At 41.6% G+C, this 144,179-nt stretch overlaps 3 protein-coding genes and 3 long non-coding RNA genes across 8 annotated transcripts in view; 4 read left to right on the top strand and 2 right to left on the bottom strand.

Moving 5' to 3' along the window:
- Nucleotides 1–21,354: 21,354 nt before the first annotated feature.
- On the bottom strand, nucleotides 21,355–22,789 carry LOC125398075 (uncharacterized). Its single transcript, XR_015004963.2, has 2 exons — nucleotides 22,594–22,789; nucleotides 21,355–21,974 (listed from the first exon to the last, which is right to left on the bottom strand). It is a non-coding gene; the product is annotated as an uncharacterized LOC125398075 (long non-coding RNA).
- An 18,091-nt stretch (nucleotides 22,790–40,880) lies between these two features.
- On the top strand, nucleotides 40,881–44,881 carry LOC146892032 (uncharacterized). The gene is made up of 2 exons (XR_015005139.2): nucleotides 40,881–40,998; nucleotides 41,114–44,881. It is a non-coding gene; the product is annotated as an uncharacterized LOC146892032 (long non-coding RNA).
- A 1,357-nt stretch (nucleotides 44,882–46,238) lies between these two features.
- LOC125396380 (enoyl-CoA delta isomerase 2) lies at nucleotides 46,239–83,364 on the top strand. 3 transcript variants are annotated; one of them, XM_087896527.1, is made up of 10 exons: nucleotides 46,239–46,261; nucleotides 62,020–62,182; nucleotides 67,589–67,687; nucleotides 68,804–68,992; nucleotides 70,766–70,835; nucleotides 72,819–72,918; nucleotides 74,220–74,340; nucleotides 80,786–80,875; nucleotides 82,253–82,396; nucleotides 83,044–83,364. In XM_087896527.1, exons 2-10 carry the CDS (start codon nucleotides 62,075–62,077, stop codon nucleotides 83,197–83,199), a joined length of 1,077 nt encoding a protein of 358 aa, XP_087752653.1. In that variant the 5' UTR covers nucleotides 46,239–46,261; nucleotides 62,020–62,074; the 3' UTR covers nucleotides 83,200–83,364. The 3 variants fall into 3 exon arrangements, with proteins under 3 accessions (XP_087752653.1, XP_087752651.1, XP_087752652.1); XM_087896525.1 differs by lacking the exon at nucleotides 46,239–46,261 and adding an exon at nucleotides 61,129–61,343; XM_087896526.1 differs by lacking the exon at nucleotides 46,239–46,261 and adding an exon at nucleotides 61,357–61,527.
- Nucleotides 53,873–58,180, bottom strand: LOC146892031 (uncharacterized). Its single transcript, XR_015004962.2, has 2 exons — nucleotides 57,849–58,180; nucleotides 53,873–57,205 (listed from the first exon to the last, which is right to left on the bottom strand). It is a non-coding gene; the product is annotated as an uncharacterized LOC146892031 (long non-coding RNA).
- Nucleotides 83,365–90,621: 7,257 nt separating the features above from the next.
- Nucleotides 90,622–110,902, top strand: LOC146892030 (enoyl-CoA delta isomerase 2-like). Its single transcript, XM_087896528.1, has 10 exons — nucleotides 90,622–90,780; nucleotides 91,489–91,651; nucleotides 93,880–93,978; nucleotides 95,146–95,334; nucleotides 97,127–97,196; nucleotides 99,198–99,297; nucleotides 100,473–100,593; nucleotides 107,171–107,260; nucleotides 109,235–109,378; nucleotides 109,989–110,902. The coding sequence occupies exons 2-10, from the start codon at nucleotides 91,544–91,546 to the stop codon at nucleotides 110,142–110,144; spliced, it is 1,077 nt and encodes a 358-aa protein (XP_087752654.1). The 5' UTR covers nucleotides 90,622–90,780; nucleotides 91,489–91,543; the 3' UTR covers nucleotides 110,145–110,902.
- An 18,438-nt stretch (nucleotides 110,903–129,340) lies between these two features.
- The window catches only part of LOC146892029 (enoyl-CoA delta isomerase 2-like), an 18,103-nt gene continuing 3,264 nt past the window's right edge, over nucleotides 129,341–144,179 (top strand). The window contains exons 1-7 of the mRNA XM_087896529.1: nucleotides 129,341–129,482; nucleotides 130,149–130,311; nucleotides 132,530–132,628; nucleotides 133,806–133,994; nucleotides 135,766–135,835; nucleotides 137,843–137,942; nucleotides 139,106–139,226. Coding sequence (XP_087752655.1) covers nucleotides 130,204–130,311; nucleotides 132,530–132,628; nucleotides 133,806–133,994; nucleotides 135,766–135,835; nucleotides 137,843–137,942; nucleotides 139,106–139,226 — 687 coding nt within the window. The 5' untranslated portion in view covers nucleotides 129,341–129,482; nucleotides 130,149–130,203. The remainder of the gene's footprint in view (nucleotides 129,483–130,148; nucleotides 130,312–132,529; nucleotides 132,629–133,805; nucleotides 133,995–135,765; nucleotides 135,836–137,842; nucleotides 137,943–139,105; nucleotides 139,227–144,179) is intronic.

Here is a 144,179-nt window from a genome sequence, read left to right as displayed (position 1 = left end):
GTTAAGGGGAAGGAAAAAAACTGACAGTAAATTGAAAATAGAAAGTTTAAGCTATTTGGGGGGGGGAGGAAGCAGGCAATAATCCCAACTGGAGTAATAGTTAATACTTTATCACACTGAGCTCAGAAGTATAGGCTAAAAAGGTAAGAGCTTCCTTAAGAAAATCATATAGGGGGCTGGAGAGATGGCTCAGCTCTTCAGAGCACTGGCTGCTCTTCCAAAAGTTCTGGGTTCCATTCTCAGAACCTGCATGGTTCACATTGTCTATAACTACAGTTCCAGGGGATCTGATGCCCTCTTCTGGCCTCCATGGACACCAGGCACGTACCTGGCACACTTATATGCAAGTAGACAAAACATTCATATACATAAAATAAAAATAAATAGATCTTAGGGGAAAAAAGAAAATCAAATACAGTAGGCTTTTCCTCTGCAGTATGATGGGTTGAATATCCTAACTCTTTTGCTGATAGAAATGATCCTAATTTGGATAAGAAATGTTTTAACATGATTCTGTAAATTAATTGTGTAAAGGTGAAGTATATGCCAATCCTCACAACAAAATGAGATTTTGTGAAACTTTGGGAGTGTCAAAGCTTACCCTGGCCTGGAGAAATCTACCTCATCTGGAGACCGGAGCTTCAGTGTCTGCCTCTGTGGGAGGGGCAGAAAGAAGAATGTAGAACCAAGGTCATACTCAAGGTGTGTGTGATGGCTAAACTTCACCAGCTTGATGGGATCTGGGATCAAATAAAAGACACACCTCTGGGCAGGAGTATCCAGAAGGACTGAAAGCCCCTCTCCACAGTGGAAGGCCCCTATCAGAAGGTGGAGTAGATATAGAGAAGGAAAGAAAACCCAGCCCCGCCTCCCCCTTCCTCCTCTTACCTCATCTGTTCTTGCCACTGCAGCTGCCGCCACCAGCCCCCACTAGTGTAGGGTTGCAGCTTCTTTCCCCTGCCAGGGTGAGTTGAAGGCTCTCCAGGAACCGTCTGGACTTTCAGCACCATTTTGGGAGTGCCAAGGCAGCCACGAGCAGCTATTTGGTTTGCAGACTCTTTGGCATGCAGATTGTTGTTTTTGAACTATCCAGTCCCTATTGTGTGACTCGGTCTCATAAACTTCCTCCTATTTATATACGTTCTACCACTTCAGTTCCGCTAGGGAACACTGCCTAACGCACCGAAGAACAGCAATGAGATTTCTGTAAACCAAGAAATGCCCTTATCTACAGTGAAGCTCCCCACTGAGCCTAGTGAAAACAACAAAGAAGCTGCTTGTCTCAGCCTTAGGGTTTCTATAAGAGAAGCTAAGACAATTACTTGAAAATTCATACACAAGTTGGACTTCGTGTCTTTGTAACAGGAAAACTCTCAAAAGGAAATTTAACCATGGGTCTGCTTCAATGCGTAGTACTTGAGAGTGACCAGCAGGGGGATTCTCAAGCTCAGCAGGGCCCTCACAGGATACCTCCAGATGAATTTCTAATAAAAATGAGAGGTTCAGAAAGAGCAAAACACAAGGAAATTGGGCACATTCTGACTACTTAAATTTATTCTCATTGTATGGGGGTTTGTTTGTTTGTTTTAAACAAGTTCTTGCTCTACAATCTTCTCAAGGGCAGTACTGGACTTGCAGGCATGCCATCCCTAAGTCCACCATTGCCATCCATTTTGCTGCCTTTCACAATAGGCTTATTGTCTGGACAAACCTTCCTAACTGGTGGGGTCAGCATACAAAGCAGGTATTCTAGAGTTTTGTTTGTTTGTTGTGTGTGCGTGTGTGTGTATGTGTTGTGTTGTGCTGTTGTGCTTTATTTTTTTACAATAGACAAACACTGGTAGACCTTTCCCACTAGGCTGCTGGGATAAGAACAGCTTTCCCTGCCATGTACTATTGACCCACGATGCTCTGCTCAAGTACAGAGAATCAAGCAACTGCGATCTGAACCCTCTGAAACAGTGAGCTGAAATGAATAGTCCCTTCCTTATGCCGTTCCTGTCAGGAGCTTAGTTACGGCTATACAGACCTAGCTAACATAGAAAACAGCGTCAGAGAAACTCCGCTTTGTTGTGAATGAGTCCGACCACATGGTTCCTGTAAGCCTTTGGAATTCGTCTGTGGGTGAGGGAGACTGATGTGCTAGTGAAATATATTCTATCAGCTGGGACCAATGTTACTAAAACTAATGAAATTCTAAGAAATTCTAATAATGAATCCTATTTTGTTAGAAAGAGACACATATAATCATCCAAGAATTTCTAAGTTTAATGAAATACAATAAAGAAGATAAATACTACTCAGAAAATCTAGGCCATAACAGGTAAAGCCACAGCCAGCGTTCTACTCATAGAGACCATTGAAGCATTTTCTCTAAGATCAGGACCAAGACAAGAACGTCCGCTTTCCCTACTTCTGTTCAACTTAGTACTGAAGGAGTCTGCCAAGGAAAGGAAATAAATGGCATTTAAATCAGTAAAAAAGAATATGCTAAATTGTTGCTACTTTTGGGTGACATGATACAGCTTGCAGAAAACCCTGAAAACTTCATAAACAAGTATTAGAGTATGTAACAAATTCAGCAAAAAATTTAGATACAGAATAAACACACAAAATCAGTTGTACTTCTTCACCTCCCAAAAAACCTATACAAAATGAAAACCAATTTCATATTCAATAAATCAGGGAAATGAATAAAAAATTCAAGTCTTAAATTTATATAGAATCAGCAAATGCTCTGAATAGGCATACACACACACACACACACACACACACACACACACACACACCCTTGAGAAAAAAACAAAAACAGGCTTCTGGGTAGCCAAGTCTGTCCTGGCCGGTAGGTGTGGTCACAAACTAACCCACTTGCTGTTCCTGGCCTTCAGTTCTAGCCCACAGACGGCAGCCACCCTGGTCCTGTCCTCTGGGCCTGCTCTCACAGGCTCACTGGAGATGGCTTTGATATATGGTGTGTTTCCTTCTTACGGACTGTAATCTTCTGGTGGGCTGCGTAACTCGGCACTCCCACTTACTCAAGGGGTTATCCCTTGTTCTGCCATCTACCAGGGAAGCATTTCAGATATTTCTGAGCCAGGAGACAACCTGGCAGCCATTGTCTCATTTCTAGCATGAGCTGCATGGACCCCACCTTATCCTAAGGAACAGACTTCCCTGGATGATGTTATGGTTCCCTGGATGATGTTATTGGTTGTGCTCAGAACCCATCTGACTGCTGAGCAGCTACGGACACTTCCTCCCTTAGGCGGCCCAGATGTTCCTGAGTAGCTCTGTTGCAGTTTAACCCTGGGTCTAACTTTGGCAGCAGAAGGGAGGGGAAGTGGATCCTGACATGGGCAACTGTTACTTTTCTGTCTTGCTCTGTGAAATACTAAGCTATGAAAGGAAGGGATGAGTCACTCATATTAGGTCAGTGCCATCAAATCCTGGGCTCCATGTTCAGGCTTTTCTGCACACTATGGCAAAGCCTGGAGGCTGGTTTATAAACCTTATCTCCTAACTTTTTAAAATTATTTTCATTTTTGCCTTATTAGCTTGCAATGCATGGATATAAACACAAAGTCTCTTCTCTCTCTCTCTCTCTCTCTCTCTCTCTCTCTGTGTGTGTGTGTGTGTGTGTGTGTGTGTGTGCGTGTGTGTGTGTGTGTATGCACACATGTGTTTCTAAAGATCAGATTCCAAGACTCACCACAGGGCAAAGGCCACGCTTTAGAAAAGTCCTGCATTTGGAAGAAATGGCCTTCACCCCAGCATCTCCTTCAGACTGGGAGCTCCCCTGGAAGGAGCTTGTGACTGTTACCACCGCTTTACTCAGACATTGGCCAGGAGCCTTCTTCAAGAACATGAATCCAAGGTGGGTCCTGACGAAGACAGCAGCCGGAGGTGGTCAGAGACCCTTGACAAAGCAGCACACACTGTCTGTCACAGAAAACTAGGAAGCGTAGCCAAATCTAGAACCCAGGGGAAAGAAACAGCAAGCTAGAAACAAATTAAATCCAAGGGAGGAAGCACGGCAGCTTAGCATGGAAGCAGTGAGACAGAAAGCTGGTGAACAGAGGAAAAGCCACCAAGTCAAAGCAGGCTCCTCATAAAGAAAGGAGAAAACTGGTAACTCCCTAGAAAATTCACCGAGAGCAGCTGGGAAAGGGGAACCCCAGCTGCCGATGCCATCAGTCAATACACTTTGAAAGATAATAAAAGGCTGTTAAGAACGTTTTATACCAGTCTATTTGTCAACTTAGACAAATTCCTTGAAAACACAGTATCAAGAATGTCCCACAAAAGCGTTCCAATAATGCTATGTCTGTCAGAGTAATTGAATGCACAAAGAAAATTCTAGTCTCAGATGTAGCACTGAAAACTCTTACAAATGTTTATAGAAGAATTATAACCATCTTATACAGACTCTTAGAACATAGAGAGTAAGGGAGCCCTCTCCAGGTGTTTTGTGACGTCTTGATACATTAGCTTATCAAAGCTGGTATAAGAAGGTACAATTATAAGTCAATTTTTACCAGGCTAAGATACAAAATACCAAAATTAAAGATTAACGACCCCAGTTCATCAATGTGGTGCTGTGGCTTGAACATGGAGTACTCTCCACAGGTTCGGGTTTTGAGCACTTGACCCCCAGTATGTGGTGATGTTTTTTGGGTATTTTTTTTTTATTTTATTTTTGAGACAGGGTTTCTCTGTAGTTTTTAGTGCCTGTCCTGGAACTAGCTCTTGTAGACCAGGCTGGCCTCGATCCACCTGCCTCTGCCTCCCGAGTGCTGGGATTAAAGGCGTGTGCCACCACCACCCGGCACATGGTGATGCTTTAAAGGCTGCGAAGTCTTTAGCAGGTGAGACCTGGATAATAGAAATGTCACCAGGAGCCTGCCTTTGAAGGTTATACCCACCCCTGATTCCAGGCTGAAGTCTTTGCTTCCTGGTCTGCTCTGATTGGACAATACTGCACCACACACTCCAGTCACAACATAAAAGTGACTAATACATCTGGCTTATCAAAGGAATCCAAGATTTGTTTAGCACTCAAAAATCAATCTGCGGACATAACTCACCTTGTTAAAAGAATGAAGGATGAATAAGAACTATTAGGTTTTAAATGGCATATGATAATGCTATACCCACTAATAATAATAATAATAATAATAATAATAATAATAATAATGAAACCTTAGCAGGAGCTGGGGAAATGGCTCAGCTGGTAAAGTACCTGTCAACAGAAGCATGTGGATGAGTGTGAGTCCCAGCATCCATGAAAAAAAGCTGGGCCCAGTGACACACGTTTGTAATCCTTGTGCTGAGGGAGCAAAAAAAGGCTGATCCTTGGCCTTCACTGACCAACAAAACAACACTAATTGGCAAGTCCCAGGTCCCAGGGAGCAACACAGCCTCAAAAAACCAAGGTAGACAGCTCCTAAAACAAGACATACATGCTAGTCTCTGCACACACAAATACCCACACAAACATATACTCCCATATTTACACACACACACACACACACACACACACACACACACACACACACACATCACAGAAAGCGCTCAGCAAGCTAGAACTAAATATGTACTTCCTCAGTGTGATTTTTTTTAAAAAAAAAAATTGGAGCTAGCCAAGTATTTCACACTCAATCTCTCAAGTTCTCCATGGGGTTCAGGACCAGGCTTGCCTGTTATTGTCCCTTCCTGCAGCTGAGTTGTCTCAGTCACCGAGACAAAGTGGGAACAATAAAGAAAGGGTATAGAGTTTGCATAGAAAAATATGTAAAACCTTCATTTGAAAACAACATGTTATGTCATAAATTATTTTAATAACCTGCAAACTATTGAATTTAATAACTAAATTCAGTAAGGTGATTAGATGCATGGTTAATATACAAATCCGGTTAAGAGGTGTCCAACACAGTATAGAAGCTGGCTTTTGAGCAGGAGGTGTAGCTTCATTGGTCGAGTGTTTGCTTGAGTTCCATCCCCAGCATGACACAAATCAGGTGTGAGATTGAAAGTTGGGATCTATCGTGACCCCACTCATATAAGTTTTTCCAGTTCCCATCCACTTACCTGCAAATTTCACGATTTCATTTTTCTTTGTAGCTGAGTAATATCCCATTGTGTATTCGTACTATGTTTTCATTATCCATTCACCAGTTGATAAATGTGCTGGTGGATTCCATTTCCCAACTATTGTGAATTGAGCTGCAGTGAACACAGATCTCTGTAGGGTGACATAAAGTCCTTTGGCTATCTGCCCAAGCTGGGTCGTATGGTAGTTCTATTTCTAGTCCACAGTTCCTGTATTAGTCTATGCTCCTACAAAATGTAAGAGCTGCCCTTCCCTGACATCCACACCCGAATTTGTTGTCATTTGGATTCCTAATTTGACCATTCTTGAGGTGAGATGAAATCTGAAAGTAGCTTTGATCTGCATTTCCCTACTAGCTAAGGATAGTGACCTGCTTATTTTTAAAATGTATTTACAGTCATTTATATTTCTTGTTTTAAGAACTTTTTGCTTGGTTCCATAGTTCATTTTCAGTTGAGTTGTTTGTTTTCTTGAAGCTTAGCTGTTTGAGTTCACTGTATATTCTAGACCTAATCCCCTGCACCATATGTAGCTAACTGAGATTTTCTCCTATTCCATGTGCCGACTCTTTACTCACCATTTCCTTTGCAATACAGAGTTTCCAAAACTTCATGAGATACCATTTATCAATTGCTGGCCTCATTTTCTGCATGGAAAGTCCATAGCTGTAACCTATGAGCAACCAAACACTGTCTGATTGGGAATGAGCCTGCTCCACAGGACAGACATCACACCCAGTACTATAAACCTGATCAAAAGTCCATGACTGTGGAGATCACAGACCCTAGTGGGGGAAAGCCTACTGCCTCTTCTCATGTATTTGACCAATACCATGTCTTATGTCCTTTCCAGTGTCCTTCATTGGTTTCAGCAAACCTTGATTTACTAAATTAGTGCCTAGTTTATTTAGCGTTCTGCTAGAAGGCTATGATCTTATTGGTGGGTTAACTGGACCACAGAAAAACAACAATAAAGGTGTGCGGCTAAAATACCAAAGAGAAAAACCAGCAAACAGCCAGAAGTGGCCTTGAGCAACTCAGCTGTGGGAGCGTGCAGGTGACAAATGTTTTCTGAAATTTCTCAGAAATCTAAAGGGGAAACTATATTTCCCAAAGTCACATGGGGGATGAGGACTCCGTTTTTTGCTTGATTATAGAGGAACGGTGTCAGCACCACTGTCTAGAGACTTGGGAATATCTAGGCTGCAATTCCTCTATCAATAAATAACATCTTTCAGAAGCTATAACACCACCTAGCTTGCAAAGCATTTTCATTTTTTATTATACCATTTCAAATATAATTTGTTACTGTTTTTCTCTCTGAATCCACCTTAAAAAGGCAATATATTTTCCCTAAATGATATGTTTGAAGGTTTCTAAACAGAACGAACCCACATTCAGAATAGCACTATGTAATCATTTTTTTCCACGGGTATTAAATAAGCCATTCTCTGTAAAATAAAGGAAGCATTTAACTTGTTTGAAATGTTATATTTCAAAACTTAGGCCTAATTTTCAGGAAATCTTTACTGGGGGAGTTTGTTCATACCTTGCAGTAGTGTAGCCCAGGGACTTACAAACCTATTCTCTTGGATGCTGGGATGCAGGGACAACACATAGAGGAGTAAATAAAATCACAGCAACCGTCTGTCCACCCTGCAAATGTGGACCTGGAGCTCCCATGGAAGGGATGGAGGTCATCTGTGGTGTAGAGCGACATCTCAATCAATGGCTTTTGTTTTACTCAGGAATAATTTCCTGTGTTCTTTCCTTTCCTAATCTGGAGCTCTTTGACCAGTTCTCTCTTTCTCAACAAAGAATTGTCCTCCTTCTGCATTACAGAAAGAAGGTGCAAAGTTTGGCCACATGCAGCCCACAGTAACCAACGCAAAAGGCTCTAAGTGTGACCAAGGCCTGGAGGCCATCTGAAATTCCTTTGAGGATATAGCTCGTGCCAGGTAAAATGCTGGAGAAGTAAAAGACACAAATGCTTACAAATCTAGAATGAATACATTTTTAATGGTTCATTTTATTCATTAATGAAACAGTAGCAGAATTGTGAAGCTGATGCAAGAGAGATTGGAGGCACTGAGCGTGTCTAGGCTTCAAAAGAAAGAGTGCTGGAAAGAGATCTTTCAGGTAGAAAATTGGTTTCAGACCAGCAGGGCAATAAAATAATAACCTTTGTTAGATTTTAAATTTTTATTTATTGCAACTCTGTGTTTGTGTGCATGGATGTGTGTGTATGTATGTGTGTTACATGTATGAATGCAAGCCTGCATGTATGCACAAGTAAAGGTCAGAGGACAACCTTCAGGAACCAGTTCTCTTCCTCCAATATGAATTCTAGGGATTGAATTCAGATTATCAAAACTGTAGGGCAGGAGTTTTACAGGAATGAGGCATCTGGCTATGTCTGGTTATTTTTTTGAGTGAATAGAAATTATAGAAACATTATTGGGCAGAAGTCAATCCTCTTGAAAATGTAACATGGTAGTCAGTCTCATGCATGCTGTTTATGTAATTGTGCCGCTATTAGCAATAAACTTTGCTGTGGGATAATGCTCTTGACCATGTAAAGATTTGTCACTTGTGTTGATTTAATAAAATGCTGATTGGCCAGTAGCCATGCAGGAAGTATAGGCAGGACAATCAGACTAGGAGAATTCTGGGAAGAGAAAAGGCTCAGTCTGCAGTTACCAGCCAGACACAGAGGAAGCAAAATGAGAATGCCACATGTCTAAACATAGATAATAATTATGGGTTAATTTAAATTGTGAGAATTAGTTGATAATAAGCCTAAGCTAATAGGTCAAAGAATTTATAATTAATATAAGCCTCTGTGTGTTTCATTGGGACTAAACATCTGCAGAACCAGATGGGGCAGAAACTTCCAGCTACAAAATGGCACTCAAACATTTGGCAAGAATTTCCACATAAAGCCTGAGAAAACGTTTTTAAAAAAATGATCTAGACAGACAAAAGAACAGAGTCAAGCACAGCTTCTTGGTAACAACATTGTCTGTGGTGGGCTCTGTTTGCTAGAGGCAAGTAGAGGTATAGCTTTTTTAAGAGAGGCTCTGCAACCAAACACTTAAATGATGTTTATGAGCAGCCAGTGGCATGCTTCTTAGTGATGGCATGAACCTAGAAATTACAGAGTTGTGGCAAAAAATGTGGCTCCTGCCAGTGCTTCTACCATGAAGCTAGATTCTCAGGAAACCAAGGAGTGGGGTAAATCCAGCCACTGAAGCCACAGCTTTAATCCTAGCCATATCACTTAGTAGACTAAAGACTCATGTGCTTAGAAAAAAATAGAGATATACAATAAAGGCAGATTCAGACAGAAGAAAAAACACCTTATAAATGGTTTACAATATGTTTAAAAATATACATAGGCTTGGGAAAAAAAGAAAAAGGATAGAGAAAGTTTAAAAAAAGGAAATATAGTCAGGTATGGTAGCATACGCCTTTAATTACAGCTCTTGGAAGGCAGAGGCAGGTGGATCTCTGTGAGTTTCGGGCCAGCCTGGTCTACAGAGTAAGATGTAGGACAGCCAAGGAAAACAGAGAAATCCTCTCTCAAAAAAATTAAAAATAAAAAAATAAATGTAAAAGTAATCGAGTTTTTAAAAAGCCATATAAAGATGGAAACTAGACAGAGAGTCTAAACACTGTATGTTATTGTGTTGTCTCTGAATTATTTGTCTGCTAAGAAAGGCGCTACAGCTGCTAAAAGACATTTGGTTATAAATGCTGCTGTATTAATTCAACATATATATTTCAAAAATGCCTTGAATTCAAAATTTAAGTCAAAAGATATATTACTTTGGAGAAAAGGTTTTTCTTTTGTTTCCACAGAAAATGAGAGGTTGTGGATTCATCATTGGTTGAGAAAAATAAGGTTTGATCGAGGAAGACCCACTGGAAAATCTCTGATAGCAGATGGCCCAGATGATCCAATGTTTTAGAGGACCTATGTTTCAGTTTCCTCTGAATTCTACATCCAGAACAGCTTCAAGACTGCTGGCTAAGGTGATCCAGGCTCACAGAATACTGTAGTCAGGACTTGATCATAATACTAAATTTTCTTTGAGTCCCCATAAGATTATCAGTGTCCCCAATCAGCAGAAAGTAGCCTAGAACACTACACCCACATTCCCCCCAAGATGGATTGTGAATGTTTATCTTTGTTTAAAGTGTTGGTTACAAATTGTTATGGACAATGGTTAGGAAAAAAAGTTAAACAAAAGAGATTTGATTTAGAGTTCTTGTTTGAAAAGAAGAAAAGAAGAAATGCTGTGGGGTAATGCTTTTAACCCTACAAAGATTTGCCACTTACATTGGTTTGACAAAACACCGATTGGACAGTAGCCAGGCAGGAAGTTTAGGTGGGAAAAGCAGAATAGAAGAATTATGAGAAAAGAAAAGGCTCAGTATGTAGTCAGTCACCAGCCAGATGCAGAGGAAGCAAGATGAGAATGCCTCACTGAGTAAGGTACCAAGTCACAAGGCTAAATAGATAACGATTACAGGTTAATTTAAATTATAAGAGCTAGCTAGAAGTATACTTGAGCCATTGGCCAAACAGTGTTGTAATTAATACAGTTTCTGTGTGATTATTTGGGTGTGGGCAGCTGGGAAACACATGGGCAGTCTCCAACTATGAAACTTAAATTTTAAAATTCATTTCCACTGATAAGTCTATAAATTAGTGTCTCATTTCACAGAATCTGCACCCTATCAAGCAGTCAATCACTCTAGATCATGCTCAAATGTGACCCGGTCTTCCTTAAACATAGCAGGTTTGGATGATTTTGTTCATATCAGGAATATACAAAGAAATAAATCATACATATTTTAAGCATCTTAATTTAAAGATTTAGTCTTTTCAGTCTATAAATGGCAATTACTTTCCCTGTGATCTATATATGTATTTGATATATTTGCTTATTTATTTTCACAACAAGAGACTCTAGTCCTGTCTTGCCCACCTAGGAAGAAGTGCAGAAGTTACCTAATCTCATTTCCTTCACTTTTACTGCTGTCTTCAGAGAAGTTAGTGCTCGTGAGAAGGGATGGAAGGGCCAGAACATTCCAGCCATTCCATGAGCTGTCAGCCAAAGGTAAGGAAGATGCTTATGATGCTGTTGCAGCCTATATTAAAATAGTCCCACATTGGCTCAGAATGGAATATAATAAAGGTTTATTTATTATTTAGGGGTAGATCCACAGAAAAGGCAGTGATCAGCAGTCTTCTGTGTGAGCAGGGAACTGGGATCAAATCCAGCAGCCAAAAAGAAAAAAAAAGGGTCACACATGATTTTACATCTGTATATATAGTACATGTGATCTTCCCCAAAGTGGGCCAGTATCTTAAAGGCTATTGGATGAGGAAGTTCCTACAGGATGATGCTACCGTAGAAAGTTTAAGGAATAAATTTCCAGGGAAAGCCAACTCAGAACAACAAAACAAAATGTTCTGCATGTACTCTGAAATGTGATTAATAAAAACAAATATTAATGTAGCCCACTTGGGTCGAGCATGCTGTGATTAAGTAAACATCAGTGTATACTACAGAGCTAGGGAAAACTGGGCACCCTGTAGGAAGTTCCACGGAGCATTCCCTGATCAGACTGAACACCAAAATGCAGGCTGCATAGAGAGACGACATGCAAGAGTGAACAGGGCAGATGGTACCTCTGAGGGACAAGTGCACACACACTTCAGTTCTCTAACAAAAGGGCTGCCTCTACCATCTTGAAGAAAATTTTGGAGAGAGCAGAAATCGATTAATGAAATTTTGATATTCAGTGACAACTTACTGGTCAGGCTGGTTTGCCATCTTAAAACTCCAGCCACAGATGGCAGCACACATTGATACTGCAGCCACTAAGTAAGAGCATGTAGCCCTGTGGGGACTGAAGAGAACTGAGGACTCCCAGTCCCATTGGAAGTTGTCAGGCTTTATCCAAGACCTGCTTGTTGTCCTGTGGAAACAAGGATTGACTTGGGTCAAATCTTCAGATTGGTTTTTGAAGCTGAAAGAAAAATCTTGATTTCTGGGTGTTCTCATTTAGTTTTGCTGTGTTTTCCAAATTTTGATAGAAGTGTTTTAGAAGGTTGGTACAAAGAGGAAAAAACTCTATCCACAATTGCAGAGGTTAATGACCTCTGTGTGCTTGGTTCCCTGGGGACCCAGTTTCGCTAAAGCACTATAAAATTCCTTCACCATCTGGTCCCCATCCCCAGACAATACCCCCAAATTGTCTCTTGCTCTCCTCTTTCTCTGTATGGAAAACTCTCTGCCAAATGTTTAATTCAGCCTTTCCTAAGATTTGCCTTTCAAATCATATCTTGCTTGGTTCACTGCAGCTTTGCATGAGTGAAGCTCCACCTGTGTTTGACCTTGGCATCTACAAAATACACTCCAGTTTGAAACTGGAATCCCTTCTACAGCTTGCATGAAAAGAAGTGTGTGTGTGTGTGTGTGTGTGTGTGTGTGTGTGTGTGTGCCCATGGTTAGTAGTAAGAATACTGAATTGAACTGAGAAAAGGGGATCTATCCCAACACACAAGGTGAGATATGAATAGCATGTGAGATATGAATAGTATGGAACACAGAGTAGTTACTAAATCAAGACTGTTTTCTTAGTCACATTGCTTCATAATTGCTAGTTTTGGTCCTCAACCTCAGCAACATAGAACAATTCTTTAGGAAGCCTTTATAACAACAGTTGTTTAGGTACCACCCCAGAGATTCAAAGAAATTCATCAGTGGAGGACAGGGTCTCCACTGAGGCAGGGATGGTTCCCTCAGAGCTTTCTCTCCCATTTTTATTACTCAATAACATGTGACTTTTGTCAGAAAGCCTATGATGTCTTAGGTATCCCATTTCTATGATAAAACACCATGACCAAGGCAACTTTTAGAAATTTATTAATACTCTGATTTCAGAGGATTAATTAGCAAGCTGAGACTCACATCTTGAACTTCAAGCATAAAACAGAGAATGTGACTTGAAAATGGAAACCTCAAAAGCCTGGCCCTGGTGACATACTTCCTACAACAAAGCAGTATGTCTTAGACCCTCTGAAAGAGTGTCACCAACTGGGAACCAAGTGTTCAAACACCAGAGCCTATGGGGGACATTCTCATTCAAACCACTATACCATGTCCTCGAAAAGTTCAGAAAAACTAATTATTTTCTTAAATGTAAAATAAAGACAGAAAGAAATAAGAGAGAAAGTATGAAATATTTGAAATAATACATGTAGATCAGTGCATCCCTCAGGCCTCAAAGGAATTTCTTCTTACAGCACATGCTAATTAACAGGGACCAACAACCAGACAAGGTGCAGAGTTTGACATTGGAGCACCCGGTCCTAAATAGGATGTTTGTTGTTGTTTTTTTTTTTTTATCAAACCCTTCCTTTCAAGGTCAGGGATATATGTGGAAGAGGAGTTGGAAAGGCCATAAGAATCAGAGGTGGTGGATAACATCAAACCAAACAGCATCTTCCAGAAACAATATGGTTGCTACCTATATGAACTCACAGACTGTGTTAGCATGTGTAAGAACTGCACAGACTCAAGCCAGAAAAGATCCAAGCATGAAGGTAGGAAAGTGGGCACAAAAATTCCAACCATAACCAAGAAGTTATTCACAAATAATAGTTTATTCTAGAGGGAAAATTAATTTCCTTCAATGGAGTAACACTGGTGTTGCTAGAACACACTCCAGAGCAGGCTCCATTCTCTAGAGTAGTTAGCCAACATAAAACAGACTCCATCTTGTATGCTTTTTGCTTGGTTTGGGTTTTGGGTTTTTCTTGAAGAGAGAAAGAACATGAAGTTAGGTAGATAGAGATGTGGAAGAAGATATGGGAACACTAAAAGGAGGGAAAATATAATAAAATAAAATGTGGAAACAGCTTGTTCCAATACTGAGGGGACTTAAGAGGTGAGCAAATAGTTGTAGGGCCCCCGGGTCTCCCCTTACTCCCTGGGGTGCGTCTCAAGGACAGTTTGGTCTGCCAGCTAAAGCTTCCTGCTGTTCCTGTGTTCTCTCTGCCATGGCCTGGTGATTTAGCTGTAGGGCTTTGCTTCATCTTTGGTATAGTAATTTCCCACCTGCCTGGGAGAATTCCTACGTTGCACCAAGTTCCCTCTCTGCTGCTGTCGCTGCTCTCCGCCCCCAACCCCCTGCCTGGGAAGGTATCCCTAGGCGCCAGGTCCCATAAGGCGCCAGTTTCCCCTCTGGCTGGGAGGGAATTCCTTTACTGGGGCCAAGGTATATTAGCTTTGCATTAAGCTGAATAAAGTGGCATTCAGTGATATCTTGTCGAATGACCCAGGTCTCTTGTGTGTGTGTTTCTTTCAATCTCCAGGTCTTTACCCAAACTCACGTGAGGTACCGTTGCGCGTGAACCGTACCAAGAGGGTAACACAGAATCGGGTGTTACAAATAGCCACACAGTGAGACATCCTACTCTCTAGGACCTTCACAGTGGAACATAACCCTGGGCCCCTTCCCCAACTCCCTCAACTTTTCTAGTCAGCCAGCAGGAGACCTTCTTGCAGGTAGGCTCCCCCAAACCCAACCCCATCTACCTGACCTTCAAACTACTCGTCCTACCCCACCCCCAAACTCACCTAGCCAATAAGAGGCTACAGATAATGGGCCAGGCAGTGTTTAAAAGAATACAGTTTCCGTGTAATTATTTCGGATAAAGCTAGCTAGGATCCGGGCGGTGGGAAGCGGCCCACTGCTCCTTCAACACTCACCCATCCTCCTGTAACCTTGGTGGAACTCTGAAACAAGCCTTGCTCCAATACTGGGGGGGATTTAAGAGCAACCTTGGTGGAACTCTGAAACACAGCTTACTATAATACTGAGGGAAACAAGAGTTTGCTACAAAACTGAGGGACCAAGAGAGAGGACCAAGGAAGCGAACCAGGATAGAAGACCAAGCAAGCAGACTTAGAGAGACCTCAGAGGCTTCCTGAGACAAAGATATTGACCAAGAAAAAGTTCCAAATACTCAGACAGCCACTGCAAGGATTGGACAAAGGTGCAAAGACACTGCTGGCCTCATTTGAAGGAAGAGATGGATAGGCACCAATGCAAGAATTCATCCAACAACCCAAAAATCAACATGGGAACACCAGAATCCAGTGGCCATACAACAGGAAGACTTGATTATGCTAACCCAGAAAAGGCAGAAAAAAGCAACTTTAAACATAACTTTATAAAAAATGAAAGAAACCTTTAAAGAGTAAATTTTAAAAACTCCCTTAAAGAAATGGAGGAAAAGACAAACAGAAAATTGGAAGAAATTAATAAATCCCTCAAAGAAACCAAAGAAAACCAAGAAAAAAAAACGATCAAACAGGTGAAACAAACAGTTCAAGACTTGAAGATTGAAAAAGAAGTATTAAAGAAAACACAAACTGAAGGAATTCTGAATATGGAAAATATGGTAAAAGAACAGGAACTACAGAGACAAATATAGCCAACAGAATACAAGAGATAGAAAAGAGAATCTCAGGGGGTGAAGATACTGTAGAGGAAATAGACACATTGGTCAAAGAAAACATTAAAATCAACAAATTCTTAACACAAAGCATTCAGGAAACCTGGGACACCATGAAAAGACAAAACCTAAGAATAATAGGAGAAGAAGAAGAAGAAGAAGAAGAAGAAGAAGAACTCCAGCTTAAATATATTTAACAAAATTATAGAAGAAAACTTTTCCAACCTAAAGAAGGATATCCCTATGAAGCTTCAAGAAGCTTACAGAACAACAAACAGACTGGATCAAAAAAAAAAAGTGCCCTTGTCATATAATAATCAAAATGTAAAACATATAGAATAAAGAAAGAATATTAAGAGCTGCAAAGGAAAAAGGTCAAGTAACATATAAAGGTAGACCTATGAGAATTACACCCAACTTCCCAATAGAAACTATGAAATCCAAAAAGTCCTGGGTGGATGTACTGCAGACACTAACAGATCACAGATGCAAGCCCAGAATACTATACCCAGCAAAGCTTTCAATCACCATCGATGGAGAAAACAAGATATTCCACGACAAAAACAGATTTAAACAATACGTATCCACAAACCCAGCACTACAGAAAGTACTAGAAGGAAAACCTCAACCCAAGGAAGCTAACTACACCCACAAAAGCACAGGCAACAGATAATCCCCACCAACAAAACCCAAAGAAGGGAAACACACAAACACTACTACCAAAAAATAGCAGGAATTAACAACCACTGGTCATTAATATCTCTTAATATCAATGGAATCAATTCACTTATAAAAAGACATAGGCTAAGAGAATGGATACGAGAACAAGATCCAGCCTTCTGTTGTATGTATACAAGAAACACACCTCAACTTCAAAAACAGACACTCCCTCAGAGTAAAGGGTTGGTAAATGGTTTTCCAATCAAATGGACCTAAGAAACAAGCAGGTGTGGCTATCCAAATAACAAACAAAATAGATTTCAAACTAAAATCAATTAAAAGAGATGGAGAAGGACACTTTATACTCATAGCAGGAAAAAAATCCATCAAGATGTAGTCTCAATCCTGAACATCTATGCCCCTAATACAAGAGCACCCACACATGTAAAAGAAACATTACTAAAACTTAAATGGCACATCAAACCCCATACACTAATAGTAGGAGACTTCAATATTTCACTCCAATGGACAGATCAGCCAGACAGAAACTTAACAAAGAAATAAGAGAACTAATCGATGTCATAAATCAAACGGACTTAACAGACAACTATAGAGTATTCCACCCAAACACAAAAGAATATACCTTCTTCTCAGCCCCCCATGAAACCATCTCTAAAATTGATCACATACTCAGTAACAAAGCAAACCTCCACAGATTCAAAAAAATTGGAGTAAACCCCTGTTTCTTATCAGATCACCATGGATTAAAGTCAGAATTTAACAACAATACTCCTCTAAGAACGCCTACAGACTCAATGGAAATTGAACAATGAACTACTGAATCACCCCTGGGTCAGGGAAGAAATAAAGAAATTAAAGACTTCCTAAAATTCAACAAAAATGAAGATACAACATATCCAAACCTACGGAACACCATGAAAGCAGTGCTAAGCAGGAAGTTCATAGTACTAAGTGCCCACATAAAGAAAACGGAAAAGCTCACATTAGTGACTTAACAGCACACCTGAAAGCTCTAGAACAAAAAGAAGCAGACTCACCCAGGAGGAGTAGAAGACAAGAAATAATCAAATTGAGAGCTGAAATCAACAAAATAGAAACAAAGAAAACAATACAAAAATCAATGAGGCTAAGATCTGGTTCTTTGAGAAAATCATCAAAGATAGATAAACTCTCATCCAAACTAATCAAAGGGATGGAAAGAACATCCAAATTAATAAATTCAGAAATGAAAACGGGAACATAACAGCAGACACTGATTAAATTCAGAGAATCATTAGGTCATACTACAAAAACCTGTACTCTACAAAATTAGAAAACATAAAAGAAATGGACAATTTTTTAGATAGACACCATATACCAAAATTAAATCAAGACCAAGTGAACAATTTAAATAGACCTATAAACTGCAAAGAAATAGAAGCTGTCATCAAAAACCTCCCAACCAAAATTGGCTTAGGGCTGGATGGTTTTAGTGCAAAATTCTACCAGAACTTTCAAGAAGAACTAATACCTATACACCTCAAAGTGTTCCACATAATAGAAACAGAAGGAACATTGCCAAACTTTTTTTATGAGGCTACAGTTACTCTGATACAAAAACCACATAAAGACCCAACTAAGAAAGAGAATTACAGACCAATCTCACTCATGAACACAGATGCAAAAATACACAATATAATACTGGCAAATCATATCCAAGAACACATAAAAAAATCATCTACCATGATCAAGTCAAATTCATCCCAGAGATGCAGGGCTGGTTCAATGTATAAAAATCTATCAATGTAATCCATCATATAAATAAACTGAAAAAAACCATATGATCATTTCATTAGATGCTGAAAAAGCATTTGACAAAATCCAACACCCCTTCATGATAAAGGTCTTGGAGAGATCACGGATACAAGGAACATATCTAAATAAAAGAAACGTAATATACAGCAAGTAGACAGCCAACATCAAATTAAATGGAGAGAAACTCAAAGAGATTCCACTAAAATTAGGAACAAGACAAGACTGTCCACTCTCTACATATCTTTTCAGCGTAGTTCTTGAAGCTTTGGCTATAGCAATAAGACAACAAAAGGAGATTAAGGGGATTCAAATTGAAAAGGAAGAAGTCAAACATTCGTTATTCTCAGATGATAAAATAGTATGTATAAGTGACTCCAAAAACTCTACCAGAGAACTCCTACAGCTGATAAATACCTTCAGTGATGTGGCAGGATCAACTCAAAAAAATCAGTAGCCCTTCTATATACAAATGACAAAGAAGCTGAGAGAAAAATTAGGGAAACATCATCTTTCACAATAGCCACAAATAACATAAAATATCTTGGGGTAACACTAACCAAAGAAGTAAAAAACCTATTCAACAAAAGCTTTAAGTCTTTAAAGAAAGAAATTGATGAAGATACCAGAAAATAAAAAGATGTCCCATATTCTTGAATAGATAGGATCAACATAGTAAAAATGGCAATCCTAGCCAGTCAGTGATGGTGCACGCTTTTAATCCCAGCACTCAGGAGGCAGAGGCAGGCGGATCTTTGTGAGTTCAAGGTCAGCCTGGTCTACAAGAGTTAGTTCCAGGACAGACTCTAAAACTATAGAGAAACCCTGTCTCAAAAACACAAAAAAAGGCAATCCTACCAAAAACAATTGATAGATTCAATGCAATCCCCATTAACATCCCAACACAATTATTCACAGATCTTGAAAGAACAATAATCAACTTTACATGGAAAAACCAAATAAATACGGATAGCCAAAACAATCCTGTACAATAAAGGAACTTCCGGAGGCATCACCATCCCTGACATCAAGCTTTATTACAGAGTTACAGTAATGAAAACTGGCATAGAAACAGAGAGGTTGACCAAAGGAATTGAATCGAAGACCTGGATATTAATCCACACACCTATGAACACCTGATTTTTGACAAAGAGGCTAAAATTAATCAATGGGAAAAGTATCTTCAACAAATGGTGTTGGCATAACTGGATGAAAATAGGTTCATATCTATCCCCATGCACAAAACTCAAGTCCAAACGGATTAAAGACTTCAATATAAATCTGACCACTCTGAACCTGAGAGAAGATAAAGTGGGAAGTGGTCTTCAATCCATAGGCACAGGAGACCACTTCCTAAATATAACCTCATAGCACAGACACTGATAATATCAATAAATAAATGGGACCTCCTGAAACTGAGAAGCTTCTGTAAAGCAAAGGATACAGTCAAGAAGACAAAAAGGTAGCCTACTGAATGAGAAAAGATTTTCACCAACTCCACATCAGACAAAGGACTAATCTCTGAAATGTATAAAGAACTCCATATTTCTTAGACAACAGAATTAGACAACAAAATTCTAAATAACCCAATTGAAAAATGGGGTACAGAACTAAATATAAAATTCTCAATAGAATAATCTCAAATGGCTAAAAGATACTTAAGGAAATGTTCAGCATCCTTAACCATCAGGGAAATGCAAATCAAAACATCTGTGAGATACCATCTTACACCTGTCAGAATGGCTAAGATGAAAAACACCAATGATAGCCTATGTTGGAGAGGATGTGGAGTAAGGAGAACACTCATCCATTGCTGGTGGGAATGCAAACTTGTACAACCACTTTGGAAATGAGTATGGTGGTTTATCAGAAAATTGGGAATCAACTTACATCAGGATCCAGCAATACCACTCTTGGGCATATACCCAAAAGATGCTCAATTGTACTACAAAGACATTTGTTCAACTATGTTCATAGCATTATTTGTAATAGCCAGAACCTGGAAATAACCTAGATGCCCCTCAACCGAAGAATGGATTTAAAAAAAAATGTGGCACATTTACACATTAGAGTACTACTCAGCAGTAAAAAACTATGACATCTTAAATTTTGCATGTAAATAGATGGAATTAGAAAACACTATCCTGAGTGAGGTAAACCAGATCCAAAAGGATACTAGCTATAGACAAAGGATATTGAGCCTATAGTTCATGGTTCTAGTGAAGCTAAGTAATAAGGTGAGCCCTAAGAAAAGCATATATAGATCCACCTGGAAAGTGGAAACAAACAAGATTGCCTGACAAAATTGGGAGCATGGGGATGGGGGTGAAAGAAGGGTGGAAGGGGAAAAAAGAGAAGAAAAGGGAGAGGTGAGGAGAACTTGAGAGAATGGGATAGTCAGATGGAGGAAGGATAGAGATGAGACCAAGGAAAGAGATATCTTGATTACGGGAGCCATTATAGGGTTAGCAAGTATCCTGGCTCTAGAGAAATTCCCAGGAATCCACAAGGATGACCCCAGCTAAGACCCTAAGCAATAGAGGAGAAGGGGCCCTATCTTGACTTGCTCTCTAGTCAGACTGATGAATATCTTAAATATCCCCATAGAACCTTCATCCAGCAACTGATGGAAACAGAGGCAGAGACCCACATTGGAGCACTGGACTTAGCTCTCAAAGTCCATTTGAAGAATGAGAGGAATGAGAATATGAGCAAAGAGGTCAAGACCATAATGGATACACCCACTGAAACAGTTTACCTGAGCTAATGGGAACTCACCAACTCCAGCCAGACTAGGAAGGAACAAGCATAGGACCAGACTAGTTCCTCTGAATGTGGTTGACAGTTGCACGACTGGGGCAGACTGAGGGACCACTGGCAGTGGCACCAGGATTTATCCCTACTGCATGTACGGGCTTTTGGGGAACCTATTCTCTTTGGATGATACCTTGCTCAGCCTATATATAGTAGGGAGGTCCTTGGACCATCTCTAAAGCAATGTGCCTTATCCTTTCTGAGGATTAGATGGGGCTGGGGTGAGAGGGTATGGGGAGGGAATGGGAGGAGAGGAAGGAGTGGGAACTTGGATTGGTATGTATAATGAAAAAATATAGTTTTTTTTTAAAAAAATACAATGTATAAAATTAAATAAAACATTTTTAAAATACTTGGAAGGAGAAAATGAAATGTAAATAAAGTAGATGTAAGTTGGGGAATTCAAGAGGGACACTGAGACAGACAGAGTAAAGAATTTATTAGAAAAGTAAATAACGTGACAGACAGACAACAGCATGGCAGGTACTCTCAGGAGAGTTCACAGACCCCATCACCAGAGACAGACAACACGGTGGGGTCTCTGAAGAACCCATGTGACAGAAATGGGGTCTCTTCACTCTGCTGAGGATGGGGGTAGTTTCACAAAACAAGTGTATCCAGGCCCTTTGAGTTCCATGCAGGGAGCAGAGAAACATATGGGGAGCAAGATGTGTGACCCCTGATCCCCCTTTGATGTAAACTCATTTCCTCAGAAGAGAGATCCAAGACCGAAGACAGCTCCATTCAAGTCTAGCCTGGGAACCAGTGAATCTCTTAGGTACAGTTAGACACACATGGGTGGGAGATAACCCTTAGGAGAGCAGGAGACTCAAATAGCCGCATGACTGAAAAGTTCCATTCCCTCAGAACCATATGCAGGTAGGGCAGGATTACATTTGACTGAAGGCAGGAGGGAGTGGAACTTCAAGTGAGGGTCCAGTGGTCTTTCTGTCCTTCTGTCAGAGACTGCTGACAGGCCTGATCTTTGGCGGGCCTTGTGCAGGTAATCACAGACGTTCTGACTTCAAACCAGTGGCCATGCCTGGAAGATAGGATTCCACAGTGCAGGATGGAGTAAGCCAAGTTGTACTTAAGCCATGTAAGTTCACGCATACTCCGATCATGCTTCTTCATAGGCTCTCCTTTCCATGTTCAGAAAACGGCAACATTGCAACAATTCACACGTGAAGTTTTTAACCCTCTGACATCGAAATGTCACCCATCAACTTGCTCTGACCCAACCAAAGAATTTAGTGACTTCAATTGGGTTATATTGGAACCTGAAAGTTCCAGGGGGGAGGAGCATACTTCAATGCTTAATACAGCAGTGGCTTTGAATCAGACATCTTCCCCACAGCTGAGCTAGGTGGAGTCTAAAACTTCTAAGAAAGTCATGGAAGCAACTTGTAAAATAAGCCATAGAAGCAAGGAATGAGAAGCCAGTGAATCAGGAGGTTTCATCCAATGTAGCATGAGGGCCAGCTTGTTGGGGTTTCCGTCCCGCCCGGTACCCCAACAGCCGGCAAATCCCAAAGAGAAATTACACACAGGACTCCATAAGGTTATAAACTGAATGGCGCATTAGGTCAGGCTTCTTGTTAACTCTTATAACTTATGTTACCCCATTATCCTTATCTATGTTAGCCACATGGGCTCAGTACCTTTCTCAGTGTGACAGCTTACATGTTGCCTCTTCGGTGGTCTGCCCAGGAATGGCTGAGAGAGAGCTTCTGCTTCCAGAATACTCCCAGTCTCTTTGCTCCACCCCTACTTCCTGTCTGGCTTTCCCGCCTATACTGCCTGCCTGGCCAATCAGCGTTTTATTAAAATATGATTGACAGAATACAGATAATTCTCCCGCACCATTAAATGAAGCTTAGTTCTCCTAAAGTCACACCCTGTAAGCAATTTCTTGACACTTGCTGCAAACTGCCATTTGTTCCCAGGAAAACCAATGGAGTGCTATGTGTCATAGTAATATTTCCTTGATCCACACATTCTACAGAGTATACATCTTACTCCCCTGTGGGCACAAGGTCACTGCTGCCAGGAAATGGAGCAAGTTATCTTTCCCCGCTCTCGTGTGCTTGACTTTGAACATAGGGTCTGAAAGAAAATCGTAAGCGAAAGGAGAACACTCAATGGAGACAGCCTCCACCTCAGGGGCACTGGGACTGGGGAGAAGGCATGTGATATGTCAGAGTGGACACTGAAACCCAAGTTCTAGTTTCATGACCTTTGGCACAGACATCGCTCCACTAAAATGGGCTCTGAGTCAGAGGTATATTTGCTGAGTAAATTGTGTCAAGGGTCAGGGTCATACAACTACTGAATCCAAATCTCTCCCCAAATCCACTGTGGCCTACAGCCCACATCATCCCTTCATTAGCATACTAAACAAATACTCGGTCGCCTGCTAAATCGAGTATTCTGAAACCTCTCTCCCAGGCATTTACATGTATTCTATTCTGCTGCAAAGCTGAAATCCTCACCAACTTATGTGCATGCGTGTCTGTCTCTGTGTGTGTCCACATGTCCGTACACCTGTATGTCTGTGTGCATGTGTTCGTGCTAGCTAGAGGAGGAAGATTTGATAGGTGCTGTCCTTCAGTGGTTCTAAAACTTGGTAGCTCAATGGAATCATCAGAGGAACAATTTAACATCACAGGGCTCGGACTGTCTGGACCCATTTCAAGTTCATCAGTCCCTCAGAATGGAGCAGAGGTCAAGACTCTCCTGGGACTGGGCTGCTTTAGCCCAGGCTGTAAAACTTTGTCTTCTTCTCCCAACCCGTTCTCTTAGCTCATCACTGCTGTAATATGCTTTTCTGACCCCCATATTTTAAACTTCTCCTTTGATCAAGGTTGAGAACCAGAACTATAGACCAAGTTTCATTCATCATCCATAAAAAGAGCCCGCTCTCCTTGCTGTTTATTTTAGAACAATAAAGCAGTCAAGTTAAAAACAGATTGGCCCCTTCTGGCCTGCCTTCTGCTGGGGTTTATAGCTTCCTTCATTCTGCCCCTTGTGTTACTGTCTGCAAGCTCCTTTCCCAAGAGGATGCACCTCCCAGACAAGGTCACAATCTGCCTCCTGAATGCTTCCCTCACTTCATGCTCGTGGGGTACTCTGTGGACCTATGGTTTCTAGAGCTGTTTTCCTGTGCTGAGTAGCAACATTCTAGTGTTTTGCTGTTCTGTTTGTTTTTGTTTGAACTCAATGTGCTTCCCTGCACATTTCCTCTGCGCATGTGTGTTCACCTTTCATCAAACCATAAGGAACTCCTTCTCACTTCCCTCTTTCAGTATTTTGCACACCTTGTTTGACAAACTACCTCTTCAGAATGGTCCCTCCGGGTTTAGTTTCCATGGAAACCTGTCTCCAGTGGGTACCTGCTGGGAAAAGAGTATCATAATGTCCCCATTTGCCTCCTGGTGTGAAAAAGCTGCCAAAGAGGCTAGAAAAAGAGTAAGGGAGACTCACACCAGCTCCAGCGGGAAGCGAGTGTGTCTTCAGTCTGGTTCTGCAGCTACAGGCGGCAATGCTTTGCTCTGTTCGCTCTAGTCATTGTTGTTCCCCAACTCCAGACAGAAATAAACGTTCAGAATCACCTGGTCACACTGAGTGAAACACACATGAACTTACCGTATTCCTGCTCTAGTCCACTTCCTCTCCCAGGGTTAAGGTGAGGAAGGGTGTCAACATTAGATGAAGGTTTGTATTAATTGCCCAGACTGAAAAAAAGAAGGGCTGGAAAAAAAAAATCATTTAACTGAGGCTGAGATGCACTTCCCAGGCACTCCACAAGGGGTCACAGTGATTCAAGGTAAGGCTATTTATTCTTCATTAGCTTTATGAGAAACGGAGCCTGTCTTCAAACACAAAGAAATCCTCAGACTCCCAGGAATGATCCAAGGAAGCCTGGTGAGGTGGAAAGAAGGACGACCGTCCAACGAGAGGGGCCGAGTTCACCAAAGGTACTTACTGCTCACCAGGACTTGCCATTTAAGATGTGATGGGCAAGATTCTGAGAAGCAGTGATCTATAATCCTTGCAACCTTCGCTGTAGAAACTCAAGTTGAAAGGATTTGCCTTTTTCTTCCTTTGTTTTTGCAAAAGGGCCTCCCCGTGTAGCTCTAGCTGGCCCAGAACTCGATATGAAGACCAGTCTGTCCTAGAACTCAGAGATCTGTCTGCCTCTCCCTCTCAAGTGCTAAGATTAAAGTGTACGTCAACTGTGCCTGACAAAATTTGTTTCATGGTCAAATGTGGTTATATTTGTGGGGCCACTCAGCTGCTGCAGTGATCTATCTATTTACCTAAGTCTTGGTGGGAGGCAAAAACTTTATAAACACTCTGTTTACAATACAAGGATTAGGGTAGGGCACCTTCAAGGTCTCCTTACCAAAAACATGCCTACCTGGTGCATTTATAAGGACTCCCAGTTTAGGATCTTAGAGTCGGTACGAGAAGGTAGCTTGATTACAGTAAACGATTTTAAGCAACTAAAAGTGACACAGAAATACTTGCTTTTTCTCCTCTGATTAATCATGATGACCTTGCACGGCTCTCTTTCGGCTGCTGCCAATGTGACTGCTACACAGTGCCTGCTACAAGATAACCCTCAAGGCTGATGAAACTATCACTCTGGATAGAAGAAGAGAAAATGAGGTGAAAGTCAACATCTGACCACTAAGAACACTTCTTGGTTGCAGAAGAAAAGCTTAAGAACCCAAGGTAATAGGAAGGATAAGATACAGCTAAAAGGAGGCCTAGCTGAGAGAGGTCTTGCTGGGACCCTTGAGTGTGATCATGTGACCCAGAGAAATGGGGAAACAACTGAGCAATTAATTACAAAATGGCGAGGTGAGTGTTCTTTGTGTAGGCAGGAACAGAGTGGTATGGGCGCAGAGACCTTTATCCTTCATCCTTAGGGGAAAGAGACGAAAGGAGAAACAAAGGAAGAAAAGGAGCTTTGCACTCGGTAGTGCTTGCCCATGGTGAGCATGTGGAACTTCGGGAAATGGGGAGACACCGCCAGTCAGTTCTGCAGGAGCCTCTGCCTTGTGCTGTGGGGTCAACCAATGGCCATGGGTGCTGCATTGTATCACAGGACTGATAAAGGGCCTGCGGAGATCCTAGCATGACTGCAGGGCTGTCCCTTCAAACTCCTGCTCAAACTGCTCAACTATCCAGGAAAGGACTTGCAGGCAAGCAGCATGGGTTTTAGGAGGGAAACAAGTTCATGAATATGAGCATGCCCTCCAGGGGCTCTGAAATGGCCCTTCAACCACCTGCAAATGAATCCCCTGCTCCTTAGCCACAGTGCTTTGGTATCCAAGCACTTTTCCTGAGGAATGATTTCACACTGTTTGGACAAAGGTCCTTTTTGGAGACAAAGGTATAATTAAGCAGGAAAAAGAGACACAAGTTAGAATCGTCAGCAAGGACAGAGCCCCAGCTGAAAAAATGCCTCTATGAGATCCAATTGGAAGGTATTTTCTAAATTCTCTCTCTCTCTACTCTTCTCTCCTTTCCCCTCCATAAACCACTCATGGCGTGTCAAATTTGCACACAAAACCAGCCAGTACAACACATAATTTAAAAATAATGAAAATAAATATTTTTTTAAAAGAAACTGACAGGAAAGTATACAATTAACAAAATAACTTGTAAAATCAATGCATGATTCTACTTTTTTTTCTACACCATAATTGCAACTTATTCAAGATACAGTAAAAGAATCCAAGAGACAATAATAGGCACACTGTGTGAATAAATTACTAATTGTGCGCATCCTTTTCCAATTGTCTGTTCTCTTCCCCCACCCCCCTGTGTGCGTGTGTGTGTGTGTGTGTGATAAGAAAAAAAAATCTTAGTGTGAATAAAAACTCAAGCTGTCTTTGGTGAAGTCAGTCCCAAGTCCCACAGAGCCGCGACTGTGTGCTGAATCAGCCGTGTCCGAAAGCTAGGGAGGGAATCATGCTGGGAGCCCCAGGAGAATGAGTGTGAAAGCTGAATGCTAACCCTGACAAATGCTTAATGGAGGACAAATGAGAAAGTAACAAGAGGATGGAGCAGGCCTGTTTCTATGTGAGCCTGCTGAAGAATACAATGGTGAGAGGCTAGATGCTTCAAAGACAGACAAATAGAACGTTTGGGCCAAACAGAAAGCCTTGAAGAGCCATAGATTTGAATCTCCCTCCAGTCCCTTTGAGTGTAAACAACATATTTAGGGAGGTGTTAGGAAGTGATCTGGTAGAAAAGACACTTATAAAGGGTAAAACCACTTAAGCAATCCCACCAGGGGATGGTGAAACCATGCCCTGTGAGGTGATAAGATGTATTTCAGAACCCTCCCTTCAGAACCAGCATGGGGGGCGGGGGGGAAGCTAGTGGGATGGGGTATTCGGAGCCCAGTTCCTTTGACTTAGGCCATGAATGGCTCCCACAGGATGTTGACTCCCCATGGCTTAGCCTCTGTGGTTCTAAAAAAAAGTCTTCAGAGCAGTGATTCAACGGTGGCAACGGTGGCAACGGGGAGCCCTGGTGTTGTATTGCTGTGTATGTTGTCTGTCTTATGTGAAAGTGATAACTCTACAAACAAGGAAAAAATGGAGTGTTCCATAAGTGATGTTGGGACGAATGATGACCCTTATGATGGAAATAGTTTCCTATCCCACAGATGGATAAAACACGTGGATACAAAAGAAGAAAAACATATAGAAATAGCATGGACAGATATATACTACACAACAGGATTTCTAAAGCTATAGAAGCCATAGATTATAAAAGAAACTGGATATTGACTTTCTCAGATAATTAAAACATTTGGAAAACAAAGTCTAAATGTATGTACCACAATATCATGAATGAATTTAGAGGTGGTAAACTTAATGTTTGTGTTTCTACCATTATAAAAAGTGGAATACAAGTGAAAATGGAATGTTACTGTTATCCTGAAGAACCGGCTTACAGGTTTAAGAAAGCTAGGAGCCAGGAAATAGGACCAAAGGTAGTATCTGGAATCCACAAAGGCTCCCTTTCAGTGAGTGAAAATGCAGGGAGCTAGTAGACAACTGAACAAAAGATACAAATAGGATTGTCCAAGAAAGGAAATCAACACCCAAAGTCAATATTAATAAAACCCAGGGGAATTAGAAAACAGTCAGATCTCATGTCTCACCCACCAACTAGAGGGAAATCTTACCTCTTCATATGCCAAAGTTTCTTTCCTCCATAGCCCCCCAAGAGAAACGTGCTCAGCCATACAGGAAATGGCATGAACGTTAATGACCACCACAGCATCATTTGTACAGCCAGCGAGAAAGAAAGGTCTGAGAGCCAGAAAGCCAGAACACAGCAGGGAATTCAAAGAACCCCAGCAAAGAAAAGTCCAGGATTACAGCTGCACCCGAGGGGCAAGCAGGGGTTGAATACGGGAAGTGTGGAACTGAAGACTCTCTCTGCCTGGGTCTCATGGACAAAAACTGCACTGAGTGGCTATTGGATGTGTGCAAAGAGTCAGCAAGAAACAGACAAGTAAATAAAGACCTGAGCCCATGTTGCTCTCAGGGAGATAGCCAGAAGGAGGAAGTCATACCCTCTGCCTTCTGCTGTGAAGGTTAGCAGTATCGGTATATGATGTTGTGAATATCTTCTCCACCAAATGCAGCGTACTTAGAAGATAAGGGAAGGGATTCAGAGGTAGAGACAACGTGAGGGACCCAAATGTTTATTTATTTAGCACGAGATGAAGCAGATAGAGAATGTCTACAGTTTGGAAATGATACCACACATGGCACTCAGAGATAGAGTCAGAAGTGCATGTCCATAGCGTGAACACCTGGACAGTGGGCAAGGGTCCACGCTGTTAGATTTTACCTAAGTACTTTAGAACTATTTCTTTTTTTTTTTCAAGACAGGGTTTCTCTGTGTGATAGCCCTGGCTGTCCTAGAACTCACTCTATAGACCAGGCGGCCCTCAAACTCACAGAGATACTCCTGCCTCTGTCTCCCAAGTGCTGGCATTAAAGGTGTGCAGCACCGTCCCCAGTTTGAATTTTTTAGCATGTCCACTCACATTACTTTGTTGGTGGCTTGAATGAAAAATAGTTCCAGTCTTTTGAACATTTGGTCCCCAACTGGTGGCACTGTTTGGTGAAGCATAGAACAGATGGCTTTGTTGGAGGAAGTATGTCACCATAGGCCAGCTCTGAGAATTTAAAGACTTTCAGTGTGTTCTCTCTGCTGTGTACTTTCAGGTCGGTGTCTGAGCTCTGCTGCCATGCCTGCCACCCACTGCCACGCTGTCCCCGCCGTTGTGGACGCTAAGCCTCTGGAACTGTAAGCTGAAATAAACCCTTCTATAAATACCCTTGGCCTTGGTGTGTTGTCACAGTGACTGAGACTAATACACTTTGATAAGGTAAGGAAGCAGAAAAGGCGACATGTGAAAAGAAAAAACATAAATCAAAATACTTACAGCATATGATGCTAAATCTGTGGTTCTCAACCTGTGGGTCATTAACCTTTCAGATATTTGCATTATGGCTCATAACAGTAGCAAAATTACAGTTTTGGAGTAGTAATGAAATAATTTTATGGCTAGGGGTCGCCATACCATGAGGAACACAAAGTGTTCCAGCATTAGGAAGCTGAGAACCACTGCTCTAAATGACATGAGGGTAGGTTGTTATTTTTCTCTTTGCTCTTCTGATTTTTCAATAATGAAATTTTTATTGGAAAATAGCTGCAATGGATTATAAGGCTAAATATCTGGTTGGCCAGAATTGCCTTACCTCTGGGAACTACTAAGTTTCTGCCACAAGTATTTCTGCCACAGAACTAGTGACAGGAATCTCTGAACAAGGGCAGATTCAGCACTGCTAGACCAACCAGCAAACAAACTGCAATCTAAGCAGTGGCCACCAGGGCACACCAGGGCTCACCAGGGCATGACAGGGCATACCAGTGCATGCTAGGGCACACCAAGGCACACCAGGGCTTGCCAGAGCATGGCAGGGCACATCAGTGCATGCTAGGGTACACCAGGGCATGCCAGGGCACACCGGGGCACACCAGAGCTTGCCAGAACATCCAGGACACACCAAGGCATGTCAGGACACACTGGGGCACACCAAGGCATGCCAGGGCACAGTAGTGCATGCTAGGGTACACCAGGGCATGCCAGGGCACACCGGGGCACATCATGGCATGTCAGAGCACACAGGGACACACCAGGGCATGTCAGGGCACACTAGAGCACACCAGGGCTCACCAAGGCATGCCAAGGCACACCAGGACACATCGTGGCTCACCAAGGCATGCCAGGGCACACCAGGACACATCATGGCTCACCAAGGCATGCCAGGGCACACCAAGGCATGTCAGGGCACATCAGTGCATGCTAGAGTACACCAAGGCACACCAGGGAATGCCAGGGCACACCAAGGTAACCAAGGAATGCCAGGGCACACCAGGGCTCGCCAGAGCATGCCAGGGCACACCAAGGCACACTAGGCTTAGCTTCAGCTCCAAAAGTAGTCGCCATGTGTATTTGATGACCAGATATGAGACTAGGAGTGAAAAGAGAGCAGAGATAGAGCACCCAGGAGTCTCTGGCATTCTGCACTATTTTAGAAGAGCCAGCTGTCAAAATCGCCCTCCCCTTCAGGTTGAAAATGCCCTGTCAAGTCTTGTTCCAAGGAGAATGCCCTGATCTGAGAGCAAGAGAGGCTTCAACCTTAGAGGGAAAACTAGAGGGTCAGACAAACAGCATTCTTTACTGGAGAAGATCAGAAAAGACCCCTGAGAACTGTCGAGGGTTCTTCACACAGCTCTAAACTGTGGGCTTCCTGGCAAGTGAGATGTACCAAGATCACTAACAGTGACTCCGCATTATCACTGAATCCCCAGAAACCAGGACCGGAAGAGTAAATTAATTTATAATCATAACAGTGTACAGTGGCCCACCCTTATCCTTTATCCATTCCAAGTGTGTGTCTGAAACTTGGATCAGTACCAAACCCCATGTGTCTTAGTTAAGATTTTTATTACTATGAAGAGACACCATGACCATGGAAACTCTTATAAGATAACATTTAATTGGGGTGGCTCACTTACAGTTTCAATAGTTCAGTCCATTATCATCATGGCAGAGAGCATGGCATCTTGCAGGCAGACGTGGTGCCGGCTTTCAGGAAACAGGGGAAAAAAAAAACAAAAAATAAAAACAAAAACAAAACAAAACAAAAAAAACCCTGACCCATTCAAAATGATAATGACAATCCAGGATTTCAAGATGGAATTCAATAGAAAGATAGAAGAGGACTCAAGTTAAAATGAAAATGGAGTTGAAAAACCCAGTAACCCAATTAGAGAAGTCAAAGGAAAACTTTACAAATAGAATAAATTACACAGAAGATAGAAGACCAGGACTCAAAGACAAAGTAGAAGATCTAGACAAAATAATCAGGAAATATGAAAACCTTATTTAAATGCAGGAAAGGAACATAGAGGATTATGGGACAGAATGAAAAAAACCAAATCTTCGAACTACAAACATAGACAAGGGAAAGGATACAAATCAATGGCATAGCCCAGATCTCCAACAAAATCATAAAACTCTCCCAAACTAAGGAACAACACACCTATACAGACACAAGAAGAACACAGAACACCAAACAGACAAAAACAAAAATGAAAATAACCATGGTATATTGTTCAAATGCTAAGTTTACAGAGCAAAGAAAGAGTATTGAAAACTTAAAAAAAAAAAGACACAAGTTGCATACAAAGGGAAATACATCAGAATAAGTGCTGATTTCTCAGTTTGACACTCTGAAAGCCACAACAGCCTGGGGCAACATATTTCAAGTCCTAAAAGACTATGAAAGCCAAGCTAGACTAATATACCCAGCAAAACTATATACCATAGAAAGAAAAACCTTCCATGATATGAATAGCTTTAAAAATTTATATTCAATAGACCAAATTTAAAGAAAATACAGGAAGCAATATTTCTTGCTGAAGAGAGTAATGGTACTGTAGAAAGAAAAGCAAATTCATAATTACTGAAACACAAAGTACCACTGAGAACATAAAAAGTACCAAAAATTAACAATACAAAAACTGCAATCAACACACACTTTTCAATAGTAATACTAAGTATTAATGGCCTCAATTCTGCAATCAAAAAATACACACCAGCTGAATAGATCAAGAAACAAAATCCATCTATCTGTCAAGAAGAAACACAGCTTTAAACATAGGCACCACTTTAGAATGAAAAGACAGACAAAAGATGAACTCAAATAACATAGGACCAAGAAGTAAGCATATATCACTAGCCTAATAACTGACAAAATAGTCTCCAAACTGAAACTAACTAGAAAAGATACAGAAGGACATTTCATTCTAATCAAGTTAACCAAAAGGACATTACCATCCTAAACATATATGCACCAAACCCAATTTCACTAAAAGTGTACACTGAAGTTAAAGACGTTGATTAGCATCAATCCATTAACAGTATTTGACTTCAATACCCCACTTTCTTCAGTAGACAGGTCATCTGGCCAAAAACTTAAGCCAAAAAATAGAATTACACAACAACATGCATCAAATGGACTTAACAGATGTCTCCAGAAAATTTTATCCAAACACCAAAGAATATACATTCTACTTAGCAACACATAGAAGCTTCTCTAAAAATAGACTATATCTGGAGACACACAAGGAGATGAAAGGCCTCTATAATGAAAACATTAAACCTCCAGAGAAAGAAATAGAGAAAGACTAGAAAATGGAAAGACATCCCTTGCTCATAGATTAGTAGGATTAATATTGTAAAAATGACTATTCTCCCAAAGCCCAACTACAGACCCAATGCTATCCCAATCAAGATCCCCATCTCATTCCTCACAGAAATAGAAGGGGAAAAAAATTATCTTCAAATTCCCCTGGAATTACAAAAGACCCTAGCTTATTAAAACAATCCTGAATCAAAAGAACATTGCTGAGGGACTCACAATTCCAGACCTCAAGATACATTACAGAAACAAAGTAGTAACACGATATGGTACTGGCCCAAAAAGAGACAGGTAGACCACAGAATAAAACTGAATCCTCAAACATGAGTTAGGTAACTACAGGCATCTAATATTTGGCAGAGATGCCAAAGCATACACTGTAGAAAGGACAACATCTTTAATAAATGGTGCTGGGGAAACTGGTTGTTCATATGTAGAACAAAATTAGATCTGTGTCTATCACCTTGCACAAAAACTAACTCCAGATGGATCAAAGACCTAAATGTAAAACCTGACACCCTGAAACCTCTAGAACACAAGGGTAAGATCCTACATTATATAGGTATAAGAAAAATTTTTCTGAATAGGAACTCATTTACCAGAAATTGAAGTCAAGAATTGGCAAGTGGGACTTGTCAAAACTAAAAATCTCCTAGACCGCTGAAGAAACAGTTGAGCAATGAGGATGCTCACAGGATGCACCTAAAGAAACAGCTGAGTAATGGGGAAACACACAGGATAGATGATAATCTTTTCCAGATACACATCTGACAGAAGATTAATATCTACAATATATAAAGAACTCAAAAGACAAAGAATTAAAAAATGACCCATTCAAAAAATTGACTTGGAATCTAAACAGAAAGTTTTCAAAAGATGAGATCAAACTTTTTAAGAAATATCTAAGAAAATGTTCATTCTTCCTAACAATTAGGGAAATGAAAATCAAAACAACTCTGAGATTGCATCTTACCACAATTAGAATGGCAAATATTAACAAAATGATAGACAGCAAATGTTGGAGAGGGCCATCCATCCCCAGTAAAGCACACACACACACACACACACACACACACACACACACACACACGAATAACGGGGGGAGGGGAAAGGGAAGGGAAGGGAAGAGAAGGAAAGAAGGAGGAAGGAAGGAAGGAAGGAAGGAAGGAAGGAAGGAAGGAAGGAAGGAAGGAAGGAAAAAAAAACATGGCACCTGTGTTGAACTTGTATAGACTTCTTTTCTGTCTTTATTCCCCCACAGTGCAGTTTGCCAATTTGCATTGCATTCACATTGTTGTTAGTGGACTATGTCTTCAGATGATTTAAAGATCACAGAGTCAATCATAGAGTCTATGGAAATACCACCTCTTTTTATATGTGGGGCTTATGCAACCATAGATTTTTCACATCCAGGGAGGGTGCTTAGAACCAATCTCTAGTAACTACTTGTGGATGGCTATACTATAGAACTCAGCCATTGGATGTGTAGGTGCAGGTACCCAAGGAAAAAAACATGGAATCTGCACACACAATGAAATTCAGGTACCCAGGTACACGAGGCTCACAGCAGCTCTGTTGTGGAAAGAGCCCACACTGTAAACTCCTCAAGTGTTTTCAACAGACGGATTGATAGACAGTGATGTGGTAGCCACATGGTGGTGCTAGTCAACCAGGAAGGCCACTGGCATATGCAAGATCATGGGCAGCTCTCAAGTCACAGTAGTGAGTGGAAGTCAGACAAATGAGGATGTGTGCTGTGTCACTCATTTATGGGATGCTATACAATGCAAACTCACCTACAGTGACAGCACATTTATGGCTCTGTGGTCAGGAAAGATCACTAAGGGGCAGGGCGAAACCTTCCATGGTGATAAGCATGTACAGTATCTCCACTGTGGTCAGAATTTCACAGGTATCTGCCCATATCAATGTCATCAAACTGTATACTGGAAATACATGCAGTTTATCAAATGTTAGCAGAGTGCAATCTTTCAAGTGCTGTCACCGTGCAGTTTTGAGGCCCTTGCAAGTAGCTTGGCCTTTCCCGAGTAGCTAAAGAGGCCATACTTCTAACCACCTCCCCTTATCTGGTTATCATACCATAGAGCACCACAATTCTGCCCTAATCAACTCAAAGCCAAGTACCAGACAGCCAGGGACAGACCCTAAGCCATTTACTCCTAAAGCTATTTGAACTGGCCTGCCTGGAGTCTGCCAGCCCTGCTTTGCCTGTTCCTTCCTGCAGAATCTGGAACCAGTGTGTGTTCAGAGTCTAGCATTCTGATCTGTGGACCCACCTGTGCTTCCCTGAGGGGCTCTATCACTGTAGCCTACTGCTCCTCCTTGGGGTGCCTTCCTCACATCTCCCCAGAATCATGGAGTCAAAATACCTAATCGTGGACTGGAGCGCAGGCTTGCCTAGCATGTGTGAGTCCCTGAGCTTAACCCCCAGCACTGAAAACAAAAAAGTTAAAACATCGACAATTGTGCCTGCATAAAGTTGCTCTCTGTTTTTGTAAGTAAAAAGAAATATAAAGATGGCTTGAATTTAGCCCGTTGCTGCTTTTGCAGAGCTGGGAATGGAACCCGGGGCCTCACCCAGGTCAGGTAAGGGCTCTGTTGCTGAGCTACACCTTCAACATTTTACAAAAGAGAAGGACAACAAAGAAGAGAACTATTTTCTGTCCCTGGCAGGGGGCAGGTGACGATGTGCAAAGCATCTGCTGAGCCTTGTCCCTAGAAAGCCAGCCACACAGAGGAATGTTTACACTCAATGTCTCCCAGCCTCATTGAGTGGATGGGGAAGAACAGTATTCTGGAGCAGAAAGCACACAAACAAAACAATCACAACAAAAACTCGGGCAGACAGAACACAACTGATATTCAAAAGGAGAAAAGAGCTGTGGCCACGTGTGTAGAAATTCTATAAATGACAGACTCCAAACCATTAATGCCAAGGCCCTCTAAAGGGTGGGCCACCAGAGAGTGTCCATTGAACCCAAGATTTTCCTCTTGGATGAGATTCAGGCACCAGACTGGTTTACATAATGATAGTCACCCCAAGTAAAGGCCAGAATTATTTGGCTATGAACAAAGGCACAGGTGACTCACCCACCTCCACCACAAACATAAACACAGCTCTCAGTCAGATGCCTCCCACTCCAAGAGGCAGTTCAAAGCTCTTCACTCTCTTCTTGCCTTTGACACCCTCGCTGCATGCAGCATCCCAAGACTGCCTCTTCCCAACATATGCTGATTGTGATACTGGCTTCTGTTCCCAGCCAGCCTCGCCTGCCAGCTGCGGAGGACTAAAGCACACAGCAGCCATGGGGAGGTTCTGCCTAGCTGCGGCATGGAATCCCGAACTCAAGTCACCTAGAGGTTGAGCGGGCCTTATCTGCCTTTTCAAACTCCTTTGCCTCTCTGCGGTGACCACGTTATGAAACAGGTTCTTTGATCCTTTAAGAACTAATGATCAAATGACCGAATTTGATAAAAGGCCTATGGACAAAGCCAATTTGCTAAAATATTTGTCGATATATTTTTATTAATATATTTATTGACTTTGAAATGGTTGACTGAGGTCAACAAGTAAAGACCAGGCACTCCTCATAGGATTGAAGTGGAGGTAATTATTGGGACAATAAACAGAGACTTTGCCCTGGAGATCACAGTAGATCAAGTGAATTGTGTTAGCAATAGTGTAAATATTTGAGGATCCCAGGTCTTCATCACTGCCCTCTTGACCTATTACCCAGAAGCTGTGGTGATCTCACTACTCTGGTGTTGTTCAGAGAGGTCCACGCGCCTCTGGACTGGAGGTCAAGACTGCTGGTCTCCAAGGTGGCTAGGAATGGGGCACAAAGTTCATTTCTTGGTGTCTGGGGGATCCATACAACAACCTGATGTTTTTGACAAATAAACTTGGGGAGGTATCGGATTATAGGGGCTGGAAATAGGGCAGCTTCCCAGAACCGTTGGGTCTCTTAAAGCTCCCAAAGATGAAATAGCTCAACTCTGGTTGCTCTACCCTCTGCCTCCCCTCAATTACAATCTTACTATGGCAAGAGATCATCAGGTTCTTCATTATTTATTTTGAAAATGCCCTTTGCCTTTCTTCTCAAGGATCAGACCTTCTCAAGGCTTGCTTGGAGCACTGCCATGTTCTCAAGAAGCCAGGGGAGACTTTGTCACTCAGCCATGGATTCTAATTTGACTACTACAAAATGAGCTGGCTTTCTGTGGCCTGACCTGCATAGAGACAATCCATCTTCTGATCCAGACTGCAGAACCTCAGCAAGGATGTGATACATGGCCCATATCAAAGATGAGCTGTACCACCCTCTTCAAGCTTCTGCAAAGACCTGAGGCGTATGGTTTTTTTTTTTTTTAATCTCTTTTCTGGAACGTGAAACAGAATTTTCATGTCCCAGCAGCAAGCTTTGATTTACTTCATCTCCTTCCCATTCCCTTTAGCTGCTCCCTTCCCTCCATATTCCAGTTCCATGTCTTCCCAGGGTTCCTTTCTCTCAAAGGAGAATTGGCTCTGTTTAAAGGCTGTCATCAAAAATGTTTGTCTCTGATCTCTCCTTCAAAAGTTTTGTAGGACAAATGCGGACTAATGAAAGAGCTAGGAGTCAGAAAGAAATGAATATGTCCTTTCAATCAGGAAATGAGAAAGGATGCCGCTGGCCCAACCAATCTGCCAAACCTCATCTTGTCAGTTTAAGGCGCTTTCCATGAGGACCCTGCGAAGCAGTAAGAAATCGGTTTGCGTTTCTCCTAAGTGCTAAACAAGAATCAAAAGCATCCATGGTAACAATTCATCTGGGCAAATGTAACCCCTGAGAGCCTGCTGAAATCAGCACTTTGAAATGCAGGTGTCAAGAGCCAGCTGTTTTCCCAGCCCTTTTAGTGGCCCTGAGTGATTTGGAGAGGGGGAGCAAAGTTCAAGATCAAACAGAGTCAACATGGGTGTTGACCTCCATTCCTGCCACAGAGGAGTGAGGCCAAAGTCTTTGCTGGGACCCAGTTGAGCTCAAGGGCTGGGTTGAATGCTCACAGAAATGCCTGGGGGATATCAGAACAGAAACTGATGTTAGACTAAATTTTCCAAGACAGTGGGATCTTATGACTTTTACATCAGGACTTGTCCCCAGCAGCCCGAAATCCCGTCATCCTGCACAGTCACATGCTCCACACTGAGTTGGCAGGCTTGAATGTTTCTCCTTTGAGCTAATTTTGCTTTTTGCATTTTGCGGATTCCATTAACATCCCATTGCCAGATCGCACTGGGTCTCTGCTATCCTAAAGATGAGGAAGACGTCGCTTTAAAATCAGTGAGAATATGGCTGTCTCATACACAGCCGCTTAGCATGCAGCTCCTCGTGGCTCAGAGCCACGTTCAGGTTTCCAGCCTGGACTAACAAGACAGAACAGACTCCAGGGAGTGGCTATGTACCAGGAAAGCACCAGCAAGGCTGGCCTGAGGAGAAGCAGCTGAAGTAAACAGTTCTCATCAGGGCGAGGGAGATGTGAGGATCCCAGGCAAGTGTAGTCTTATATTAGAGGTAACAAAGTCTAAGAAGAAATAAGAGGTCAGAGGGCAACCTAGAGGTAGCCAGCACAGGGTATAAGAGGCACAGGTGTCTATGCACAATGACTGCCAGCCTCCCTCTATGGCTGAAGGGTATCTGGACTGCCAGCCTCCCTCTATGGCTGAAGGGTATCTGGACTGCCTGCCTCCCTCTATGGCTGAAGGGTATCTGACCTCTTTATTTACTGCTGCCACTACTAATCCTGTTATTTTCAATATGGTCTGATATTTCAAATTTGTAAATCTATATGAACAGCAAGCATGTTAGAGTGACAATACCAATTAGTCCTGACCGTAATCCTCCCCCATGAGGAAGAACGATGAGCAAGAGTGAGTATCTTCCAGTGTTTGTGAACTCATGGGAAATGCACAGGCAGAGATTGGGTGCTGTGGTTGTCACATATATTTTGATATTTATGATGGAAAACCCACCGAGAATAGCTTGGGCTCCTTCTTGGCAAGTTAGTATTCATTATAAATTACTCATTGACTCATTCAGGATGTATGAGAAGATACTGTCATTAATCATGCAATCTGTTACAGTTGGGGTGTGGCTTGTTCCCCTAAAGGCTCATTTGTGGAATCTCAATACTCAGTATAGAGATCTGAGAGCTGGGTCTTAGTGGGAAGATACTGGTTCACTGAACATTTTGTTCTTAGGGTTATTATAATTTTTGTGGGACCCATCTCTGGTCCCCTGTCCTACTACATGATCTCTTCTTCCCATGTGCTCCCATGATGTCATCCACCATGCTGTGACACAGCCAGAAAAGCCCTCTCCAGAATAATTGCCACTACTTCCATAATGGTAAAGTAAATGAATCTCTCCTTTTATAAGTCATACAGCCTCTGGTACTTCGTTATAAAGCAGGAAACAGACTAATCCATGTGTAACAAGTCATGCAAAGAACAAGGATGAGCTTGAATCTCAGTGACAGCAAGGATAAGAATGTCCTTGCCCCCAGGTCCCTTCATCTCTCCCTGAACCTCCCTGAAGGAGACTCCAGCCCTCTTTCTCCCTGGGGTGGAGTTTTCGCCACAGGGCAAGAGACGTGGAGTCTCACATCCTACTGTTCCAACCTCCACAAAGGGACATCATTGGCAATTTAGAGCCCTCTAGAGACTGTCTCTAGGGACTCACTGTGCTAGTGTGCCCACTTGAGCAGTATCACCCTCACTTGCTATGCTCCGGGAGCCCAGCAATAGCTAACCTGTAGAACTGGAGCAGAGGAACAACCATGAACACAGGTCCCATATACAAATGCCAAAGGCGGGTTCAGAAAATTCTTCATTGGGTAAGGGCTCTTGCTATGTAAGCTTGAGGGAATGAGTTTGCATTCCCAGCACTGTGAGGAGTTTGGGGTTTTGTTTTGGTTTTGGTTTGGTTTGGTTAGGTTTGGTTTTGGTTTTGGTTTTTAAAAGGCTGGGTTTAGTCACACACATAAGCCTATAACCACAGCTGTGTGGAAGGCATAGACGAGAGGATCACTTGGGCTTGCTTCCTTGCTAGCTAACTAGTCAAAATACTGTTCTAAGGTTAAAAAACCCAATTTCAAGGGGCTGTGGCCAAGAATAATGGAGTAGGACACCCAATAGATGTATGCACATACACTACACACACATTACACATTTATAAACCCACACACACACATACACACACCACATATATCCCACACATACACACTACGCACGTACTACATATACTTTCACACACACTCATATACACTACACGCACATACACACTCACACACACTGCACACACAACTCACACACATACTAAACACATATACATACTACACACACAACTCGCACACACACTACCCATACATATATACCACACATCCTATTTACACATACATACATCACACAAACACATATATATCCTACACACACAACACACTACTCATACATACACCCGTCCTCTTCACCTGGAAAATGTCCATTTTTCTGTAAGGGTGAACCGAAAAAAAAAAAAAAAAACCTCTGATCCCCTGTAGATCAGGACCCCTACCGATGAGCTCCTGAGCATCACCCTTGAATCATTTCTCATTGATCCACCCCCAGTCCCCAGAAGTGTGTCCTTCAGAATGTAACTGTGGCATGCACACTAATCTCTGTCCCATGACTGCCAAGTGGCAAGTGATCAATAGGTGTTTCTTTAATAATGCACCAAAGAAACATGCATAATAAATGCTGGGACAGCAGCGAACGGAAAAGGCCACACTCCAGCAACCACAAGGCAGCTCCAGGGGCCTCTTGAGGAGTCCCAAGGGCAGCATTGCTTGTCAGCTCAGAGCAACCAGTTATATTCTGAGCCATCAAAAGGGGAAAATTCACTCTGTTTAATGTTTAATGTAGAGAATTTTTATAGATTGCAAGATTTTCATTGAAAATGTTTTATTTGATTCTGAAAAACATCTATTTCTCTGATTTCTACACTAAGTGCTTCCTGGGCCTTCCAGTTATTTTTAGTGAAGGGATGTAGCAATGTCTATTATGTGACAGTCATGGGACAGAGACACTGCCAGACATTCAGGCTCAGGCTGTTGACATACTTGGGCTGCAGAGAAGCCTATGGCTCAAGTAAAGAAAGGAAGTACATGCTCAACTATGCCATCCCTGCCCTTGGAAACAAAGGAGAGCAGTTCTCGCTCAAGGTAAGGGGTTGATAATCTTCGAGGAGCTTCGTTATAAAGGGCAAGAGATGAGTTAATTGGGGTTTTTATATTTTAAATTCAAGATTTGATTCCAATTTCTGTTGCTGTCTTGCAGAACCTGTTACTAAATGGATCATGGGTCTAGACATTCAAAATCATGGTGCCAGCAGATGCTCAGTTTCTGGTGAGGCCCTGGTGACAGAAAATATGAAGAATATAGTGGAAGGCTTCATATGTCAGAATAACGGGTGAATAGTGAGTAGAGGTTGGAAGAGGGAGTAAAACTCCCAGGATAGCCAGTGCCTTAAGGAAAATGACATTAATTCATGCATAAAGCCGGAACTCCTTCATGATGAACACCCCCCAAGGTTCTACAATCTCTTCACAGCCTTGCACAGAGGATCAGACATCAACATGCGTTTGGAGGGGGAGACAAATGTATTCAAATGGTAGTGACTGTTTCTAACCAACTCAAACAAAATGGAACAGATGAAAAAGAATACAATGAAGATTGACTCAGGCGAGCAGAAAGTATGGCAGATCATGGAACCCAGCCAGCAAGGACTCACTGACCAGGCAACTGGAACCCAGAGTTCCTGGCATAGGTTGTACTTCCTGTGACACTTCAGTCATGCTGGCAAATCTAAAATAGGGACCCAGTAGTCCAGACAGAGTCACGCTCTTTCTCCTTGGCCAGCCAAGGAGAACTGGCATAAACACAGCCTCAGCACACAGTGCTACGGTTTCAGCCGCAATAAGGGTGACACTTCCCGGTTCTAGGGCCATGCAGGTACAGACAAGCCCTCAGGCAGAAGGGCTTAATGGCCCTGGGGATATTAAAGGGCCCCTCGTTTTTTTTTTTTTGCCTTGTATTTATTTGCTCAAATTTAAAATCCTATGAATACAGAAAATATGAGCTTATTGGGAGTTTTTCCAAAGGGTACTGGACCGTAGAATTATGTGAAAATATAAACTGGTCTTCACACAATATACAAAATTGATCTTCCATTTGTTTCAATGCCTTATACATTCTTTTATCTTCAGGTGAGAATATGTTCAACAATTTTTGTATAACCCAATAGTACACGTCATAGATACTACTTGATGGCCCAACAAGTCCATGGAATCATGTTGTTTGGTAGGGAATCAAACAACAAAAATTTATCTTGAGTCAATTCTAGGGCACTTTCCTAAATTGAATGAAAATGTGAAGAGAACCAAATATGTGGAAATCAGTGTTTTGAGATGAAAGACTTAATGTATAAAATATGTGTTGTTCCTTTCGTATCTGTAGTAATGACTCTTTAGGCCCTAGAAGCCAAACAATGAAAGTTAGAAGTGGTCAGTTATATCAATATACAAAAAAATATTGTGATAAGGAGGAAAGCACATAGAAAAAATACTAACAATTGGTCATATTATAGTTAATATGTTTCAGAATTACTTGAAGGGCCCCCCTTGACCCACGCACTTGCGTGTTTGCATCATCGATGTATGACTCAGCTAAGCCCTTGCACACATGCGTGAGCCCTATCTTCTGCGTTCGACCTAGTCATGTCAATTCCCTGTGTGCATGCACTAGGCAGCTTTTAAAAGCTGCCAGCGCCTTCTCCTTCTCTCTCTCTGCACACTGATTCCCCCAGGTCTGTACACTCCCCCTCTGATAAACGCCTATATGGGTTTGTGCTGTGTTCCATGTTTCCTTCTCACTCGCGCCAGGTAATTTCACACAGTGGTGGGGAGAACACATGTTCTGAAAAATAAGGAGGAAGAGCTATGAATTGTAGACTAAACAACAACAACAACAACAAAAACAATGTCTGGTAACCCTGCAAGCAAGAGGGAGAGCTCTTTGTATTTATGGAGAACGGGTAAATGGTAGGACTGCAGTAAAGGACCAGTGGGAATGGGTATAAGGTTGTGTTAGAGGAGGAGACGAGGACCAGGCACAAGGCATCTTCTGGGCCACAGCACCATGTGTTCTTTATCCAAACGGCCTGAGGGATCACTGAGTGGTTGATGTTCATCTCTCAAAGATCACCCAGCAGAAGCAGAGTTTCCTGGGAGGTAGACAGACCTATTTAAGAGCTACGGTGAAACTCCAGACATGAGAGATGAGGGGCTGGGCAAGTAGCAAGAACTACAGAAGGCGGAACCCTAGGATTTGATGGCTAAGCATAGTATCAATGAAAACCATAGCTCTTCCTCCAAAGGAAATAAGCTATGGTTGATTCTGAGCCAAGATGAAGCTGTAGCATGGGAACACTGATTCGGGTCCCCTGAATGGTTTGCTCCACTACAAAAGAAGTCACTTACACATGTATGGTCATAGAAGGAAAGAAAGTCACAAGTCAATACATGTACCAAATTACTCGGTAGGGACATCAGGTAGGTGGGTTATGACAGAGTAGCTGGGATTTCTTCTGTAGGTTTCAGGTGCCTCCTTGTGGCATTTTTAACATGGCTTTGGTGGCAGCTAGTGGTCTGCTAAATTTACAGTGCATTTCCAAAGTTTGACTTGACATCACGGAGATGTTAGGTCAGATACATTGGTTAGAAGTTAACGACCATTAAGAGGACTAAAGATAGATGAAGATGTTTGGCCACATGTTCAAGTTTCTATCTTCCTTAATTATAAATACCTGGCCAGCTAGTTTGGAGACAGGAGGAAAGAGGATGCCTAAAGTCATCAAAAGATTTATACCTTGAAAAAAAAGATGGAATCAGGGTAAAAGGTGAGTTCAATGTGGGAGCTGTCAAGTCTGAGGTTCTAGTGGGGTCTTAGTACTCTGAATCCTACACAGTCAAATATAAACAACAGCAAAGATGACAGCACCCTCTCTTATTCGTTATAAAAGTTTAATGACAAACCCCTTCGTCAAACTGTCAGTCACTGGTCAGTTAAGATAAATGAACGAGGTGTACAGGACAGGGAGATAATGGGCTGTTTCGTAAATGCAAGTGTAGTGTGGTTGCTTAAACAAACTTCCTCTTTTGCTATCTGATCCAAAGCCAGCATCAGGCAGAAAACAGAGATGGGGTCATTTTATTGGGATCCCCAAGCTGAACATTTTCAACTCTACAAATACCTTTAAACTGTGAGGATATGGAATTATTTTTTTCATTTTCCTCTATAATTCCATTCAATTTATTTCTATAAAACAAGTTTATTTCTTTTTAAACGTGTCCATATCTGTAGAAATGCGTGTATAGGCCACATTGCTAAGCATAAACTAATGGAGAAGAGTTTGCAAGTAGTGATAATCAACCAAAGATGTGGGCTGGGAAATCAAGGGTCCTTGCAGTTGCCTGGCCGCAGGAGCAGAGCACAATCTTGGAGTGTGGATGACTTGCCCCTGTCTGATGGAAGAACACATTCTGATGACAGCTGTGAGAACAGAGATGCGAGGTGCTTCCCTGGTACCTTGCCAGGGTGGTTAGCTTCATATGTCAACTTGACTGAACTACAGTATCCAGGCGTTGGATTGTAACAGCCTGAGTCTCATGGCTCCAAGAACTGCATCTTCCAGGCACAGTAAGACATATGAACATATGAAGGAACAGAGACTGTGAGACCAAGCCGAAACCTGCACAGGAACAAACCAGACACAATACCAGCACCGAGAAGGGGGAAGTGGACACATAAAGTCCCACCCCTAACCAAGAAGCTCTTTTCAATTGATGACTGCTGGGTAAGAGAAAAATTTGTTTTGGCCAATGGCCTGTCACTGAATACATCAGTCATATTCCAGGGCAGACTCCATGCCCAGGAGCAATTGGCCAGCACAAAATGGACTCCCTGACTTTTATGTGCACTTTTTGTTTGGTTTTGGTATTTTTTTGTTTTATTAAACTATTTTAGTTTGTCTGTTTTGATTTTCAATTTTTCATTGTTTTTTCTGTTTTTATTTTAAAGAGAGGGAAAGAGAAAGAACATGAAATTGTGAATAGCAAGGTGGGGAGGATCTGGGAGGAATTAGGGAAGGGGAAAGAATATAATCAAAATATATTCTACGAAAATTTTAAATAATCTCTCTCTCTCTCTCTCTCTTTCTCTCTCTCTCTCTCTCTCTCTCTCTCTCTCTCTCTCTCACACACACACACACACACACACACACACTTTTTCCTTCGGTTGGTTCTATTTTTCTAGAGAACACTGACCAGTGCACTCATGTTCTTTCTAGCAGTTTTGTCCAGACATTTCCCCCTAAGACCTGCAGCCATCTCTATCACAGTTTCTGGAAGCTGCTACCTGTAGTGTGGAAGGAAAGGTGGACGGAAGCAGGCAGACAGCAACAGCTTGACGGTGTGTGGCTCTCTGAGAGCATTTTCTCTTTCCTCTGCCAACCAATTGGCAAAATCCAAGCTTCAAACAAAGCTGCATTTCATTTGGAGAAATGGCAGGGAGACACCTCAACAAAATGTCAAATCAAACCCAAACCATCTGTGGCACCCCTAAAAGAGACCATTCAGTGTGTCAGCCCCGGTTTCCAACGTATTCATAAGAATTTACTAAGCATCTCGTGTTGCAGGCTGGTATTGATCCAATGGACTCAGAGATTAAGAAAGCACAGCCCCAGTAGAAACCTGCAACGTTGTGAAGGTTGGGAAGACACCTAAGACATCCTCTTCCTTGGTCAGTTCCATAGATGGGGTCCCATACTTCATTTGGAAATCTATGGCTCCTGAGAGAAACATTACCCTCTGTGTAGGGTAACTCCAATTAAACTTTTAGATATATGGCATATATATATATATATATATATATATATATATATATACATATATATAAAGTTTATCAACTAATAGGCTTGCACATGATTTTTTAAAAAAATATTCTTAGCATTATTTATCCTTTTTCTGTCCTTTCCACCCAACTGTATCCCCATTTAAACTTCTCCCCATTCTTGCTCTACCTCCCATTAAACAGTTTTTAGCGTTTTGAAAGTAAAGGCAAACTCATTATAAGCAGATCTTTTAAGTTTCTAGGAAGGTAATTATTTTAATTCTAATAAAGCTGGAGTATTAATAGAGAATTGCAGGCTTTGTTTCCTAATGTGGTTAAAACTTCCCCTCCAACACCATGTAGTTGCTATGTGACGTCACCAGATGGCAGCAGAAGGGCTTCCTGACTTTTGACCATTGGCTTTGGAAAGGTTGAGGGAGGGGAGACAACTCCATCTCTGTTGTGTTTTGCTGGTGGACAACGGTAGGGATTTTCGTCTTGGCTTCAGATGCGTCGAAGCAATACAGCAGGCTGAAAGTAAGTACCCCGAATCGTGGAACTGACTTTACAGCCCTCTGCCAACTGAGTATGTGAGCGGGAATTGCTGTGGGAACAGGCAGCAAAGAGGGTGTCAGACCCAAGTGCAATTGCCCCACCCCCTTTCCTTGGTGTTACTGAAGAGTAGTTTGGTGGCTGGTGGGCTCCTGTGTGTCCTCTGTCCCTCAGATATTAATTAGGATTCAGTTCTGTCTACTTGGACTACCAAAAATCTTGGTCTCTAATTTTCTAACCTGTGCCTCAAGAACGCAGAGCAGTCTGTTGAGATTCCTCAGGGGGGTTAGCTTCAGTCACTCCTTTAGGTATCAAAACGTGCTGACCAAATCCCTTGTAGGGACCTAAGTAGCTTTTTCTGAAAATGTCTCTTGCTTTCAGAAACAGAACTTTAGCCAGGCCTTGAGATCGTTTAAAACAACATACTCAATGTTGTGTAATCAGCCTAGTTAAACTTAACCTGCCTTTAAGAAAATAATGTAACCAACTTTACCATACCTTTGGGCTTCCCATGTAAACAGTTTTTACAACCTAAACTAAGTGCATAGCTTTAATTTTAATCTAAATACTCTTCTGTGACTCTGACCCAGAAGTGTGTGTGTGTGTGTGTGTGTGTGTGTGTGTGTGCATGCAATTATTTGCTGAAAGCAGCCAGCAGGTTGAAAGCAGTCTTAAAAAACAGCAAAAATAAATACATAAATAAAAGCACAAATATCCTGTGAGTATTGGAAGCACTATGTGGATATGGGATGAAGTTTTGAGCGCCATTTTGGTTCAGCTTTCCCTTGCAAAATCTATTAAAGATTTTGACTGGAGAGGGGGATAAATTCCCTCATTCCTTTCCCACACAGTGTTTCCTATACCGTAAATACAGAGCCAAGTCTTTGTCAGAGACAACAGGAACAGACAGACAACAGAGACAGACAGACATTGCACATACACATCAGACAGAACAGGCTGCAGACCATAAACAACTTACAGAAGGAAAGTACACAAGGACATGAAGAATTCAAGTTTGGCCTCACTCTTGCTCTAAACTGTTCCAATAGGAAGATTTGTTTTTATTCCTTACTACAGGATCAATGAAGCAAAGGGTGGGTATTTTCTTGGAGCCTACCCATATCATCCCATGTGCCTTAAATAGTCCAGGCATTTGCTGTGGTGCCTAGAAAAATTGTAAGTACCATGCAAATACTTGATACATTCTATTGGTTAGGGACTAATGAACTGAAAATTATGGACATGTGTCAGGGGCCAGCATCGACAAGATTACTTTTCTTCCAGAGTGGAGGCGTGGGAATTAAGAAATATAGTAAAGAGTACAAAGACACGAACAAAAACAATAAATCGCAGAAACCATAGGATAGTACAGGGAGGGAATTTGAGTGAGTACTGAAAATTTATCTGTGTTTAATTCCCAACAGCTTAATACACCCCTGATTTCAAAAGGTAGGAGTAGAACAAAATGACTGCATTAACATACAAATTGAAAGTTGTGGGGTACTTTCATCACTCATGCCCTTTGACTCTTGCCCTAGATCAAACACTCTGTAGGCAAACCACTCCCTGGGTGGAATCCCAAGTTATTTCCATAAAGGGAACTAGAACCAAGTTGGTTCCTTAGACTTTTGTTTTAGGTAGGAACCAACTACTTTCCTATTTCAGAAGCAGGAGGTCTGGCAACTAGCCATACCTGTTTACAGTAGCCTTGAGAGACCAGAACTCTAATTTACAACTAGGTGGGACCTTTGAGTTAGAAGCACAATAATCTAACTAAAAACCAGTTCCAGAACTCTCTGACCTTTGGCCTCTTTGGGCCTCCACCTATGTGTTTAGTCCAGGTTCAATCGGTATTTTGCAAATATTTTGATTTATGATTGGTTAGATCCACAGATACAAACCATGAGACGGAAACAGCCCTATTGGTCTTTATCTACTCTACCAGGAAATGACTGCACCAATGGCCACTTGGGGGTGCTGTAGAGATGTTTCTGGGGTGGGGGAAAGTGACTAATAGACTAGAAGACAACCAAAGTCTTTTCTAGACCTAGGATGCCATTGTTTATAAACCCCACCCCTCACAAGGAGCATCCCTGGGGAGAAGTCCTTCCCGCCTGAGCCACAGTTCATACCAGGCAGCCTTGGACTAGAGAAGCTGCCTCAGCTGCTCCTTTCTCTGTTCCCCTCACTGCTCCATGCTTCCTCCAGGGCCTTTACTGCCACAGCAACTTCACATTAATAGAGAGTTTATTACATCAAGGTCTACCTTCTAGTCTTCCTGGAGAACTACCTAGTCTGGCTGTGGAATCCTTTCTCTAGGAAATTACACACAGTAGGAGCTCGAATATTACCTGAATGTCTACTTTAGGTCCATTACCTGTTGTTTTCATGGCCATCTTCCCCTTCACTGAGCTAGTTCTGGCTTTCTACAGCTCACCTGAGTGGCCAGTGACCAGTCAGTCCTTTGAGAAATCTTCCCTTCCAGCAAAGCTGACTTTTCCTAGACTTCACTTGAACCTGTTCTTTCTGCTGTAACTCCAGTATTTTGGGCTGCCCCTGTTATAGAAATGATACGACCTCCCAGTGTGAAATCGCTCTGCCTACTGGGAGATTGATACAGGAAAAACTCTTTACTAAAAAGGTGTGTAGCCAACTGTGACTAGTGCCTGAAGAAGAGCCAGGCTCAAGCAAATGATTTTACTAACATATCTGAAATTAATCTGGCGCGAGTGAGAAGGAAATATGGAACAAGCAACAAACCCACTTAGGAGTTTATTAGAGGGGGCATGCACAGGCCTGGGAAGTAAGTGTGCAGAGAGAGAGAGAAAGATGGTGCATCCAGTTTTTAAACACTGCCTAACGTATGTGCACAGGGGGATCATACACTGATGATGGTGCTCATGCATGCGCACAAAGACTTAGCTGAGTCATGCATAGATGATGTAATCCACACATGTGCGCAAGGGCTTAGCTGAGTCATATGTGGATCACAGGAACCCTTTAACATCCCCAGGGAGCCATTATGCACTTCTGCCTAAGGGCTTGTCTGCACCTGCATAACCCCTAGAACCCGGAAGTATCAGCCTTATGTGGCTGAAATTATTACAATATCCACATACACTGTCATCCCTAAATCTCCTTTAGACCCTTGCCCCAGATTACACTTTGAACAATTTAAACAAAGACAGGGAGACTGCAAATCCAGTCAGGTGGGCAGATGATTTACAAAGCAAAGACTGCCAGAATTAGAATTAATTCTTAAGATCACCAGTGATGTTCTTTTTTTTTTTTAAGACTTATTTATTTATTATGTATCCAACATTCTGCCTCCATGTATGGCCACACGGGTACAAGATCTCACTACAGACGGTTGTGAGCCACCATGTGACTGCTGGGAATTGAACTCAGGACCTCTGGAAGAGCAGCCAGTGCTCTTAACCACTGAGACATCTCTCAAGCCCCACCAGTGATGTTCTTTTCTCATAATTGGTACCCAGGTTCATCTTGTACATCTGGCAGAATTACACTTCTCCTGATAAAAGCACAGGGGATTTAGCAGCCCTTGAGCTAATCCTTCCAGGCACATTCTTTGCTATGGGAAGGGATCTAATGACTGATTATAAGTGACAGTTGTATCCTTTGTTGTGGAAATAAAGCCTAATTGGAGATCAATCTGGGTTAATAAACATAAGCAGAAACTTTATCAGCAACCCCAAACTCCAATTATGATACAGAAGTTTCTTTCTTACAGTCTCTGATAAACCTAGCTAATACACTACCTATTGCCAGTCACATTGGAGGCAGAGCTATAGCTAAATTCTACATTGTGTAACCTAATATTTCCTAAGCAAGCTTATTAGTAAATTCTTTATATCATAAATTTTATTACTTCAAGGTTCAGGAGAGACATCACCACTTTCATTCAGGAGAGAGTCACAACTATGATAAAGAAAACACATTCTCTCCACCTTTTACCAAAATGCACCTGAAGATAGCCACACTCTTCTCAACCTTGAGAATCCCTCAAATGATGTTGTCTCAAGGGACTGACTATGTGGATCTTAGTGGCCCCCAGAGGATAGAGCAGGAGAAATTTACCCCAAAGATCAGCTGGTATGCAGAGAAAGGAGCTGGCAGAGTTACCATGTGACTCAATGTGACCTTCGGTGGCACTTTTTTGACTTCCTAAAGTGAAATCTTTAGTTTTGTCCTCAGTAACAGAAGGTTTGGCTGGATAGACCTCCTCTCTCCCATTTCTGAAAAATCTGTCATTATGCCTATGACATTTGTCCCAAGAGCAACTACCCCACTCCATGTGAAAAGAGACACCAAGACTATCTTAGTAAATATATCTTGCTCCCCAAGGAAAGTAGTTCACAATAGAGACTGTTGCCTAGATATCTAATGTTGAAACATAATGGCTGGGTATTAACAGAAATATGTTGAGCAGGGCACAGGGAATTACTTCTCCCAGTAATAACAGCCAAGTGAAGTTTCATCATCTGTCACTTAACCCCTCACCCTTTTCAGTGTTCCCATGGACAGACAAGTGATGGTATGACATATAACAATGAATGATATTGTGTCTTGAGACCTTGTCAGGATTATGCTTATGCCATAAACAGTACCATTTGTATCTTTCACAATGTGAGATTTTTTTAATACCAATAAACCACAAGCTATATTTGTATCGGTGTTGTTGGCTGCAGTTTGCCGAGTTGTTCCATTTCCCCTTGACAGATGGCCATTAGCAAACATTGGTTATTTTATTATTAATTTAATTAGTAATGTGGAGGTTTAGATAAGAATGGCCCTATGGGCTCATATCTTTGAATGCTTAGTCACTAGGGAATGGCACAATTTGAAAGGATTAAAAGGATTGGGAAATGTGGCCTTGTTGGAGGAAGTGTATCTCAAGGGGTGGGCTCAAAAAGTTTCAAAAGGCCCACCATGCCCAGTCTCTCTCTCTCTCTCTCTCTCTCTCTCTCTCTCTCTCTCTCTCTCTCTCTCTCTCTCCCCCTACAGATAAGGATGTAGCTCTCATGCCACATGCTCACTGCCATAACCTACTAAACCTCTGAAACTATAAGCAAGCCCCCAGTTAAATGCTTTCTTTTAAAAGAGCTGCCTTGGTCATGGTGTCTTTTCACAGCAATAGAACAGTGACTAAGACAACTTAGGTTAACATTCAGGTAACACATCACACCTCACCCAGTAATATGTATGTGTGTAGGCTACAGAACGCCTACAGGCCACAAAGGATTAAAGAAGTCTCAGAGTCCAAGGAAGGCCCTGAAGAAGCAGGACAAAGGGCTGACACGTGCATGAGGCCCCGGGGTCTCTAGGTCAGATAGAAGATATTGGTGAGCTCCCAGGGAGGGTGGCCGGAGGCACACAGAGCTGTGTTGCCATGTGAACCAAGCTGCAGAAGCACGGGGTTGGTATGGACTGGACAGAAAGACTGAGAAACCGCAGGACGAGCAAAGGGCAAGTCCAGTGGGCTCTGCCAAGCAGTGAGAACCATGCTGAGCTGTGGAACAAAGTGGGCAGTCTGCTTCTCTCTCTTTCCCTAGCACAGCAGTGCAGGCACAGGAATGGACAGCTACAAGTGGGACAGCCAGAAGAGGGACTTTCCAATAATCACAAGTGCTAGGGAGACATGGAGTGTTGGTGACATCAAGAAGGCAGATTCACCTTAACTTAAAGACTTTACTAGCCTCTTGGGAACATCCCTTTGAGGTAGCCAGCTCCTTGACGGTGTCATAGAAAAGAATTTCAGCACGAGTCACAGTAAGCAAGTTGGTGGATTAAATATCTAGACAGGAGGTGACAGAGGGAAAGGACAGTATACAATTCCTAAGAGGAGTGGGCTCCTTGAAGGAGTCTCACTTACTTGTCTTGCTCTAGCATCATCCTTGCAGAGATCCAAACCAATGAGGCTACCGGATTTTGAATTTTTCAAAATAGAGTTTCATGCAGGCCAGATTGGCTTGAATTTTGTTATATAGCTGAGGCTGGCTTTGAATTCTAATCTTCTCCCTCCACCTCCTGTTATAACACCTGTTGTTATAACAGGTGTGTGCAACAGCTGGCAACTTTCCTCACCTTAACAAACAAGACCTCAGACCAAATTTGAAAAGAAATAGAAATCTCACAGAAGCTGAGATGAGAAACTGGCCCGATGTTCTTTCCAGCCCTGTGCTCTCCATCAAATGCAGTGTTAGGGAAATTCAGAGCCTGCCCTCTCTACTTCTCCCTGTCTCAAGGCTGTGCTCTAGAGTTGTCTATGGCTACCCTCTATTAAACTGAGAGGTAATCACTCCCAGAATACAGTGTCTTCCAGCTGAGTGTCTGATACAGGGTGACACAGTCTCCAAATCAGAGGGTCTCTCTTCTTATGACCTTCTCTGGGGCCCACTGTTACTGATATCATAACTTTATGGTTGAGTTGATGAATGGCTATTACTTTCTGTAATAGAAATTCTAGCTCATTCAACTGGGAAACCAACAGATTGACATTCCAGAAAACTAGCAGAACACAAACAAACAAACAAAGAATCAAGCAAACGTTCTCCCCCTTACTAAACATATAAAGCTTATCTTCTAAGAAAGGGACTCAACAGATATGTGTGGAACGTTGGTTAGAAAAAAAAAGTCAACAACTGGGTATATTACCCTTAAAGTAATAGCTGGAATAGTCAGGTTCATAGAGCAGCATGGAATGATGGTGGCTAGAGGGGAGGGATAGCAAAATGGAAGTTGCAGGTTCATGGGGACAGAGTTCCAGCTTTGAAGGCTGAAAAGGTTCTGGAGATGGAGTGTGCAACACTCTGAAGGCTCCTAACACTACTCTGCTATACATGTAAAAATGTCCAAAAGGATAAATTTGCTATCATGCATGTTTTACCACAAAAAAATAACATCGTGATTCATTGTTCATAAATGCGGTATTTTCATTAAAATATCTGCACCTGAGAATATCAATTGATTTTGGACTGAAGCTTTTTTTTTTTTGAGAGTTTTTCTATCATATCTTTTCAGTATTTTAAATTTAGCATTAACATCCCTGTTGGTTAATCTTGATTGTCAGCTTGACTGGATTGGAAATCAACTAAGAAATAAACCACTTGGCAGTCTATTAAGGATATTTCCAGAATGGATTATATGACAGAGTAAGTCCCACCTCCTGAGAAGAAAGCACCTTTCTATGAACCTTCCTATGGGTGCATTGGCTGTGGAAAGGGCCTAGGTTATTGCTTCTTTACCTGCTCTCCTTTGCCTCCTGCTGGTGAGTGAACTGTATCTACTCTGTTGCTGCTGCCCTAGTCCACTTGAGTAGATAGAATCCAGCTTTTATTCCACTGATATTGAAGACTAGAGATTCTATACGAATCCTCCCAACCTTCATCACTAGATGGAACTTCTGAGGCCATGTACCTCATCGAATGAGCAGCTACTGGGTCCTAAGCCTCTCCAGTGAACATTCAGCCATTTTGGACTGCCCAGTGTGCATTCTGTCTGACAATCTAATTAATTCCACTTGTAATATTCTATCTATCAGTTCTGCTTTCTGGAGAACCCAAATACAACATTGAATTCACTTATGTAAATTTAATCTTACATAGATTAGATTTGTTTAGCATTAAAATAATAGGTGACTTCAATTTTGATACATTTACATTTTCTAGCCTTTTAAAAAAGATTGCCTCCCAGAAACACCTCATGTTTTCATTGAAATTTTGGTTATTGACTCTTCTCACTCACAAGAATAATTAACAGAGAACTTAACCTATTTGCTAATGATCTTGAGTTCCCACATCACAGAGTCACTAATTCTGAGACCTTGAACCTGAAACCTTGAACTCTACTCAGACTCTGGGCTTCAATTTCATGTCAGTAAAATAACAAAAGCAGTATACTCTGGAAAATGGTGGCTCATTGGTGATGCTGAGCTTAACTTGTTGAACTTCAGCATTACTGAACTATGGTTAATGCTGCTATATAGCAAAGATGTGAACCCACATTACAAAATCCTCATCGTGTGGCATCCTGGAACTGATACAGATGGAAATGTACTGTCCTTTGTATAGCAAGAGGGGCAAGGATCTAAAGTTCATAGCCAAATCATCAAAGCCTCAACTTTACTCTAGTGTCCTTTGCTGATACCTGGAACCCAAGAAATGATCAATAAATGGGGACATGATTGACAAATGAATGAATGTTGCCAATGTACCAACTTTGTCAGTGCTGGCAGCACCTCCTTGAAGCAGGTGCCTGTGTGTGGCAGATGAATAGCGATAAGTCATCTCACATGAATCATGTGAATGAGTTATTTGTCCTGTTGGCCTATGATTGATAGCAATCCTTTAATACATTATTTCCATCTGGCCTCCCATGAGATCTCAGTGCAGTGTGTCATTAGATTTATGAAGATTATCTTCAGTAATAATTGGGCTTAAGATCTTGAATATGAAATGAGTGTTGGCTTTCACACAAAACTCTACAGGTACTTAGAATTAAAAAAAAGACTTACCAAGAGAATAATAAGTAATAGACTATGCCACTGACTGGATGGGCCTGTGAACTCAGTATTTTAACATGACTTGAGGTAATTACCACAACTGAAGAAGAAACTATTGGGTAAGAGAACTTATACTTCAGTTGGGGACCTGAGTCATGTCTCTGGAACTACCCTGTGCAGATTAGGATAATGCAGGAAAGGGAATCCTGATGCAGGCAGGAAAACCTGAGGAGTCGAGTACACAGTGCCAAGCCTGTGTGGCACGAAATCAAGCTTACCGGATTTGATAATATGAGGCAGCTGTGGTCATCATCCTGCATATTGTGTAAGTGGACATATTAGACTGGGAAGATGGATACAAGCTGTTACCTGATAAATTATTTTCTTAAAAGCCAAAAAGAAAATTTAGAAATAAGAAATGAAGAAAAAAGAATATCTCAAACTTTAAAAAGGCATAATGCAAGAACCACAGAAAAGTGAGAAAATAAAAGAAGGTGTCAGTAAAGTGGAAGGCAGATCAGTAGAAATTAGCTAATATGAAAAAAATTAAAATGATATTGAAAATTTTAAAAGCATCTACATGAACTGGGGGTGGGCATCTCATTATCACTGTCTGCACAGAGTAAAAGATAAGGACATTGGATTGAGACAGACAAGATATTTGAGGAACTCCTGACTAAAACTTTCTCAAACATGATGAAAGATATAAGTTCACACATCTAAGAAGCTCAGCAAGTCCCAAATAAGTTACACTCGAAGAACATAATGCTAACATCAAAGCCAAGCTGCTGAAGGACAAAGACAGAGGGAAAAAAATCATAGCTTGGATATATGTAACCTGAGCACTTGGGAGTCTGAGGCAGGAGGATGGCAAGATACCAACCAGCCTGGGTAACATAGATTCTGGTTGGAACAGAGAGATCTTAAAAGAGGAAAAAAAAAAAGTCTTAGAAAAAAATTGCAGCAAGAAGATGTGTATGTCCAGAGAAGTAGAGTGCATGGAGGAGTCATCGAAGCTCATGCCAAGAATGCAAAAGAGTCTTTCAAGTGCTGACAGTAAAGAAAGGTTGACTCCAAGTTCTGCACATAGTGGAATACTATCTGGTCTGGTATATGTGATGTGGAGTCCCCAGATGAAGGAAAACAAGCAGAAACCACTGCCAAGGTGCTGGGGGTAGGCTAGACATCTTAAGTCCAACAGGATGGTATTAAAATTACCTGTCAATAGTGTTGTGTGTTCCCATCATACATCTGATGTTTTGGGCAGAAAGGGGGAATCAATTCTATACCAACAGTAGGAAACACAATCTCCCCAATTTCAGAATTGTCTGTCCCTCCACTCTATCTGAACTCATTAATATTCCATTAAAATTTGCCCATAGATGCCTAAAGCTAGTGATTCATGCTGAGAATACGCATACTCACCCCTTGAATATTTTAGCTTCATAATAAATGCTCTCTCCAAATTCCATATATTGTTTCCTCTGAGTTCTTTCTCTGACAATAAAATCATAAAAATATTGGGCAGAGGTATGTTGACAGAGGTTTCTGTCCTGCCCAGTTCCGCAGCTATTCAGTCCCAAAGAAACACACAGAGGTCTACATTAATTATAATCTGGTTGGCCTGTTAGTTCAGGCTTTCTTATTAACTCACTCTTATATCTTACATTAACCCATAATTCTTGCCACTGTTGCCACAATGTTTGGTACCTTTATCAGGTAAGCATTCTCATCCTGATTGCTCTTCATCTGGGTTACAACTGCAGACTGAGTTTTTTTCTCTTCCCAGAATTCTCCTAATCTGGTTGCTCCACCTATAACTTCCTGCCTGGTCACCCTGCCTATACTTCCTGCCTGGTCACTCTGCCTATACTTCCTGCCTGATCACCCTGCCTATACTTCCTGACTGGCTACAATACAACTGACTAATCTTTACAGGGTACAAGACCATTGTCCTACATCACTACCCCCTTTAAAAAAATAAAAACAATAACTCTGAATTTACTATTCTTTTTTTAGCTTTTCTCCTGAACATTATCCATAACAACTTGTAACCAACATTCTAAACAAAGGAAAATATCCATAGTCCATTTTTGGGGGGAAATGTGGGCATAGTTTTCCTGGCTACTTTCTGCTAATTGGGGGCACTGATAATCTTATAGGGACCTAAAGAAAATTTAAGATTATGGTCAAATCCTGACTTGAAAATTCTGCGAGTCTTGGTCATCCCAGCCAGCAGTCTTGAAATTGTTCTGGATGTAGAACTCAGAGGAAACTCCAACAGAGGTCCTTTGAAATGTTATATCATCTGGGTCATTCGCTCCTATTGGAGATGATTTCTCAGAGGGGTCTTCCTTGATCAAACTTGATTTTTCTTAATCCAGAAGGAATCCACAGCCTCTCATTTCCTGTGGAAACAAAAGCAAAACCTCTTTTCAGGATCATGAAACTGAAGCAGGAAATGGGGAGAACAAAGGGTACTGAGACTCTTTAGAGACTAATCAAGTCATAATAGGTGCCTTCCCCCTGCAATTATATGTGAATATGATTTTCCCGGTCCCACTTTCCCTGGTGCTTTCATCATAGGAACCTGGCAAAAGTCCAATTCCTTTGCCTGCGCTGTGACTCACAGAAAAAGAAATGCCTGTGAGCATGAAGTCAGTTAACACCGTCTGACAGCATACCCAAAGGTGACAATTGACCCGAAGTTGTCATCAGATGTGGAAACACACAGGCTAGACAGAAATTTTCAACAGTTCATTTGCCCTCAATAAACTGACCCAAACATTCAGGAATAAGAGTCCCAGAGAGCAAGGTGTTGACTAGGAGACCAGGAGTGAGAAATGAAGAGGACAAAAGCAATACCTGGGGCTAGGATGTCTCGTATGAGCTGACGACTTATACAAGGAAGTTTATTAAGAAGTTCAGCATCTTATATACTATTAGCTGGGGATAATCACCAAAATCAGCAGAGAGCCAGATCAGATAATGTTGGGGAAAGAACACAAAATACATCAGACATTCATCAGCTGTGTTACAGGTGATACTCACAACCCAGAGGGAAGAGTCACAGCGCCAGAAATCGCAATCTTCACTCCTTCAAGGCAATGGCTCCAGCCTCAGACTGGCCTTGCCAAGTTCACTCTGTAATGATCTGTTCTGTCTCTTTAAGTGACAAGCCACACGCACTCCCTCCCTTGTCTGCTGAGACAGACTGATCTTCAGCATTCAGCCTGAGTTCTCTCTCTTTTCCCTTTCCCTCTCAGAGAGGCAGCTTCTGTCTCTCCCTTCTCCACCCCCTTCTTTCTCTCTATTTCCTCTTCTCCCCTTCTCCCATAACCACTAAAGAAATATCTAACCTCACTCTGCATGGCATGCATATCCATCTGTGTCTCGCCTGTGGTAGCCACATGACTCACTCCTGGGGACCAGCCACCTCTGGAGATCTGCCACAGGGGCTCCTGTGCTATCCCTGCCTGGGATTGGCAGCTCTCTGGACGTGCTGCCCCCTGCCTACCACTACCTAGCCAGCTGCCACTGCTTGGGAACCTGCAGCATTTCTGATGCCTGCTGCTGCTGGGGATTCTGCAACATTTTTAATTTTTCCATTACACACTCCTTACCACGGACACAGAACTAAAGTTCCTGTTGTCCTTTCATCAGAGCCTCTGAAAGAGTTCTTGGTCAGTCCACCTCCCTACAACAAATGACCACAGCCAGTCTTTCCTGTCAAACAGGGTGCCCAGAGATGGGACATGACAATACGGGGCAGGTGAGGGCTGAACAAACTGCTAGTCTGAAGGGAACTTAGTGACATCTGTCTTAGAAAGTAGGCTGGCTCTCAAGAGTAGGATCACAGCGGGAGACTAGAGCCAACAAGGGGGTCAGAGACTTCTCATGTCAAACAGTGTCTGGAAGGAGAAAGCATGGGCTGCACAGACCCAGAGAGACTGGACACCCATTTCCAAACAGAAAGAACAGTCAGGGACGTCTACTTGCAATCCAAGGCTGAGACAGGAGGATCAGCACAAGTTCAAGTAAGGCCTTTATAGTGAGATTTTGCCTCAAAACAAATGGTTTAAAATATAAAATAAAGAGCTTGCATACCATAGTGCAAGCCTATAATCCTAGAACTCAAGAGGCAGGAGTAAGAGGGTCACCATATGTTTGATACACAGTGAGACTATCTCATGAAAAGCAAACATAATGGATAAGTGAAGGGGTGAATGAATGAATGGAAAGGGCAAGCAGGAGAGATGATTAGACATTATGGGCCAAATCTCAAAGGCCTTCCTTATGTGTTACACTAAGAGGCTTGGGTTACTTATTAGGTAAAGGGACCCACACAAGATTCCAGTGACAGAGGAAGGATCAAGAGACTGTCGTGAGTCATGTCAGTGTCTTGGTCCATTTTATGTTTCTACAACCAAAAGCCGCCAACTGGATAAATTACAGACAACAGAAGCGAGTTCAGCATTCTGGAAGCTGAGATGTCTAATTGTCAAGTTCTGGCAACTGGTCAGGGCCTTCATGCTGTTTGTTAATGTCTCACCTTAGTGACTCAAAGGTCTTGTCCCCAAATATCATCGACACAGGAACTCAGAGATGTTTCCCAAACGAGAACTCTGGGCCACAGTTCGGACACAGCTGTCAGATTTACAGTATAGGCTATGGAGATCAGCCAGAGAGCAGGAGGAAAGCAGGCTGCAGAGGTGGGAAGCAGAGCAAAGCCAGTCAGGGCTAACCATGTTACAGCATGCAGAAACAGTGAGACCTGAGGAAAGATTGAGTGGGGTAAGGGAGGGGGAGATAAAGCCAAGAAACAGCTGTGGAAGGACAACAGATTCATAGAGGGGAGCCCGTAGTGAGACAGAGGGGATTCAGACTGCTTTCAGACTCCAGTCTTTGCTGTTGTTTGCACAAAGTTAAAATCATTTCTGACACTATATGTGCTAGAATTTTATATGTCATGATAATAACATAATCTGATGAGATTTTAACATTACAAACAAAAATAGTCACAATGGTTTACAGGTTCTTCCACCAAAGGTTCCATGCCACCATCTGAAGAAACATCTGCCAAAATTCTGAGTATATACGGTGAAGCAGGACCCCAAGATTCAGTGTTGTTTGAAACATTTCCTTGGCTCTTGTGACCACTAGAACTGGGACTCTATCAAATCCCTTCTTAGGCAGCTCTGGTCCCTGCAACCAGCCTCTAAGGTCAGATCTAATAGAATCAGACGCCTTCCCTCAAGGTCTTCATAAGAACAAGCAGGCCCTGGTCCTCTCACAGCACAGTGGAGATTAGAGCTCTGACTGAGGCCTTGAGGATTCTGCCATTCTCACTCTGGTCCAGAAACAACAACCTCCGGAGATGTGCTGGGCAGCTCTGACTGCTCTGTGAACTAAAGCAAAGGCATGCCAATGGAATCTTTTTGCATAATGGGTTTAACTTTTTAATTTAACTTTATCAGATTATTTATGTGTGGTTGATTTTGCATGCCTGTACACATGCAACACCATCTGTGCATCTGGTGCCTGCCCATGTCAGAAGATGGGGTCCGTTCCCCTGGACCTGGAGTCATGAGTGATCATGAGCCACCCTGTAGGTTCAGGAAAGAAAAACCCGGGCCCTCTGCAAAAGCAACAAATGTTCTCAAACAACTCAGCCAACTCTCTAGCCTCACCAATTAGCTCTTTTATGGCTCTCTAGAATTCTTAGCACAGAATCCAAACTCCTTAGCCTGGACACAGTGATCCTCATGCTCAAAGGAAGTGCTGCCCAACTCACAGTGGTTCCCTTTCATTGAGAACTGCCCACTCCCACCCGTCTCCAGGCAGACACTGTGTTCACAGAACATGGCCCCTGCTCCAAATATGGTTAGCTGCTAAGCAAGGCTAAGTGCAAATGCCTACGTTAATCTAACTTGTACTGTGTCTTTCCGTGTTCCTCTTAGACTTTATTGTGCAAGATAAGCATGTCCAGGATAAGCATGTCCAGGGGGCATTCTTGTTCATTTAATCTTTTAAACATGTGCTCCATGACCTTAAACTGAGTGTGCTCAGAAATGTGCTCCTAACTGAACATGCTGAAAAATGATCGGGTTTCTAAATGAACATGCTTTAGAATCTCTGATTAAAACTCCCAGAGCCCAGCGATCTGCCTCCATACCGGTGTTTCCAGCAGTCTTTGCCAGTCTTGTGCCAGTCACCTATGTACCTAGTTGGACCTGGTCCAGAAATTCTGGGCTCCTCCCCGAAACCCGCCCATTCAGAGCTCAGGCTCTGAAGGAGAGGTCAGCCACACCCCTTCCTAGAGCTCTCTTTCTAGCCCCGCTCAGTCCTCCCAACCTTGCCGGGCTCCTTTCAGCGCCCGAGCTCACCCCCTGGCTCCGCCTACACCCCCGAGCTCTCATTTGGCTCCGCCCTCTCCCGGTCGCGTCTTGAAATTTCAGCTGGGCCTCAGCCTCAGGGATCAGATTGACTTGAGCATCTAGCTATGGCGGCAGCGACCTGGAGAGTGTTGCGGTGCTGGTATCCGAGGTAAGCCGGCAGCCTCGGCTCTCTGGCCCAAAGTTGCCAGCGGGGTTTGTCGTCCGCCCGCGGAGCCGCCCGCTCTGTCAACTGGTCTGGCTAGCAGGACTGCTGGATACTCCTTTGGCGGTTTCGCAGCGAGAGAGCTCTAAATAGGGACCTCGAATGTCCTTCCTCTGCTGAAGCCAGAAGGGTAAGAATGGACGCGCTCTGCCCACCTCTGCCAAGCAGGGAGAGATGCGAGCTCCGGTTCTGGGCAGCGCCCATGCCTGCTGGCCAAGCCCGGAACTTCCTAAGGCTCTAAGGCCGCACTGGGACCAAGATTGCCTGTATTCTGAGCGCTGCACACGCGCAATCCGCTATCACCAGCGTGGTTTTCAAAACCTATTCAGAGAAGTGGGTGGTTAGAGCGACCCAAATGAAACACCCCAAAGAAATTGCGCTCCAGGACCAAAGCCTGGAGCCTGGTGGTTGCAGTAAAGCGGTGGTGGCATGAGTGACTTTCTCAAAAGGCAAAACCTACACGTTATTTGAAAAAGTTTGTACCAGTCTGTGGGAAGTTGCTGACTTCGAGAAAATATTGTAGATAAGCACGTCATTCTGATTAATAGGGCTTGGGACCGATAATCGGTAATTCTGCTGCAGAAAGGAAGAGCTGGGAACAAACAGAAACCATTGTTTGTAGTCTCCCACAGGTCTTTAGATTCCCAGTGGCTCAGGTGCACTTGGGCAGACCAAAGATGAGAGCCAGTCAGCAGGACTTTGAAAATGCAATGAACCAAGTGAAACTCTTGAAGAAGGACCCAGGAAACCAAGTGAAGCTGCAACTCTACGCGCTGTATAAGCAGGTAATAGGCTGAGGTCAGATGTGATTTAAACACATTTTGAACAAATAATTTCTGAAGTTGATATGTTTCTAACAGGCAGCTTTGTATGGTTGGGCTGCATGGCTGTCACCCTTTGTGGTTTGTGATGCCGGCTTTGTTTAGGTTTGCTTTTTAGGTTGGGTCTTGATATACTTTCAAAGCACAGAGTTGCCTCTCTGCTTCTCTCCAGAAAAAAAGAGATTTGAAAGAAAGAACACTCACATTCACGTTTACATGTTTGGGCCTCTGCTTTGGAGTCCTTCCTGGAGGAGTAATTACTGAAAAGGTGTTTCAGGGCAGTTGGGGAAATTTGAATATTAACTGAGTTTTACTAACTATTATTTAGTGGTATCCTGGATATTGTTAATGATGCCATGTTTATATACTAAAATGTTGGTGTTCCGGGGAAATGGAAAGTAAGTATTTAAGGGTGGAATAATGTTGCGTTTGGGATGTTTGAAACCAATTATAATTAAGAACAAAAAAGATAACAGGTGAAGCATATAAGGTAAAATTTAATAACTGTTAACTGGATATTGTAACTCATGCATTTGTGAATGTTTGACAATTTTTGTAATCATTGAGAAACTAAAGTTTATAGAATAAATACTTCACTCCTATGTCAGCCAGCCTGGACTCCTGTGTTATCATTTATTATTTTTATCATTTCTACTAGGTGATTAGCATCAGTGTCTCTGTGTGATTGTCCTGGTGGTTTTTTATTATATACTTATTTTTTTCATTGAAATTTATTGAGCTCTACATTTTCTCTGTTCCCCTCCTTGCCTCGCACCTCCCCCTTTCAACCCTCTCCCAAAGCCCCTATGTTCCCAATTTAATCAGGAGACCTTTTCTTTTTCTACTTTCTACTTCCCATATAAATTAGATCTATGTTGTCTCAGTTCTCTGGGATTGTGGTTTGTAAGCTGGTTTTCTTTGCTTTATGTTTAAACACCACCTATGAGTGAGTAAGTGTGATTATTGTCTTTCTGTGTCTGGTGTACTGCACTCAAAATAATGTTTTCTAGCTCCATCCATTTTCCTGCAAAATTCAAGATATTGATAATTTTTTCTGCTGTGTAGTACTCCATTGCATAAATGTACCACATTTTCCTTATCCATTCTTTGGTCGAGGGGCATTTAGGTTGTTTCCAGGTCTGGCTATGACAAACAAAGCTGCTATGAACAGAGTTGAGCACATGTCCTTGTGGCATGATTGAGCATCTTTTGGATATATACCCAAAAGTGGTATTACTGGGTCTTGAGGAAGGTTGTTTCCTAATTTCCTGAGAAATTGCCACACTGTCATCCAAAGGGGTTGTACCCGCTTGCATTCCCACCAGCAATGCAGAAGTGTTCCCTTTTCCCCACAACCTCTCTAGCATAAGTTGTCATCAATGTTTTTGATCTTTGCCATTCTTACAGGTGTAAGATGGAATCTCAGAGCTGTTTTGATTTGCATTTCTCTGATGACTAAGGATTTTGAACATTTCCTCAAGTGTCTTTCAGCCATTTTAGATTCCTCTGTTAAGAATTCTCTGTTTAGGTCTGTACTCCATTTTTTTTATTAGATTATGTGTTCTTTTGGTGTCCAATTTCTTGAGTTCTTTGTATATTTTGGAGATCAGACCTCTGATGTGGAGTTAGTGAAGCTCTTTTCCCATTCTGTAGGCTGTCGTTTTGTCTTGTTGAATGTGTCCTTTGCTTTATAGAAGTTTTTCAGTTTCAGGAAGTCCCATGTATTAATTGTTTCTCTCAGTGTCTGTGCTGCTGGGGTTATATTTAGGAAGTGGTTCCCTGTGTCAATGTTCAAGTATACTTCCCACTTTCTCTTCTATAAGGTTCAGTGTGACTGGCTTTATGTTGAGGTCTTTGATCCATTTGGACTTGAGTTTTGTATGTGGTGATAGATAGGGGTCTATTTTCATCCTTCTACATGTTGATATCCAGTTATGCCAGCACCACTTGTTAAATATGCTTTCTTTTTTTCCATTTGATATTTTTTGCTTCCTTGTCAAAAATCAGGTGTTCAAAGATATGTGGATTGATATCCAGGTCTTCTATTTGGTTCCATTGGTCCTCCTGTCTGTTCTTATGCCAATACCAGGCTGTCTTCAGTACTGTAGCTGTGTAGTGGAGTTTGAAGCCAGGGATTGTGATGCCTCCAGAAGTTCTTTCATTGTTCAGGATTGTTTTGAATATTCTGGGTTTTTTGCTTTTTCATATGAAATTGAGTACTGTTCTTTTGAGGTCTTTGAAGAATTTTGCTGGGATTTTGCTGGGCATTGCATTGAATCTGTAGATTGCTTTTGGTAAGATTCCCATTTTTACTATGTTAATTACTGTACCCAAGAGCATGGGAGATCTTTCCACTTTCTGGTATCTTCTTCAATTTCTTTCCTCAAAGAAAAGTTTTTAAAGTTCTTGTCATACAAGTCTTCCACTTGTTTGGTTAGAGTTACTCTGAGATATTTTATGCTATTTGTGGCTATTGTGAAGGGTGTTGATTCTATGATTTCTTCCCTGGTCCTTTTATCATCTGTATACAGGAGGGCTACTGACTGTTTTGAGTTAATCTTATATCCTGCTACATTGCTGAAAGTGTTTATGAGTTGTAGAAGTTCCTTGGTAGAATTTTTGGGATCACTTATGTAAACTGTCATATCATCAGCAAACAGTGAGAGTTTGACTTCTTTTCCAATTTGTATCCCCTTGATTTCCTTTTGGTGTCTTATTGCTCTAGATAGGACCTCGAGAACTATATTGAATAGATATGGAGAGAGTGGACAACCTTGTCTTGTTCCTGATTTCAGTGGAATCTCTGGGAATTTTTCTCCATTTAGTTTGATGTTGACTTGTTGACTGTTGGTTTGCTGTATATCGCCTGAATTATGTTTAGGTATGTTCCTTGTATTGCGGCTCTCTCCAAGACCTTTGTCATGAAGGGATGTTGTATTTTATCAAAAGCTTTTTCGGCACCTAATGAGATGATCATGTGGTTTTTATTTTTCAGTTTGTTTATATGGTTGATTATGTTGACAGATTTTCATATGTTTAACCATTCCTGCATCTGTGGGATAAAGCTGACTTGATCATGTTGGATGATAGTTCTGATGTGTTTTTGGATTCAATTTGCCAGTATTTTATTTAGTATTGTTGCCTCAATGTTCATGAATGAGTTTGGTCTGTAATTCTCTTGCTTAGTAATGTCTTCCTGTAGTTTGGGTATCAGGGTAATTGTATCCTCATAAAGAGAGTTTGGCAATGTTCCTTCTGTTTCTATTGTGTGGAATAACTTTGAAAGTCCTGTAGAAATCTGAGCTGAAACCATCTGGTTTTGGGCTTTTTTTTTTTGGTTGGGAGACTTTTGATGACTGTTTCTATTTCTTCAGCAGTTATAGGTCTGTTTAATTTGCTTATATGGTCTTGATTTAATTTTGGTAAGTGATATTTATCCAGAACGTCGTACATTTCCTTTAAGTTTTCCAATTTTGTGGAGTACAGGTTTTCAAAATATGACCTGTTGATTCTCTATTTCCTCCATATCTGTTATGACTCCTTTTCATTTCTGATTTTGTTAATTTGTATATTCTCTCTCTGCCTTTTGGTTAGTTTGGATAAAGGTTTATTGATTTTCTCGAAGAGCCAGCTCTTTGTCTCATTGGTTCTTTGTATAGTTTTCTTTGTTTCTATTTTGTTGATTTCAGCTCTCAATTTGATTATTTCCTGCTGTCTAGTTCTCTTAGGGGAGTTTGCTCATTTTTGTTCTAAAGTTTTCGAATGTTCTGTTAATTCACTAGTGTGGGATTATTTCCAGCTTCTTATGTAGGCATTTAGTGCTATGAACATTCCTCTTAACACTGCTTTCATTGTGTCCCATAGATTTAGGTATGTTGTGTGGCCATTTTCATTGAATTTTAGAAGGTCTTTAATTTCTCCCTTTATTTCTTCCTTGACCCATTGATGACTCAGGTGAGCACTGTTTAATTTCCATGTTTATTTTGAGGGGGGGGTTCTGGAATTAATATTGCTTTTGACTTCTAGATCTATGTCATGGTGATTTGATAAGATACATTGGGTTCTTCCTATTTTTTTGTATTTGTTAAGGTTTTTTTTTTTTTGTTACCAAGTATGTGGTCAATTTTTGAGAAGGTTCCATGAGGTGCTGAGAAGAAGCTGAAATAGACACTATCTTCCCCAATTTGCTTTTGGTCAGAGTATTTTTATCACAGCAATAGAAACCCTAACTCAGAAAATGGAAGTGTACATTCAAGGATTTTAACTGTCCAAAAAGACTTTGCCCTCAGCTGCTTGGGGGTTATTCTTTAAGCCCATGAGCGGTCATGCTTGGCACAAGCATCTTTGTTGGCCTGGAGAGTCTAGCCATGGATTTAGTACACAGTCTTGTCTCAGGGTAGGTAGGTTTACCTATGGGTTAGGGCTCTGGCAAACAGTGGACACGGAAACCACAGAGAACTTCTCCATTGACAACAGTCCGCCTGTATTTCCATATGTCCATCAGTCTGGGGTATTTCCCCTCATAACTCTTGGAGAGAAGACAATAGGGGTGTCACACTGACTTCACCTCTGGACTCTGTTCTATGAGTCTTTGCCCTCGGTTACTTAAGTCTCCATCCTTTCCCTGTGAGGAACTTTAACCATGAACACCACAGCTTGCGAGGGTACTGTGAGTCTTTTTAGTGGATGTGAACTGAGGTCGTTTAGAAACTGCACAGGTCTAAGCTTTGCTGTCTGTCAGGAGTTAGTTCTGACTGGTCAGCAGTTGGGATGGAGAAATGCAAGGACTAGGAAGAAATAGAAGCCACTACCTGTAGTCTCCAGCAGGTCCTTAGCTTCCCATTGGCAGAGGGAATTCTGTGCAGCCCTTTGTGGACTCGGTTTCCTGTCTCCTCCCAGATGACTGACTACAGTGGGTGACTTTGGATGAGCGAAGCCTCCACACCCTGTCATCTCCAAGCCTCTTCTGTCCTCCATGAACTGACTCTCGGGCAAATTTTATACATCTTAAATCATTTGAAAATCTCTTCTGAAAAGTAACTGAGTGGGGTGTTAATTCATTTCTTTGTATTTCCTGGAGTGCCATTCAGCTATGCTTCCTGGGGACCAGGAACTGAAGACTCCATCCCTCCCTGCACCAGCTACAGCCCTTTGAGCAGTTAGCAGGAGTTTACCAGTAAATTCCTGGTTCTATCCCCATAGAGAGGACTTTAGACAGTGTTGACTTTCAAATTTTGTGATTTGAAAATTGGCTCAGTGTTTTCACTTGTGACAAATGATCAGGGATAAAAACTGATGAATTCTTAGCTTCTAGGACCAGTTTCTCAAAAACTTGCTATTCCAGATTAATCACCCCTACGTTCTTTGTAGGCCACGGATGGACCCTGTAATGTGACTAAGCCAGGGGTGTTTGACCTAGTCAATAAAGCCAAGTGGGAAGCGTGGAATGCCCTTGGCAGCCTCCCAAAGGTAAGTTTGTGTCCTGTTATTAACCAGAGCTCACTAGATATTTCCCTGCCCCCAGCAAATCTCTGTGAGTGAGTCATTGAAATTCCTTTATTTTGCCCACTCACTATGTTGGGTCCATGGTGGGGAGGGGGAGAGATTCACAGAAAGATTGTGACAGACCACCCAAGTCTAGTAAACCAGAAGTAAACTTCATTCCAGGAAAAAAAATAAAAAAAATAAAAAAATAAATCTCCATGGGACACAAAAAGGTTATCAGCTAGCTGAGACCACAGCTAGAGTTCAGACTTGTAAGGCTGTGGCAAAGGGCAGTTTTTTGACCCCCCCCCTTTTTATAACAATAAGCATTAGGCAATATCAAAGGCATTTTTACAATCTTGAGGTGAAACGTAGACACAAGTTGCCCTTCTTTGCAATTTCTATTTACAGAGTTTTTCAGTTAAACTAGTGTTTGTATTTAGTCCATTATTTTCCCCTGGTGTTCCCTGACAGTGTTAACCCAGGCTCTGCACATCCCTGATACTGCCAGTTCTCATGGCAGGGAAGGATGTGAGAAAATGCACAACCAAAAAGTCAAAAAGTCATGTACATCCCATCATCTAAAAGTTAACTCAGCTCACATCAATTGCCGGTCATGAGCGGGCAGGGGATCATCTAAAAGCTGACCCTCAGTTCACAGAGCGATGCTCAGTTTGCAGAGGGCCACTTCAGCCTCGCTGATAGAGTTGTGGGTAGAAACGAAGCAACCACTGGTAATAGTTAATTCTTAAGCTGCCAGCAAAGCTGCTGACAGCTTTCTCTCATTCTCCTAGACTGACAACTTGTATTTTTTTTATTTATATATACTTATTTCTGGTATTTACATTTCTATATTCTTATTCTTGGATTCTTTAACTACTGCAGTCTAGATTGGACTTGAACTCAAAAATCTGCCTGCCTCAGCCTCCCAGTAGCTGGAATTGCACATATGGGTCTCCTCTCCCCGAGCCTTGGAAGTTGCAATGCACCTCTGTTGAATCAAAGACTCTGCTCTTTATCACATAGTGGTGTTTATTAGCATTGTATGTTTCTCAAGTTGCTTATTTTAAAGGCTAAAGGTCTTGGTCGTCTATTTTTTAGGAAACTGCCAGGCAGAACTATGTGGATCTGGTGTCCAGTTTGAGTCCCTCATCTGAAGCCTCTAGCCAGGAAAAAAGTGGAGCCGATATGAAAGTCCAGGAGTCTAAGGACCTTGTGGTAACCTCTGGAGATGGCATCACAAAGATCATGTTCAATCGGCCCTCCAAAAAGAACGCCATAACTTTACAGGTGATGCTCCTGCCAGGGCACGGGCACATTTTTCTTTCCTCTGTTTCATTCTTTCATGCAGCTGTAGAATTTCAGCACTATTCCTATTTTTGTAGAAGATTAGAGAATTTGGCTTAAGTTAGCAGAGATGGTATTGTTTAGAACTGGAGAGTTTCTAATAGGTTCTACATATCTAGAAGGCGGTGAAGCTTTGCATGAATGAAAGCACAAATCAGTTAAATCAGTCTAAATGAAAGAGCATGGATAGAGATGCGCAGAGACCCCAAAGGGGATCATAAATCCTGAGTCTTTCCACACCTGTGGACCATTCTTGTGTACACGTGAAAGGAATTGCAGAGAGAGACTCCGTCCTCAGCAGAGCAGTAATAGCCCTGTTGAATGAGCTGCTTCACAGGGTATATTTGAATTTCCCCCAGAACTACACTGATAATAAGTCAGTCACTGGAGCACCTCCCCCTGATTACAGGGGTTTATCACATGCTTGGAGGTCAAGGCTGCCATCTGCAGTATGGGGCAGCAGGCTCATTTGAAGGTTTAAGGCTCTTGTTTGACAGGCCTCTGAACCTTCTGGTTTTTAAGGCACTTAATTTTGAGACCTCTGTATTTGCTTGTCTGAATTACTTCTGTAAGCAGGTATGACAGCTACACATTGAAACAAGACTCAGGACTTTTCTGAACAGAGGACCGTGACACACTTATTTAATAAACTAGTTGATCAGGATGAGAAGGAACTTGGTAAGTTCTTATAGCTGGTAAACAGGAGAATCTAAATTAATCCATCTCTTTCCTGGCCCCGGCTCTTCCTAGTAACCTTGGATGCTGTAATTCTCAGGTATTTTCTGTTCCCTGCCTTAAGAGAAATGGCCTCATCATTATTCACGTATTAAGTACATGCTTCTATTTTTCCAGTGTCATTAGAAACACCTACCCTCCTCATAACTCTTTCCCACATTGAATCTTTAATAAGATCTATACCAATTTTTGGTAGAGTTTTAATAAAATCTATACCAATTTAGAAACACATTAAAACTACAGCAAGATTTTCAGAGATGTTCAGGGCCAGTGCACAGAGAGTCTCAGAAATCCAGCCTGTGCGTTAGTTTTGGCTTCCCAGGCTGCCCAGGACACTTGCCCTTCCTCGAAATGACAGTAGAGGTGCTGTTTCAGGGACAGTTTTCTCAGCCACCTTTCCTCTCACCTGCTGTAGCAACCTCAGCAGTTCTAGCAAGCTGTTTGTTACCTGCTACTGCATGCCCCTCACTTGCTAATCCCTGTTGGAGCATCCCTGTTCATATGCAAAAATAAAGAACTATGTCTCTCTTGATCACCTTTGGACAAAGTGGTTATTTGGTGCATCTGCCCCTGCACCTGTGCATCATGTGCACCCAGCCGTTGTCAGAGGAGCAGAAATCCTCGCAGGCAGCTCTTTTTTCGTCATCAAAAGACATTGGGGCTTGAGAGATGGCTCAGTGCTTAAGAGCACTCGTGTCTCCTAAGTTTCCCAGCCACACACAGGGTGCTTTACAATCATCTGCCCCTTCAGTCACAGCAGACCTGACACCCCTTCAGACCTCCAAATGCACCAGGTCCGATTCAGTGCACAAACATAAACAAGGCAAAACACTCACGCATATAAACTGAAATAAGTAAGTCTTTAAAACAATTACGTTGGCACTGGGTTGAAAGAAAGCTTGCAGACAGATGCAGTGGCTCAGTCACTGGACGATGGATCTCATTTTTACTGTTCCCTTCCCCATCTTTCTGTTCACATAGATGTATCAGGAGATTATGCTTGCACTTAAAAACGCCAGCACAGACAACTCAGCCATAACCGTTTTCACAGGTAAGACCATTTTCATGGACTCCTTCACTTTCTATTTTAGGGAGTCTCTAGGGAGAGAACTGATGCTGACTGAAGGTCTTTCCCAGCGCTCCAGTGGATTGATTTATAAATGGACCATGTTATCGTGCACATGTTATACCCACTCTTTGATAATTACTCCTGATAAGTTGTCAATCCCAACCTAACATAGTAAAGCTCATGCTGTCTGACTCACAAGAGCCACAGCAGAAAACAATTCATTTGTCCACAAACAACTTGACTTTTAACTGTAGAATTCTGCTCGACAATAAAAAAGGCAAATTCTTGATACATGCAGTTATATGGATGTTCCTTACAGAATGACTTAGTGAAGTTCATGAAACATAAGAGTGCATATTGCTCAGTTCAATTTACATAAGTCCTCTAGGACTGGAGAGAAGCTCCACACTGTTGGCTGGTGGAGTCTGGATATGACTGCCTCCAGCAGCTGGGATGGCAGGGTAGAGAGAGCATCTGGAGCATTCTGAGGCGTCTGTACAGTAGCCCCTCTTAACTGAATGCTCCTTTCGGGGGTTTTGCCTCCCAAAATTTGAGTTATGTGTTATCACCCTGGGTCTAGAAATAAGTAGGAGTTTCTAGAAAATTCACAGTATGTTCTAAATAACTCATTTTATAATAAATTGTTATTATTAAAGTTTGTCACTATAAATATCTTACCTAATCTATATGTTGAAATACCTCACAGGTATGCACGTTCAGTCACCCTAAGCACCCTCTGGGAACTAGTTCCATGACTCCCATCAATACAGTATTTTTCACACTCGTGTTCCCTGTGTAGAATCATACTGTATTTGCATAGAAGGCCCACACATCCCAAGGCTCTTGATTTCCCTCTTGGTGTCATAATGCCTAAGAGAGAATGATGCTATGTCAGTAATCATTACATTGTTTAAAAAAGAATAGTCACAAGGATAAAAGTCTGCTTATATTTATTATGGATGACTTTTTTGGTCTTTAAGTATTTTCTGCTGGTTGAATCCATAGATGTAAAATCTGAGGGTATGGGGGATCAACTGGAAAGGAAATATACAAGACATATTGGAGAGCCTGATACCATGCCCATGTTTCAGGGATTTGTGGACCATCAGGAATGTATCCTACGCACATAAATGGGAACCATCGTATCTTCTTTTGGCCTGGGATCACTTCAATATTTACAGTTATCAAAACTATTTAAGGGTGCTAGGGAAGTAGCCTGAGATAGAGTGCTTGCCTATCATTTAGGAATCCTTGACTTTGATCCCCAGCATGGTATTATAACACAGGACTTCAATACTGGCAATCAATTGGTTGGGTGGGGCAGGAAATCAGCAGCTCAGGGTCATCCTCAGCTACATGGGGAATTTGAAGCCAACCTGGGCTACTTCAGATCCTGTCTCAAAACAAAAGTCATTAAGAAGAAACCATTTCATTATAGACAGACAATACTTAAATAATCACACAACTTCAGTGACTCTTAATATAGAGACAATGGTTCTTATTGTAATCTAGACAGTCCCACACAGTCTGTCCACTCATCTTGACTACAGCAGCCCCCCTGCACCCTGCTCTTTCTCTGATTCAGCATTGGGGTCTCTTCTTTTGGGCTGTTGTGTAGACCGCAGAGACCACAGACACAGAATCTCATGTGCACTGTTCCGTCTCTGCTAGTCTTGCCTGTTGTTCAGATCTCAGTCCGGCTGCCTCTTCCTGTGTGAGCTCCACCCTAAACACCGCAATAGACTAAACCTGCTCCATACTACATGGCCATCTGTCATGTTCCTGTCACACCATCTGCATTTACTTAGGTTCTTAAACACCCATGTCTTGCTAGTCCCAACTGTGTGAATGAGGTTCACTCATGTTCTGTTAGTGACTGGCTGAGCCCTGCGCACAGCCTACATGTAACTCTAGAATGAGTTGGTACGTGAAAAAATTGTGGCTCTGTTGATTGACTGTTCCCAGGAACTGGTGACTATTACTGCAGTGGGAATGACCTAACTAACTTCACTAGTGCCACTGGTGGAATGGAGGAGGCAGCTGAAAAGGGTGCTGTGGTACTGAGGTAAGAGTGACCTTTGTTTGATCCTAGAGGGTTAATTCTCTTTTCCCCAGCTTCATGTGTCTTTCTGGTGAGCATAGGTGTGTACAAGTGCATACATGTGCATATGTAGTCTGAGGTTGATGTCAGATACTTTCTTCATTGGTTTTGGTCATAGTTCCGATTTCTGTTGCTCTGATAAAATACTAGGACCAAAAACCCTTGGAGAGGAATTTCCTTTTATATTTGCACCTGATGGTTCATCATCAAAGGAAAGTGCAGGAACCTGAAGGCAGGAACCAATCCAAAGACCATTGGGGAGTACTGCTCACTGGCTTGCTCCCTCCTGGCTTGCTCAGCCTGCTTTCTTATAACTTCTAGGACTGCCAGTCTAGGGGTGGAATCAGCCTCAATGGTCTGGGCCCCCGCTACCTCATTCACTAATTGAGAAAATGCACCACAGACTTGCCTAAGCCCAATATTATGGAAGGACTTTCTCCACTGAGAGTCTCTTTTCCCAAATGGCTCTAGCTTGTGTCAAGTTGACATACCCCTAGCCAGCGTACTCTTTCATTTTGTTCACTGAAACAAGGTCTCTCAAACCCAGAGCTCACTCATATGCTTGCTCTAGGTTCCTATTCTGAGGCCAATTACAAGTAGGCCTCCACACCTACCCAGAATTTATGGGGATTCTGGAAATTCAAACTCTACCCCAGTCTTCACACTTATGTGGCAAATGCTTTAACCAGTGAGTCATCTCCTCTCCCTCCCAACACCTCAGTAAAATGACCACTGGTCTGTGTTCTTAAAATGATGCACTTAATCATGATTCCCCATAGATTCCCCCATCTCTATCCTGCCTTCTACATGAGGTTGATTGGAAAGTTTAAGGTTAGGAAGATGCAGAGGGAGTCTGAATTCCCACGCAGCAGGGTGAATAGACAGTGCCTGCAGATGCTGGTTGTGCACTGGAATTAGTCTTGAAAGCTATTGAAGCAGGTTTGAGGCTTTACCTTCCTATCCCAGTTCTACCAAGTCTCTCAGTCCCCCTGTGCTGTGATATGCAGTTATCCATGTAGTCACCCACCATTATGTCTCAGGTCACAGCTGGCCCACAATCCTAAATTCAGTGCCCAAGATGTGAACGGGCCTTAACCTGTAGGAGTCATTTTCTGATATTCCATTAGGTGCCATTTATAGGGATCCTGGGCCAATCAGGGGAGGTGGCCCTATAGAATGATATTATATTAAATTTATACATTTCTTTCTATAGTTAGTGGTGCCACTTTGGGATATTTAATGATTTTCTATTTCCATTTCTTTAGGGAATTTGTAAACTCTTTTATAGACTTTCCCAAGCCTTTGGTTGCAGTAGTAAATGGCCCAGCTGTAGGAATCTCTGTCACCCTTCTGGGACTGTTTGATGCTGTCTATGCATCAGACAAGGTAAGTCTACTTCCATAAGCACAGGTCAATCTGTGAGTACCTCCATTCTTTGTTGTGACTGTCCCTCAGTATATTACAAGAGGTTAATATTTGTCTTGTTAAAAGTTGACAGCTTGCAGGATTGCGTGATCTTCTTTTCCTAATTCAGGAAGCCTAGTATTTAGGCTTCTAGAAAGAGAACAGACTTTGGTCGTTCACTGCTCTCCTTTTTTTTTTAGATAAGAAAACTAAAGCCTGAGAAATTTGAGCCCTCAACACAGTTCAACTTTGTGTTCACCACTGTATTTAGCATGTGTGTTTTTGAGTTTATGTGTTTGTGCATGTGTGTGTGTGAATGGGAGAGAGACAGAGAAAGAGGGAGTCTCAGTGTGTCACACTAGCTGGCCTAGAACTGATGATGTAGGTAGACCAGGCTGGCCTCGAACTCACAGAAATACTCTTGCCTCTGCCTCCCAGAAGCTGGGATTAAAGGTAAATGCCACCGTGCCTAACTTGTATTTTTGTTTTATTTTTTCTTACCGTAGTATTTTTCTGTAGTGTCCAAACTTAAAATTTCTAAAAATATAGAAACTACAAAAAAAGATTAGTTTTAAAAAAAAACCAAACACACACATGGGAGGGAGATGGATGTGTTGATTAGTAAACTAGAAGGGAAATGCGCTGTGCTGGATCTCCAGGACCATTTAAGAAAAATTAATCTGTAGGATGATGGAGGATTGGGGACATATAGTTCAAAGGATACACAGTGGCAGATACATGGTGCCTGTAACACCCAATTCTGTGTTACCCTCTCAGTACAGTTCGCGCGCAACTGTACCTTATGCGAGTTTAGGCAAAGGCCTGGAGATTGAAAGAAACACACAAGAGACCATGGTCATTTGAAAGGAGATCAGCCGAATGCCCCTTTATTCAGCTTTTGCAAAAATTAATAGACTTTGGCTGCTGCAAAATGATTACCTCCCAGGCGGGGGGGGGGGGGGGGGGGGGGGGAATCTGGCTGCTGCATAGGAATTTCCTCCCAGGCAGGTGGGGATCTGGCTGCTGCATAGGATTTCCTCCCAGGCAGGTGAAAAATTACCATACCAAAGATGAAACAATGCCCTACAGCTAATCACCAGGCTATGGCAGAGGGAGCATAGGAGCAAGCAGGATGTTAGCTAGCTGACCAGAAACTGTCCTCAATATGCACTCCAAGGAGCAAGGATAGCCCTGACCCTACAGGTCCCTAAGCTTCTAGATTACAGTGTGAGGACTGTAGTCAATCGTAGTGGAATTTATAAAAGAACTTTGGCAAATGAATAGATTTGCTATACCTGGATGTGAATATATGAGATTATTGGTTTCACTAAAGCAGCAGTTTTACTGTGTTTGTGTGTGTGTCTGTCTCTGTGTGTGTATGTGTGTGTGTGTGTGTGTGTGTGTGTGTGTGTGTGTATACCTACCTTAACTATGCATCCCAAAATTTGTTAATTAGGGAAAAATCACTCATTTCATCACTCAGATGTAAACCAGTGCCAGCATTTGGATTCTGTAGTTTAGCAAATCTCACCAGTGTCTGGCTTCTGAAACCTTGGGCTGGTTCTAAGTTTTGTTATTGTAAGCATAGATGTGATGATAGTTATCTTAGTGATTACCCCAGAATTATAGACCAGCAGCCCCAGGTTCTTCTGCTGCCTTCTCCTTAGGAGGGGCCAACATTTCTTGATTAACCACTAAAGAGATTCTCTGGGTTTTTATTGACTTCCATAAACAAATACTGTATCAAATAAGAGGCTCACATTCAACCCTATTAAAATACCCGTTGCTATGCTGTTATCTATGATGGATACTGATCTTAAATACAACTAGTGGATAAAAAATACCAGTGGCTTCTCTGTCAGCAAATGCACTGTTTCCATGTGAGTTTTAAATTTGTTCAAATAAATGTTGGCATGCTCACAGTGTGCAGGTACTCTTTTAATACATCTACACATTTTATGCAATACATGCCGCAGACTTACGAGGTCATACTAAGTTACAGATAGAGAAAATTGTCACAGGGAGGGTAAGGGACTGTCCCAAAATCTTAAATCATTGCTAGAGCATCAGCCCTTAACTGCATCCACCATTCCAACTCTAGAAATAGCAATGTAGGAACTGCTCATTGCCAAGCTCACATGTCCCTGTTTGTGTCAACTTAACTGTGGCTGCTTCTTTGAATATATCCTTGAAGGGTATTTTCTTGACCCAGAGTTTCTGGGGTGAAAAGAAAAGTGACATTAATAAGAGTATTTTATGTTTTATTCATATGCTACATATATCATATATTCTCACCAATATGCATTAAAATAACTAGTATGTTTTACTATTGGAAATTAAGTATTTGTCTGCTAATATCAGTGATTTCCTTTTGTAACTATTTATTATTCTTCAAAAAAATAAATAAATAGATGGCTTATACCTGCAATCCCAGCACTTGAAATGCTGAGGCAGGAAGATTGTCATGAGTTCAAGGCTAGCCTATCTAGGCTATGGAGTAAAATCCTGTCTCAAAAAAGTTTCTTCTTAAGTATTGAAAAACATGAGCATGCTTGTCATCTAAACCACCAATATTGAAAGTAACTCTAGAATCTGAAGCCAGACAGAAGAACTCTAGGGCAAAATCAAGACAAATGGAAGATTGAGAAAACAATATTTTAACTCATCCAACAAAAAGTGGGTCACTCCAAAATATTTTTAAAGTCAATCTGTAAAGCAATCGATCAAGAATCAAGTACAAAAATTAGTAGTGAGGAGAAATAAATACCATACAAGAAATGAAGCATGATGGCTCTTTAAACCATGAAAGAGAGCATTAAAATTAGCCTGCTTCTCTAGGGGTTGAGCAAGATAGCTTAGCTAGTGAAGGTCCTTGCTACTCATTATGTCAACTCTCTTTAGATTTTCTACTGCTGTGAGAAAAGCCCATGCCAAAGCTAGTTGGGGAGGAAAGACTTATAGTACCACACCACAGTCCATCATTGATGGAAGTCAGGACAGGAGTTCAAACAGGGCAAGAACCAGGCAGCGGGAGTTGATGCAGAGGCCATGGAAGAGTACTGCTGACTAGCCTGCTCTTCATGGCTTGCTCAGCCTGCTTTCTCATACCACCCAGGACAATCAGCCAAGAAGTGGCACCACTCTCTGTGGGATTACCCCTCTCACATCAATCATCAATCAAGGCATTACTCTACAGACTTGCCTACAGGCTAACCTTATGAGAGCTTTTTCTCAAGTGCAGTTCTGTCTCCTCAGGTAACTCTAGCTTGGATCAAGTTAATATAAAACTAGTCCACACAACAACCTAAATTCAACGTCTGCACTGCACATAATGGAAGGAGAAAAAGAACTGCAGCAAACTGACCTCTGGCCTTCATTCATACAAATATGCATTGCCCCCATGCATATATACATGTAAATAAACAAATAAATGGAACTTAAAGTTTTTGTAATGCAAAGAGAAGCTATATATAATGGTAGATAGATACAATTCTAGGACGTAGAAAGAAGGACTAGGCCATCAAGAACTCAAGGTCAATTTTGGCTACCTAACAAGGCTAGCCTGGACTACATAAGATCTTTTCCCACACCCTTCCTCATCACTACCTCCAAAAGGCCAGGAGGATACGACACTCATCCCTATAATCCCAACACTCTTCTAAGAGGCTGAGGCAAGAGAAATGCTTTAAGTTTGAGACCAGCCTGTGCTACATTTGATAAAGATCCTTTATCCAAAACATTGTTTTTATTTAAAAGGAAAGTTGAGTCACAAACTAGTAAAAATTCTTTGCATAATACTTACTCGTAACCTGTGTCTATAAGGAATTTTTACAATTCAAATATAAGAAGGCAAATAATTTACTTTTTAAAATAGTGGGAAATGTCAGATGGTGATGGTATGCACCTTTAATCCCAGCAATCAAGAGGCAAATACAGTTGGTTCTTGGTAAGTTCAAGGCCCACCTGGTCTACAGAGAAAGTTCCAGTACAGCAAGGGCTACATAGAAAAACCCTGTCTCAAAAATAATAAACAAACAAAAATTAGTGGGAAATATGATAGCAGTTACTTTACCAAAGATGCTACTACCCACAGCCAGAAGCAGACATCAAGAGTCTCAACATCATTAGTCCTGAAGGCCATATTATCAAGTGCTGTGAATGTATACAGTAGGTGAAAACTAGTGTTCAGATGTCAACCCACTGGAGGGATGATTCTCTGATGGAGGAGAATCCCATCCAAGCAGGGTTTCTACTGTCTGTAGTTTCACATTTGCTGAAGCAGCTATGGTATGTCGCCAATACCTGCACTGTTATGTGTAATTTCATATGATATGTATATGTAATCTCACAATTGCATCTCATGTTGGTCAGGAAGATGACTTCTCATTAAGCTGTGTAATTTTGGTATATAGAAAGTATACTAGGATATGCTTCATAACTAGATCCACTGTCCCTCAGGACTATAAATGAAACATAAGCCTGCTTTGTTGTTTTTACTCAAAGTATACACAATTAACTCATTTTCACCTCAGAGCAAGTCCAAACTAGACTAAATGTTTCTGTATCCGGATCATAAGTTAAAAACTTTACAGATATGCAAACAGTCAAAGTTGCAGATGTCTAACCGAGGTTACTAAAACAAAGCAACCTAAAAAATCATGCCAGTTCTTCCTTTGCTGAATCTGACTGATAAGACCCAACTCTCTGTGCAGCTTGTCTCACCCAGGCACTGTGTCCCCAGCCCCTTGTCAGTCTTACACCTAAACCTTGAAACCTTGAGTTGTCATGATAAAGGACTTGTCTCCTTAGCGTTTACCTAAGGAATGTGCTATGACTAATGAGATGTAACTTTTTTCTTTTTGCCTTAAGCTTCCTTTTTAAAAAAACAAAATGTATTTAAGTTGGGTGAAGCAAGGGAGAATTGGCACAGAGAATTAAAACAAAGGAGAACAAGAAGCTGCAGAGGTAGAATTAGGACCAATAGAACAAAGCATGGCCCTCAGATCATGTGTATGAGTGTTTACCCCTCAAATAGAAAGCATATGCTCAGCTTTGCTTCCTTATGGATGTCTTCCTTGCATCCTGGAGGTGACCTGGAAGAGTTGGACTCTGAGGCTACTGCTAACATGAGAACTGAAAACACATGAGTCAGAACTATGTTCATAGTGATGTGTGGGGGCCACAAGAACTTCTCCTGGGGAAGCTGAATAAGGGCATGGACAAAGTGGGGCTCTCCTGTCTCAGTATGGAATATTGATACATGGCTACTCTATTCAAATTTACTTCTTTTTTTAGTAAAATAAATCTGAAAAGAATTTTTTCAGCTTTGTTGAGGTATTATTGAAAAGGGGAATTTTATATATTATATCAAGAAAATCCATGGTTGTGACTGGCCCTACTGATAATGGCCACAATGCCGGAAACATTAGTAAAAGCGTTAACTGGCACATAGGCCAACAAGTGATGCCATATACACATGAACAAAGGTCTATTGTATATAGGATTCCAAGCATGTAACCTTCAAAAAAAAAAAAAAAAAAAAACGGGGGTGGGGGGTGGAGACAGCAGGGACAGAGAGCAGCTAGTGATGCGTGGGAATGGTAGAAGGAAGGGCTTGCCCACAGTGGGCCATAAGGGGACTTTTGATGTACTAAATATTTTCTCAGCTGAAATTGTTGGTGGCAACATAATTTACATATTTGCAAAAACACACTGATAACACACTAGAAGTGAATTGTGTATTTATAGTATAATGGTGTGGGAGAATTGTCTGTATTCTGTCAATCATATTTTAATAAAATGCTGATTGGCCAGGCAGGCAGTATAGGCAGAAAAGCCAGACAGGAAGTAGGGGTGGAGCAAAGAGACTGGGAGTATTCTGGGACACAGGAAGCTCCCTCTCCACTCCTGCACAGACTACCGAAGAGGCAGCATGTAACTTGCCCACCTGAGAAAGGTACGGAGCCATGTGGCTAATGTAGATAAGGATAATGGGGTAACATAAGTTATAAGAGTTAACAAGAAGCCTGACCTAATGGGCCAATCAGTTTATAACCTTATGGAGTCCTGTGTGTGATTTCTCTTTGGGATTTGCCGGCTGTGGGATACTGGGTGGGAGAGAAACCCCAACAAGCCGGCCCCTCATGTTACAGTATAACACATAATTTTAATTTAAAATGTCTTCACCAATTAGGAATACTGAGCTAGACACAGTTGTACATTACTGTAATCCCTGCACTCAAGAGGCAGAGGATGAGATGGTTAAGTTCTAGGCCACTAGGCCACATAGCAAGACTGTGTCTTAAACACAAAAATACAAATTGTGAATTTAAGATTAAATAGTAATTATATAACTTTGTCGGGGTTGAATTATAGACTAACCTCTGTATATATTAATGCTTTTCTGTTCTTTCTCAATCCCAACTAGGCAACATTTCATACTCCATTTAGCCACCTCGGTCAGAGCCCAGAAGGATGCTCCTCTTACATATTTCCGAAGATAATGGGCCCTGCAAAGGTAACTTTGAAAAAAACTTCGTGTGTTGTCCTTGTTGCCAAGGAAATCCTGTGCTCTGTCTTCTTTCCCTTGGGCAAAGCTTCCAGGATGACTGTGTGCTCTGCAATGTGGAAAACCCAAGCTAAGATGAGAGTTGATATAAGGGAAGGGTCAGGATATTTGCTCTGCAGTTCCTGATGCAGGGACCGTGTCTGACAGCTGGTGACCTAGAACTGGAACTCTGGTGGCAGCAGACCTTGTCCTCCACAGCTGTGTGACATTCCCTGAAGGCCCAGGACTAGGAAGCATTTACAGATGTGATCAGCTCAGAGCCACCTAACTGTGTGGATGAGCAACATCCTTTGAAACGGCATGGTGAAGTCTTCTCTTTGGAGCCACGTGAATTCTAGAAGTCACCAGCTCTTAGCAGCTCTGTAGTCATAGTCACTGTGACTCCCAGCCAGAGCTGCCTTTTACCAGTTATTATGCTATGTGTTGAGACGCCCAAGGTAGCCCACTGACTGCTCAGGTCTAGCTAGCTCTGTGTTTGTGCAAATCTACTTGTCCTCTGTGGAGTAATTCCTAGTACACGAAGATAGGACTGGAGAGGAAAGAGAGAGGGAAGGGCTTAGCAGACATTGCTCATTATCTCAGTATGGTAAGGGAGAATATTCGGTGAGTATTAGATTTTTTGTTGTGAATGCCCCCACATGCATACATAGATTGTACACGTGCATATGAACTTTAACCTCACCATGCTGTCGTCACAGAGCCTGAGTTATTAATCAGTTAAACTTTGAAAAGTTGAACAAACTAGCTCTTCAAAGTTAGACAGTTAGACCTTTGGAATTTATTTATTTATGTTTCTCAATTATAGAAAGAACATTTGCTCATTGGCTTCGGTTTTTATAGACGTGCAATGTAAGCTATCCCTATGTCCCTTCATTCACACTGAAGTAATCTGGGTACCTGTGCAGGGAAAGAAGATAATCAGAGTCAACCATTACAGCAACCGGGAAGGGAATGGATTCTGAATACCTCAGAGGTGGACCCTATGGATGTGGTTGTTCTACCCTGTTCCCTTTTGTTATCATTTACGGTGTTTCATAGCACTAGGAGTTCAAGCCTTTTCTGTCCTGGGCTTCACATTCTTTCCTCTCCAGTGCAGATCCTCACAGAAGCAGCAGCTATTCTAACTTCTAGAGAGGCAGAAACAGTTATGGTCTCAGCTGTTTGAAAATCCTTGGCCAGTTACAGTCATTGTCTTGCCTGTTCCTGGTAAAGACAGGCAACCTTAAGAGCCATGAGTACATCTGCATCTCCCTGTAGCTGGTCATTCTGAAGTCAGCTGAAGCCTTGCTTTATTAAGCTTAGATTGCATCTTGGTTTGCATTGCAGGCAACTGAGATGCTTCTCTTTGGGAAGAAGCTCACAGCAAGAGAGGCCTGTGCTCAAGGCCTCGTCACTGAAGTTTTTCCTGACAGCACTTTTGAGAAAGAAATCTGGACCAGGCTGAAAGCATATGCGAAGCTCCCACCAAACGTTAGTATTTGGTTTTCACTTGTGGGAATGTGGAAATCATTTCCCAAGGGGAAAGTGTGCCTTAGGAGGACACATCTTAAGAAGACAAGGCATGTCTTTAAGCGCTTTAAGCGCTTTAAGACAAGGCTTTAAGCGCTACTGGATTTTGTTAAAAGTTGCTATAATGTTGGGAATAGTGATTTTTTTTTTTAAAGAGAACTTACCAGGTAGACATTCCATTTCTGTGTTACAAGGTCAAATGGGACATCCTTCATGGGGATGATTCCAGGGGGATGCCAGTAGACACCCAGATTTTTTATTTTGGAATTCAGGTGGGAGGTGAGGAGGTTGAGTATATTTAGGGGACCCCACTCTATAGCACATCAGTTTGTATAGGTAGTAGCTCGTGGCTGATTGTTCTTACATCCTTACTATTGAGTGTGTGATCCTGGAACCACAAGATTTGTATCCATCTAGGACTGCTTAGAAATTTATAATAACAGATCTCTCACCCTGAACTAATAGAATAATCTCTGTGTACCTTAAAGGTAAACCCAATTATACATGTCTTAGTAAAATCTAACAGGATTAGTTCATTACAGTGGATTGCAGGAATGAATTGATCCTGTTTCTGTTGGAATAATTTCTTGCTGGTTTTGTTTCATCAGTCCATGAGAATTTCCAAACAGTTAATCAGAAAAAATGAGAAAGAAAAGCTCCATGCGGTTAATGCTGAAGAGTGCACTACCCTCAAAGAAAGGTGGCTGTCAGAGGAATGCATCAATGCTATCATGAGCTTCATGTCCAGAAAATCAAAGCTGTGAAGACCACTCCCGCAGTTAGACTTGTTAAAGGAAGGATGTACCGAGAGTTCCAGTTTCTGGTATTTGATCAACACCCTTCACTGTGCCTTTTTTTTTTTTGACTAACACAGCAATTGTAATAAGAAGGCCTCATAGCACTGACAAATAAAAACTTTCATACATCAAGCCTTAAGATTTCATGAGGTTTTTGGCAATAGAAAGTTTTGCATTGCATGACATGAATGTATGAACCCTAGGACAGCGTACTGGGGACCTGCTCCGAAAAATGTCTAGAGCCTGACATTCTGAGTTCATATCTCTGACACTAAGGTAACAGTTTATCATCCACATCTGGTGACTGAGTAAATTGGGCCAAATATCATCAGTCTTTGGATCACCACCTTGAGGTATTCTTTGATTACATTTTCTTTTTCAACAATCTGGCAAAGGAGAAGAAAAAAAAATCTTCAATGCCACTTGTCTTAGTTAGGGCTTCTATTGCTATGAAGAGACACCATGACCACAGCAACTCTTATAAAGGAAAGCATTTAATTGGGGCTGGCTTATAGTTCAGTGATTTAGTCCATTGTCATCATTGGCAGGACGCATGGTGGCATACAAGCAGACCTGGTGCTAGAGAAGTAGCTGAGAGTTCTATATCCAAATCTGCAGGCAGTAGATGATTACAGAGCAATTTCCCTGATGAACATAGAGGTACAAATTCCTTAGCTAAATACTTGCAAACACATTTGAGGAAAACATTATGAAGATTACATCATGTAGAGTTCATCTTGGATATATAGGATGGTTCGATATACATAGATGGATAAATGCAATATAGCATATAATTAAACTTAAGGAAAAATCACATGATCATCTGGACAGATCCAGGAAAAAACAATTGATAAAGCTCAACATGCTTTCATGGCAAAAGTGCTGGAGAAGTGAAGAATGGATGGAACATACTTCAAAGTAATAAACACCATGTACAATAACCTGTCTCCAATATTATTCTACATGGGGAAATGAAAATCACTTTCTAAAACAATCAAGAATGAGAAAAGGATATCCACTACCACCTCTCTTATTCAGTGTAGTGCTCTAATACAAAGGTTGAAATTAGAAAAGAAAGAATTAAATTATCCCTATTTTCAAAAGATATGGATACATAATCAAAAGATCCTTTATCCTCTACCAGAAACAGCTTAGACTTATAAACAATACAAGTACATTTGAAAGATACAAAATCAACATATAACAACCAGCAGTCTTCACACATAACAATAATGAACTCAAAACTACATTAGGGAAAGTATTGCATCTGAAATAGTGTGTGTGTGGGGGGGGGAATTAAATAACTATTCTAGTTGCTTTTTTACTACTGTGCTGAGCACCAGAGCCCAAGGCAACTTAGTGGTAGAAAGAATTGTTTCAGTTTACACTACCCCATCACAGTCTACCATGAACCAAAATCAGAGCAGAATTCAAGCAGAAACTGAAGCTCACCTCTCAACATCAAGGAGAAGGCAGAGAACGCATTGGGAACTGTACCAATCTGTTGGAAAGTTCACCACCAGTGATATACCTCCTCCAACAAGGTCACACCTTTTCATCCTTCCCAAACAATTTTACCAACTAGGATCCAAGTATTCATATACAGGGGTATGTGGAAGCCATTATGTTGTGGAATGTTGTCTTAACTATGTAAAGATTGTTGTATTTGTTTATGCTGCATTTGTTTAATGATGTAAGGGTGTGTGTTTAATTAGGTAACGATGTGTTGCATTTGTTTCACCTTGGCTACCTAAAGCATCTGATTGGTCTAATAAAGAGCTGAAAGCCCAATAACTAGGCAGAGAAAAGGTTAGACAGGGCTGGTGGGTAGAGAGAGTAAGTATGAGGAGAAATCTAGGTTACAGAGAGGGAAGGATGAGAGAAGAGAGGAGAGAAGGAGGGATATACCCTAGTCCAGAAGCCAGGCAAACACAAGACATGAGAAGCAGTGGAAGTAAGGTATACAGAAGGAACAAAAGTAAAAAGCCCCAAGGCAAAAGGTAGATAAAGAGAAACAGGTAAATTTAAGTTAGGAGAGCTATCCAGAAACAAGCCTAAACTAGGTGGAGCTTGATCAAATCTAATAAGAATCTGTGTCATGATTTGGGAGCTGATTGGTGGTCCGAAAGAAAAAGCCTGGTACACCATTCTCAGCAAACCATCACAAAAATATAACCACTATTCTCATTCTTTAAAATATATTTGAACAGAGCATTTTCTCTTTACTAGTGCCCCCTTTCAAGCTTCAAGCACACACAGAGCACCTTCAAGCAGTCTCCTCTTCAAGGGCAGAATTCTGTAGATAACACAGGGATCACAGCAGTATGCACTGTCTCTGACAACTAAACTCAGTTACAGCTGATTAGCCTCACAGTCCCTGGATCACACACCGCTACTGCTGAGGCACAGACATAACATCCCTCTCCTGATGTAGGCACTCGACTTCATCCGAGTCGTTTTGTCTTTCTGTGTCATTCTCACCATCCTGCAAAGGAGTCTGAGGGACACATTTGTGTCTCCTGAGTAGAGGACCGTGAATCATGAAGGAGCTCCCTTGTCTCTCAAGCAGACGAGCACCCTGCATCCTTGAGGATGATCATCAGGTCACCCAATTAGCTGCATCGGGTTCATTCCTGCTGCCAGTGACAGCACTAAGGGAAACCGCAGAGTCCTTCCTGCCTCAGATCTCCATCTACAGGGGAGTAACAGCACAAAGGGGGTCTAGGAGACAAATGGGGGTTACATTAAGACAATGGTCAAGATTCCTTCACAAGGGGAGATCTTCTTCCCAATAACTCTGTTTTCTTCCTCATCAAGATCAATTAGCCCTTGACCTCTGAGTACCAGGGTTAAAGACACATTCAATTTTTGCAGCAGAATCCATTTGAGATGTGAAAGGAAGGGGCCATTATTGAGGTCCCTCTTTCAACTTAGGACACCCTGTGGAGGGAGTGGTTGTTAAAGGTGAAGCAAAAGAAAAGCATATTGCATACACTGCAATCACAGAAAGGCTGAACAATCCTGATTTAGAGCCCAACCTTGGCTGTGTGGCAGGACGCTGATTTGACAAGAAGTGGGGAAGAGGAAGAAGAGGAGGAAGGAGACAGAAGGGACAAGATTAAGAGGGTTAGGCCGGGCATATCTGTAACTCTCACATGGGGAAGGCTGCAGCACAAGGAGGTTTGGGGCTAGTGCACGGTACATAGTAGAACTAAGCCTTAAAACAAAAAATACAAAACAAAAAAAAATGATAGTGGGGTGGTTGGGGCTGGGGCTCAGTTGGCACAGTTCTTGCCTTGATTCCATGCTCAGGGCTGGACCTAATACCAGCATTTGAAAAATGGAGGCATCAGAGGTTCAAGGTCCTCCCCAGCTAAGTAGAGTTTGAAAAAAGCCTGGTATACATAAAACTTCCTCTAAAAAGAACAACAAAAGATTAGGGGAAAGATGAGGGTAGACTGGTAAGGCAGACAGAAGGATAAAGTGGCTGCTTCTGTCACAGTTACACAGGTTTAATTGACCTCAAGCAGGATCATGAAACTGAAGCAGGAAACACAGAGGAGAACAGAGGGTACTGAGGCTCTTTAGAGGTGCCTTCCCCCTGCAATTATATGTGAATATGATTTTCCCGGTCCCACTTTCCCTGGTGCTTTCGTCATAGGAACCTGGCAAAAGTCCAATTCCTTTGCCTGCGCTGTGACTCACAGAAAAAGAAATGCCTATGAGCATGAAGTCAGTTAACACCGTCTGACAGCGTACCCAAAGGTGACAATTGACCCAAAGTTGTCATCAGATGTGGAAACACACAGGCTAGACAGAAATTTTCAACAGTTCACTTGCCCTCAATAAACTGACCTGAACCTTCAGGAATAAGAAGGTTCCAACACCAGAGAGCAAGGTGTTGACTAGGAGACCAGGAGTGAGGAATGAAGAGGACAAAAGCAATACCTGGGGCTAGGATGTCTTGTATGAGCTGACGACTTATACAAGGAAGTTTATTAAGACGTTCAGCATCTTATGTACTATTAGCTGGGGATAATCACCAAGATCAGCAGAGAGCCAAAACAGATGATGCTGGGGAAAGAACACAAGATACAGCAGACATTCATCAGCTGTGTTACAGGTGATACTCACAACCCAGAGGGAAGAGTCACAGCGCCAGAAATTGTAACCTTCACTCCTTCAAGGCAATGGCTCCAGCCTCAGACTGGCCTTGCCAAGGTCACTTCTTACCAAGGACTCAGAATCAAAGTTCCTGTTGTCCTTTCATCAGAGCCTCTCAGAAAGTCCTTCTTCAGGCTACCTCCCTACAACAAATGACCACAGCCAGTCTTTCCTGTCAAGCAGGGTGCCCAGAGATGGGACATGGCATTTAATATGGGCCAGGGAAGGGCTGAACAAACTGCTAGTCTGAAAGGAACTTAGTGACATCTGTCTCAGGAAATAGGCCAGCTCTCGAGAGTAGGATCAAAGCAGGAGACTAGAGCCAACAAGGGAGTCAGAGACTTCGCATGTCAAACAGTGTCTGGATGGAGAAAGCATGGGCTGCAGAGAACCAGAGAGGCTGGACACCCATTTCCAAATGGAAAGAACAGGCAGGGACATCTACTTGCAATCCAAGGCTGAGACAGGAGGATCAACACAAGTTCAAGTAAGGCCTTTATAGTGAGATTCTGCCTCAAAACAAATGGTTTTAAATAAAAATAAAGAGCTTGCATACCATAGTGCAAGCCTATAATCCTAGAACTCAATAGGCAGAGGCAGGAGCAAGAGGATCACCATATGTTTGACACATAGTGAGACTATTTCAGAAAAAAAAAAAAAGCTAACATAATCAGTGAGAGGGTGAATGAATGGAAAGGGCAAGCAGGAGAGATGATTAGACATTATGGGCCAAATCTCAAAGGCCTTCCATATGTGTTACACTAAGAGGCTTGGGTTACTTATTAGGCAAAGGGACCCACACAAGATTCCAGTGACAGAGGAAGGATCAAGAGACTGTCGTGAGTCATGTCAGTGTCTTGGTTCATTTTATGTTTCTGCAACCAAATGCTGCCAACTGGGTAAATTACAGACAACAGAAGCGAGTTCAGCATTCTGGGAGCTGAGATGTCTAATTGTAAAGGTTCTGGCAAGTAGCCAGGGCCTTCATGGTCTTCTTTAATATTTCACCTTAGTTACTACTCAAAGGTTGTACTCCAAAAGCCATTGACTCAGGAATTAAGAGATGTTTCCCAAATGAGAACTCTGGGTTGCAGTTTGAACCACAGCCATCAGAGCTACCCTTTAGGGAGATCAGTCAGAGAGCAGGAGGAAAGCAGGCTGCAGAGGTGGGAAGCAGAGCAAAACCAGTCAGGGCTGACCAAGTTACAGCAATGCAGAAACAGTTAGACCAGAAGATAGACTGAGTGGGTTGGGGGAGTGGGAGATAAAGCCAAGAAACAGCTGTGGAAGGACAAGAGATCCATAGAGGGGAGCCCACAGTGAGACAGAGGGGATTCAGACTGCTTTCAGACTCCAGCTTTTGCTGTTGTTTGCACAAAATTAAAGTCATTCCTTACACTATATGTGTTAGAATTTTATATATCAGGATAATAACATAATCTTGTGAGATTTTAATGTTAAAAATAAAAACAGTCACTTTGGCTGATAGGTTCAATAATGGTGCGGGAGAATTATCTGTATTCTGTCAATCATGTATTTTAATAAAACGCTGATTGGCCAGGCAGGAAGTATAGGCGGGTCAACCAGACAGGAAGTAGAGGCGGAGTAATGAGAATAGGATAAGGCTAGGGAGGAGAAAGGTTCCTCAGCCACTCCTGTGCAGACCACCTAAGAGACAGCATGTAACTTGCCCAGCTGAGAAAGGTACGGAGCCATGGGCTAACGTAGATAAGGATAATGGGGTAACAAAAGTTGTAAGAACTAATGAGTAGCCTGACCTAGTGGGCCAATCAGTTTATAATCTTATGGAGTCTTGTGCGCGATTTTCTTTGTTGCTTGACGGCTGTTGGGGTACTGGGTGGGACAGAAACCCCAACAAGCCGGCCTTCGTGTTACACAATAATCATAGGTTTCATGCTACTATTTCAAGAAACACCTGCCAAAATTCTTAGAATATAAGTTAAAGTAGAACCTCCAAGATTCTGTGTCACTTGAAAGAGACATTTCCTTGGCTCTTGTGATCACTAGGACTGGGACTCTATCAAATCTCTTCTTAGGCAGCTCTGGTCCCTGCAACCAGCCTCTAAGGTCAGATCTAATTGAATCAGACGCCTTCCCTCAAGGTCTTCATAAGAACAAGCAGGCCCTGGTCCTCTCACAGCACAGTGGAGATTAGAGCTCTGGCTGAGGCCTTGAGGATTCTGCCATTCTCACTCTGGTCCAGAAACAACAACCTCCGGAGATGCGCTGGGCAACTCTGACTGCTCTGTGAACTAAAGCAAAGGCATGCCAAGTGGATCTTTAAAAAAAAAAAGTATTTACGTTTTTAATTTAACTTTATCAGATTATTTATGTGTGGTTGATTTTGCACATCTGTACACATGCAACACATTCTGTGCATTTGGTGCCTGCCCATGTCAGAAGATGGGGTCTGATCCCCTGGACCTGGAGTCTGAATGGCCATGAGCCACTATGTGGGTTCAGGAAAGACAAACCTGGGTCCTCTGCAAAAGCAACAAATGTCCTCAAACAACTCAGCCAACTCTCTAGCCCGACCAATTAGCTCTTTTTTGGCTCTCTAGAATTCTTAGCACAGAATCCAAACTCCTTAGCCTGGACACAGTGATTCTCATGCTCAAAGGAAGTGCTGCCCAACTCAAGGTGGTTCCCTTTCATTGAGAACTGCCCACTCCCACCCTGTCTCCAGTCAAACACTGTGTTCACAGGACATGGCCCCTGCTCCAAATATGGTTAGCTGCTAAGCAAGGCTGACACCTTCAGGTGCAAATGCCTACGTTAATGCAACTTGTACTGTGTCCTTCCACGTTCCTCTTAAACTTTATTGTGCAAGATAAGCACGTCCAGGATAAGAATGTCCAGGGGGCACTCTTGTTCATCTAATCTTTTAAACATGTGCTCCCTGACCTTCAACTGAGTGTGCTCAGAAATGTGCTCGTGACGTGCTGAAAAATGATCCGGTTTCTAAATGAACATGCTTTTGGATCTCTGATTAAAATTCCCAGAGCCCTGCTATCTGCCTCCATACTCCTGCTTCCAACCGTCTTTGCCAGTGACCTATGTACCGAGTTGGACCTGGTCCAGAAATTCTGGGCTCCTCCCCGAAATCTGTCCATTCAGAGCTCAGGCTCTGAAGGAGAGGCCAGCTACACCCCTACCCCAGACTCACACCCTAGCCCAGCTCTCCACTCAGGGCTCCTCTCACCTTCCAAGCTCAGCCCCTGGCTCCACCTACGCCCTGAGCTCACATCTGGCTCCGCCCTAACCTGGTCGGACCTAGCAGGTTTAACTGGACCTCAGCCACAGGTCTTGAGCTTCTAGGTTTGGTGGCAGTGACTGCAGAGTGGTGTTGTGCTGGTATCCGAGGTAAGCCTGCAGTCTTGGCTCCCTTGGCCCAAAGTTGTCAGTCAAGTTTGTTGCGCCCGCTGACGCGACCGCGCCCTCTGAGAGAGAGAGAGAGAGAGAGACAGAGAGAGAGAGAGAGAGACAGAGAGAGAGAGAGACAGAGAGAGAGACAGAGACAGAGACAGAGAGACAGGGACAGAGAGAGAGAGAGAGAGAGAGAGAGAGAGAGAGAGAGAGAGAGAGACTGCTGAATCCGAAAGGGAAAGAATGGAAGATCTCTGCCCAACAGGAAGAGTTGCAGGCTCTGGTTCTGGGGCAGGCCAAGCCCGGAACTTCCTAGGGCTCTAAGGCCACACTGGGACCAAGACTGCAGTTTTTCTGAGGGCTGCACAAGCGAAATCCATTATCACCAGCGTGGTTTTCAAAACCTATTCAGAGAAGTGACTGGTTAAAGCGACCCAAATGAAACACCCCAAAGAAATTGCGCCCCAGGAGCAAAGCCTGGAGCCTGGTGGTTGCAGTAAAGCGGTAGTGGCATGAGTGACTTTCTCAAAAGGCAAAACCTACACGTTATTTGAAAGAGTTTCTACCAGTCTGTGGGAAGTTGCTGACTTCAAGAAAATATTGTAGATAAGCACGTCATTCTGATTAATAGATCTTGGGACCAATAATCGGTAATTCTGCTACAGAAAGGAAGAGCTAGGAACAAATAGAAACCATTGTTTGTAGTCTCCCACAGGTCTTTAGATTCCCAGTGGCTCAGGTGCACTTGGGCAGACCAAAGATGAGAGCCAGTCAGCAGGACTTTGAAAATGCAATGAACCAAGTGAAACTCTTGAAGAAGGATCCAGGAAACCAAGTGAAGTTGCAACTCTACGCGCTGTATAAGCAGGTAATAGCCTGAGGTCAGATGTGATTTTACACATTTTGAGCAAATGATTTCTTAAATTGATATGCTTCTAAAAGGTAGCTTTGAATGGTTGGGCTGCGTGGCTGTCACCCTTTGAGGTCTGTGATGCAGGCTTTAGGTTTGCTTTTTAGGTTGGGTCTTGATATACTTTCAAAGCACAAAGCTATAATATTCACATTCACGTTTACATGTTTGGGCCCCTGCTTTGGAGTCCTTCCTGATTAGAGTAACTCACTGAAACAGTGTTTTGAGGACAATTTGGGAAATTTGAATATTGACTGAGATTTACTAACTAATATTTAGTGGTGTCTTGGATAGTGTTAATGGTGCCATGTTTATGTAATAAATGTTGGTGTTCCGGGGAAATTGATAATAAGTATTTAAAAGTGGAATAATGTGGTGTTGGGATGTTTGAAACCAATTAAAATGAACATTAAAGAAAATAGGTGAAGCATATAAGGTAAAATTTAATAACCGTTAATTGAATATTATAACTCATGTATTTGTGAATTTTTATAATCATCGAGAAACTAAAGATTATAAAATGAATACTTCACTTCTATGTCAGTCAGCCTGGACTCCTGTGTTACAATTTATTATTTTTATCATTTCTACTAGGTGATTAGCATCAGTGTCTCTGGAGGTGTCCAAGTTGTTTTTCTTTGTTCACTTGGTACAAACGTGAGTCATCTGGGAAGAGTGACTCTCAATTGAGAAAGAGCCTCAATAACATTGACTTTCTAGGCACAGCTGTCAGACATTATCTTGATTATTGATTGACATGGAATGCCTAAGAGAGCAGACTGAGCAAGCCAGTAAACAGCACTGACCATGGCTTCTGCTTCAGTTCCTGTCTCCAGGTTCCCGTCTTCATTTACTGCCCAGACTTCTGTGACTGATGGAGTAAGGCCTGAGTGTTGGGAGCTGTAATAGACACTATCCTCCCCAAGTTGCTTTTGGTCAGAGTATTTTTTTTTTTATCACAGCAATAGAAACCCTAACTCAGAAAATGGAAGTGTACATTCAAGGATTTTAACTGTCCAAAAAAGACTTTGCCCTCAGCTGCTAGGGCATATTCTCTAACTCCATGAGCGGTCATGCTTGGCACAAGCATCTTTGTTGGCCTGGAGAGTCTAGCTATGGATTTAGTACACAGTCTGGTCTCAGGGTAGGTAGGTTTACCTATGGGTTAGGGCTCTGGCAAACAGTGGACACGGAAACCGCAGAGAACTTCTCCATTGACAACAGTCCGCCTGTATTTCCATATGTCCATCAGTCTGGGGTATTTCCCCTCATAACTCTTGGAGAGAAGACAATAGGGGTGTCACACTGACTTCACCTCTGGACTCTGTTCTATGAGTCTTTGCCCTCGGTTACTTAAGTCTCTATCCTTTCCCTGTGAGGAACTTTAACCATGAACACCACAGCTTGCGAGGGTACTGTGATATGCTGAGGTGGTCTTAGAAACTGCACAGGTCTAAGCTTTGCTGTCTGTCAGGAGTTAGTTCTGACTGGTCAGCAGTTGGGATGGAGAAATGCAAGGACTAGGAACAAATCGAAGCCACTACCTGTAATCTCCAGCAGGTCCTTAGCTTCCCATTGGCAGAGGGAATTCTGTACAGCCTTTTGTGGACTCGGTTTCCTGTCTCCTCCCAGATGACTGACTACAGTGGGTGACTTTGGATGAGCGAAGCCTCCACACCCTGTCATCTCCAAGCCTCTTCTGTCCTCCATGAACTGACTCTAGGGAACAATTTCTACATCTTAAATCATTTGAAAATCTCTTCTGAAAAGTAGCTGAGTGGGGTATAAATTCATTTCAGGATACCCATCCTACCTGCCCTCACACAAAATCAGGTTTTTTTTTTGTATTTCCTGGAGTGCCATTCAGCTAAGCTTCCTGGGGACTAGGAACTGAAGACTCCATCCCCACCTGCACTAGCTAGAGCCCTTTGAGCTGTTAGCAGGAGTTTACCAGTAAATTCCTCTTTCTATCCCCATAGAGAGGACTTTAGACAGTGTGGATTTTCAAATGTTGTGTCTTGAAAATTGGTTCAGTGTTTTCACTTGTGATGTCTGATCAGGGATACAAAACTGATGAATTCTTAGCTTAATTCTTAGACTAATACAGAATAGAAAGCATTCTCAAAAGCTGCTTTTTTTGGAGAAATCTTTCTATTCCATATTAACCACTCCTGTGTTCTTTGTAGGCCACAGATGGACCCTGTAATGTGCCTAAGCCAGGTGTGTTTGACCCAGTCAATAAAGCCAAGTGGGAAGCATGGAATGTCCTTGGAAGCCTCCCAAAGGTAAGGGTTGTGTTCTGTTATTAACCAGAGCTCACTAGATGTTTCCTCACCCCCAGCAAATCATTGAGTGAGTCTTTGAAATTTCTTTATTTTGCCCCCTCACTATGTTGGGTCCACCATGGGGGTGGCGGCAATTCACACAAAGATGGGGACAGACCACCCAAGTCTACTAATCCAGAAGCAAACTTTATTCCAGGAAAAAAAATTAAAAAGTAAAAAATAAATCACCGTAGGGCACAAAAAGTTTATTAGCTAGTTGAGACCACAGTCAAAGTTTGGACTTGTAAGGCTGTGGCAAAAGACAGTTTTTTAATCCCCCCATTTTATAACAAAAACTGAAGAGTGCCAAAGGTGTTCTAACTGCTCCAACCACCACTTGCCCCCCCACTTTTTTCCCTCTTCCTGCCCCTCCTTACCTGAGCATTGTATTAGGTACTAACAAAGAAAATTTTACAATTTTGAGGTGAAATAATTAGACACATCTTGCCCTTCTTTGAAATTTCCATCTACAGGTTTTTTAGTTAAACTAGTGTTTGTATTTAGTCCTTGATCGTGTTTACCAAGTCTCTGCACCTCCCTGATAACTGCCAGTTTCTCATAGCAGGGAAGGGTATGCGAGAATACACAACCAAAAAAACAAAAGTCATGTACATCCCGTCATTTAAAAGTTAACTCAGCTCGCATCAATTGCCGGTCATGAGTGGCCAGGGGATTATCTAAAATCTGATCCTCAGTTTACAGTGTGAGGGCAGCTTCAGCCTTACAGATAGAGCTATGGATTATAAAAGGAAGCAATCACTGTTAATAGTTAATCCTTAAACTGATGAGAGAGCTGCTGACAGCCTGCTCTCATTCTCTTAGACTGACAACTTGTAATTTTTTTATTTATATATACTTATTTCTAGTATCTACATTTCTATATTCTTAATCTTGAACTCTTCAACTACTGTTGTCTAGATTGGACTTGAACTCAAAAATCTGCCTGCCTCACCCTCCCAGTAGCTGGAATTACACATATGGGTCTCCTCTCCCACAGTCTTGGAAGTTACAATGTACCTCTATAAGTCAAAGACTCTGCTCTTCATCACATAGTGGTGTTTATTAGCATTGTATGTTTCTCAAGTTGCTTATTTTAAAGGCTAAAGGTCTTGGTCGTCTATTCTTTAGGAAACTGCCAGGCAGAACTACGTGGATCTGGTGTCCAGTTTGAGTCCCTCATCTGAAGCCTCTAGCCAGGGAAAGAGTGGAGCCGATATGAAAGTCCAGGAGTCTAAGGACATTGTGGTAACCTCTGGAGATGGCATCACGAAGATCACGTTCAATCGGCCCTCCAAAAAGAACGCCATAACTTCACAGGTGATGCTCCTGCCAGGGCACGGGCATATTTTTCTTTCCTCTGTTTCATTCTTTCATGCAGCTGTAGAATTTCAGCACTATTCCTATTTTTGTAGAAGATTAGAGAATTTGGCTTAAATTAGCAGAGTCAGGCATTGTTTAGAAGTGGGGAGTTTCTGGTAGGTTCTACATATCTAGAAGACAATGAAGCTTTGCTATGAATTAAAGTACAAATCAGTTAAATAAGTCTAAATGAAAGATCATGGATAGAGATGCACAGAGACCTCTAAGGGAATCGTGAATCCTGAGTCTTTTCCATACCTGTGGACCATTGTTGTGTGTACCTGAATGGAATTGCAGAGAGACACTCTATCCTCAAAAGAACAGTAATAGCCCTGTTGAATGAGCTGCTTCACAGGGTATATTTGAATTTCCCCCAGAACTACACTGATAATAAGTCAATCACTGGAGCCCCTCCCCCTGATTACAGGGGTTTATCACGTGCTTGGAGGTCAAGGCTTCCATCTGCAGTGTGAGAGAGCAGGCTCATTTGAAGGTTTAAGGATCTTGTTAAGCAGCTCATGAACCTTCACATTTTTAAGGCTCTTAATTCTGAGAACTCTGTATTTGCTTGTACTTAGTTACCTCTGTGTTAGCATGGTAGTACAGCTACACATTGTAACAAGACTCAAGACTTTCCGAACAGAAGACACTGACACACTTATTTAATAAACTAGTTCAGCAGGGTAAGAAGTAACTTGGTAAGTTCTTATAGCTGAAAAGCAGGAGAATCTAAATTGATCCATCTCTTTCCTGGCTCCAGCTCTACCTAGTAACCTTGGATGCTGTAATTCTCAGGTATTTTCTGGTCCCTGCCTTAAGAGAAACAGTCTCATCATTATTCACGTATTAAGTACATGCTTCTATTTTCTCAGTGTCACTAGAAACAACTACCGTCCTCATAACTCTTTCCCACATTGAATCTTTAATAAGATCTATGCCAATTTTTGGTAGAGTTTTAATACAATTTATACCAATTTTAAAACACATTAAAACTATAGCAAGATTTCCAGAGATGGTCAGGGCCAGTGCCTTTGTATCCAGCACAGCGTCTCAGAAATCCAGGCTCTGCGTTAGTTGTGGCTTCCCAGACTGCCCAGGACACTTCCCCTTCCTCGAAATGACAGTAGAGGTGCTGTTTCAGGGACAGTTTTCTCAGCCACCTTTCCTCTCACCTGCTGTAGCAACCTCAGCAGTTCTAGCAGGGTGTGTGCTACCCTGTGCCCCTCCCTTGCCCTATCCCTGTTGGAGCACAATAACTGTCCAGCTGCAAATCTCGGGGACTGTGGCTCTCTTGCTCACTTTTGGATAAAGTAGTTATTTGGTGCATCTGCCCCTGCACCTGTGCATCATGTGCACCCAGCTGTTGTCAGAGGAGCAGAAATCCTCTCAGGCAGCCTCTTTTTTTGTCATCAAAATACTATTATTGGGGCTTGAGAGATGGCTCAGTGCTTAAGAGCACTCGTGTCTCCTAAGTTTCCCAGCCATACACAGGGTGTTTTACAATCATCTGCACCTTCAGTCACAGCAGACCTGACACCCCCTTCAGACCTCCAAATGCACCAGGTCCGATTCAGTGCACAAACATAAACAAGGCAAAACACTCATGCATGTAAACTGAAATAAATAAGTCTTTAAAACAATTACGTTGGCACTGGGTTGAAAGAAAGCTTGCAGACAGATGCAGTGGCTCAGTCACTGGACGATGGATCTCATTTTTACTGTTCCCTTCCCCATCTTTCTGTTCACATAGATGTATCAGGAGATAATGCTTGCACTTAAAAACGCCAGCACAGACAACTCAGCCATAACCGTTTTCACAGGTAAGACCATTTTCATGGACTCCTTCACTTTCTATTTTAGGGAGTCTCTTTCTAGGGAGAGAACTGATGCTGACTGAAGGTCTTTCCCAGCGCTCCAGTGGATTGATTTATAAATGGACCATGTTATCGTGCACATGTTATAACCACTCTTTGATAATTATTCCTGATAAGTCGTCACTCCCATCCTTACATAGTAAAGCTCATGCTGTCTGACTCACAAGAGCCACAGCAGAAAACAACTCATCTCTCCACAAATAACTTGACTTTTAACTGTTTTTAGAATTCTGCTCGACAATGAAAAGACAAATCCTTGATACATGCAGATATATGGATGTTCTTTATAGAATGGCTTAGTGAAATTCATGAAACGCAAGAGTGCATATTGCTCAGTTCAATTTACATAAGTCCTCTAGGACTGGAGAGAAGCTCCACACTGTTGGCTGGTGGAGTCTGGATATGACTGCCTCCAGCAGCTGGGATGGCAGGGTAGAAAGAGCATCTGGAGCATTCTGAGGCGTGTGTACAGTAGCCCCTCTTAACTGAATGCACCTTTCAGTGGTTTTTGCCTCCCAAAATTGCAGTTACGTGTTGTCACCCTTGGTCTAGAAATAAGTAGGAGTTTCTAGAAAATTCACAGTGTGTTTTAAATAACTCATTATATAATATATTGTTATTATTGAAGTTTGTTACTATAAATATCTTACCTAATCTTATGTTGACCTTCCTCACAGGTATACACATACAATCGCCCTCAGCACATTCTGGGAACTAGTTCATGACTCCCATCAGTACAGTATTGTTCACACTCATGTTCCCTGTGTAGAATCATGTGGTATCTGCATAGAAGGGCCACATAATCCAAAGATCTTGAATCACCTCTGGATGTCATAATGCCTAACAAGAAATATGCTATGTCAGTATTCACTATATTCTATAGAAAAGAACATTCAAAAGGGATAAAAAGCCATGAATATTCAGTATACATGAATTTTTTTTCGGTCCTCACATATTTTCTGTTGATTGAATCCATAGATGTAAAACCTGAGGTTTTGGAGGATCAACTGGAAAGGAAATACACAATACATATTGAAGAGCCTGATACTATCCCCATGTTTCAGGGATTTGTGGACCGTCTTGGAATGTATCCTATGCACATAAATAAGAACCATCGTGTCTTCTTTTTGCCTACAAAAACTCCAATGCTTATGGTTATCAAAACTATTTAAGGTGCTAGGGAAGTAGCCTAAAATGGAGTGTTTGTCAATCATGTAGGAATCCATGGGTTTGATTCCCAGCATGGAATAGTAACACAGGACTTCAATACTGGCAATCAATACATAGGGAGGGGCAGGAAATCAGCATCTCAGGGTCATCCTCAGGTACATGGGGAGTTTAAAGCCAACCTGGGCTACTTCAGATCCTGTCTCAAAACAAAAATCATTAAGAAGAAACTATTTTATTGTAAACAAAGGGTACTTAAATAATCACACAACTTCAGTGACTCTTAATATAGAGACAATGGTTCTTATTGTAATCTAGACAGTCCCACACAGTTTGTCCATTCATCTTGACTATAGCAGCCACCCATGTACCCTATTCTTTTTCTGCTTCAGTGTTGGGGGCTCTTCTTTCTGGCTGTTGTGTAGACCCTGGAGACCACAGACACAGAATCTCATGTGCACTGTTCCATCTCTGCTAGCCTTGCCTGTTGTTCAGATCTCAGTCCAACTGTCCCTTCCTGTGTGAGCTCCACCCTAAACACCACAATAGAATAAGCCTGCTCCATAGTCATGCCACGTGGCCATCTGTCATGTTCTAGTCCCACCATCTGCATTTACTTAGGTTCTTTAACACCAGTGTCTTGCTAGTCCCTACTGTGTATATGAGGTTCACTCATGTTCTCCTAGTGACTGGCCGAGCCCTGGACACAGCAGATGCACATAGCTCTAGAATTTGTTGAAACATGAATGTCTCGTGGCTCTGTTGATTGACTGTTCACAGGAACTGGTGACTATTACTGCAGCGGGAATGACCTAACTAACTTCACTAGTGCCACTGGTGGAAAGAAGGAGTCAGCTAACAAAGGTCTTGTGCTACTGAGGTAAGAGTGATATTTGTTTGATCCGAGAAACTCTTTTTCCTCCAACTTCATGTGTCTTTGTTGTGAGCATATGTGTGGGTATAGTGCATACATGTGCATTTGGAGTCTGAGGTTGATGTCAGACATTTTCTTCATTGCTCTTGGTCATAGTTCTGGTTTCTGTTGCTCTGATAAAATACTAGGACCAAAAACACTTGGAGAAGAAATTCCTTTTATATTTCCACCTAATGGTCCGTCATCAAAGGAAACAAGTGCAGGAACCTGAAGGCAGGAACCAGTCCAAAAACCATGGAGGAGTACTGTTCACTGACTTGCTCCCTCCTGGCTTGCTCAGCCTGCTTTCTTATAACTTCTAGGACTGCCAGTCTAGGGGTGGAATCAGCCTCAATGGTCTGGGCCCCCTACATCAATCACTAATTGAGAAAATGCACCACAGACTTCCCTATAGCCCAATATTGTAGAAGCACTTTCTGAACTGAGAGGCTCTTTTCCCAAATGGCTCTAGCTTGTGTCAAGTTGACTTACAACTAGCAGGTATGCCTCCATGCCCAGGCAGAATTTATGGAGGTTCTGAGGATTCAAATTCTACTCCAATCTTCACACTTAGGTGACAAATGCTTTAACCCATGAGGCATCTCCTCACCACCCCCATATCAGTAAAATGACCACTTGTCTGTGCTGATGCAATTAATCATGACTCCCCAATGACTCCCCCCCTTCATCCTGCAATCTCATGAGGTTGACTAGAAAGTGTATGGTGAGGACAAGGCAGAGGGCGTCTCAGTTCCCATAGCAGGGTGAATAGGCAGTGCCTGCGGATGCTGGCTGTGCACTGGATGTAGTCTCGAAAGCTACTGAAGCAGGTTTGAGGCTTCACCTTTCTATCCCAGTTCTGTGATGTCTCTCAATCCTCCTGGACACAATATGCAGTTATGTGTGTAGTCACCCACCATGATGTCTAACAGACCCACAGCCGTGAATTCAGTGCCCAAGATGTGAACTGGCATTAGCCTGTAGGAGTCATTACCTGATATTCCATTAGGTTTACAGGAATCCTGGGCCAAGCAGCAGAGGTGGCACTACAGAGTGATATCATATCAGATTTATACATTCCTTTCTATACTTAGTGGAGCCACTTTGGGATGTTTAATAATTTTCTATTTCCATTTCTTTAGGGAATTTGTAAACACTTTTATAGACTTTCCCAAGCCTCTGGTTGCAGTAGTAAACGGCCCAGCTGTAGGAATCTCTGTCACCCTTCTGGGACTGTTTGATGCTGTCTATGCATCAGACAAGGTAAGTCTACTTCCACAAGCACATATCAATCTGTGAGTAGTTTTATTCTTTATTGTAACTATCACTCAAGTATATTACAAGGGATTAAAGGTTGTGCTGGTTAGCTTTTTTGTCAACTTGACACAAAATAGAGTTACTTGTAAAGAGGGAAACAACTGGAAAATTTTTTTCCAACAGATTGGTTCATGGGCATGTTTGTGGTGCATTTTCTTGCTTAATTGTTGATGTGGCCCAGCCCACTGTGGGCAGTACCACTACTGTGCAGGTAATCTTGGGTTGTGGTAAAAAAGCAGGCTGAGCAAGCTGTGAGGAGTCAGTCAATAAGCACTCTTTCTCCATGGCTCCTGCCTCTGATTCTTGACTTCTTGCCTTGATTTCCCTCAAGGATGAACTGTAACCTATATTCCAAATAACCCTTTCCTCCCCAAGTTGCTTTTGGTCAGTGTTTTATCACAGCAACAGAAAGTAAAACAAGACAGCGGTAGAATGTAGTCATTTAGATAGTTCTTCAAGACTCAGTCTAACTTGACAGTTTGTATTCTTATGTCCTTGTTAATTACTTTTTCTAAATATCAGTATTGCAAACATTGTCCCAACTCTAATGATTCTGTACTTTAATCAGACTACATAGCTGTTCAATTTTCAGTTTTTTATATTACTCAAAAATGATCAGGAGATGACTGACAGCTTGCAGGATTGCTTGATCCTCTTTTCCTAGTTCAGGAAGCCTAGTATTTAGGATTCTAGATTAAGAAGGAACTTTGGTCATTCACTGCTCTCGTTCCTTTTTAGAAAAAAAAACTAAGGCCTGAGAAACTCTGAGACCTCAACATAGTTTAGCCTTGTATTTACCACTGTATTTAGCATGTGTTTGTGTGTGTGTGTTAGTGCATGCTTTTTGTGCATGTGTGTGTATGACAGAGAGAGACAGAGACAGAGAGAAAGGGGGAGATTCAGTTTGTCACACTAGTTTTCTTAGAACTCACAATGTAGGTAAACCAGGCTGGCCTTGAACTTCCAGAAATACTCTTGCCTCTGCCTCCCAGCTGCTGGGATTAGAGGTGGATGCTGCCATGCCAAATTTGTATTTTTGCTTTATTTTTTCTTACTTCAGTATTTTTCGGTAGTGGCCAAACTTAAAATTTCCAAAAATAAAGAATCTACCAAAAAAAAAAAAAAAAGTTCAGGACAGGCTGTAAAACCTACAGCAAAACCTTGTCTTGAAAACACACACACACACACACACACACACACACACACACACACACATCCCACACACATCCCACACACACACGGGAGATGGATGATGGATGTGTTGAACAGTAAACTAAGAAGGTTCTGTACTGGATCCCCAAGACCATTCAAGAAAAACTAATTGTTTCAGGGGAGTGAGCCACTTGTTCTCCCCGGCTGCCAGACTAACTTACACCCAAAGTAATCACACAGAAATTATATTATTTAAAACACTGCTTGGCCCATTTGCTCTAGTTTCTTATTGACTAACTCTTATACCTTAATTTAACCCATTTCCATTAATCTGTGCATCACCACGAGGTCATGACTTATCGACAAATTATCGGCATGACTGACTCTGGCAGCGGCCCCGTGGTCTCTCTGCCTCTGCCTTCTTCCTCCCAGCATTCCGTTTAGTTTTCCCCACCTACCTAAGTTCTGCCTTATCAACAGGCCAAGGCAGTTCCTTTATTCATTAATAGTAATCACAACACACAGAGGAGACTCCCACATCACCTCCCCTTTTCTGTTTAAATAAAAAAAGAAGGCTTTAACATTAACATAGTAAAATTACATATAACAAAACAGTTATAAAGCAAGAATTACACTTACAATATTTTTATCTACTTTCCTTTTATCTTGACTAAGGAAACCTTTAACTATAACTTCTTCAACTCCAGAAAAGACTCCAGAAGGATATAATATTACCTAAGTAAAGAGGATTTGTATTGTAAGCAACTTCCAAAACTCCAGAATTGACAGAGATATCGCACTGCCTGGATAGTCACCCAAAGTTCTTCTGTACTGTTGGGGCATTCATCTTCATCTTACAGGCCCATTGTATTCAGTAGACTTTTCCATGCACACAGAAGGCAAAGACAGTAGGTTCTCAGTGACTTCAAGGTCCACCTGGTCTACAGAGAAAGTTCCAGTAATGTAACACGAGGGGCCAGCTTGTTGGGGTTTCTGTCCCTCCCAGTACCCCAACAGCCGGCAAGCAACAAAGAAAATCACACACAGGACTCCATAAGGTTATAAACTGATTGGCCCATTTGGTCAGGCTACTTATAAGTTCTTATGACTTATCTTAACCCATTATTCTGATCTATGTTAGCCACACGGGCTCAGTACCTTTTTCAGCTGTCAGCTTACATGTTGCCTCTTCGGTGGTCTGCACAGGAATGGCAGAGGAACCTCCTTGCTTCCCAGAATTCTCCTGTTCTCATTGCATCACCTCTACTTCCTGTCTGGTTTTCCCACCTATACTGCCTGCCTGGCCAATCAGAGTTTTATTAAAATATGATTGACAGAATACAGACAATTCTCCCGCATCATTTCCCTCTTTTTTTTTTTTAAACAAAGGAAAATACCCACAGTCCATTTGTTGGGAATGTGGGCGTAGTATTTCAGGCTACTTCCTGCTGGTTGGGGGCGCTGATAATCTTATGGGGACCTAAAGAAAATTTAGAATTATCATCAAGTCCTGACTGGAGTATCCTGTGAGTCTTGATCATCTCAGGCAGCAGTCTTGAACCTGTTCTGGATGAAGAACTCAGACATCTGGGCCATCTGTTCCTGTCGGAGATTTCTCAGGTGGCCTTCCTTGATCATACTGGATTTTTCTTAACTCAGAATGAATCCACAACCTCTCATTTTCTGTGGAAACAAAAGCAAAATCTCTTCTCCAAAGTAACATATCTTTTGACTTCAGTTTTGAAGCCAAGGTATTTTCAAAATACCTATCTTGGGTTAGTTCAGCAGCATTTATAAACAAAGTCTTTTAGCAGCTGTTGCTCCTTCCTCAGCAATCAAACAATTCAAAGAGAGCATAATAACATACAGTATCAAGATTGTCTGTGTATTTTCCATCTTTATGTGGCTTTACTTTAACCTCTATTTCTTTTATTTTTACTTTTACTTTTAGATACAGGTTCTATATATCTTTGTCCTGGAATAACTCTGTAGACCAGGCTGTCCTTGAACTCACAGAGATCCTTCTGTCTCTGCCTCCCCAGTACTGGGCTCAAAGGTGTTTGCTACCACACCTTGAACTCAGAGATCCACGTGTCTTTGCTTCCCCAGTGCTAGGTTTAAAGGTGTGTGCTACCACACCTTGAACTCAGAGATCTGTCTGTCTCTGCCTCCCAAGCATTGGGATTAAAGGTGTGTACCACCACACCCAACTACTCTCTTTCTTTCCTTTTAACTTTAAGAACTTTAACTTTCAGTCTGCATATACACACTGTAAACCATATAGAGGTTTTCTTCCTCTTTGAATCTCTCTTTACTGTATATTTTTCTTTTTCTGACCACATGAGCCTTTAATTTACTAAGCAATATGGAGAGCAGTGGCTTTGACGGCTAGATCAAGCCCACTCCCCAGCTCTCCAGCCTCACTGCTGAGGTACCAGCCAGAGCTGTGTTCACTGCCACAACTCTATGGCGTTTCAAGGTCCTTGCCAGCAAGCTGCAGCATTCTGCTCACAGACCACACTCAGTTGGACTGCCTGCCTGAAAGAGTCAGAGTTTGCCCTGGCAGGACAGCCCAGAAAACCAGCACTTTAAAACAGCGCAGCTTTTTTCCTGCTATGACTGAAAACCGAAAAGCATGCGCTCAGGTTTTCATCAATACTAGCTAAGTGTTTCGTGGCAGGACCTTTTAAAAGAGCTGCAAAGTTTTGCAGCTAAAGCTGAGTCAGGAAGCCTCTCTTAGGTGAGAGCACTTGCTTGCCTCTAGCAAGCAGAGCAGACCCAAGAAATTGCTGCTACCAAGGAAACATGCTTTACTCTATTTTTTCCCAAGCGTTCTCAAGCTTTCTGTGGATTCAGTTATCCACGTGGGCGCCATATGTAGAAAGGAGTTGCGGGGCAGGCCTGCTTTTCATCCTGCCCGGCTCCCGCACAGCTTATCTTAACCCATTATTCTGATCTATGTTAGCCACACAGACTCAGTACCTTTTTCAGCTGTCAGCTTACATGTTGCCTCTTCGGTGGTCTGCACAGGAATGGCAGAGGAACCCCTGCTTCCCAGAATTCTCCTGTTCTCATTGCATCACCTCTACTTCCTGTCTGGTTTTCCCACCTATACTGCCTGCCTGGCCAATCAGAGTTTTATTAAAATATGATTGACAGAATACAGACAATTCTCCTGCATCACAGTAAAGCAAGAGCTACATAGAAAAACCCTGTCTCAAAACATAAAAACAAACAAACAAAAATTTGTGGAAAATATGTTAGCAGTTACTTTACCAAAGATGCTACTATACACAGCCAGAAGTAGACATCAAGATTCTCAATATCATTAGTCATAAAGGCCATATTACCAAGTGCCGTGAATGTATACAGTAGGTGAAAACTAGTGTTCAGATGTCAACCCACAGGAGGAATGATTCTCTGATGGGGGAGAATCCTATCCTGGCAGGGCCTGATGAACCAACCAACTCTGGAAACTGTCGCTCCAATCTGTAATTTCACATTTGCTAAAGCAGCTACGGTGTCTTCTCAATACTTGCACTGAAGTGTGTAACTTCATATGATATGTATGTATAATCCCACAATTGCATCTCAGTCTTATGGGCACATATATCCATGGGTGGTCAGGAAGATGACTTCTCATTAAGCTGTGTAATTTTGGTATATAGAAAGTATACTAGGATATGCTTCATAACTAAATCTACTGTCCCACAGGGACTGTAAAACACAAGTCAGCTCTGTTCCTTTTACCCAAAGTATCTACAAGTAACTCATTTTCACGTCAGAGCAAGTTCAAACTAGACTAATTGTTTCTGTATATGGATCATAAGTTATAAACTTTACAGCTATGCCACGGTCAGAGTTGCAGATGTCTAAGCAAAGTGACTAACACAAAGCAACCTAAAAGACCATGCCAATCCTTCTTATGCCAAGTCTGACTGATAAGACCAGACTCTGTATGCAGATCTCTCCGCAGCTTGTCTCACCCAGGCACTGTGTCCCCAGCCCCTTCTCAGTCTTACACCTGGAACCTTGAAACTTTGAGGTGCCATGGTAAATGGCTTGTCTCCTTATCTAAGGAATGTGCTATGACCAATGAGATGTAATTCTTGTAACTTTGTTCTTTTTGCCTTAAGCTTCCTGTTTTTTTTTTTTAAGGGGGGGATTTAAGCTAGGCGAACTGAGAAGTAAGGGAGAATTGGCACAGATTATTAAAACAAAGGAGAATAGAAGAAGCCATAGAGGTGGAATTAGAACCAATGGAACAGTAAAGAGCATGGACCCTCAGATCATGTGTATGAGTGTTTACCCCTCAAATAGAAAGCATATGCTCAGCTTTGCTTCCTTATGGATTTCTTCCTTGCACCCTGAGGTGGCCTGGAAGAGCTGGACTCTGAGGCTACCATTAACATGTGAACTGAAAACACATGAGGCAGCACTATGTTCATAGTGATGTGTGTGGGCTACAAGGACTTCTCCTGGGGAAGCTGAATAAGGGTGTGGACAAAGTGGGGCTCTCCTGTCTCAGGATGGGGTGATGATGCATGGCTACTATAGTCACATCTACTTCTTTTTTGGTAGAACAAATCTGAAAAGGATTTGTTTTGTAGCGTTGCTGAGGTATTATTGAAAAGTGGGAATTTTACATATATTATATCAAGAAAATCCATGGTTGTGACTGGCCCTACTGATAATGTCCACAATGCTGGAAACATTAGTAAGAGCATTAACTGACACATAGGCCAACAAGTGATGCCACGTACACATGGGAAGAGCAGCAATGATGAGAAAGAGGCCACCAATATGCAGTGCATGAGTGACTCCCAAACCTTATGCCACGAACAGGAGCAATGAACAAAGGTCTATCGTATATATGATTCCATGCATGTAACCTTCCAAAAAAAAAAGGGGGAGAGGGGGTGGGGGTGAAGACAGAAGGGGCAGCGAGCAGATAGTGATGCCTGGCAATAGTAGAAGGGCAGGAGGCCCTATGGGGACTTTTGGTGTACTAAATATTTTTTCAGCTAAATGGAAGGCGGCAACATAATTTACATACTTGTAAAACCCCATTGATAGCACACTAGAAGTGAATTTTGTATTCATAATATAACACATAATTTTAATTTAAATGTCCTGGCCAATTAGGAATACTGAGCTAGACATTAATGTAATCCCTGTACTCAGAAGGCTGAGGCATGAGCTGGTTAAGTTCTAGGCCACACTGGGCTACATAGCAAGACTGTGTCTTAAACACAAAAATACAAATTGTAAATTTAAGATTAAATATTAATTACATAGCTTGTCAGGGTTGAATTATAGACTAACCTCTGTATATCTTACTGCTTTTCTGCTCTTCCTCAATCCCAACTAGGCAACATTTCATACTCCATTTACCTCCCTCGGCCAGTGTCCAGAAGCATGCTCCTCTTACACATTTCCGAAGATAATGGGCCCAGCAAAGGTAACTTAGAAAAAACTTCGTGTGTTGTCCTTGTTGCCAAGGCAATCCTGTGCTCTGTCTTCTTTCCCTTGGGCAAAGCTTCCAGGATGACTGTGTGCTCTGCAGTGTGGAAAACCCAGGCTAAGGGGAGATCTGATGTAAGGGAAGGGTCAGGATATTTGCTCTGCAGTTCCTGATGCAGGGACTGTGTCTGACAGCTGGTGACCTAGAGCTGGAGCTCTGGCAGCAGAAGACCTTGTCCTCCACAGCTGTGTGACATTCCCTGAAGGCCCGGGACTAGGAAGTCTTACAGATGTGGTCAGTTCAGAGTCGCCTAACTGTGTGGATGAGCAACATCCTTTGAAATGGCATGGTGAAGCCTTCTCTTTGGAGCCACGTGAATTCTAGAAGTTACCAGCTCTTAGCAGCTCTGTAGTCATAGTCACTGTGACTTCCAGTCAAAGCTTCCTTTTACCAGTTATTGTGCTGTGTGTTGAGACGCCCAAGGTAGCTCACTGACTGCTCAGGTCTAGCTAGCTCTGTGTTTGTGCAAATCTACTTGTCCTCCGTGGAGTAACTTCAAGGACACAAAGAGGGGACTGGAGAGGAAAGAGAGAGGGAAGAGATTAGCAGACATTGGTCATCATCTCATTATGATAAGGGAACCTATTTGGTGACTATTAGATTTTTTGCTGTGGATGCCCCCACATGGATACATAGATAGTACACGTGCATACAATCTTTAACCTCACCATGCTGTCGTCACAGAGCCTGAGTTATTAATCAGTTAAACTTTGAAAAGTTGAGCAGAACCAGCTCTTAAAAGTTAGACCTTTAGAATTTTGTTGCAAATTAGATCAGTTTTATAAATAACCAGGCCACCTCAAGAATAACAGTTATATTTTAGTGGTTTAAAAGGGGAAACTCACGCTACAAGGGTGGGAGGTTCGACATCCTATCTGTCTGGTGGGCACAGCGCAGAGTTGGTGTGCACCTGGGTCTTCCCAGTTTTTCTAACTGGGCCCCAGGTAACCACACCTTAACTAGATGTGATTGGTTGATAGAGTTTCCCCATCAGAATTTGTTCATGTTTTTTGAAGAGAAAATGCAACTATAGAAAGAACAATTGCTCATTGACTTCGGCTTTTACAGACGTGCAATGTAAGCTATCTGCATGTCCCTTCATTCACATTGAAGTAATCTGAGTATCTGTGCAGGGGAAGAAGACATTCAGAGTCAACCATTACAGCAACCAGGAAGGAATACCTCAGAGCTGGACCCTATGGATGCAGTTGTTCTATCCTGCTCTCTTTTGTTATCATTTACAGAGCTTAATAGCTATAAGGTGTTGCAAGGAGGGCTGCTCATTTTTTCTGTTTTTCAAATTCCCAAAATAATCACACAGAAACTATATTATCTAAATCACTGCTTGACCTATTAGCTCTAGCTTCTTATTGGCTAACTCTTACATGTTTAGTAACCCATCCCCATTAATCTGTGCATCACCACAAGGTTGTGGCCTACCAGCAAAGTTTCAGCATGTCTGTCTCTGGTGGCTATTCCATGGCTTCTCCTTCTGACTAAGCCCTTCTTTCTCACAGCATTCAGTTTTGTTACCCACGCCCACCTACCTCTATTCCCTGCACAGGCCTAAGACAGTTTCATTAGTCAATAACCAATAAAAGCTACACATACGCAGAAGGACCTCCTAAACCAACTATGGGTTTAGGTCCTGGGCTTCCCATTCTTGCCTCTCCATTGCAGATCCTCAAAAAAGCACCTGTCTTTCTAAATTCTAGGGAGTCAGAAACAGTTATGGTCTCAGCTGTTTGAAAACCTTTGTCCAGTGTGGTCATTGTTTTCCCTATTCCTGGTAAAGACAGGCAACCTTATAAGAGTCATGAGTCCATCTGCATCTTCCAGTAACTGGCCATTCTGAAGTCAGCTGAAGCCTTGCTATATTAAGCTGTGGTTACATCTTGCTTTGCATTGCAGGCAGCTGAGATGCTTCTCTTTGGGAAGAAGCTCACAGCAAGAGAGGCCTGTGCTCAAGGCCTCGTCACTGAAGTTTTTCCTGACAGCACTTTTGAGAAAGAAATCTGGACCAGACTGAAAGCATATGCGAAGCTCCCACCAAACGTTAGTATTTGGTTTTTACTTGTGGGGATGTGGAAATCATTTCTCAAAGGGAAAATGTACTTTAGGAGGACACATCCTAAGAAGACAAGGCATGTCTTCAGTTGGCTTTAAGCACCTCTGGATTTTGTTAAAAGTTACTATAATGTTGGGATTAGTGATTTTTTAAAAAAGAGAACTTACCAGATAGACATTTCATTTCCATACTACAAGGTCAAATGAAAAGCATTCATGGAGATGACTCCAGGAGGATGCCAGTAGACACCCAGCTTTTTTATTTTGGAATTGAGGTGAGAATTCAGGAGGTTGAGTGTGTTTAGGGGACCCCACTCTATAGCACATCAGTTTGTATAGGTAATAGCTCATAGCTGATTGTTCTTACATCCTTACTGTTGAGTGTGTTATCCTGAAACCAGAAGATTTGTATCCATCTGGGCTGTTTAGAGTCATCTCTGTTTACCTTAAAGGTAAACCCTATTTTATGTGTGTGTGTGTGTGTGTGTATACATATACATTAGTAAAATCTAACAGGATCAGTTCATTACAGTGGATGGCAGGAATGAATTGATCCTGTTCTTGTTGGAATAACTTATTGCTGGTTTTGTTTCATCAGTCCATGAGAATTTCCAAAGAGTTAATCAGAAAAAATGAGAAAGAAATGCTCCACGCAGTTAATGCTGAAGAGTGCACTACCCTCAAAGCAATGGTGCTGTCAGAGGAACACATCAACGCTATCAAGAGCTTCTTATCCAGAAAATCAAAGCTGTGAAGCCCATCACAGCAGTTAGACTTCTCAAAGGAAGGATGTACCTTCTGTGTTTTCCGGTTTCTGGTATTTGATCAACACTCTTCACTGCGCTTTCTTCTTGACTAACACAGCAATTAAGATGAGAAGATATCACAGCGCTGACAAAGAAAAACTTTCTTACATCAAGTCTGAAGAGTTCATGTAGGGTTTTGCCAATCTTACATCTCTTGACACGAATGTATGAACCCTAAGACAGTGTACTTGGGGACCTGTTGACCGAGGTTTCTGTTCCACTTGATCCTGTAGCTGTTAAGCCCCAAAGAAATGACACAGAGGTCTACATCAATTATAAACTGATTGGCCTAGTATCTCAGGCTCTTCTTATTAAGTAATTCTTACAACTTATATTAACTCATAATTCTTGTCTGTGTTAGCCACGTGGCTTGGTACCTATTTCAGCAAGGCAGTCACATCTTGTTTTCTCTGTGTCTGGATCACGACTGCAGATTCAAACTTCCCTCTTCCTAGAATTCTCATTGTCCCACATCTACTTCCTGCCTGGTTGCTGTATCCCCACCTATACTTCTTGCCTGGCTACTGGCCATTCAGCATTTTATTAAAAATAATACAACTGACAGGCTAAAAAGCCATTGTCCTACAACAGGGACCTGTTCTGAAAAATGTCTACATCCTTACATGCTGATATCATATCTCTGACACCATAGTAGAAGCTTGTCATCCAGACGTGGTTACTGAGTAAAATGGGCAAAACACCATCAGTCTTTGGATCACTAACTTGAGGTATTCTTTGAGTTGCATTTTCTTTTTCAACCATCTGGCAAAGGAGAAGGAAAAAAATCTTCAATGCCACTTGTCTTAGTTAGGGTTTCTATTGCTGTGAAGAAACACTATGACCACAGCAACTCTTATAAAGGAAAGCATTTAATTGGGGCTGGCTTATAGTTCAATGGTTTAGTCCATTGTCAGCATGGCAGAAAGCATTGTGGCATACAAGTAGACATGGTACTAGAGAAGTAGCTGAGAGTTCTATATCCAAATGTGCAGGCAGCAGGAAGAGAAAGAGAGAGATGAAACCTCAGAGCGCTCCCCTAGTGACATATTTCCTGCAGAAAGGAACACACCTACTCCAACAAAGTCACACCTAATATATGCCTATGGGAGCCTTTCTTATCAAACCACCACACCACCCCTTCCCCAACACATTCCTATATAATTTACTAAAGATGTAACCGGGAACAGTGTGTCATTCCTTGAGAAAAACAATGTTCATCATTGGCTTTACACTCTTCATTCTTTAGTGCAGTGTTTTGTGAGGCAACTATGAGCTGCCTAACCTTCTAACTTGACATTTTGATTAATGCCATCCACGTCACTTGATAAGACCTTTGATGAGCTAGTTGGGGTCCACAAAATTGGGATCAATTGTTGCTAGATATTTGAACACACTGTGAACCCCAAGATTGCATTATTTAAATATAATCAACTGTAGATCAAGAGGCAGAGCAAGCAACCAGTTGACTGGAAGGAATCAAAGAGAGTAAAAGGAAGTTGATGGGTCAGAGATGCTGCAGGAGCACTTTCAGCTCCTTCAGTCAATAGCCGCTGAGATACCAGCCCACTGGGCTTAGTCTAGTTCTCTTTTAAAAAGTCGTTCTCTTGTTTCTGGCTCTTGCTCCAGTGACTAGACTCCTTTCCTGGCTGTCAGTGCTCTGTAAGTTTCCCCTAAAATAAATACCCCTTTGAATCCAAACTGGTGTAGGATTGTTTCACACATTACACAGAGAGAAAGAGAGACAGAGAAAGAGAGAGGGGGGACAGGAAGTAGAAGGGAGCAACATCCAGTTGGAAGAGTTTGTTTCAGATGGTGTTGAAGAAAGCCCTCTTTATGGAACATGACAGAGGAGACAAGTTAGCCAGTTTCTTTCTCTGCCTCTGAGCTAGCAGGTTTTCACCCCAACATCTGACTCTTAAGACTTCAATGGTAAAATAAAAAGAGAAAGACTTGATTAAAAATAACATTTTCCTCCCTATGTGGAGGTGGCTGGGGCAGCAGTGTGGGACAGGAAGGCTCCCCTGGAGCAGTGACCTTAGCAGAGAGGTGGCAGTGGCTGCAGATTCCTAGTCAGCTGTTGAGGGAGTGGTAGGTTCAGGTGCAGCCGGTGTGTCACAGATAAAAAACAGCAATAGCATATCTTTATTTCAACAATTAGGTTCTAAGTAGCTATAATGTCAAAACCTGTAAGTTTTTTATCTTAATTTTTATCACAATATTCTTAGTCTGAAGCATTCAGTTTTATGAAAATATGAACAGATAACTGTTAAAGTTCATTGATAAGTTGCTAGTGCCTGATGCCTATCATATTTTACCCCTTGGAAATGATATCATGGATCAAAGATGAGAATGCTACTACTCTTCACAGGCTGAGATCCTAAGATGGGAAGAGTGGAGCTTTCCTGGAGTGAAATTTCTAGGAAGTTCCAAAAAGTCAACTAAGATGCCAGGCAGAGTCAGGACTACCACACCCCAGGAGCCAACTACAGCCCAAAGCTCCTATTCAGTACAAAATCTCTATACAATATAGGGAAGGACACTATGTGAGTATCCTTTAATTAGGAGTGGATCATTAGGGGATGCATTAGGGGATGGCTGCTCTCCCAGAGGATCCAGGTTCAGTTCCCAGCAGCCACATAGCTCACAACCTTTCTGTAATTATAGTCCCAGGAGACCCGATGTACCCTTTTTGTCCCTGTGGGTACTAGGAATATATGTAGTACACACCCATATGAATAAATTAATTCTTATAAAATGGATTATGAAAAGCCATCCAAATACAGAGAAGCAGCTTTCCCTGGCTGGGAAATACAACACTATTAGGTCCTCTCATGAGAAGGAGATTCTTGCTTCCAAGGCAGCGCTCTGTTTGGTGGACACTGTTGTGACTATGATGGGGCCAGCTAAACATAAGTCCAAGAAAACAAATGACAACGACAAAAAGGTCTCTGTCCAGGTGAAGGGCTCCCTGAGGGTTAAAGTGAGAAGAAAGTCCTAAAGCTAAGAAAGAGTGTTCTAGACTGAGAGAGAGCTTAGTGGAAGCACACTGACTGCTCTTCCAGAGGATCCAGATTTCGTTCCCAGCAGCCATATGGCAACTCATACCCACCTGTAACTTCAGTTCCAGGACATCCAAGCAGTCACATAAAATGTGGTGCACAGACATTTATGCAGGCTAAACATCTATACACGCAGAAAATAAGCCTTCTTTTTTTAAAAAAAGAAAGAATTCTCCTTGATTCTGTGCTTGAACCTCAAGTCTCAGGTTCATGCATAGGACAGATACAAACAAATGTAGCAAAGCCTTGGAAAATACCGACTTTTTACAGAGATTAATTAAGGCTGTACAAATAGGAGTAACAGACCCAGAAGCTAGACGAAAAATTCTTGAATCTCTGGCTTTTGAAAATGCAAACTTAGAATACAAAAAGATAATTGAGCCTTTCAGGTATAGATCAGCACATATGGATGAATGGATTCAGCATACAATGAATGTTGAGATGTTTGACTATAATACTGAATCTTGGATAGGAGAAGCGATTTCCAAAGCAATGAGGAGACATCAAACTGCCAAACATTTCAATTGTGGTAAAAATAGGACATCTGAGAAGGAATTGCAGGCAAAGAATATCTAGGAATAATGTCTCCTCTGGGAATGGCAAAAATAGGAGACCTCAGCTTTCAGGTATATGTAGAAGGTACGGTAAAGATCGTCATTGGACCAATGAATGCAGGTTAACAATGGACAGACAAGACAACCCGATACCATCAGGAAACTCCTTGAGGGGCCTCTCGCAGGCCCCCAAGCCAAAAGTGGCCCAGTTATTCCCAGTTACAGTGGGGAAAGTGTTTCACCAAGAAAATTTAAAAAAATCCAATGCCTGCTGTAAAAAGCAATACTGGTCTGAATGATGGGTTAAATGTAGAGGATGAGTAAAAAAAATCCAGTAGGACAGAAGAAATGTATACTTTGGCAGACTTCTATTAACGATCAAAGACCAAAGCTAAGAGTTTGTATGAATGGCATTTTTATTGAAGACTTATTAGACACAGGTGTGAATGTAAGTATCATTACTCCAGAATCTTGGCATCTGAATTGACCTCTTCAAGAGGTAGATGTTCCATTCCTAGGAATTAGAAACCTATTTTGAGTAAAACAAAACATGTAATGGGTGGAATGCATAGGGCATGAAGGGCAAATAGGAAGACTAAGGCCATATATAGACAATATTGCAGTGAATTTGTGGGGTTGTGATCTATTGCAGCAATGTAATACCCAGATTAATATCTGCAGTCCCAAAAACTTATGTTTCTGAGGAAAATATTAGAAGATATTATAGACAACAGACACCATCCATTCAGACTGTACAAGAACACAAAGCAATTAATAAACCTTCAGAGGTACCAACAGCCCTACCTTTAAAATGGTTAACTGAGAAATCAATATAGGTTAAGCAGTGGCCTCTAGCTGAGGAAAAGTTGCAGGCTTTAGAACAGCTGGTACAAGATCAACTAGATGCTCAACATATAAAAGAATCTACTAGGCCTTGGAATTCTCCTGTATTTGTTGTTAAAAAGAAATCTGGAAAATGGAGAATGTTGACAGATCTAAGGGCTATCAACAAGTTTATTCAACCTATGGACCCTCTACAATCTAGAATTCCTCTGCCTTCTCTGTTACCAAAGAGATGGCCTCTCATGGTTATTGATTTAAAGGATTGTTTCTTCAAGATACCTTTACAAGAAAAGGATAGAGAAAAGTTTGCCTTCACAGTGCCTACTTATAATTCTCAGCCTACTAAAAGATATCAATGGACTATCCTCCAACAGGGAAAGCTCAATAGCCCACCCTATGCCAATACTTTGTCAGCCAACCATTGGAAATAATTCAATAAATAATAAGCAGTTTCCTATATCAATAACTTACCATTACATGGATAACATTTTGTTATCTGATTCAAATATAGATACTTTAGAAAGGATGTTTGGAGAAGTAAAGAAAGTCTTGCCTAAATGGGAATTACAAATTGCTCCTGAAAAGACTCAAAGAGGAGATTCTGTTAATAACCTAGGTTACAGAATAGGTTTACAGAAAATTAGAACACAAAAGGCACAAATTAAAAGAGACCAGTTGCAGAGTCTTAATGATTTTCAGAGACTGTTAGAAGACCTTTCCAGTCTATGACTTGCTGTTGGGATAATGCCTGATTTAATAATTCATTTAAACAAAACCTTAGATGGTAATAAAGATTTGAATAGTCCCAGAGAATTAACAGCTGAAGCAGAAGAGGAACTGACAATGGTTGAGGAAAAATTACAGGAGGTACATGTGGATAGGGTGAATCCAAATCTTAGTTCCATCCTAGTCATATTGGCTTTCAGAATTTCTCCTATGGGAATTTTAATGCAGAAGGAAGATATTATTTTAGAATGGATCTTGATACCACATAAACCAAGTAAAAAAATTAAAAACTTATGTGGCAAAAGTCTCTGAATTAATTATAAAAGGTAAACTGAGACTTCGTCAACTAGCAGGTATAGACCCAGCAGAAATTAGAATGCCTTTCACTACTGATGAAATAAAAAAGTTAAGGGAAGACAATGAACCATGGGCAAAGAGTTTGTGCTAATTTTGGGTAGAAATTAATAGCAACTATCCCAAAAATGATAGACATAATCTTATAAAGAGAATTTATTGGATTCTTCCTCAAATTGTACATGATGCTCCAATAACTGGAGCCCATACATTTTTCCTGATGCAAATAAATCAGGGAAGGCAGGTTACAAATCAGAAGAATTGAGTAAGTGGAACAAAGCCTTTATAATTCTGTACAGAAGGTAGAATTATATGCCATTCTTATGGTGCTAAAACCTCTTAATATAGTTACTGATTCACAATATGCATAAAGAGTTATCTTACATATTGAAATTACTGAATTTATACCATATGATACAAAATTTACTTCATTGTTTATCCAGGTGCAAGACATAATCAGGAATAGGCTTTGTCTTATGTATATAACACACCTCAGATCCCATACAGGTCTGCCAAGCCCTCTAGCACTAGGTAATACAGAAATTGATCAATTATTGATTGGAAGCATGTTGCAGGCCTCAGAATTTCATAAAAAAATCACATCAATAGCAAAGGTTTAAAGAAAAAGTTTTCTATTACATGGCAACAAGCTAAGGAGATTATAAAGAGATGCCCTACTTGCTCTTTCTCTAATCAAACACTGTTGTCTGCAGGAAGTAACCCAAAGGGTACTCAAAGGAATGAGATCTGGCAGATGGATGTATTCCACTTTATGGAATTTGGTAAATTAAAATATGTACACCACACCATAGATTTGTATTCAGGTTTTCAAGGAGCAACTACCTTGAGTTCAAAAAAGGCTGATTTAGTAATCACACATTTTTTGGAAGTTATGGCCATCATGGGTATACCTGCACAAATAAAGACAGACAATGGTCCAGCATATGTATCTAAAAAAATGAAATGGTTTTTTGCTTATTATAATATAAAGCATATTACAGGTATACCAAATTATTCTATAGGTCAGGCAGTTATAGAAAGGTCAAATCGTACTATAAAGGATATGCTGAACAAACAGAAAGGGATGGAAAATACCCCCAGAAATAGACTGCATAATGCTTTATTAAACTTGAATTTTTTTAATGCTAATGAGAAATCAACAACAGCAGTAGAGAGGCATTGGATAATGGAAAAAACTTCTGATTTGAATCAACCAGTATATTTCAAGGATATGTTGATATCACAATAGAAACCAGGAGATGTACTACGTTGGGGAAGGGTTTTGCTTTTGTTTCCACAGGAGAAGAAAAACTATGGATACCATCAAAATTAATAAAAATTCACTTTGAAAATGAGAAACCTATTGAAACAGAGAAATAACAGTTCATCCACAATGGTGACAACCATACAGGTGGTAAGGAAAGCCATATAGGGTTAAGGCAAGGTTCTGCTCTTATCTTTGCAAGAAAATACACATCATCAAAAATTCAAGAGACCCTGGATGTTTGAATGCTGACAGAAGAAAAAATAACTATCCACTAAAGAGCATCTAGAAAACAAAATATAGTTTATGAATCCAGGTATGGCTTACACTTACATTTACATACACACACACACACACACACACACACACACACACATATATATATATATATATGTATATATGTATATATTAATATCTTCAGCTGGTTTTGGAGTTGAACAATGGCTCTATACTTCTCTAAATCCAAGTGTGTTGTTAAAAGGAACATTCAGAGTTTCTGTCTCATGTCAGGAGCCATCAGGTAGGGGACAGAAAGACTTTAGGAAAAATTTTTTCTTTCTCCATGCCTTTTTGTCTATATTATATTCTTCATTGAATGTATGTATATATGAATGATGTTTAAGTTTTTCATGATGAACAATAGATTTTCCTACAGATCCTTTTCCTGCAGTAATCGTTGAAGTTTCCAGGAAGATGAGGCCCCACAGCAACAATTCTACCCAGTGGAGATGACATTGTGATGCAGACAGTGCTACTTTAAGACCGCTTCTTTTTGGTGGGTGGTACCAGCTGCTGAAATGGTGCACCTTCTCATGACATTCTGGCCAGAACTCCAAATAAGAACTTTGAAAAATAAAACCCTATCTATTGACTGCTTGGAAATTGTTTGCAACTATACTAGACAGCAATTTTGAAACTTAACCATCCCTTTAATTTTGCAGGATCCCATTAAGAGAACATTGGCCCCATTATAGTGGGAAGCAATTCTAAAAGACGACTCCCCCATCCCAAAAAAGGTTGTCCATAGGGTTGGGAACACTGTTTAGGGGTTATTGATTATTACTTGTATTAGATAGAGGGTTGGAGTGAAAACTGTGTTTGTTTAAAAAAAAGGGGAGATAGTAATAGTGGGTAATAGAGTGAGTTCTTGTGAGCTATTATTCATGGATAATTTACATTGGTATAGTTTTTGTATATTGATACAAGTTCATATTATATTTCTTACTTTTGGTTACATTATTTGTACACCTATACAAAGTTATTTTGTCAGATTTAATATATATATAATATATATATGTTATTATCTCTGTGTAGGACATTTTGTATATTGATGCAACTTTTAGGATATATTTTCATATTGCATTATATATTACTCCTACCTCTGATGAAGCTACTTATATATTGTTTACATTTTGAGGTCATTGTCCTCATTTGTTGCACATTTGTTTACAGGTTATTTAATATTCTGACATAAAGTTTTAGTCTTTAAGTTATACAGATATTAATTATTATAGGTCAGTAGTTCTTCATGCTTGTTGTACATACAGTTAGATCAATTAGGTGCTTTAGATACATAGAGATTGTATTCTTTCTAAATAGGTAATCTTCAACCACTTCAAGGATCTGTGGAACATGGCTTTTAAATAACTTTGGATTCTGTTGACATGAGACATGACTGCTTCTAACAGCACCAATCTATTCCTGAGAGAATGTTGAGCACCAAAGACACTCCACTTGGAGCTTGTTTTTTTCTTGGCAAAACTGGAGCTTTGGGCAAGGAACTGACAATACCTCAACCACTGACAAATTACATGATATCTGGAAATGGTTAAGCAGGACTGTCAAATCTTGTCAAGACAGGAGAAGACGGTTTTGAAAATTTTCCTGCCTCTGAAAATGGTCTGTCAATTACACTAGGCCATAGTCATAGTTGTTTGCTTCAATGTTGCAAAATGAGACTTTGGGTGATTGCTCAGGTAGATAATTATCTATGTCATATATTGCTAACTTTGGAAGCCACTTGATTGTACTTCCTGCTTGCTCAAGTAATATTATCTCCCTTCTCAGGTCTTCAATGGGGTTAAAGATTAGATAGTTGTAGTTACTGTCCTCTTGTGATCTAGCTAAGCCATTTCCAATACAAGACTTAGACTCCTTATGATAGAGTGTTTATTAAAACATTTAGCATATGTTCCTGGCTTAATATTTCTCATGCTGATTGTAATTCTAATCTTATACTTGATATCTGTTCCTAGTGTGTATTGTTTTGTATAGGGTTTGGAACTCTCTTACTTAAACAAAAGGGGGAAGTGCTGTGGGAGCTCCTTCCACTCCATCAGCCAATAGCCTTTAAGATGCCAGCCCAATTGGGCATGGTCCCTTTTGCTTTAAAAAGCAGCGGAAGCCCTGCGCTCACTATCTTAGGAATTGTAGAATATACAATTTCTAAGCGGGAGTGGGCTCCTTGAAGGAGTCTTACTTACTTGTCTTATCCTGGCATCATACTTGCAGAGGCCCTAAGCAATGAGGCTGCCTGATTTTGACATTTTCAGGATAGAGTTTCGTGTAGGCCAGGTTGGCTTCAATTTTGTTATATAGCTGAGGCTGGCTTTGAATTCTATCTTCTCCTTCACTTCCAAAGTGTTGATATTACAGATGTGTGTGAAAGCTGGCAACTTTCCTCACCTTAACAAACAAGACCTCAGACCAAATTTTGATTTGTTTCATTGAAAAGAAATAGAAATCTCACAGAAGCTGATGTGAGAAACTGGCCCGATGTTCTTTCCAACTCTTTGATCTCCATCAAATGCAGTGTTAGGAAAATTCAGAGCCTGCCCTCTCTACTTCTCCCTGTCTCAAGGCTGTCCTCTAGAGTTGTCTACGGCTACCCTCTATTAAACTGAGAGGTAATCACTCCCAGAATACAGTGTCTTCCAGCTGAGTGTCCATACAGGGTGACACAGTCTCCAAATCAGAGGGTCTCTGTTCTGATGACCAGCTCTGGGGCCCATTGTTACTGATATCATAACTTTATGGTTGAGTTGATGAATGGCTATTACTTTCTGTAATAGAAATTCTAGCTCATTCAACTGGGAAACCAACAGATTGACATTCCAGAAAACTAGCAGAACACAAACAAACAAACAAAGAATCAAGCAAACGTTCTCCCCATTACTAAACACATAAAGCTTATCTTCTAAGAAAGGGGTTCAACAGATATGTGTGGAACGTTGGTTAGAAAAAAATCAACAACTGGGTATATTACCCTTAAAGTAATAGCTGGAATAGTCAGGTTCATAGAGCGGCATGGAATGATGGTGGCTAGAGGGGAGGGATAGCAAAATGGAAGTTGCAGGTTCATGGGGACTGAGTTCCAGCTTTGAAGGCTGAAAAGGTTCTGGAGATGGAGTGTGGAACACTCTGAAGGCTCCTAACACTACTGAGCTGTAGACATAAAAACGTTCAAAAGTATAAACTTTCTATCACGCGTGTTCTACCACAAAAAACCTCATGATTTATTGTTCATAAATGCTGGGTTTTTTTTCGTTAAAATATCTACACCTGAGAATATCAATTGATCTTGGACTCAAGTTTTTTTTTTTTTTTGAGTTTTTCTATCACATCTTTTCAGTCTTTTAAATTTAGCATTAACATCCCTGTTGGTTAATCTTGATGGTCAGTTTGATTAGATCAGGAATCAACTAAGAAATTAACCATTTGGTAGGTCTATTAAGGATATTTCCAGAATGGATTATATGACAGCGTAAGTCCCACCCCCTGAGAAGGAAGCACCTTCCTATGGGCCTTCCCATGGGTGCCTCAGCTATGGGAAGGACCTAGGTTAAACTATTGCTTCTTTACCTGCTCTCCTTTGCCCCCTGCTGGTAAGTGGACCGTATCTACTCTGTTGGTGCTGCCCTAGTCCACTTGAGTAGATAGAATCCTGCTTCTCTTATCTTCCACTGAGAATGAAGACTAAGGACTCTATGTGAATTCTCCCGACCTTCATCACTAGAGGGAACTCCTGAGGCCATGTACCTCATCGGATGAGCAGCTACTGGACTCTAAGCCTCTCCAGTGCACATTCAGCCATTTTGGACTATCCAGTGTACATTCTGTCTGACAATCTAATTAATCCCACTTGTAATATTCTTTCTATCAGATCTGTTTTCTAGAGAAACCACATACAATATTGTGTTCATTGATCTAAATTCAATCTTACATAAATTATTTTTCTTAGCATTAAAATAATAGGTGATTTCAATTTTGATACATTTACATTTTCTAACGTTTTTTAAAAAAGATTGCCTCCCAGAAACACCTGATGTTTTCATTGAAATTTTGGTTATTGATTCTTCTCACTCAAAACAGTAATTAACAGAGAACTTAAGTGCTATGCTAATGATCTTGAGTTCCCACATCACAGAGTCACTAATTCTGAGACCTTGAACCTGAAACCTTGAACTCTACTCAGACTCTGGGCTTCAATTTCATGTCAGTAAAATAACAAAAATAGTGTACTCTGGGCAACGGTGGATCATTGGTGATGCTGAGCTTAACTTGTTGAACTTCAGCATTACTGAACTCTGGTTAATGCTGTTATATAGCAAAGACGTGAACCCACGTTACAAAATCCTCATCGTGTGGCATCCTGGAACTGATACAGATGGAAATGTACTGTCCTCTGTATAGCAGGAGGAGCAAGGATCTAAGTTCATATCCAAATCATTAAACCTCAACTTTACTCTAGTGTCCTTTGCTGATACCTGGAACCCAAGAGATGATCAATAAATGGGGACATGATTGACGAATGAATGAATATTGCCAATGTGCCAACATTGTCAATGCTGGCAGCACCTCTTTGAAGCAGGTGCCTGTGTGTGGCAGATGAATAGCGATAAGTCATCTCACATGAATCATGTTAATGATTTATTTGTCCTGTTGGCTTATGATTGATAGCAATCCTTTAATACATTACTTCCATCTGGCCTCCCATGAAATCTCAGTGCAGTGTGTCATTAGCTTTATGAAGATTATCTTCAGTAATAATTGGGCTCAAGATCTTGAGGGATATGAAATGAGTGTTGACTTTCACACAAAACTCTACAGGTACTTAGAATTTTTTTAAAAAAAGACTTATCAAAGAATAATTAGTAATAGACTATGCCACTGACTGGATGGGTCTGTGAATTTTCTCTCAGTGAACTCATTATTTTAACATGATTTGAGTTAATTACCACAACTGAAGAAGAAACTATTGAGTAAGAGAACTTATACTTCAGTTGGGGACCTGAGTCATGTCTCTGGAACTACCCTGTGCAGATTAGGATAATGCAGGAAAGGGAATCCTGATGCAGGCAAGAAAACCCAAGGAGTCGAGTACACAGTACTAAGCCTGTGTGGCACGAAATCAAGCTTACCGGATTTGATAATATGAAGCAGTGACCGTCATCATCCTGCATATTGTGTAAGTGGGCATATTAGACTGGGAAGATGGATACAAGCTGTTGCCTGATAAACTATTTTCTTAAAAGCCAAAAAGAAAATTTAGAAATAAGAAATGAAGAAAAAAGAATATCTCAGACTTTAAAAAGGCATAATGCAAGAACCACAGTAAAGTAAAAAAATTTAAAAAAAGGTATCAGTAAAGTGGAAAACAGATCAGTAGAAATTAGCTAATATGAAAAAAATTAAAATGATATTAAAAGTTTTAAAACAACTGCATGAACTGGTGGTGAGCATCTCATTATCACTGTCTGCACAGAGTAAAAGATACGGACATTGGATTGAGACAGACAAGATATTTAAAGAACTCCTGACTAAAACTTTCTCAAACATGATGAAAGATATAAGTTCATAAATCTAAGAAGCTCAGCAAACCCCAAATAAGTTACACTTGAAGAACATAATGCTAACATCAAAGCCAAACTGCTGAAGGACAAAGACAGGGGAAAATCATTGCTTGGATATATGTAACCTGAGCACTTGGGAGGCTGAGGCAGGAGGATGGCAAGATACCAACCAGCCTGGGTAACATAGATTCTGGCTGGAACAGAGAGATCTTAGAAGAAGAAAAAAAAAGTCTTAGAAAAAAATTGCAGCAAGAACTTGCATATGTCTAGGGAATAACAACTCAAAATAAGAAGTAGAGTGCATGGAGGAGTCATCCAAACTCATGGCAGGAATGCAAAAGAGTCCCTCAAGTGCTGACAGTAAAGAAAGATTGACTTCAAGTTCTGCACATAGTGGAATACCATCTGGTATCTTGTATGTTATGTGGAGTCCCCAGATGAAGGAAAACAAACAGAAACCACTACCAGGGTGCTGAGGGCAGACTAGACATCTTAGTCTGACAGGATGGCATTATAATTACCTGCCAATACTGTTGGCTGTTCCCATCATGCATCTGATGTCTCAGGCAGAAAGGGGGAATAAATTCTATACCAACAGTAGGAAATGCAATCTCCCCAACTTCAGAATTGTCTGTTCCTCTACTCTATCTGAACTGATTAATATTCCATTAAAATTTGCTCATAGATGAGTTGCCTAAAGCTAGTGATTTGTGCTGAGAACACCCACACTTACCCCTTGAGTAATTAGGCTTTGTAATAAAAGCTCTCTCAAAATTCCTTACACTGTCTCCTCTATGAGTTCTTTCTCTGATAATAAAATCATAGAAATATTGGGCAGAGGTATGTTGACAGTGTTTTCTGTCCTGCCCAGTCCCGCAGCCGTTCAGTCCCAAAGAAATACACAGAGGCCTACATTAATTATAAACTGGTTGGCCTGTGAGGTCAGGTTTTCTTATTAACTCACTCTTAAATCTGACATTAACCCATAATTCTTGCCTGTGTTGCCACATGGCCTGTTACCTTTACCAGTGAAGCATTCTCATCCTGCTTCCTCTTCATCTGGGTTACAACTGCAGACTGAGTCTTTCCTTTTCCCAGAATTCTTCTATTCTGGTTGCTCTGTCTATACTTCCTGCCTGGTCACCCTGCCTATACTTACTGACTGGATACAATATACTGATGAATCATTACAGGATACAGGACCATTGCACTTCCCTTTTTAAAGAAAAATAAACAAGAACTCTGAATCTAATATCTTTTGTTTAGCTTTTCTCCTGACCATTATCCATAAAATCTTGTAACCAACATTTTAAACAAAGGAAAATATCCACAGTCTATTTTGGGGGGAATGTGGGCATAGTTTTCTAGGCTACTTCCTGCTGATTAGGGGTGCAGATAATCTTATAGGGTTCTAAAGAAAATTTAAGATTATGGCCAAGACCTGACTTTAAAATTCTGTGAGGCTTGATCATCTCAACCAGCAGTCTTGAAACTGTTCTGCATGTAGAACTCAAAGGAAACTTCAGCAGAGGTCCTCTGAATCTGTGGATCATCTGGGCCATCCACTCATATTGGAGATTTCTCAGAGGGGTCTTCCTTGATCAAACCTGATTTTTCTTAATCCAAAATGAATCTATAGCCTCTCATTTCCTGATCTTGGTCTATTGATACAAATTTAAGGTCAATTTTGTTATATGTGTATGTTTGCTTTTGATTAAGGTATTGTGTGTGCAGCTCATTTAAAATGTAATGTAAAATTAAGAAATATAGGTTAATAGAGAGTCATTTATAATAGTCAAGCTTGTAGTCAAGTTACTTGGGTTTTCTAGATATATAGAAATATATTTTAGTTAAATAGATAATCTTCAACCCTTTCAAAAACCTACAGAATGTGACATTTAAAGTGTTTTAAGAACTTAGGACTTTACACGACAATGAGACACATCTGCTCCTGCCAGTACCAGTTACTTCAAGAGAAAGATGGGCGTTGAAGAGTCGCCTCATGAAGTTTGTTAGCCATTTGGGCAAGGAACTACTCCTGCCTGAACTGTTTGACTGGACATGTTGGACCTGCAGAAAAATGACTATTGAACTTTCCTAAAGGTGAGACAATCCTTCAGGGTTCCTGCTTTGTAAAAGAGTCTGCAAGACATTCTGAAGGACACAGAAAAGAAACGACTGACAACTGCCAATATAAGCAGAACTGTCTTAGAAATTTCCTGCTTCATGGAAAAGTCTGTTGGATACTATGGGCCTTTAAGCTGAGGATGAATGCCCCAACGGTACAGAAGAACTTTGGATGACTGCCTAGGCATCAAGGCGTCTCTGCCAATTCTAGAGTTTTCAAAGTTGCTTACAATGCAATTCCTGTTAACTTAGGTAATATTATATCCTTCTGGAGTCTTTGATGGAGTTGAGGGATAGTTATAATTATACATTTTTAGTTATGATAAAAGATAAAGTAAATATAAATATCGTAAGTGTAATTATTGCTTCATAACTGTTTTTTATGTGTAATTTTACAATGTTAAAGTTGAAATCATTCTTTTTATTTAAACAGAAAAGGGGAAATGGTGTGGGAAGTCCTTATGTATATGTGTTTGCTTTTATTGGTTAATGAATAAGGAATCTGCCTTGGTTGGTGATAGAGCAGAGTAGAGCTAGGTGTGGAAAACTAAACTGAATACCAGGAGAAAGAAGGGAGAGACAGAAGATGTCATGGAGCTGCCAAAGGAGAAAGACACAAGTCACCAGCTGGAACCTTGTGGGAAGGCCACAATCCTCATGCTAAAATATAAAATAATAGAAATGGGTTAATTTAAGAGATAAAAGTGAGCTAGAAATATGCATAAACTAATAGGCCCAGTAGTGTTGTAATTGATACAGTTTCTGTATGGTTATTTCTACTCTGGGCACCTGGAAACAAATAAGCAGAGGTCTCTATCTCTTCATGAGATCTCCCCAGGCCCTCACAGCCATCAATATGACCACAGTAAATGAACTGTTAAATAAAATTGAGACTGAGAGAAAATGTTCTCCAAAAGGAACTTGAAATAATTAACAAGAATGACAAACTTTTAGACAAACTAACAAAAAGAGAGAAAAGACCCAGATTTTAAAAAATTATACATAAATATATTGTTGCAAAGGAAAGGAAATGAAAAGAAAGAAGGAAGGAAGGATGAATAGATAGATAGATAGATAGATAGATAGATAGATAGATAGATAGATAGATAGATAGATAGGATAATAAATCTCCAGTAAAAATCTGTATCATTACTGGGGAATGCTTTGCAAACAGATTCTAAAACCTGAAAAGCCAAGAAGAAATGGATGGATTTCTAAATGCATATAACTTAAGAAAAATTGAAGGAGAATATATAAATAACTCCACTAGAGGAGCCATTACCAGCAAAGAGATTAATGCTGTAATTAGAAGTACTCTCCCAAGGAAAAGTCCAGGTCTACAAGGATTCATAGCTGGAGTCTACTAAAGATTAATATGGGCCAGGGGAGAGCTGAACAAACTGCTAGTCTGAAAGGAACTTAGTGACATCTCTCTTAGGAATAGGCCAGCTCTGGAGAGAGTAGGATCACAGGAGAAGACTAGAGTCAAAGAGGGGGGTCAGAGACTTCTCATCTCAAACAGTGTCTGGATGAAGAAAGCATGGACTACAGAGAGGCTGGACACCCATTTCCAAATGGAAAGAACAGGCAGGGATGTCTATCTGCAATCCAAGGCTGAGACAGGAGGATCAACACAAGTCCAATTAGGGCCTTAATACTGAGATTCTCTTTCAAAACAAATGGTTTTAAATAAAAACAAAGAGCTGTACACCATAGTGCAAGCCTATAATCCTAGAACGCAAGAGACTGAGGTGATGGAGGAGGGTCATGTTACTTTCATTGGTTAATAAAGAGACTGCCTTGGCCTTTATGATAGGCCAGCCCTCAGGTGGGTGGAGTAGACAGAACAGAATTGTGGGAGAAAGAAAGCAGAGGCAGGCAGTCGCATTGACTCTCCTCTCCGAGACAGATGCTGGTTAGAATCCTCCCGGTAAGCCACCACCTCGTGGTGCTGCACAGATTATTAGATATGGGTTAATCAGTATGTAAGAGTTAGCCAATAAGAGGCTACAGATAATGGGCCAGGCAGTGTTTTAAAAGAATACAGTTTTCGTGTAATTATTTCGGGTAAAGCTAGCCGGGCGGGCGGTGGGAACACAGTCGGCCATTCCTTACCACTACAGAGTGTTCCTTCTACATTGAGGCAGGAGTAAGAGGATCACCATATGTTTGACACTTAGTGAGACTATCTCAAAAAAAAGCTAACATAATGGATAAGTGAGAGGGTGAATGAATGAATGGAAAGGGCAAGCAGGAGAGATGATTAGACATTATGGGCCAAATCTCAAAGGCCTTCCTTATGTGTTACACTAAGAGGCTTGGGTTACTTATTAGGCAAAGGAACCCACACAAGATTCCAGTGACAGAGGAAGGATCAAGAGACTGTCATGAGTCATGTCAGTGTCTTGGTCCATTTTATGTTTCTACAACCAAAAGCCACCAACTGCGAAAATTACAGACAGCAGAAGCCAGCTCAGCATTCTGGAAGCTGGGATGTCTAATTGTCAAGTCTGTAAACTAGCCAGGGCCTTCATGATCCTCTTTAATATTTCACCTTAGTTACTACTCAAAGGTTTTGCCTGCAAAGCCATTGACTCAGGAATTGAGAAGGTTTCCCAAATGAGAACTCTGGGCCACAGTTCAAACCACAGCCATCAGAGTTACACTGTATGGAGATCAGTCAGAAAGCAGGAGGAAAACAGGCTGCAGAGGTGGGAAGAAAGCAAAGTCAGTCAGGGCTGACCAAGTTACAGCAATGCAGAAACAGTTAGACCTGAAGAAAGACTGAGTGGGGTGGGGGAGGGGGAGATAAAGCCAAGAAACAGCTGTGGAAGGACAAGAGATCCATAGAGGGGAGCCCACAGTGAGACAGAGGGGATTCAGACTGCTTTCAGACTCCAGCTTTTGCTGTTGTTTGCACAACATTAAAGTCATTCCTTACACTATATGTGCTAGAATTTTATATGTCAGGATAACATAATCTGATGAGATTTTAATGTTAAAAAAAAAAACAGTCACTTTGGCTGACAGGTTCATCAGCCATAGGTTTCATGCTACTATTTCAAGAAACATCTGCCAAAATTCTTAGCATGTAAGGTAAAGTAGAACCCCCAAGATTCTGTGTCACTTGAAAGAAACATTTCCTTGGCTCTTGTGATCACTAGGACTGGGACTCTATCAAATCCCTTCTTAGGCAGCTCTGGTCCCTGCAACCAGCCTCTAAGGTCAGATCTAATTGAATCAGACACCTTCCCTCAAGGTCTTCATAAGAACAAGCAGGCCCTGGTCCTCTCACAGCACAGTGGAGATTAGAGCTCTGACTGAGGCCTTGAGGATTCTGCCATTCTCACTCTGGTCCAGAAACAACACCCTCCGGAGATGCGCTGGGCAACTCTGACTGCTCTGTGAACTAGAGCAAAGGCATGCCAATGGAATCTTTTAAAAAATGTATTTAACTTTTTAATCTAACTTTATCTATCAGATTATTTATGTGTGATTGATTTTGCATATTTGCACACATTTATCACTATCTGTGTGTTTGGTGCCTGCGGAGGTCAGAATATGGGAACTCTTCCTTTGGCTCTGGAGTCTGAATGGCCATGAGCCACCATGTAGGTTCAGGAAAGGGAAACCCGGGTCCTCTGAAAGAGCAACAAATGTTTCAAACAACTCAGCCTCCTCTCTAGCACCACCAATTAGCTCTTTTGTGGCTCTCTAGAATTCTTAGCACAGAATCCAAACTCCTTAGTCTGGACGCAGTGATCCTCATGCTCAAAGGAAGTGCTGCCCAACTCACAGTGGTTCCCTTTCATTGAGAACTGCCCACTCCCACCGGTCTCCAGGCAGACACTGTGTTCACAGGACATGGCCCCTGCTCCAAATATGGTTAGCTGCTAAGCAAGGCTGACACCTTCAGGTGCAAATGTCTACGTTAATGCAACTTGTACTTTGTCCTTCCACGTTCCTCTTAGACTTTATTGTGCACGTCCAAGATAAGCATATCCAGGGGGCATTTTGTTTATTTAATCTTTTTAACATGTGCTCCATGACGTTAAACTGAGTGTGCTCAGGAATGTACTCCTAACTGACATGCTGAAAAATGACCCGGTTTCTATATGAATATGCTTTAGGATCTCTAATTAAAATTCCCAGAGCCCAGCAATCTGCCTTTTTACTCCTGCTTCCAGCCGTCTTTGCCAGTCTTGTGCTAGTCGCTTTCATACCAAGTTGGACCTGGTCCAGAAATTTTGGGCTCCTCCCCGACATCTGCCCATTCTCAGTTCTGGAGGGGCCAGCCACACCCCTCTCCCAGGGCTCACATCCTAGCCCTGCTCTGCCCGCCCTAAGATGTCTGGCTCCGCCTACGCCCGGAGCTCACCTCGGGCTCCGCCCCCACCCTGTCTCGTCCCAAAGTTTCAACTGGACCTAAGCCTCAGGGATCAGATTGTGTTAAGCATCTAGCATTGGTGGCAGTAACCTGGAAAGTGGTCCTGTGCTGGTATCCGAGGTAAGCCTGCAGTCTCGGCTCTCTGGCCAAAAGTTACCAGCGGGTTTTGTCGCCCGCCCGCGGAGCCGCCCTTTCTGTCACCTGGTCTGGCTAGCAGGACAGCAAAATACTCCTTTGCAGGTTTTCCAGCAAGAGAGCTCTAAATAGGGACCTCGAATGTCCGTCCTCAGCTGAATCCAAAAGGGAAAGAACGGTCGATCTTTACCCACCAAGGAGAGTTGCGAGCTGTGGTTCCGGGTGGCGCCCTTGCCTGCAGGCCAAACCCGGAACTTCCTAGGGCTCTAAGGCTGCACAGTGACCAAGATTGCCTGTATTCTGAGCGCTGCACACGAGCAATCCGTTATCACTAGCGTGGTTTTCAAACCCTGTTCAGAGAAGTGGGTGGTTAGAGCGACCCAAATGAAACACCCCAAAGAAATTGCGCCCCAGGAGCAAAGCCTGGAGCCTGGTGGTTGCAGTAAAGCGGTGGTGGCATGAGTGACTTTCTCAAAAGGCAAAACCTACACGTCATTTGAAAAAATTTGTACTAGTCTGTGGGAAGTTGCTGACTTCGAGAAAATATTGTAGATAAGCACGTCATTCTGATTAATAGAGCTTGGGACCAATAATCGGTAATTCTGCTGCAGAAAGGAAGAGCTGGGAACAAATAGAAACCATTGTTTGTAGTCTCCCACAGGTCTTTAGATTCCCAGTGGCTCAGGTGCACTTGGGCAGACCAAAGATGAGAGCCAGTCAGCAGGACTTTGAAAATGCAGTGAACCAAGTGAAACTCTTGAAGAAGGATCCAGGAAACCAAGTGAAGCTGCAACTCTACGCGCTGTATAAGCAGGTAATAGCCTGAGGTCAGATGTGATTTATACACATTTTGAGCAAATGATTCCTTAAATTGATATGCTTCTAAAAGGCAGCTTTGAATGGTTGGGATGCATGGCTGTCACCCTTTGAGGTTTGTGATGCAGGCTTTGTTTAGGTTTGCTTTTTAGGTTGGGACTTGATATACTTTCAAAGCACAAAGCTATAACATTCACATTCACATTTACATGTTTGGGCCCCTGCATTGAAGTCCTTCCTGGGAAGAGTAATTACTGAAAAGGTGTTTCAGGGCAGTTGGGGAAATTTGAATATTGACTGAGATTTACTAACTATTATTTAGTGGTGACCTGAATACTGTGTTTATATAATAAATCTTTGTGTTCCAGGGAAATTGATAGTAATTTAAGGGTGGATAATGTGGTGTTTGGGATGTTTGAAACCAACTAAAAATAAACACAAAAAAGAAAATTGGTGAAACATATAAGGTGGAATTTAATAACTGTTGATTGGATACAACTCATGTATTTGTGAATGTTTGAAAATTTTTATAATCATTGAGGAACTAAAGGTTATAATGAAAGATTTTACTCCTATATCGGCCAGCCTGGACTCCTGTGTTACAACTTACTATTTTAAAGATTTCTACTAGGTGATTAGCATGAGTGTCTCTGGAGGTGTCCAAGTTGTTTTTCTTTGTTCACTTGGTACAAACGTGAGCCATCTGGGAAGAGTGACTCTCAATTGAGAAAGAGACTCAATAACATTGACTTTTCTAGGCACAGCTGTCAGATATTATCTTGATTAATGATTGACATGGAATGCCTAAGAGAGCAGACTGAGCAAGCCAGTAAACAGCACTGACTATGGCTTCTGCTTCAGTTCCTGTCTCCAGGTTCCCGTCTTCATTTACTGTCCAGACTTCTGTGACCGATGGAGTAAGGCCTGAGTGTTGGGAGCTGTAATAGACACTATCCTCCCCAAGTTGCTTTTGGTCAGAGTATTTTTTTATCACAGCAATAGAAACCCTAACTCAGAAAATGGAAGTGTACATTCAAGGATTTTAACTGTCCAAAAAGACTTTGCCCTCAGCTGCTAGGGGGTTATTCTTTAAGCCCATGAGCGGTCATGCTTGGCACAAGCATCTTTGTTTTCCTGGAGAGTCTAGCCATGGATTTAGTACACAGTCTGGTCTCAGGGTAGGTAGGTTTACCTATGGGTTAGGGCTCTGGCAAACAGTGGACACGGAAACCGCAGAGAACTTCTCCATTGACAACAGTCCACCTGTATTTCCATATGTCCATCAGTCTGGGGTATTTCCCCTCATAACTCTTGGAGAGAAGACAATAGGGGTGTCACACTGACTGCACCTCTGGACTCTGTTCTATGAGTCTTTGCCCTCGGTTACTTAAGTCTCTATCCTTTCCCTGTGAGGAACTTTAACCATGAACACCACAGCTTGCGAGGGTACTGTGATATGCTGAGGTGGTCTTAGAAACTGCACAGGTCTAAGCTTTGCTGTCTGTCAGGAGTTAGTTCTGACTGGTCAGCAGTTGGGATGGAAAAATGCAAGGACTAGGAACAAATCGAAGCCACTACCTGTAATCTCCTGCAGGTCCTTAGCTTCCCATTGGCAGAGGGAATTCTGTGCAGCCCTTTGTGGACTAGGCTTCCTGTCACCTCCCAGATGACTGACTACAGTGGGTGACTTTGGATGAGCGAAGCCTCCACACCCTGTCATCTCCAAGCCTCTTCTGTCCTCCATGAACTGACTCTAGGGAACAATTTCTACATCTTAAATCATTTGAAAATCTCTTCTGAAAAGTAGCTGAGTGGGGTGTAAATTCATTTCAGGATACCCATCCTACCTGCCCTCACACAAAATCAGGTTTTTTTTTATTTCCTGGAGTGCCATTCAGCTAAGCTTCCTGGGGCCTAGGAACTGAAGACTCCATCCCTACCTGCACCAGCTAGAGCCCTTTGAGCTGTTAGCAGGAGTTTACCAGTAAATTCCTGGTTCTATCCCCATAGAGAGGACTTTAGACAGTGTGGATTTTCAAATGTTGTGTCTTGAAAATTGGTTCAGTGTTTTCACTTGTGACATCTGATCAGGGATACAAAACTGATGAATTCTTAGCTTAATTCTTAGACTAATACAGAATAGAAAGCATTCTCAAAAGCTGCTTTTTTTTTTGAGAAAGCCTTCTATTCCATAATCACCACTGTGTTCTTTGTAGGCCACAGATGGACCCTGTAATGTGCCTAAGTCAGGTGTTTTTGACCCAGTCAATAAAGCCAAGTGGGAAGCATGGAATGTCCTTGGAAGCCTCCCAAAGGTAAGGTTTGTGTCCTGTTATTAACCAGAGCTCAATAAATGTTTCCCCACCCCCAGCAATTCATTGAGTGAGTCTTTGAAATTCCTTTATTTTGCCCCCTCGCTATGTTGGGTCTACTAAGGGGATGGCGGCAATTCACACAAAGATGGGGACAGACCACCCAAATCTACTAATCCAGAAGCAAACTTTATTCCAGGAAAAAAATTAAAACTAAAAAAATAAATCTCCATAGGGCACAAAAAGTTTATTAGCTAGCTGAAATCGCAGCTAGAGTTTGGGCTTGTAAAGCTGTGCAAAGGACATTTTTTTGAATCCCCCTTTTCAAAACAAAAACTGAAAAGTGCCTAAGGTGTTCTAACTGCCCCACCCACCAGTTGCTTCCCCCCACTTTTCTCCCTCTTCCTGACTCTCCTTACCTAAGACACAACAGTATTGTATTAGGTACTAATAAAGAAATTTTTACAATCTTGAGGTGAAATATGTAGACACATATTGCCCTTCTTTGCAATTTCCATCTACAGGTTTTTAAGTTAAACTAGTGTTTGTATTTAGTCTTTGACAGTGTTTACCAAGGTTCAGCACCTCCCTGATACTGCCAGTTTCTCATGGCAGGGAAGGGTATGGGAAAATACACAACCAAAGAGTAAAACGTCACGTATATCACATCATTTAAAAGTTATCTCAGCTCACATCAATTGCCAATCATGAGTGGACAGGGGATTTAACTAAAGGCTGATGCTCAGTTTGCAGAGTGAGGGCCGCTTCAGCGTGGCAGATAGAGCTATGGATTATAAAATGAAGTAACCTAATATTAATAGTTAATCTTTAAGCTGTTGAGAAAGCTGCTAACAGCCTGCTCTCATTCTCCTAGGCTTACAACTTGAATATTTTTATTTATATATTCTTATTTCTGGTATTAACATTTCTATATTCTCATTCTTGGACTCTTTAACTGCTGTTGTCTAGATTGGCCTTGAACTCAAAAATCTGCCTGCCTCAGCCTCCCAGTGGCTGAAATTGCACATATGGGTCTCCTGTCCCCCAACCTTGGAAGTTGCAATGCACCTCTGTTGAATCAAAGACTCTGCTCTTTATCACATAGTGGTGTTTATTAGCATTGTATGTTTCTCAAGTTGCTTATTTTAAAGGCTAAAGGTCTTGGTCGTCTATTCTTTAGGAAACTGCCAGGCAGAACTATGTGGATCTGGTGTCCAGTTTGAGTCCCTCATCTGAAGCCTCTAGCCAGGAAAAAAGTGGAGCCGATATGAAAGTCCAGGAGTCTAAGGACATTGTGGTAACCTCTGAAGATGGCATCACGAAGATCATGTTCAATCGGCCCTCCAAAAAGAATGCCATAACTTCACAGGTGATGCTCCTGCCAGGGCACGGGCATATTTTTCTTTCCTCTGTTTCATTCTTTCATGCAGCTGTAGAATTTCAGCACTATTCCTATTTTTGTAGAAGATTAGAGAATTTGCTTAACTCAGCAGAGTCAGGCATTGTTTAGAAGTGGGGCGTTTCTGGTAGGTTCTACATATCTAGAAGGCAATGAAGCTTTGCTATGAATGAAAGCACAAATCAGTTAAATCAGTCTAAATGAAAGAGCATGGATAGAGATGCACAGAAACTTCTAAGGATATCATAAATTCTGAGTCTTTTCCATACCTGTGGACCATTCTTCTGTGCACCTGAAGGAAATTGCAGAGAAAGACTCCGTCCTCAGCAGAACAGAAATAGCCCTGTTGAATGAGCTGCTTCACTGGGTATATTTGAATTTCCCTCAGAACTACACTGATAATAAGTCAATCACTGGAGCTCTTCCCCCTGATTACAGGGGTTTATCACGTGCTTTGAGGTCAAGGCTGCCATCTGCAGTGTGGAACAACAGGCTCATTTGAAGGTTTAAGGATCTTGTAAATAGCTCATGAACCTTCAAATTTTTAAGGCTCTTAATTCTGAGAACTCAATATTTGCTTGTTCTGAGTTACCTCTGCATTAGCAGGGTAGTACAGCTACAAATTGTAACAGACTCAGGAATTTCCAAACAAAAGACCCTGACACACTTATTTAATAAACTAGTTCAGTGGGGTGAGAAGTAACTTGATAAGTTTTTATAACTGATAAGCAGGTGAATCTAAATTGATCCATCTTTTCCTGGCTCCGGCTCTACCTAGTAACCTTGGCTGCTGTAATTCTCAGGAATTATTTTCTGTCCCCTGCCTTAAGAAAAACGGTCTCATCATTATTCACATATTAAGTGCATGCTTCCATTTTTCCGGTTTCATTAGAAACACCTACCCTCCTCATAACTCTTTCCCACATTGAATCTTTAATAAGATATATACCAATTTTTTAGTATAGTTTTAATAAAATCTATACCAATTTTGAAAACACATTAAAACTACAGCAAGATTTTCAGAGATGTTCAGGGCCAGTGCCTCAGAAATCCAGCCTTTGCATTAGTTGTGGTCTCCCAGACTGCCCAGGACACTTCCCCTTCCTCGAAGTGACAGCTGAGATCCTGTTCCAGGGACAGTTTTCTCAGCCACCTTTCCTCTCACCTTCTTTAGCAACCTCAGCAGTTCTAGCAGGGTGTGTGCTACCCAATGGGCTTCCCTAACCTCATCCCTGTTGGAGCACAGTGACTGTCCAGCTGCAAATCTCAAGAACTATGTCTCTCTTGATCACCTTTGGACAAAGTGGTTATTTGGTGCATCTGCCACAGCACCTGTACGTCATGTGCACCCAGCCATTGTCAGAGGAGCAGAAATCCTCTCAGGCAGCCTCCTTTTAGTCCTCTCTAAACAATAATTGGGGCTTGAGAGATGGCTCATTGCTTAAGAGCACTCGTGTCTCCTAAGTTTCCCAGCCACACACAGGGTGCTTTACAATCATCTGCACCTTCAGTCACAGCAGACCTGACACCCCTTCAGACCTCCAAATGCACCAGGTCCGATTCAGTGCACAAACATAAACAAGGCAAAACACTCATGCATGTAAACTGAAATAAATAAGTCTTTAAAACAATTACGTTGGCACTGGGTTGAAAGAAAGCTTGCAGACAGATACAGTGGCTCAGTCACTGGACGATGGATCTCATTTTTACTGTTCCCTTCCCTATCTTTTTGTTCACATAGATGTATCAGGAGATTATGCTTGCACTTAAAAACGCCAGCACAGACAACTCAGCCATAACCGTTTTCACAGGTAAGACCATTTTCATGGACTCATTCGCTTTCTTTTTTAGGGAGTCTCTTTCTAGGGAGAGAACTGATGCTGACTGAAGGTCTTTCCCAGCGCTCCAGTGGATTGATTTATAAATGGACCATGTTATTGTGCACATGCTATACCCTTTGATATACCACATGATATACTCTTTGATAATTACTCCTGATAAGTCGTCAGTCCCATCCTTACATAGTAAAGTTCATGCTGTCTGACTCACAAGAGCCACAACAGAAAACAACTCATCTCTCCACAAATAACTTGACTTTTTACTGTTTGTAGAATTCTGCTCGACATTGAAAAGACAAATTCTTGATACCTGCAGATATATGGATGTTTCTTACAGAATTGCTTAATGAAATTCATAAAACACAAGAGTGCATATTTCCCAGTTTAATTTACATAAGTACTCTACGACTGGAGAGAAGCTCTGCTCTGTTGGCTGATGGAGTCTGGATATGACTGCCTCCAGCAGCTGGGATGACAGGGTCGAGAGAGTATCTGGAGCATTCTGAGGAGTCTGTACAGTAGCCCCTCTTAACTGTATGTTCCTTTCAGGGGTTTTGCCTCCCAAAATTTGAGTTACGTGTTGTCACCCTGGGTCTAGAAATAAGTAGGAGTTTCTAGAAAATTCACAGTATGTTCTAAATAACTCATTATTTAATATATTATTATTATTAAAGTTTGTTACTGTAAATATCTTACCTAATCTTATGTTGAACTTCCTCACAGGTATGCACATACAGTCACCCTCAGCAGCCTCTGGGAATTAGTTTCACTACTCTCATCAAAATAGTATTGTTCACACTCATGTTACCTGTGTAGAATCATGTGGTATCTGCATAGAAGGGTCACACATCCCAAATATCTTGAATCCCCTCTGGATGTCATAATGCCAACAAGAAAGATACTATGTCAGTATTCATTACGTTGTTTAGGAAAGAATGGTCAAAAGGGAAAAAGTCCACAAATATTCAGTATATATGATTTTTTTCTTTTGGTCCTCAAATATTTTTTGCTGGTTGAATCCATAGATGTAAAACTTGAAGGTATGGAAGATCAACTGGAAAATAAATACACAATACATATTGAAGAGCCTGATACTATCCCCATGTTTCAGAGATTTGTGGACCATCTATCCTATAAATAAGAACCATCGTGTCTTCTTTTAGTCTGGGAAAGCTCTGATATTTACAGTTATCAAAATTATTTAAGGCTGCTAAGGAAGTAGCCTGAAATGGAGTGCTTGCCTAACATGTAGAAATCCCTGGGTTTGATCCCCAGCAGGGGTATTGTAACACAGGACTTCAATACCGACAATCAATAGGTAGGGGCAGGAAATCAGCAGCTCAGGGTCATCCTCAGCTACATGGAGAGTTTGAAGCCAACCTGGGCTCCCTGAGATAATGTCTCAAATAAAACTCATGAAAATGTAACCTTTTCATTGTAAACAAACTACACTTTAACAAGCACACATCTTCAATGGGTCTAAAGATAGAGGTAATGGTTCTTATTGTAATCTAGACAGTCCCACACAGTTTGTCCACTTATCTTGACTATAGCAGCCCTGCCCCTTGCACCCTGTTCTTTCTCTGGTTCAGCGCTGGGGGCTCTTCTTTCGGGCTGTTGTGTAGACCCTGGAGACCACAGACACAGAATCTCATTTGCACTGTTCCATCTCTGCTAGCCTTGCCTATTGTTCAGATCTCAGTCCAGCTGCCCCTTCTTGTGTGAGCTCCACCCTAAACTCCACAATAGACTAAGCCTGCTCCGTAGTCATACCACATGGCCATCTGTCACGTTCCTGTCACACCATCTGCATTTACTTAGGTTCTTTAACACCAGTGTCTTGCAAGTCCATAGTGTGTAAATGAGGTGCACACATGTTCTCCTAGTGACTGGCCGAACCCTGCACACAGCAGATGCACATAGCTCTAGAATGAGTTGGTATGTGAAGGAATCATGGCTCTGTTGATTGACTGTTCACAGGAACTGGTGACTATTATTGCAGTGGGAATGATCTAACTAACTTCACAAGAGTCACTGGTGGAATGGAGGAGGTAGCGAAGAAGGGTCCTTTGGCTCTGAGGTAAGAGTGACATTTTTTCGATCCTAGAGGTTTAGTCTTTTCTCCCCAACTTCATGTGTCTTTGTTGTGAGCATATGTGTGTACAAGTGCATACATGTGCATATGGAGTCTGAGGTTGATATCAGACATTTTCTTCATTACTTTTGGTCATAGTTCTGATTTCTGTTGCTCTGATAAAATTACTAGGACCAAAAACACTTGGAGAGGAAATTCCTTTTATATTTGCACCTGATGGTCCATCATCAAAGGAACGAATTGCAGGAACCTGAAGGCAGGAACCAATCCAGAGACCATGGAGCAGTACTGCTCACTGGCTTGCTCCCTCCTGGCTTGCTCATCCTGCTTTCTTATAACTTCTAGGACTGCCAGTCTGGGGGTGGAATCAGCCTCAATGGTCTGGGCCCCTACATCAATCACTAATTGAGAAAATGCACCACAGACTTGCCTATAACCCAATAATATGAAAGCACTTTCTCAGCTGAGAGGCTCTTTTCCCAAATGGCTCTAGTTTTTGTCAAGTTGACTTACAACTAGCAGGTATGCCTCCAAGCCCACCCAGAATTAATGGAGGTGCTGAGGATCCAAATTCTACTCCAATCTTCACACTTAGGTGGCAAATGCTTTAACCCATGAGTCATCTCCTCACCACCCCCACATCAGTAAAATGATCACTTGTCTGTGTTGATGCAATTAATCATGATTTCCAATGAACCCCCTTTTCATCCTGCAATCTCATGAGGTTGTCTAGAAAGTGTATGGTGAAGACAAGGCAGAGGGAGTCTCAGTTCCCATAGCAGGGTGAATAGACAGTGCCTGTAGGTGCTGGCCGTGCACTGGATGTAGTCTTGAAAGCTGTTGAAGAAGGTTTGAGGCTTCAGCTTTCTATCCCAGTTCTGACAAGTCTCTCAGTCTCCCTGAGCTGTGATATGCAGTTATGATGTCTCAGGTCACAGCTGGCCCACAGTCCTGAATTCAGTGCCCAAGATGTGAATTGGCCTTAGCCTTTAGGAGCCATGACCTGATATTCCATTAGGTTTATAGGAATCCTGGGCCAAGCAGCATAGGTGGCCTTATGGAGTGATATATCAGATGTATACATTCCTTTCTATAGTTAGTGGTGCCACTTCGGGATGTTTAATGATTTTTTATTTCCGTTTCTTTAGGGAATTTGTAAGCACTTTTATAGACTTTCCCAAGCCTCTGGTTGCAGTAGTAAACGGCCCAGCTATAGGAATCCCTGTAGTCCTTCTGGGACTGTTTGATGCTGTCTATGCATCAGACAAGGTAAGTCTACTTGTGCAAGCACAGGTCAATCCGTGAGTACCTCCATTCTTTATTGTAACTATCCCTCAGTATATTACAAGGAGTTAATGGTTGTGCTGGTTACTTTTTTGTCAACTTGACACAAAATAGTTACTTGTAAACTAGGAAACTCACCTGGGAAATTTTTCTCTAACAGATTGGCCATGGTCATATTTGTGGTATATATACTTGCTTAATGATTGATGTGGGAGGGCCCGCCTACTGTGGGCAGTACCACTACTGTGCAGGTAATCTCGGGTTGTGGTAAAAAAGCAGGCTGAGCAAGCTGTGAGGAGTCAGCCAATAAGCACTGTTTCTCCGTGGCTCCTGCCTCTGATTCTTGAGTTCTTGCCTTGACTTCCCTCAATGATGAACTGTAACCTATAATTCAAACAAACCTTTTCTTCCCTAAGTTGCTTTTAGTTAGTGTTTTATTACAGCAACAGAAAGTAAAACAAGACAGTGGTAGAATGTAGTCATTTAGATAGTTCATAAAGACTCAGTCTAACTTGACAATTTGTGTTCTACATCATTGTTAATTATTTTTTCTAAACACTGCCACTGCAAACATTGTCCCAACTCTAATGGTTCTGTATTTTAATCAGACTACATAGCTGTTCAATTTTCAGTTTTCATATTACTTAAAAAATGGTCAGGAGATGACTGACAGCTTGCAGGATTGCTTGATCCTCTTTTCCTAGTTCAGGAAGCCTAGTATTTAGGATTCTAGATTAAGAAGGGACTTTGGTCATTCACTGCTCTCCTTCCTTTTTAGAAAAAGAAACTAAAGCCTAAGAAATTCTGAGACCTCAACATAGTTCAGTGTTGTGTTCACCACTGTATTTAGCGTGTGTGTGGTGTGTGTGTGTGTGTGTGTGTGTGTGTGTGTGTGAGAGAGAGAGAGAGAGAGAGAGAGAGAGAGAAAGAAAGAGGGAGTTTCATTGTGTCATACTAGCTTTCCTGGAACTCACAATGTAGGTAGATCAGGCTGGTTTTGAACCAACAGAAATTTTCTTACCTCTCCTCCCAGTTGCTAGGATTAAAGGTGGATGCTGCCATGCTCAACTTGTATTTTTGCTTTATTTTTTTTAATCATAGTGTTTTTCTGTAATTGCCAAACTTAAAGTTTCCAAAAGTATAGAAACTACAAAAAAAAGAAAGAAAGAAAGAAAGAAAGAAAGAAAGAAAGAAAGAAAGAAAGAAAGCGAGAAAGGAAGAAAGAAAAAGAAAAAGAAGAAAACAAAGAAACAAAGATCCGGCACAGGCTGTTAAAACTACCACAAAACTTTGTCTTGAAAAACCTAAATAAATAAATAAATAAAACCACACACACACACACACACACACAGAGAGTAAATGGATGTGTTGATCAGTAAACTAAGAAGGGAAAGGCTCGATACTGGATCTCCAGGACCATTTAAGAAAAACTAATTGTTACAGGGGAGTGAGCCACTTCTTCTTTCCAACTGCCAGACTTGCTTATACTTGAAGTAATCACACAGAAATTATATTATTTAAAACACTGCTTGGCCCATTAGCTCTAGTTTCTTATTGACTAACTCTTATATTTTAATTTAACCCATTTCCATTAATCTATGCGTTACCATGAGGTCATGACTTACCAGCAAAGTATCAGCATTACTGACTCTGACTGTGGCCCCATAGTCTCTCTGACTTTGCCGTCTTCCTCCCAGCATTCTGTTTAGTTTTCCCCACCTACCTAAGTTCAGCCAAGGCAGTTTCTTTACTCACTAATTGTAATCACAGCACACAGAGGACTCCCACATCACCTCCCCTCTTTTGCTTAAATAAAAAAGAAGGCTTTAACTTTAACATGGTAAAAAAAATACATATAACAAAACAATTATCAAGCAAGAATTACACTTACAATATTTGTATCTACTTTATCTTTTATCTTGACTAATGAAAACTATAACTATAACTATGACATCTTCAACTCCATCAGAGACTCCAAAAGGATATAATTTTACCTAAGTAAACAGGATTTGCATTGTAAGCAACTTCCAAAACTCTAGATTTGACAGAGATATCTCACTGCCTGAATAGTCACCCTAAATTCTTCTGTACTGTTGGGGCATCCATCTTCAGCCTACAAGTCCATAGTATCCAGCAGACTTTTCCATGAAGCAAGAAATTTCAGAGATAGTTCTGCCTATATTGGCAATTTGTCAGTCACTTTATTCTGTATCCTGAAGAATGTCTCTCAGACTCTTTCATGAAGCAGGAACCCCGAAGGATCATCTCACCTTTAGGAAAGATCAGACATCATTTCTCTGCAGATCCTGCATGTCCAGTCTAGCAGTTCAGGCAAGAGCAGTTTCTTGCTCAGATGGCTAGCAAACTCCTTAAGGATCCTCATCAATGCCCATCTTCCTCTTGAAGTAACTAGTGCTACCAGGAGCAGATGTGTATCACTGTCATGAAAAACCTTTTAAAATAGTGGGAATTGCCAGGTAGTGGTGGCACACACTTTATATCCCTCCACTCAGGAGGCAAAGACAGTTGGTTCTTGGTGAGTTCAAGACCCACCTGGTCTACAGAGAAAGTTCCAGTACAGCAATGGCTACATAGAGAAACCCTGTCTCAAAACAAAAGAACAAACAAACCAAAATTAGTGGAAAATATTGATGTAGGTGGGTTTTCTATCTATCTGTTGCTTTCATTGGTTAATTAATAAAGAAAACTGCTTGGCCTGATAGGTCAGAACATAGGTAGGCGGGGAAGACAGAACAGAATTGTGGGAGGAAGAAAACAGAGGCAGGCAGATGCCATGCCTCTCCTCTCCAAGATGGACATGGGTTAGAATCTTCCTGGTAAGCCCCGAACTTGTGATGCTGCACACATTATTAGAAATGGGTTAATTAATATGTGAGAGTTAGCCAATAAGGGACTGCAGGTAATGGGCCAGGCAGTGTTTAAAAGAATACAGTTTCTGTGTAATTATTTTGGGTAAAGCTAGCCAGGTGGCGGAAACACAGCCTGCTGTTCCTTTTGCAACAAAATATGTTAACAGTTACTTTACCAAAGATGCTTCTACACACAACCAGAAGTAGACATCAAGAATCTCAACATCATTTGTCATAAAGGCCATATTATCAAGTGCCGTGGATGTATACAGTAGGTGAAAACTAGTGTTCAGATGTCAGCCCACTGGAGGAATGATTCTCTGATGGTGAAAGAATCCCATCCAGGCAGGGCCTATGGGATCAACTGACTCTGGAAAGTATTTCTCCAATCTGTAATTTCACATTTGCTAAAACAGCTATGGTATCTTCCCAATACCTGCACTGAAGTGTGTAACTTCATATGATATGTATGTATAATCCCACAATTGCATCTCAGTCTTATGGGCACATATATCCATGGGTGGTCAGGAAGATGACTTCTCATTAAGCTGTGTAATTTTGATATATAGAAAGTATACTAGGATATGCTTCATAACTAGATCCACTGTCCCACAGGGACTGTAAAACACAAGTCAGCTCTGTTCTTTTTATTCTAAGTATCCAAAAGTAACTCATTTTTCATCTCAGAGCAAGTTCAAACTAGACTAATTGTTTCTGTATCTGGATCATAAGTTACAAACCATACAGCTATGCCACGGTCAGAGTTGCAGATGTTTAAGCAAAGTGACAACACAAAGCAACCTAAAAGACCATGCCAATCCTTCTTATGCCGAGTCTGACTGATAAAACCAAACTCTCTGTGCAGCTCTCTCCGCAGCTTGTCTCACCCAGGCACTGTGTCCCCAGACCCTTGTCAGTCTTACTCCTGGAACCTTGAAACCTTGAGGTGCCATGGTAAATGGCTTGTCTCCTTATCTAAGGAATGTGCTATGACCAATGAGATGTAATTCTTGTAACTTTGTTCTTTTTGTCTTAAGCCTCCTGTTTAAAAAAAGAACAGGGATTTAAGCTAGGCAAACTGAGAAGCAAGAGAGAATTGGCACAGAGAATTAAAACGTAAGAGAATAGAAGAAGCCATAGAAGTGGAATTAGAGCCAACAGAACGGTAAAGAGCATGGCCTTCAGATCGTGTGTACAAGTGTTTACCCCTCAAATAGAAAGCATATGCTCAGCTTTGCTTCCTTATGGATTTCTTCCTTGCACCCTGAGGTGGCCTGGAAGAGCTGGACTCTGAGGCTACCATTAACATGTAAACTGAAAACACATGAGGCAGCACTATGTTCATAGTGTTGTGTGTGGGCTACAAGGACGTCTCCTGGGGAAGCTGAATAAGGGTGTGGACAAAGTGGGGCTCTCCTGTCTCAGTATGGGGTGATGATGCATGGCTACTGTATTCATATCTACTTCTTTTTTGGAGGATAACAAATCTGAAAAGGATTTGTTTTTCAGCATAGCTGAGATATTATTGAAAAGTGAAAATTTTATATATTATATCAAGTAAGTCCATGGTTATGACTGACCTTACCAATATTGGCCACAACTCTGGAAACATTAGTAAAAGCATTAACTGGCATATAGGCCAACAAGTGATGCCACGTTCACATGGGAAGAACATCAATGATGAGAAAGAGGCCACCAATGTGCAGTGCATGAGTGACTCCCAAATCTTATGCCAAGGGACAGGAGCAATGAACAAAGGTCTATTGTATATAGGATTCCATGCATATAAGCTTCTAAAAAAATGGGGGTGTGGAGGGAACAGCAGGAATAGAGAATAGATAGTGATGTGTGGTAATGGTAGAAGGAAGGGCTTGCCCACAGTGGGCTATAAGGGGACTTTTGGTGTACTAAATATTTTCTCAGCTGAAATTATTGGTGGCAACATAATTTACATATTTGTAAAACCCACTGATAACACACTAGAAGGGAATTCTGTATGCATAGTATAACACATAATTTTAATTTAAATGTCCTCACCAATTAGGAACACTGAGCTAGACATAGTCAT

This window comes from Myodes glareolus, chromosome 14 (genome assembly GCF_982192425.1).
Source record: "Myodes glareolus chromosome 14, mMyoGla1.1, whole genome shotgun sequence".
In the NCBI taxonomy this organism is placed as follows: Eukaryota; Metazoa; Chordata; class Mammalia; order Rodentia; family Cricetidae; genus Myodes; species Myodes glareolus.
Note: the sequence above shows the minus strand (reverse complement) of the source record. Positions and strands in the feature narration are given on the sequence as shown.

Excerpts from the sequence above, each read along its gene's own strand:
- LOC125396380 (XM_087896525.1), top strand. The coding sequence starts at position 61,300 with ATGGCGGCAGCGACCTGGAGAGTGTTGCGGTGCTGGTATCCGAG. Across the intron at positions 68,993-70,765 it reads AGAACGCCATAACTTTACAG|ATGTATCAGGAGATTATGCT; the intron begins GTGATGCTCCTG and ends CTGTTCACATAG. Across the intron at positions 82,397-83,043 it reads ATGCGAAGCTCCCACCAAAC|TCCATGAGAATTTCCAAACA; the intron begins GTTAGTATTTGG and ends TTGTTTCATCAG.
- LOC146892030 (XM_087896528.1), top strand. The coding sequence starts at position 91,544 with ATGAGAGCCAGTCAGCAGGACTTTGAAAATGCAATGAACCAAGTGAAA. Across the intron at positions 95,335-97,126 it reads AGAACGCCATAACTTCACAG|ATGTATCAGGAGATAATGCT; the intron begins GTGATGCTCCTG and ends CTGTTCACATAG. Across the intron at positions 107,261-109,234 it reads AGATAATGGGCCCAGCAAAG|GCAGCTGAGATGCTTCTCTT; the intron begins GTAACTTAGAAA and ends TTTGCATTGCAG.